The following is a 144179-nucleotide window of genomic DNA, read 5'->3' as shown; positions in this document are numbered from 1 at the left end:
AGAGGAGAGAAACTTTAAGCACTCCCAGTTCAGCTATCATCTGCTACCCACTTACATTGCCAGGACAAGCTGTAGATCAAAACCTGCTGAAGGGTTTCTGACAAACTGACAGGACTTTTCATAAAAGCTGTTGATTACCCTGAGAAGCAGAGGCACTGATCCACATCCTGCAGCTGGGGCTGGTTCTCCTCTGCTCCTCCTCCTCCTGACCCTACCCTCACTCCACCGAGCCGAGCCATGTCTCTGCTGCATCCCCTGTGAAGGTCACGCGTGTAACAGCAACTTGCCTGAGGACGAAACGCTGTACCAGGAAAGGGCAGACACCAGCAGACCAGAGCAACTCAGAAACGTCATCAAAGCTCGGTTCATCTGAAATGGTGGCTTCTCTGATGATAATTTGCTTCACTTCTCTTTACCCTGGCATGACACAAGAGTAATTTTAAGATAGATCACAGCAACAAGCAGTCTTTCTATAAAGAACAAGATATGTACCACTCTAAGGTAAAGATGCACTAGAGAGGACAGAGGCCTTGAGAGGGGTACACACTGGAGGGGCTGTAGAGGAGCGCTGGCATGGGGTGATGACACAAGGGACACAGACTGGGCCTGGAGATCCCACAGCTATAAAGAGCTCACCAACAGCCAGTTAAAGAAGTGAAGACCTGGGGCTGGAGAAAACTCATTCTAGGCGAACAAACTCATTCTAAGGAAGGGAACAAGACAAAGGCTCTAACACACATAAAAAGCAACATATATAGTAAGTTTTAGCATAACATGGAGCTGCAGACGAGAAACGAGTGAGGTCTAAAAGGGTGTTAGAGTCAAAATGGCAAATCAAACATGGCAGAGGGAGAAAAAGGAAAGGAAAAAGGAGTGAGGAAGAAACCATTGGCACCACTTTCCTCCCTGCAAAGGGCACTGGGCAGACAAAGGTTTTCTTTCTTTCATGATTTACAGCATCAAAGCTTGCTGTCCAAATATTATGTAAGCTAAAAACATTGACATTTTCCTAAAAAAAAACCCAAATACAAATGTCTTTAGACTCTTGAGCATTCTCAAATTTTGCCAAATTTGACCTGAAATCACAAAATAGCTTTGGCTGAACTGAGCAAAAAAGTTGAAAATAAATACTCAGTGAAAAAAATCCTTCAAATCTTATTTTATCCAGGGATTAGACAACAGGAGGGATACTAGGCAGGAGTTAAAATGTCTGCAGGACTTCGGGGGTTTGGGATTGGGAGGGGAGTTGATGAAGATTTTTTTTCTTTGTTTTGAGAAGGTAGAGCCGTTTTTACTAGCTGAGGAAGCTTACAGGTTTATCTAGACCATTTACTGTCCTACAGCCTTACACAGACTGCTCTGAGCACTGTCTACAGGATATTTTCAAGGGAAGAATGGGTGAAAAAAATCACTAATAAATTCACAGATTAATTACTTGGTCGAATGAATGCATTATTAAGCACATAGAAAACATATCTGGCTCTGCAGAAACAAATATTTGGAGAGTATTTGGGGGAAGTAACACACACAGACTTGCCCTTCGTCATTTCCTAGTCATCCCCCAGAGGCTGTTGCCAGAGGTCATCACAAGGCCCCCAAAGGGGCTCTGTGCACCTTTGGTCTGGCTGAGTACATCCACCCCTACATTGCATCTGACACTTTGGGCACACTGAAATGTTTTCCAACCTCACTGGGTTGGGGTGCAGGAAATAAAGCTACACAGCAGGTTTGTGGTAACATGGGATTACAAATGTCCTATCAAAAGTCCATCCATAGTCCTAGAATCTTACCTTTCCTCTCTCAATGGAGTACACAAAATGGATTTCAGGCAAGGAGAAACACACAGCCTTGGGAGGCACTGAAATCCTTAATGAGAGTGAGCCAAACATCACTCTTGGAGCAATCCCACTGCAGTTTGTTTACTCAGAGGTATTTACCGCCAGCCCCAGGTCTTTGCACACCAGTTGCTGCTGATCCTTCAAGCAGTTAGTCACTTGCCTGCTCTCCAAATACTATTTATTACCAACTTGTTCCCAAGGTGATTCAATTAAGAAGTCAGAGAAACAGCCATATTGCTCACAAAGCAGTAAAGAATTTCTTTTACGGTATAGTTTGTCATGTGTTCTTCTCTCCTGTATGTAAAGGGAATAATAGGATGCAGTAAACTGCACTAGGCAATAAACATCTGTTACAATTATTTAAATGCCTCATACTGGCTTCATTGTTTAATTGCCTGCAAAGAAAGCAATTTAATGCCCTTATATATTTTTTCCCCTGCCAGAAACACTGTCCTTTAAACATAAGATAAAACATTTTAAAATGCAAACATTTCTTACGATCTTGCATTTTAAGTGCCATGCTGTAAAACATATCCTGGCTTCAGGTTTCCTGCATTTAGCATCACTCCCCTCTGCAGGTGCACACAATTCCATGGCCTTGAAAAGTACAACAGTAGGGTGGTGGTGAGTGGCCAGCATTGTTTCCTCATGACCCCTTATTCCCTGCAAGGGAAATAAAGAGAAATCATGTATCATTGTAACAAACCACAGCTGGACAAAGGCAATGCATGCCAAGAAAACTACAGAAAATAAACACAAATTCCAATCAAATGGGATTAAAAGGGAGAATTGCTTGATGCAAAACAAAAATAAAAAAAAATCAATGCCAGTACTCAGTACTGACTTGATAGACGTCAAGTTCAGCAAAGACATGCCAGTGCAACCCTTGGATGCCGTGGAGGCTTCAAAAGCTGGGGAGAGAGCAAGGCTGGCAACTGAAGCATCAGCTCTGAAACTGTTAGCTGACATTTGTTGTGAGGGGCTGTGCAGGTCCTAAGGCAGTGAGGGGAGGCTCAAGTGCCAGTTGGTGTTGGATAAACCTGCAGGAAACCTATGACACTGGCCCACGTGTCCTGTCCCAGAGAGCACAGGGGTGACAAACAGAGAGATGGATGTAGGAAGGAGATGAGTGTCAATAAGAGAAGAGGATTATTTTGTTTACTGAGCTGCATAAAGTAAGACGTGTGCTTTTAATGCCATGTAAAGCTTATGTTATGGAAGTTATTACCATGCCATTACAAACACAACTGCATCTGAAAAGCTACCTATTAAAGCAGAAACTCAGTGACTAAGAAATGTAAGAGCTTAAACCACCCACGCAGCTTCCTTACTTCAGCTTTGAGTTAAAATACAGTCTTTAATTATGTGATTGTAGATGAGATTTTTCTACAAAGTCCCTATCTTCCTCAGTGAGCGGCTAAATATTTTTATTTATTTCTGCTCTGCTACTATAATACACATCCCTTATTCTTATTTACTTTGCATCATCTAAATCCTGCCTCAGAAAAAAATTTGTGCTTTCCTTTCAATTATTCCCACTGCAGTATCTTGTACTCCACAAATACTAAGCAATCCTTGTAGTTTGTTTAGGGTATCTAAGAATGATTTTCCTCAGTTTACCAACAGAGGACTAAGAGATGGGAAAATTTGAGTATAGGCCTAAAAATAACACCTGCAAATTTTGAATAATGAGACTGAGACCCCCATTTTCCAGAGTACTGAGCTTTCTTATAGCTCAGCAACCAGACAATGGTCCCACCAACTGCCTCCGCAGTTACCTCTTCTTTTAAAAAGCCCAAAACTGCTGTATGTCTTACCTTGGTGATAGAGAAAATGAGAATCGTGCACTTTGTGGTCAATTTTTCTGTTCATGGGAGAGAGACAAAGTTCATGGCTGAGCAAGCTGTAGAATCTAGTTCTCTACAAAGGCGTCAAGCATCCCCTCTGAGACCATTTTATGTCTTTCTGCAGCATCATACCTCATTCATTATGCATTTGCAGCCTTCTCCGGCAAGCAAAGCCAGAGTTCTCCAGACAGAAAGTGCTTTCACTACACAGTCCTGCTCCTTTTCATTAGTTTCTTCTGCACTTCTCTTGGGCACCTACACAGGCAACTGTCTGCAGAAAAATAACAGAACATGATATTTTAATTAAAGTCTAATTATTGTGCATACAAAGGGCCAAGTTCCAGTTATATTATATTTCTCTGACCTAACTCTCAGGAGCCCAAAACATTCTTCCCATCCTCATTTGTGCACAGGTAGGAGGAGATCCTTGGGTTTTTAAAAAGGGTCACCCAGAGTGTGGATATGCAGAAAAGAATTGGAACATGCCTAACCCCTCTGCCTGCACAAAGCTGCCATGAACAGAAAGCATTTTGTGCTGGAGCTAAGGGGGCACTTCCCACACTTGACAGTGAGTACTTGGTGTTCCTGGTACCAGCAAGATGTTGGCAGTGGATTTCAGATACTTCTTCCATCAAGCACATGAGTCCAGGCAATAAATGCCTCCATGTTCAGAAAACAAGGCATATGCTCGCATACATGTGCAAATATATGCAAATATATGCAATGATAGTTTTCAAGTGCATTAAAAAACTGCAGTGTAGGCAGTGTGGCTGTGTCTGAAGCTACCAAATGAGCAATACATGGTTGTGGTGCTGCTGTGACCTCCCCAGGTTCAGCACTGTTGTAGCTCTCACTGTTCACACACATGGCTCCAACTCCTGCAGAAAACCTGCTCTTCAGCCAGCAACATGTTGCCTTGGCTTCTATCTTGGGAACACTTCAGAGGAGAAAGGGGCTATCTAAAATATGCAGAGGGGAAAACTACTGGACAAAAATTTTGTTTTTGTTTGACTTTCCTAACAACTTTTAACCTTAAATATATTAACCAGAAAACTAAAAAAACAAACGAACATAACAATTCAGAATTTTCGTGAAAGAAAAAAGCAACCAAATACCTTAGCTCATCTGTGAACAGCAGACATCATCAAACTTTCTTTCCCGTGGATTTGTGACATATGCCATAAAGTATCTTCTCCTTCTAGGAGCAGTAACTGCTTCTACCTGCTCTCATTTGCCTTTGATAACACTAAGAAAAAGAAACATCTGTGGCAGCCGATGTGAAAGCACCTGTTGGCCAGCAATCACACAATGAGGCACTGCTAAAACCTTCTTGATTTTTTTTTTCTTTGGTTGGTCCCAGGCTGTCAACAGAGACTTTGCTATCTGGGGACTTTGATGTCCATTTTAAATGAGACTGAAACCAGTCAACAGAAAAGACAGACACTCAGGGTCGTGCGTCACACAAGGCTTAGGAGAACTGGCTGGTTCCCAAAACCATTCCTTTCGTTCAATGCTTCATGTGGATATCTAGTTCTCCTAGTTGGGGATATGCTGATATTGCAACTTAATATGGCATAATTAATCTAATATAAAATTAGTGAGCCCACGTTATTTCCCCTGTCTTCTCCCCCATAAGCTTAATTCAGAACAACATGCTCAAAAAAGAAGACCCATAATGCTGGATTTGTGCTGTAATTGGAACTCCTGTTTAAGACAACAGACCATTTTCAGTAAGGCTGTCCTCAAACATTTCAGACGGACTTGGCACGAGCCCTTTTATGGTGCCACACTTAAATATGCACAAAGGACACAGCATTGTTGCCTAGCCTGACTGCCTTTGCATCTCTCCTAGGCATCACAATCAGCTTCTCTGCTTAATGGACCCAGAGCTTTTTATTGCATCCTTAGGAAGTCTTGAGCTTTCAAGGGGAACTGACAAAATCAGCTCCCTGCTTGTTGCAGTGCAGGACCTTGGCAGCCATGCAAGAGCTGTAATCAGAGCTTGTCTGTTTGTGTAGTCAATACCCCAACAGAACACATTAAAGACAGATTCAAATCAGAGGGAAAATAATTTGTCAACCGAAGCAAACTCTGTGAAAGATACTGCTTCCAAAAACACAAAGGAATTACTGCTGTGCTCCCCATCTGGTAGAAACGATGAATCAGTAGATATTCATTTTTCCCGAAAAAAGGGAAGAGAGAGGTTTCCAGTATGGACATGTCTATTATTTCATCAGCTATTCTGTTTGCACATTTCAGACAGAAACTTGGCCAGAGAAGTCTGGGAGCTCTGGGTACTGTCAGTTTTGCAAAAGTGCATTTAGGCCAAAAATTAAAAAAATTAAAAAAAAAAAAAATCAAAGCAACAATAACAAAAAACCACTGACAAAGCAGGATCCTAGTCAGCTAATTAAATCAAGTTGCCATGTTCAGAATAGCTGCAGCCCCCAAAATGAGCAAAACCTCACTCAGACAGATAGAGGCTCTAGACCAAATGTTGTTTTTCTCTCTCCCATCTGTTAAAAATAAAACCTGCAGAATGGCACACCAGTTTGTCAAAGTCCATCCCACTGGAATATTAATCAGTGCATTGTATTTGATATTTATCTGCCTATAAACATCCCTTAATATTTTTCCTGCCTTTGTGCATTTTCTGCTCTTGAAAGTACTCTTATTCTGCAGTCTCACCACCTACTTGCTAAAATTATCTTTGCTATCCTAAGTAAACACATAACTTTATAGATTTAAGCAATATGGTCTCTGCTCCTAGATGGAATAGAGTTGAAGTTTCACTGATGTGGTTTAACTGACCATGAAGAGAGGGAAGGAAGGGTGAAAAAAAAAAAAAAAAAAAAAGAACAGACCACGTCATACTATGTAGACAGCAAAACAACTTTGTGTAGATATTCATTGAAAGAATAGGGGAACGAAAACAGAGCAGGGTGTAGCCTGCTGGAAGACAAATGAAATGGGAATGTGGAGAAGGAAAAAGAAAGATGAGGAGAAAATTTAGGGTCAGTGAAGTGGCAGCACCCAGAGGTGGAAGTGAGCTTGATTTTTTGGTAGCAGACAGGGCCTTTGAGGGTGCCAGAGGGGAACAAAGCACTCAGAAAAAAAAAAAAAAAAAAAAAAAAAAAAAAAAAAAAAAAAAAGAGGTTGGATCAATGGAACGAAGCTGGTCAATGGTTCCAAGCTGGAACCATTGGTTATATAAGCAGCAAGGGACAGAAAATGAGCAACGGACTGTAGAAACTCAGTAGGAAAAGCAAAACCTCTCAGTGCAGTTCAGCAATGGGTGCAAAATGAGGAACCATTTATTTTTGGCATGACAAAGTTCAACACCAAGGAGACCACCAGACGTATCAGTGGCCACAAGTGGGGGCATCAGAGAAATGTGGAGACACCAGGTCAGTCCATGTTCTGCCTGCTCCATGACGCCCAGATGAAGAAGAAAACAAACAATGGGAGAGAATAGAATAGAGAGGAATCCAGGCTGGAAGGATAACAGCACTTGGGCAGCACAGCCAAGATGGGATTTGTGATTCCCACCAGGATCCCCACCAGGTCAGCACTAACCCACATGGAGCTGCTTTGCTTCAAAACACAGCACCCTCCACCCGAGGACTCTGGCTTTATTGCCAGTTTCCCCATTACACGATCACCTCCTCTAATGTTCTTTTAATTAATGTGCTAACCATTGCATCAAGAACAAACCACAGTTACAGTAAGGAACTAACAGCACCCAAAATAACACACAGCTGCGACCATGCCAGCACCTTGCTGCCCTGGATGCTCACCTCCCTCCCGCATGGGGGTGCTACCAACAGAAAGCCCTGACACACTGACCTGAAGAAGGTAACCCATCTTTGGTCACCAGCTACTTCCAGAAAGAGTTCTGGGTTTTTTATTTACATAAGTCTCACAATGAATGTACAGAGACAGACAGACCAGCTTCCTCTGGGCCCAGCAACTCATTCAGCCCGGGGCTCTCCCACTGCCTGTAGTGATGCAGGAACATGGGATATGTGTCACCTCCCTCACCTGCTGGCCATGCCACTTTGGATGCAGCCCAGAGCATTTCTGGCTGGGCTGCATGGCTGGGTCATGTCCACCCTCTCATCCACCAGCACCCCCAAGTCCTTCTGGGCAGGGTTGCTCTCCATCTGTTCATCCCCCAGCATTTCACTGACCCAGCTACAGCACCTGGAACTTGGTCTTGTTAAACCTCCTGAGATTCCCATGGGCCCACTTCTTGTGCCTATCTAGGTCCCTCTGGATGCCATCCCATCCTTCAGGTGTGACAACTGCACCTCTCAGCTTAGTGTGACCTGCAAATTTTTTGAGGGTGCACTTGATTCCTCTATGTCATTAATGAAGATATTAATGGTGGTCACAGTACAGACCACTTGAATACACCACTCATTTTTCATGTAGCAGCCTTCCCATCCCCATCAATATCAACAAGAATGTACTTAAGAAACCTGCTTCAAACAAACATAAAGTGTTAAGATTCCCCTGACAAGAAAACAATCATGGAAGAAGTGTCTTGTACATGAAAGACACAAAAAACTTTTACAGAAGCAAAAGTCTGCAGGGATGTCCCTCCTTCCTGTACCTCCACTACACCAGGGAGGATCAAAGAGCTGTGGATTTTCACAGCCAGATGGAAAGAAATTTGGTTAACACCTAGGTTAGAAATAAGGTGACGTTTGATCAGCTCAGACTAGTCCCATGTCAGAAACACAGCACCAGCAGTTTTAATAAAAAGCACTAGATGGGAGTAAAACATCAAGCAAAGTCTGATTGAGGAGCAGCAGGAAGGTTTTTACAGACAGGGCGAGTAAGCAGGAGGTACTGCTGTTAAGAATGTGTCTTATTCTGACGCAGCGCCAGAGTGGTCGAAGTTAACTTAAAATAAATGTGTCTGGAAGTGCTGTAATAAAGTTTGGTGCACAGACAAATAAGCAGAATTTCCCTGACATGATGCAGAGACCTAGCCATCTGTCCAACATAGAGTTGCTGCAATTGGAGGGAAATAGAGGAGCTACCTCACAGACTAAACAATTTCCTTCCTTAGGTAAGTGTCTAGCTGGTGGTGGGTGGTGCATGTTCCCAAATTTAGGGGGTATCTCTCATTCAGCTGGCAGTGGAAATTGATGAGCGGAAGTCACACACCTTGGTCAGGAGGCTAGAAGCTCAATAATATGGGAATTTTGCAGGTTTTGCTTTAAAGAAAGACATATCATTTGCAAACCAGAGAGATGTTTACACACTTGCAACGCATTAGCAATGCACTTCCTCCTCCTCTAAGCCCATTACCAGAGGCAAGCAGTGCTTTCTTTACCTTTCAGAAAAGACTAATTGAATTTATTTTTTTCATGGATCCTCTTGATTCCCATTTGCACAAAAGAGGATGAGCTCATCTCCCAAATATGTAAATGGTGTTTGCAACTCTCCCCCTCTCTTTCCCCTTTCCTTCCTGGTGGCCTTCAGGAGGAAGCTGTGTTTCCCCAGAGCATGCAGCCAGTCTGAGGATAAGAGGGGTTGTCACATACCATAGCCATCAGTACATTCGAAATCATGCACCTAGGTTGACCACAGCAAGTGCTGGAAGGGAGACATTATTTCTGTTTTGATTTTTATTTTACCTCCAACTGGGAAAAAAACCCCAAATCCACAAATAAATTTAGGGCTGTTGGTGTGACTTTAGAGTTGATGAGAAATATCCAGGACACTTTTGACAAATAAATCTCTCATGTCACAGTAGTGTAACACTTCTCTGCATGCAGGTACTCTTGTCTGAGAATTGAAGTCAACCAGAAATGAAGCCCTCTGCTATCTGAGCCCTTGGGCAGTTCAGGAGGATACGGCAAGAGGTCCTGTTATTTCAACTTCCTCACCATTTTCCTCCCCAGTTCAGTGCAAAGTCTCTTCCCTGGGTTGCAGGGTTAAGCAGGACCTCCCATTAACTCTCCAGACAGACTCAACCTAATGAAAGTCTCCTAGGTCCCACCAGCACAATGTGCAGCACTGTTCCAGCACTTCAGAAACAGCCAGCCCTCATCATTTCCAGAGAGGAAACACAACTGCATTTCAGATCCATGTGGGGAAAAAAAGGGGAATGATGAGAAGAACCTGCAATCAGCAGACAGAATAGCAGGTTGGGGGACACTGTTATGACTCCACCATGCACTAACCCTCCTTTCCCCCTGACCCAGACTAGGACCCCTTGGGCTTTAGGAAAACCCCAGCATCAGGCAAGGTTAGGAACAGGGCCTATTCATGGCCTAGTCAGGAATAGACTTTTGCAGGAAAAAGCTGAGGCACAACATCAGCACCCTCATGGACAGCTTGTAGCTGTTCCGTGGTGCAGGCAGGGTGAAAGAGGGAAGCTCTCCAGCCACACCGCCATCCTCCCCACAGGGAAATGAATGACAGATCATCCTCCAAGGAAGGGCAGAGCACAATGCTGCCTCCACACCTTCATCTCCAGGTGCCTGGAGCCATGTGGGTGCCAAGGCTGGGGCCTGGGGTACTACATGTTCCTGGGAATATTGAGGTCATGGAAGGTTACTCCTACCCTACTTGCTGCCTTTGCTGCTGCACCTTCCTCTCTCTGTCTGCACGTTCCCATCACTTCATCTCCTTCTCTTTGCTCACATTTCTCTTTTCCTCTTGCAACTTGTCTCTTTCCCTGTAATTTATTCTCTGCAGTGACAGCCTTTGGCTGGCCTGTCAGTGCTGTGGTTCCTGGAGAGGGCATCATGCCACACTCCGGCACAGAAGCCCAGCAAGTTATTAGATCCACACACACCTACAGTTCTGCACCTGCAGCACTGACAGTGCTGTCTCCCTTTCCCACTGCTGAAATAAAAAGAGAACTTGCTTCATGTGAAAGCCAGCAGCTGCTCTACCAACAGTTCCTGTAGGATTGATAACAAAGTCCACCTCCAACACCCACTGAAGGACAGTTTTGTGCACAGGCTTTCCTACTCTCACAAGTAAGCAACAGGCATGTCAAGCAGAGAGCAACCTGTCATTGAGAGGCAACATTGGACTAAGGAGTTTGGGAACAGGAATACAGCAATAACTCACAGGAGACAGAATTAAACCAACTGTAATTAAATAAGTCTTCCACACCAAAATGACATAATCAAAATGACATACATCAAACAGGACCAATCTGTTTTTATTTAATTGGGACCAGCCTTTCCCAAAGACAAGGGCTGATAGGTAATTCTGTTTGTTTACTCAAAGTCCAGTTGTATTCCACTGGTATTAACTATTTAATTTCTCTGTGCATAAATGATGGGACATACTAGCACAGAACAGTGACACTAAAAGCTATATCCATTAAACAATGTTTTGCATGGAGAGGAAAAATGCTACCATGGATCTTGCATTATCATATAACTGAGGAAATAGAGAGGAAATGGCCTTTTCAATTCTCCAAAGCATGCAATTTGACAATTCTTAGCAGTCTTATCTTGTGCAGAGATTAGAACTAGGTAAATAAATTAAAGCAGTGTAATCAATGAATGCATTCCTTTTTCCTGTCTGTGAAGAGGGGAGGGAGGTTGGGGTAACATCAGGCAGTCAGGTTAATGAATGTGTTCAGAGGACAGAATTACTAAATGAGTATTTGTGCACACACACATACACTGAGCTATTGATTACTCATAACCCTATTTGCAAAGAAAACTCCTCTGAATAGTTTGCAGTTCTGATTAGACATTGGAACTGTGAGGTTGTCTGTAGGGAGTGCAATTAAAAATATCTGTACCAGCCTAACTTACCAAGTTTATTGATTTAACTGCGCCAGCATAAAAACCTCTCGGGTGCAGGATATTGCATTGCATTACAGGTTAGAGCTTGTATCATTACACCATGTTAGCTGAACACAAGCAACATTGTTCTACCTGTGATCGACCTGAATGACCCAGCTCCAAGGGCGACTTGAGAGCCTAGCAAAAAACACCGGAAGATTGGTCTCAGCTACAAGATCAAACATTGTAGTCACAAATAATTTTTAAATGTGCAAATATTATTCCAAATAGAAGGTGATAGGAAGCATTTCTAGATCAGAGACTCAGGGCTCAACGTTTTCTGCACTGCTCCAAATTCCCTCAGGGTCAGAGTCTTACCGTATTTTCTCATCAGGAAGCAGAGAGAAGCACACAGAGCTGCCCCACCTCCAAGCACTTTGTAAAGCAGGGGTGCAGGGGTGTTCGAGGGTCAGACTGTTCCAGAAGCAAGGGCAGTACCCATCCCAAAAATGCAGACAGTAATCCAGATAGACAGCAAACGGATTTATATTGTGATAGCTGAACCATCTGATCTGGCTAGCCTGTGTGCTATCCCTTGGGGAGTATAGATTATCTCCTCTCTAATCTCCTCTCCCCTTTCCCTAACCTGCAGACCTCTACCTGCAAACACACACTGTTTGGTCTAGCCTTAAACTGTTAGCTGTTCGCCTCTGGGCCCTACCTTCTATTTGCTCACAAAGCCCCTGGCACATTTTGTCATGGCATAAAGAAGAGGAGAGCCCATTTGCTTTGCTTCTCGGCAGCTGCAGCTTCCTCGGGTTACCTCTTTGTTTGGGAATAATAGCGTTTTTCATACCTTGGATAAATAGGGTCAATCCTCTTATAATATTACCCCCATGTCTGCACATTCACTTCACTGTTTGTCCTGGGATGCTTCCAGCTATTTTCAGTGTCTTTCTATGGGCATTCAAAGGCAGGTCTTTGTCTCCTACAGCAAGATGCCCGGTGTAATGCCAGCTGGTGACCAACTGCACTGCTCTGAGAAGTGGCAGCTTTTTGGATTGCCAGACAGAGCAGGGGGCAGGAGGAGTCACCATAAGATAACTGCAGGCCCATTTCTCTCCTTCTAAGTGCCCCACTGCAGAAGATAGGGAACAAGCTGCTAGAAGATACACTCTTTCACTCCCTATTTTTGGGTCTCCTTCTCCAAGGTACCAGCTGAGTGAAGCCACCCAGATGACAAAAGGCAGCCTGCTGCATTGACCATCAGTCCCTTGCTGCTCCCTACCACCCCCAGGGCCCAGATCACCTCCCCTGCTTTTCCCAAAAACTGGCTTCTTGCCTTCCTCTGCAGGTGAAATCTGCTGACCTGGGCTCCCCCACCGCCACATCAGGCTTTTCAACAAGAATATGAAGTAGCTGAATTTGCTACCAGGGCTGTGTGAAGCTTCAATTCACAAGTGCAAGTGCTGCCATTCAATTTGTAATAACGTCCAATGCATTACTAGAGGGAGCCATTAAGTAGCACTGAACACTGAACAGTTTCTGCCCCCAGCACAAGAACAAAACCATCAGGAACTGTTTGGGCATACTCCAATATTTCTTTTTCACTTTGCATTGCAGTTAAACATAGCTGAAAACCACTTTATCCTGATACAAGCTTTTCAGAACATTGTGGTAACATCAAGAGTTACTTGCTGGTATTTGCCAAGCCCTCAATTGCACTGCCATGCAACCAGCTAGAAAAAAGTCCCACAGAAGGGTAGTATTTGATGGTATAACTTTGTATAGCATAACAGAGGAAAAAAAACCACAGTGCTTTTCAAGTGAATTAATAGTGTTTTATAATGTTTTTTTAAATGGGAAAAAAAAAGCAGGAATAAAGTAAAAAAAGAAATCAAAAGCACATCACGGTGTGCAAAACTCCTCCATTCAGTCACAAAGCAGCAAGAACAGCTCATATTTGTATGAGTCGGAAAGTAAAGTCTGCCAAACCCTTTCCGAGGAAATTATTTCAGGGAACGCTACCGAATTCAGAATAGCAGCAACACTGTTATTTAACTTAAACATGGAGCTCATATTTTAGTTTGATTTTGCCCTTTGCATCTCATATCCACCAAAAAGCAGCCATCCCTGCAAGGGGAAGGGGAAGTGTTTGACAACACTCTAGAGAGCCCTGGGGGAACCTTTGGTTAACAATTCACAGGCAAAGCTCTGCCCTTGGAAGACGAGCTTTAAAATACCATTAGACCTTTTCTAGAGCAGACAGTCTGATTAATAAGGTCTCATCCAAAAGAATGTTAGCTATTAGACCAGTTAATAACAGAGATCAAAGATAAAAGCACAAGCACACCTGAGGTGTGCCTCTGTGAGATCCTTAAGTGAGGGGAGAAAAACAATTGAGAGCTGTACAGCTGAGGGAGATACAAGACCTGCTCCTGCTCAGACTTGAAAACAACACTTATTCTTTGTACCAGGAATAAGAATAGGCCACAAATCATTTTCATTGCTTCATGCATCCTTCTGGATGTGAAAGAAAGTAGGGAGAAACATGCAAATACCAAAGCCTTCTGCTGAGAGGTTGCACGAGGCTGGCTCTTAGTGCTGAGCTGCCCTATTGCTTTCTTTTTTCAGCAGCAGCTTCCCCAAATAAATTATGGCTCGAGGACTTTTAAACCTGAATTGGTTCTTCATTTGACTGGGCTTTTCTCGTTGGGAGTAAAATGCCCACAGTGATGATAGCCCAAATCACCTCCTGGGGCCTCTCCACCCTCCCTCTGTGCTTGAGGGGCACATGGTGGGGTGCAGGGACCCCTGCCCAGCCACCCTCTAGGATGGCAACTGGTAACTACTGCTTGGGCTCAACCAAGTGCTCTCTACCAGCCTTGCCTCAAGGCTATACAGGCACTCACTTGCCTGTGGACTTGTGCTTGCATGTCTATTTTATTCTAATAAAAATTCTACTCTTCCCTAACACAGTCTGATGGGGGGCAGGGGGTTTGCCTTTAGAGATGATGGTTCACTGACTAGAAACAGCACCAGACAAAAAAGCATCCAAAAAACCCAGCCAAACTTCAAAAAACTCAAATACACGTGCAAAGACAGAATAAGAAGATATTGACCAGAAATCAAAAATCTTACTATCAGACCTCGTTTTCTGATATTCAGAAAGCAAAAGAGTGAATTTACCTTTTTCCTCCTTTTGAAGCTGGCAAGTGTCTCCCAGCTCTGTAGTGAAGACATGAAGGTGAGGAAAAAATGCAACAGGGATTAAGGTTTTGTTGTTTTCCTGTGATGCTTTAAGGCAGGATTTTTCTTATGCTTTCTAATGCATGAAGCATTATTTAAAAAAAAAAAAAAAAGTCAGAAATTTCCATCAAAATCACCACAATTTAGAGATAGAAATCAGCATATCTGTTTCATCAGGCCCTTAAGAATATTTGCCTGAAGGGTTTCTTATCAAATTATGGCAGATGCATAACAACATTACTAAAAATGTAGTATCTATTACTAATGCATTTAATGTATATAATATTATGTGAATAATATTATACTGTATCTATTGTCGAACAGCTGTCTTACTGCAGTGTCTTGTATCACCCCTTTTTCTCCATATAGCCCCAGCAAGTAAAGCATGCAAAACCCATATACTCTTTAAAGCTCCTGGTTGCAGAAGATCTGAGATGAGAAGAAGCACCCTGAGGCCACTGAGAAATTCTGTCTAATCAAAATCAGAGTGCTCTTCTTGTCTTTTTAGATGGGTAACTTCTCCACAGTGCTGTCATCTTCTCCTTTCAGGAGAAAAGAGGATTTTTTCACTCGGGTAAACCTCAAAGCAAATCTTGTCTAGTCCTCCTCCCCTCTCTAGGCATGTAGTGGGCACAATGGCCCATGAGTCTTTATGTTTCTACAAGCAGCAGGTGGTTTTCTGGTGTTTCCAGACAAAAACTTACACTAAATTAAAGAGAGAGGAACTACAGGTCATCCAAAGGCCAGTTCTTCTGCAAGCGCTGAGGAGAACATCAAGGGGCCCAGAGAACCCAACCCAGTGGTGCTCTCTGTCTGTGATGGATAATGATGAGGAAGAAGAAAGGGACAAAGTGCTTTCAAGATGACTTATTCTTAGAGAAGAATGGCAGACAGGGAATTTAGAAGGAAAAAGTGAATATTAGTTAACAAGAGCAGAAATGGTGGTCAACAATCCTGATAATCTTACACACATTTCAAATTTTAGTTAAAAACCTCTAACATCAGAACTTCAAAATCATTATGGGCAGCTGGGAGAGATCAGAGATGTGGACAATATGGTCTGCAGGTCACCAGTGAACAGCAAGCAGAAGAAATTCAAACCTATTCTTCTGAACCCTGCCAGGATACAGAGCATGTTTCCCTGCACTGGCGTGGCTGCTATTTTCCAGGGACAGGATCTGAGCTGGTTGCTGCACTCATTTTCTCAGTAGTTATTTTCTTGGAACTCAGCAGAGTACTTCTTCCTTTCTTTCCCTCGCCAATACAAAAACATGTGATGTTATTTAACGTGACATGCCAGCTTTCCCATCATTTTAATTTCTTTCAAGGAGAAGCACCCCACACAGAAATACACAATGCTACACAATAGTGTGCCAAAAGGTCTGAGTGGAGAGCAGGGAACTCTTTCGGAGTGTGTCTAAAAAGGTGACATGTAATGCAGGGATTTTTCTTCATTTTCTTTTCTTTCCCCCTCTTTTCAGGGCTTCCAGTCAAGTGACATTTTGTTTGATATTCACATCATTTCCCAATTACAGGTCTTCTAAAATTCTTGTGAACAGCTGAATAACTCCTGGTGTGGCTTTGTTACAGCTCATTTCACTGCATTAGCTTCCACTACCTCTCCTCTTCAGAGGCTGAACCTGGAGATGCGGTTCAAATCTCCCCCTCGCATCACTCCTCCGCTTTCACTTTTACTGAAGCACGTCTCTCTTATCTCGACTTCCATTTCACAACATTTCTATTATGACCTGGTTTAGTGTAATTCTCCTAGTGTATGATAGCTAAAAGAAAGGTTAAAAGGTATCCCAGTGATATAATTGCCCCAGCAGCTCAGCACTACTTACCTGAGGCATTCCTGAGAAGGCAGGGAATTCGTGGATGAGAAGGATCAAGAGCTGTAACATGACTCTTATGTTCAAGACTCTCCAGCACACTTTCACAGTTGAAGGAGAGCAGTACATTCAGGGTAGGATATTCAGAAGCAATAAAATAAAGGAGCAATCCACTTTTTATGCCTTCGAAAAGATGGATGCTCGTTGAACCTCTCTCCTGCAAATATTTGTATTCACTGGCAAACTCACAGATTAACACAGCCCGTTGAACGCCACTGACAGGGCTCTCTCAGGTTAGACTGTTCACACAGGAAAGAATTTTTTCTCCAGGCACAGCAGTATAAAGTCTGGCCCAGAGGCCACTCTGAATGAATAGAGCAGTCCTGGCCCTGCAAGACCCAGTGCTTAGCAATCTGGTTTCTCTGATTTCCCTCTCCCCATATTAAAATAGCTGTGCAAAAGCAGAGTGGAAAATGACACGCTCAGGGAGAAGATCATGATCATCAGTGAGTTCACCTGCACTAATAATATGGATTCTGGTGGTAGTCAGCCGCAAGTCTGAAGGATTTTCTGCTGCACATATGTTACATGTTGATCACTCAAACCCAGGGCTAAACCAAGGTTCTTTTGCTCTGGGTAGATGAAAAGGAGAAAATTCCAACCAAATATTCTCAAGAGGTAAAAAAGATACAAAAAGGGTTTTTTAATGGCAAACTAAATGACAAACAACAGAAAATTAATGAACATTGGCAAAAGAGTAAATACAACATAACATCATTTATCGCAGCATAGACTTAGCCCTTTTGATGTTATGTTCCATGACAAGAGAGTTAAAAGAAGAAAGGGAGAGAAACAGAAAGACAGGAAAGATATAAAAAACCAGACACATAGCTACCAAGTCCTGGGTTGCAGCAATCTAAAACTCCAAGATGAAGTTAGGGTTAAAGGACAATGTGCTTGCCTCGTGGTCAGGCTTCTCAAAGCCTTGGCCCATCCTGGGCCTTCTTTCCAGGAGGGATTTCTCATCTCTCAGCCTCTTGGGGACTGGGGTAGGTGACACTGGGGCTGCCTCCAGTGTGCCATGATTGACAGACCCTGTGGGGCTGGCAGATCTGGGGCAGGGCACCTCCACACCAGAGCAAGGCCTGACTCACCTCCTGCCACTCATGCCAAGCCCCCAAGATGTCTCAAAAGAGATCACCGTTTCCAGTCTCTGACAACATGCAGATCACTTTTGCATGCTGTGACATAATGGACACTCCGTGGGGCTGCAGGGGAGCTTCGCAAAACAGATCAGTTTTATTTAAAATAGCTTAATGCCTAGAAAGAGACTAAAGAAATGTTTCAGTGCAGTCACCAATGTGTGCACTTTGGGGATTTTTTTTTTTCTTGAAGAGATTGCAGGTAGAGCCTAAGCTGCTGCCAGGGCTCAGTAGAAAAGGAACCAGGCTTGGGAATCAGGATCCTTCCACTGGTATCTCAGCTACGCTGTTGATGTTATGCAATGAAGAGTATTGCAATGACCCTGTACAATGAGAATCCTGCATCCACAGGCTGGTCTCACCACTGAAGTTAGCATAATTTTTTTTACCCTTCCCTTCTTCCCTCCTTATGCTCAAGGAACAAATTCCTCCTCCACCCAGAACCCATTCCCAGCTCACACTTGTGCTGAGAGGTTGAGATGTCCTTCCTTCCCCAGCCCAGAAGCCAAGCAAAGATTATCTTGAGGTCACCTTTTCAGCAAGAGGCATATTTCTGAGAACATTCCTGACCGCAAAGTACCCACCATGCTCCGCTTCTGCTGCACTGAGCCAAGAGTCTATAGATTTCCTGCTCTTAAAATACATTAATGTAATAAAAGTCAGAATTACACAGCCTGGTGTTTGTGATTTACAGTTCTGGGCCAAACACAACAAGTAAGAAATAAGAACATCCTGTGGCAACTCAAACAATCCAAGACTGTTACACAGGAAGGTGAACTTTTTACCTGCAATGAGCTATCGTGTCCATTACAGGCAAAACAAAAGTGACAGAGAAACATCTGCAATTCCTTTTCTCTAGTTTTCAAGTGAGTAGATCAACACTGCTAATGACTGGCCTTGGCAGCTGTCCTGTCTAATTACCAGCTGCGCTCTGACATTATCATCTAATATTAATACCACTGGAAACCCTTGTTATAATCAGTTTATCGTGATGTCATATCTGGCTTCTTGTCCGTCTTCTCCATGTCTGAATGGTTAACCTAGACCTATATCCCTCCCTGCTTCCATGCCAAGTGGGCATTCTCAGACCCTCTTTTTTGAAGATGGTTTTTAAGAAAAACATCACAGGACAGGGAAATCACTATATCAGACATTCAGTTTTTGCACTACAACCAGCTATAATCCGTCCAGAGGCTCTTTTTTTCCATATGCACGTAGGCAGTTAGTCTTTGTGCGTAAGCATAATCCCGGTGACCAACTAATGAGGCTGAATTTTGATTTTAAAATGTGTTCTGACCTGAGGAAAAGTGCTATTCCTGGCACTGACTGAAAAACTTCTCTGAAGGGCAGCACTTCAGCACTGTACCTGTAGCACCCAAGAGGAGTAACCCTGAGACAAGACTTTTGCCTTTCAAGCCTGGGTATCAATAGCAGTGACACACTTTTCTAATAGCTTCAATAAGCAAAAAGGGCGAATGGTCATTTAAAATGCTTTTAAATGGATTACCTTAATGACATTTCTGAAGGGAGACCAAAGACCTGTCCAATTCAGGATAAAACTCAGGCTGAGGATCTGTGTTTGAGGCTCTACAAGAACAACAGGGAAAGATGCATTGGAACTCTAACTCAGGGTCTGCAGGCTTTTCTGAGGGCAATGTCGGTTCTGAATGTCACGTTGAGAGCACAGAAAATCAAGGTATTGTATTGATCTCCCGGTTAAATTTGTGGCAAATAATAGGAGTTTGTTTTTTCTTGCTAGCACACTTCATCAGCCAGACACCCAGAGGAACACATCTGCAGGGATGGATGGGGGGAGCCAGATCTTGCCTTTGAAGCAGATATGTTTTGGCTTCCACTTGGTACCACCTTCTAGAAAATAGGCCCTGTTTCCCCAAAAATGGACATAAACTGGGCATTTTACCTAAGCTAGTCAGCTTGCTGTTGTTACCTATGAGCTGCCTTTTTTTCCCCCTCTCTTGCCAGACCCCCAGGGAGACGAGTCCCAATTCCTTCAGCCTTGCCACCTCAGCCCCCCCTTCATCCTGCTGGCAACAGCTGCTATGGCACTGCTTCAGAAACCAGGTGCTTCCAGGGGGTACAAACTGCATGACCTCACTCTGTATAAAAGGGTCACATTAGTCACGGAAAGTGCTTCCAGGAAGGCTAATGAAAGGAAATGGACCCAGGCACTGATGCTCTGCATACTAAGTATCTCTTACTGCAGGGATCTTCTCTGCTCTTCAATTAAATAATATTCAAAGGAAGTATTGGTCACAAACCTTTTCCACTATCATCTTTAATAGCTGGTAAAACAGTTACTTTGACCCATTAATGATGTTGCATGACCACAAAAGCAGTGGAAGAGGGAATGCTGTCATCAGGCTCAGCAAGTCAGAAAGGATTGTGCACACGAGGTGGAAGTTTTCTCACAGACGTCTGCTTTGAGGCTCTTTAGCTCCTATTCAGCCCCAGCTGCCCTCTGGTACCTCCATGATATTCACCTGCCAGAAAACCAGCAGTGGTCTTAGTAAAAAGATCCTAACTTGGCAGCTAAAATTATGATCATGCCACTAATGTATACAGGGTCGTCTTCACACGAGGGCAAACTCAAGTCCTGAGCTATCACACACAAATTTAGGCACAAGTCTAATATGAATGAAAAAAATTGCCCTTTTAGCATGTCATTAAACATAAGAACAAATCTGAATCTGAATATAATTACCCCAGTCTTAAAAGAGAATAAATGAACACTGAACAATTCTATACTGAGGGTCCTTCAAAAATCACAAATAGAATTACTGTATCTGAAATGTACACATGCATACATACAATGTCTAGCTTATCATCAACTGGAAGACCTTTTCCAACTCTTCTCCTTCTGCAAGTTTTCCTTTTTTTTACTAGCATTTTGTTTTCCCTTTTCTCTTCGGTGCAAATGGCAACAAAAAGGGTAATTACATTTTTGAGTATTTACACTATTTTGGAGCTTTTAAAGTGGATTAAGGAATTGCAGAATATACATGCCACAAGCAAGAAAAGGCTGAGCACTAAGGCTAAATATGTTCAAATGGCATACATGCATCTGGATGTTCTTTCTCTGTTTTTTGCTCACACAGTAAGTACCAGGATCTGTGTCCATAATATAAACAATATAGTGCACAGGAATGATGGAGAGCAAAGTGGGAAAGACAAACAGAAGTTTGATATAAAACCTTACATTTGAGCTTGTCTTAGAAAACATAATAATGCTTCAGAAAACAAAAGGTAGAGGATTTCCACAGCATCAAACACTACTTATGGAAGTGTGGTACTTATACATAAAAGTCTCTGCCTCCTAGCAAAAGAGAACAAAAATATGAAGCTGGTAGAATCTGGGAAATTCAAGCAGCCAAGTAAGGGTGTCAGTTGTGTAAAACTCAAATAGACTTAAATAAACAGAAGTCTGCTGGGTCTCCAGCCACTACACAACAGCAGCAGCTTGGAGGTCTAGCATTTCCCCAACTGGGTTATAGGCCGCTCCAGGCTCCTACCATCGTTCTCTCTCTTTCTCACGATGGCTGGTGATCTTCCATGCATCCATGAGAGGATATAAAAAAATTTTTAACCTTATCACCTGCTGAAGTAGCTTTAACCTTATCACTGCTGAGTTTAGAAAAAGAGATTATTTTTTTTTACTTCCAGTGAGGTATGATTTTCTTTAAGCTTCTGATTTCAGGGGAGCAGCCGTAGTGCAAGGTGAGGATGATTGATTATTTTCTTGCAGAGCAAGCAAGAGCCCTAAACCTCTCTGGAATTACTTTAGACCCCCATCACTGGTGTTTCCTGTTAATTTCATTCAAGCAGATTTTTTCAGGTGAATGGTCTTATTGCTTCTGGGTACATTTTCTCTGGACTGGCAAATCCAGACCTTTTTGAGAAAACTTGTGAAACCAAAGCACTCACTCCCAGCTGGTTGCTTGCTCCCTTGGGATGCACATACACGCCTCCTGTCAAGAAAGCCATTCTCAGTCCACCTGCGAAAAGGAATTGTTATTTTCTCATTTGAATGTTGAAGTGACACCAGGTGAGACAACAAACCGTGCCAGATGGAGAGGTCAAGACAGCCCGGTCCCATTTACAGGACTCCAAACACTGTCAGTTTTTTGTCTCTTTTAGTGTATGAGCCCCAGCTGTGGATCATTTGCTGCTGACAGAAGATACCACCAGTGAGAAGGGGGCAAGACACCAGGTGGGATCTGTCACTTCATCCCCTTCCCAAGCCCAGCTGACTCTGACCAAGACCAAGGTGGTCCCAGCTTGTCTGGAGAGGGAGAGTAGATTCCCCTCTGAAGTTTGGGGCTCTCACTGATCCCCATCCCCCAAACCAGCAGGGGGAAGGAAGCATCTCTCCCCCCACCCCAACACTGCAGGCATCTCTTCTGCTGCTGTGCAGACCACCAGTCCCTTATATTAGCCCAAGACATGAAACATCAATTGAGATCATAAAAAGCAGCGGTGTGTGTGGAGCACAGCTAAAGGTCACTGCTGCATGTGAATTCACTTTTAAAAATAATTAATTGAAAACAGCCTGACATTTACCCTGCAAAGGGATTTTTCAAAGTTTGCTTGCTGAACCCTGATGTTCGCAGGCTGCAATGTTTACTGTTGGGGGAGCAGAGGATCATTGTTATTCTACAGCAAATAAAAGAAAATGGATCAAATTCAACTCTGAATAAAAGAGGAAAAAAAAACCCTACAGGCAAAACTTGCATGGGATTCACTCAGCTTTGCTCTTTCTCCCTGCTTTGTTTCATGGGATCGGTGAATACCATTAAGGCTGAACAAACATTTCCAATGCAAAAAGTAATTTCCACTTGCACATAACATCTTTCCTCAGGGCTGAAGTTTCATACACACCTTTTCCTACCTCAGAAATATTTGTATCAATTGTATTTGGAGGAATGAGAGTCTGAAAATTGCCAGTAAGGGGCTTCTTTTAGGATATACTGGAAGGAGAAATAAAAGAAAGGAAATTGTGTTCTCCTTACATTTTTTTTAACTGAAAGCCCAGTTGCAGTGGCTCATCCCTATGTTTCACAGATGGGCTGGGTGGCATGATTATCATCAGCTGTGAGGGGGCCAACAGTCTAAACTCATTCATTTCATGTGCTTGGCTTCTGCATCTCCATGGGCCATCAATTTCCTTCTGAATACATATGCCCTTAAAATCCTGGAAGGAACAGGCCACGGACTCACCACTGATGACATTGCACACAGTGGTTGCTCACCCAAAAGCCTGTCCCACACAATATTCATTAAGCATTTTGTCTCACAAGGAAACTAAAATGTGAATTTTCATTGTGGCCTTGGACTAGACTCTGCTTCATTTTCAAAGCATCCGGAATTTGAATGAGAGCATCTCATCCTCTAAACAGCTTTCTGTCTATTAAAAAAAAAAAAAAGAGAGATTGCCAAGTCTTTGCTCCAGTCTCACAGCAACTTAGGTTTTTACTAATCTCTGGTGTGAACCCTTGCCTAGTGCTGTAGTGCTGTTTGAAAACCCATGTAGGACCCCCTCCTGAGCTCTAGTTATCGACAGGCTTAGTGACACAACCAGCAGGAGGTTGCAATAGGACCCAGGAGGCTGCACTGGTAGGGTTGCCCTTCGAATTAGCTGTGCTGCTTCCCACAGGCTGTGTTTATACCTACCTGTCCAGTGCTCGCATGCCTTACTATCAGCTCTATCATCTTGCTGCTGCTGGGAGTCAGACTCACTACCCTGTGGTTCCCAGGTTGCCCTTTAAAGCTTCATTTAGAAAGGGAGCTTGCAACTGCGGATTTCAACATGCCTTTAAAGAAATGAGCTCTTTATGTGCCGTGATATTGGTTTTAGGTTTTGGCAAAGTAAATCTGAGTCTGGTGTCTATATGTTCTACTCTCCACAGCCAAGCCTGTGATTCTCCGCCTTACAGTAACTGCAAACAAAAGCTTGATTCTTCTTTACATATCACCAGTCTTGCCTAATCACCTGCTATTTATTAAGACTATATATATAAAGTTATTATATATATATTAGCATATATATGCTATTGTATATTATATATATAATAGCACATATATATAATAGCATATATATATGCTATTATATATTATATATATAATAGCATATATATATGCTATTTATAATTTAAAGTAAATCTTATACACTAGTACATTGTAGCACCTGGCATTAGAATGCATAGCAATAGTGTACACTTCCAAAATCCCCCAATATTGGTCCACAATATCAACCAAACATTTTTCTTTAAACAGTAAATGTTTTCTGACGTATTTGCAATAGCTAGATTTTGTTTGATTTATCCCAATCACAACCAGCTTTCTGAGGACTCATTAATACACACAGCATCACACTGCAGACTGTGTGCAATGCAGAGATACCGAAGCCAGACTTTCAGCTCTGCTATTGTATAGACACTGGGGAAAATAAGAAAGCTAGCTGCTGTGTCAGGGTGGTCCCTGCAGTCACATGAGACCAGCTGGATAATTTACCTCATTAGTTTACTGCTAGGTCTGAAATTAATGGTGCAGCCATAACAGCCCAAGCTTAAGAAGCAGGTACATTTGCAGATTTACTGCAAGTGCATTTAGGTCAATTATTTTAAAAATCATTCTAATTTCCAGAAGGTACATTATGAAGCCAGTTAATCTTAGATCTGGCAGCTAGACGTGCCTAGGGACCTCTTGCACTTCTTGGCTCTGGATCCCAGCTCTCCCTATCTACTGGACAGGGTTATTTATGCTTGACCTCTGTGACAAACCCAGGTGTGGTACTCAACCATCTGTGTTTCCCAAGTACAGTTGATGCAAAGACTCAACTGGCACGTTTGTCAACACTCAGAACTAACATTTTGCAACTCCTTTATCTACACACTTCATCAGCAGTTTCTCCTGTTTACAGACTCTGATCCACATGCCATTCTGAACTTTATCAGCTCAGAAGAGCTGAGCAGGCAGAAAGATGGCAGGTCAGATTTGGTGTCAAGGAAAGCAAGGAAATACACCTAAAGAAAAATAGCTTACCTGTGCCTAGAGGCTGTGAAGTTTGGAACAGGCAGTTACAACTGAGGAAAGAGATCTTGGGGTGATCACTGGCAGCTCTCAGGTTCCAACTCAGCAACTTCTCATCAGAGGGAAGGAAAACAACATGTTTGGCTTCATCGGTCAGGGTAACAAGAACAAGACAGCATGGAACATTTTATCACCACATAAGGAGTTGTCAGCCTATATCCTGAAAACGGTATGTGGCTTGGGTCTCTGCATCTCAAGAAGGACATAGTGAAATTAAAGAAAGTACAAAGATGGGTAACGAACACGATTAAGGGGACAGTGCAATTGCCCCCCGAAAAAAGATTGTAAGAGACTCAGACTCTTCAACTTGCAAAGGGAAAAGCTGGGGGATATCATACAGTGCAATATCAATATCATGACATAATTTGACAGCTGGTTGCCATGCTGACTGCCTAGCTATTGTTCATCAAATACCATACTGCAGGAACTAGATGACACTCAAAGAAACTGTCTGGAAACTAACCTAAATAGTGTAAAGGTTATTCCTTACACAGAAGGTAGTGAGCTTCTGTGACTTGCTGCCACAGGAGATTGTGGAGATCAATAGTATCAGCCAGCTAAAAAAAGCAATTAAACACATTCACAGACAATATATAAACGATTTCTGAAAGGACTGGACAAAGCTGTGTTCTGCAAAATTTTTACAATGGAGATTTGGATAATGGAGAACTACAAAGAGCATGAACCAATACCAGAAGAACCGCTTACATAGTCTCCTTAAACAGCCCCTCCTGTTACTATTAAAATCTATGAGTTTTGCAATCATCTTCAAATGAGGCCACTATGCCACAGAACTAGCAAAAGCTCCCACTTATCATGAATGCAGCATGTTGGTAATGCAGTAGCTAAAGGCTGTGATGGATTAAAATCTGCTTGGTAAGGAGGTTCAGTCTCAGGCCTCAAAGACTTCAGACAACTTCTACAGCTTTGACTGGATAACCTGTTTCCATCATATATGGCACAGAGTGGAACTCATCTTGAGATCCTGAGAAAAATCTGAATGCAAACTTTACCATGTGCTGCTTGCCAAAATTCAAGGAATATGCTGTTAATACTCCACAGTGCATTTCATCCTAATGTGGAGTCACATTTGTTTCTGTCAACATCCTAAAAATACAGCATCTTGACCTTCTCATTTTAGGGCACAGACAAGGAAAACAAAACATCATTTGGGAAAGAGCCATCAACAAACTGGGATTCAATTCACTGGACCATACTAAGGTTTAACTGAGCTTTTTGTTTTCCTGATTTAGAGAACTGTTGGGGAGAACAGGATAGAGACACTCTCAAGAACAATGTTCCCTCTTATAAGTATCTGTAAAATATTTTCTAAGCTCCCTGCCTTTGTATCATGTATTTTTAAACACCAGGAAGTCCAGACTACAATAAAAACCTTTGCACATTCAACTCTTCCAGCAAAAAGCCAAAACCACATGATAACTAGCTCATCTGTTTTATATTGAGTTTGTAACAGAGAGTGAACAAAACTGAAGGGAAGAGAGCTGTTTGCAATGGTTTATTAAATCTCTCCTATGCCAGCTCTCAGTTGGAAGGGTAATTCTAGTCACAGTTAAGAACTTAAACCATGCCCTGTATGTCTGCTGATAACGTCAAAGATAATGATGAGGGAAACGATGGGTACATTCCAGTACTTGCAAGTTCTGGAAGGCAGAAGTCCCAGGTTTCTGATGGGAAAAGGGATGTCTGGCACTAAGAAAACACTAACATGGCTTGTAAAACCTTCAAAAATTTCTTCAACTCCATACCTAAGGATCACGCTACATTACAGTCTGCTCAATAAGGTATCTCATTCTCAGACTCCTGGTAGGCAGCTCAGTCTTCCATAATTCAGATAGGTGAACTGGAAACTGGTGGCTTTTGGTTTTCTGTCCCAGAGACTGTGAGGGTTGCAAAAATTTTCTAGGTGTAATTTTTGTAGGCCAACCTACAATTTGCTACCAACATATATCAGTAAGGAATTCTGAGGAGAGGCTGGCAAGAAAGCACACAAGCATTAAATCTCAAGAGTCAGAGCTAGAATTACACATATAATCCATTTACAAAGCCTGTTACTCATTGCAACACAAGTAATCACCCTGTGATTCTCTTAAATTGACTGGTGTGTCCGAGTTAATGTCTTGCACCTTCAGGTCTGTTTAGATTCCTATAGATTAACTTCAGTGGAGGGAGTCAGAGATAACAACAGTTACTCCCCAGCCATCTGAAAGAGTAATCACAGGTACTGCCTACACCTAAAATTGTATTGGTACTTTGTCCCAGAAGCACTAACCTTTCACCAAGACACAGACACCTTTTACTCCATATGAACTTGTGACTTTTGGGGGGTGGGGAGGGTGTAGGTGGGAGGAGGAGACACAAAACCAGCAAAAAACCCCCCCATCAAGTCTGTTTGTTTCATTCCAACAATAATCGTTTTTCATAAGCAATGATTACCTAAAACCCACTGCACCTCCTTACCACAATGGTGCATTTATGTGGGGGCAATATCATCATTCCCTTGTAAGGAATTATACAAACTCTCCTTTACTCAGCAGCCAGGATACTTTCTGAGGAATTTCTCAGAAGATGAATGAAGGAACAGGTCAAAACAGGCTGGTGCCCAGTGCCATCCTAGATAAACCCTGAAAAACACTTTCCTAGAAACCTAGATAGAAAGGCTCTATTAGTATCTTCACAGCTTTTTGATGTGGTTGTGCACTGCAACACCCTGACAGTTCACTCACTCTTTCAAAGCCTCAGCAACAGTGAGGCTGAGCCACAACTTTCTTCTCCTTTGATCCAGGGATTTCGTTGGGGGTGAGGGGTGGGGGTGAAAGAGTGTGAATTGCTAGATTAAAATAGAGAGTTACATCTGTGATAACAGACATTTTCCATCCACAAGCCAAGGATATTTTTTTTTATTTCCTTAAACAGATTAGCTCTGATTAACAACTACTTTTAGGAGCCTGTGTTGTAATACCAGCTCCTCACAGATTTTTTGGTTATTCCTCTGCACTTCATCTACAAAAATACATGTCATGTCTGGTGCTTGCTTCTAACCTTTGCTCCTTTCTTGATGAGAGAAGAAATCCTTTCATGCCCTTGGAGGTGCCCAGCTGAAACTCTGGAGCACATCTCCTTCTACCATGAAACTGAGAAAACTTCAAACTTTATGAAATTTTCTGTCTATCCATCACACCAAACCAGAGTAATCAGGTGTAAGACATTCTCTTAATGCAATTCTGTCCACCTGAGCTCAGGGTATTATCTCTTCCTGATAGCTGTGTTTCCACAGATGAGGCGTCCCCCATTTGACACCACTTACAAGACAGGGGCATAAACGGAGAAAGAGGGAGGCTGTTCCTCTTATCCACAAAAAGATGAAGGCAGGAAGCAAGGGGCATGCACACACACCAGTCAACACTGCTCCTGATCTCTGGAGCTTTTTTGTTTTGTTTTGTTTTTAGTTTGGTTTTTTTTTTAACAACAGCTACTCAGTAGAATACAGACAGGAAGGATGCACAGTGTGTCACTGCTTCTGTGATCTCCTGTGCTCTGCCACTACCCACAACTTCTGGAGAAATGGGATTGCTCCAAACTAAGTACTGGACTACTTCAACAAAAAAGGGAAAAAGAAAAGTCTCTATGGACTAATTCCACATATATATGACAACTGACAATTTTATCCATAAACACAAGTGCAATATTGCCTGCTGCAGAAATCTGTGTGATACATGGATATTATGTTACTTCCAGTGTGCAGTGTGCTGCACATTACTGGTTCAGAAGAAATGAACTTAAAATCTGTCTGGCTTAAACAAAACTGAACTAAAAGTATGGCACTATACCTGCTCCTGATATGTCTGCCTCTTTTTTCTATTCCTACAGGAACTTTTTCCCAGTGTGCTAAGCTTCCTTTCCCCTTTTATGCCTATTTCCCTCTGAAAGACTTGTGTTAATTGGCAGGTTATATAAACATGCACTTTCAGCCAAGTGAAGGAACACCCAGGCAGGGTGAAGAATTTGCAAACTGCAGATTAAGGCCTGAGAGAGCAGAACATCAAGTAAAATGGTCAAAGAAACCACTATTTTTGTTTTTCCACCTATAACTTATTGTTGCCAACATTCAAAGAACAAAAATCAGATTAGTGGAGGTTGTTTGGGGGAGAGGAAAGGAGAGAAAATGTGGTGGCTGCACAATAGCTAAACAGAAATGTGGACTGATGAGCACAGCTATCCATCCATCCATCCATCCATCCCTGCACAAAACAATGTGCATTTGAGACAACCACCTGCTTCACCTGCTGACAGGTTTTGACTTCTGCATCTGAACCTTGCATTGATAGAGGCAATAGAATCCAAACTATGCTTCCATAATACAACTGTGCTTCCAAAAAACGATGGCTATTTTTGAATGTTGTTGTCATTCAAACTCCATTCCATCTCTGGAGACTTTCATTCAATGTGAAACTAGAGCTGATTTTCAACTGAGTTCCTTCTCTTCATGTGAGGCCAATATGCCTTATCTAGTCAAAAGCAGCTCTACCTCCAGGATTAGACACCTGATTTCATTAAGACTTCTGAAAGCTTTTAATTAAGGATCTTTCCTCTTTACACATCCCTGCAATCACACAGAATTGAAGACACCAGATGATTTTCTTATTTTAATTTGGTCCCCAATGGGTTTCAGTGACTGCTTCTTCAGCTGGAATTCTCTCTGTTGAGCGCTGGCAACAACCCCTGAATCAGAGCAGTGTGGTGCACTCGCCTCTGGAATGTAACCAGAAGGAACTGCAGCTCCAGGGCTTCAGGGCATGGTAAGGAGGACGACACCATTCAGGCCCAGTGGCTACCTCCAGGAGACAGTGTGTCTTCTGAGATTGTGATGCTGATGTAATCAATCAAGAAGGGTAGCAAAGGGAAGGTGTGATTTCAGTTTGAACCAGTACACATCTGAATTTAAACACGTAGAAAAAGAAAATAAACACTGGGAAACTAATATCAAAATGAACCTGATTTATGCCAGGAATTTGCCTTTTTTTTCTTTTTTAAGTATCATTTAAAATCCAGAGAAAGTTATAACACCATTCCTGACACCCCACCTTTTCTACAGAAACAGAGAAAACAAAAAGTATTCTGAGGTCCAAGGCAAGCCAAGTGGCCTGTTGGCCACCCCTCTGCCTTCACTTCAGGATACTCCCACTTCCTGGCTCCTTATATTCCACCAACAAATGATAACGGCTGCAAATGCCAGAGTGTGGAGAAGCAGAGCGAGGCAGAAAGAAGGGTAATGGAGCATGGAGGTGCCTTGAAATCTTTACTGACAGGGACTACCTAGAGAGATTGCCAAGATGCCATATTTATCCCTTGGTAAGGCAATTTCTTTACTGCAAGTTGAACACAACCTGAAGTGATGCTCAGGGTACACAAACAGGGTTTCAATGCTGCAAATAAGTCTGTTCATCTAGAGAGTCTTTTGTTGTTGCTAGTCCCCAGAGAACCCAAGAAGTTCCTTCACCTTTTTTTCACCTCAGTGTCTATGCAAAATACAGGAGCGTTTTTTCCTCTCCAAAGAGTGATGATCTTTCACAGCTCCCCACTGATATCACACTGTCCTAACCCAAACTTGCAGAAATGAAGTTCCTGCCTTGTATTCCTCAGGTATGATAACCCAAGATTTATAAATCTTTTATTTCTTGAAAAAACATCAGATATAACTGGACAGACAAAAAACCCCTATCAAGTTTGGTCGATAAAGACATTCCTAGAGAAAAAAGGTCTGTGATGGGTGAGTTTCAGCAGCTGAAAGACAGAGGTCGACCGGTAAAAGATCCCAGCCCCCAAGCAGAGGCTGTTTTCTGCCTGTCCTGGCGGCTGCCTTGGTGCCCAGCTGGACCCTGCAGCACCCAGTGTGGGTCACAGCTGGGCCAGCAAGCCACAGAGGACAGCTGGCTCTTCAAAACAATGCACCTCGCTTTGCCAAACACATAAAATGTCACTGCTAAACTCCACAGATGAACCAAATACACACAGAGCGTTGATTAACAGCCAATTAGCAAAGTAAATGACAAAGAGATTATACTCAATCTGCTTCTTTGCCTGTGTGTGCAACAGCAATTGAACACAAGGGTGCCCATTTAATGACACTGACAGACACAAGTGGACTAACAAAGACTGCACCTAACCACATCCTTACACAGGAGTTTGCCTATTTGGATATACCTCATTTTACAGGTCATTTTTCAATACCCTAAAAATAACTTCACCTACCAGCATACAATTCTCATCAATAAGTATGGACAGTGACTTAGTTGTCTTTTCCTTCCTGTAAAACTTCATCCACAGACCATAACCCCTCTGTAAAATACCCCATCAAAAATACCAAGTAGACATATATTGATATACAGCTAACAACAGCTATTATTTTTACATGTATATAGGCATATTTAATAGGCATACAGAAGCTTATACTAAAAAGGGGTTCTACAGCTATTTTCTGCTGCAACTACTTGTTACACTTTATTGCATGCAAAAATGGTTTTGGTGCTGGCAAAATAAATACTGCTCCCACCATATTCCTCCCAAAGAGCAGCAGCTGAATCCATGCACATACAGTGGCCAGAAGGCAGGGGTGAGTCCACAAGCAGGTGGTTTGGCTGCTAGAGGCTTGATTTGAGCAAGGGGTCCATCAGGCAGAAATGCATTTTCAGCCAATTGTGTGCCCTGGGACCAGCTCGACAGGCACCAAAGCCGTGGGCCCAAGCACTTTCTGCTCTGTGCAGTTCTCAAACATCAGGCCCTAAGAAGAACTGATGGAAAAAATAGTTTGGGTTTACACACACCTGGAAGGCTGAAGGCGTTGAATATTATGGTATTGAGTACATGGAGAGCCAATGGAATGGAAATATTTAGGCAGCAAATGAGGTGAAAACTTGCTGGCAGCAATGAAGAGGAGCTCAGTCATTTGGCAAAGTGATGTATGTGGTACCCTCAGCAGCTGCCAGGCAGAGGAAGGTATTAAGGAGGGTCTGGGATGAAATGAGAAAACAATGCAGTTTCGAGTTTGTGGCAGATCCAAAGATGATCTTGACCAGCCTCTCTGACACTGTCAGTGCCTGCAAAGGAATCAGACTGCAGTGGAAGCCCAAAGCAGCAGCCCTAGGAGAGACCTTGTACTTACCCCTGGATAAACCAATTTAGTTTCTGAAGATTGCACACAACCTGGAGCACAGACTCTGATGCTGCAATCAGGACTGTCTGTCTCTAAAATCCTGCAGCAGGAAGCCATGCTGAGCTTAAAACCAGTCAAGCAAGCTGTGTTAATCTCCACAGGTCAAGACAATATTACTACATAGAGGGGAGGGGAAAAAAAAGACATACGATGGATTGCTTCATTTTTGACAAACACGCAGTGGACAGAAAAGATCACCTCAAGCACTGCTAGCTGAGAGGAACTGACGATCTGTCTATAGCCTGCTGCAAAGCACTCTGAAAAACAAATGATATTATTAACTTTCAACTGGACACCATTACACAATTACAAGTCAGCTGACAGAAACAACAGTTTTAAATGGAAAAAGAAGTTCCAATCTCTGAAAATTTGTCAGAGAGTCAGGGTTTATTGTGAAGGGTCTGTCCAGTAACAGAAGAAAGGAAACTTGATGCTGATGATTGAACCACCATCAATATTAATGAAGAAGAGAATATTTGTACAGTGCGCCGGAAAACAGTACCTTACATTTACTGGATAAGAGATGGAAATACCTTCTCATTGCTGCAGCAAGAAAAATTGCAACTGTTTAAATATATAAACTCTGAAGATCTGGTTATGACAATACAAAATTAAATCTTATAAAGCTTTACTCTCCAAATACTTTCCTTCTAGAATGAATGCTTCACTTGATTAAAATATAAGGAAGCACAAAGAACCAAAAAACAAACAAAAAACCCCAACCCAACAGAACAAACACAAACCAAGGCAAGTTTCATAACATGGGAGCTGTATTAAATAATGAAGCAGCAACTGATAACAGATGTTAGGCTAAAGTGTGTTTAGGACAGATCTAAATCTAGAGTGGATCTACAATATAACAGATTTCTGGTAAAAAAAAAAGGTGTTTAATGTCAATAAGAGGGTGGCTGTGATGCTGAAAACTGGTATCAGAGCAGTTGGCTTTTTATGGATATGTCAGAAACAGATAAATCTTCAAAGAAAGCTCTACCAAAATCTTTGGTTCTAGGTCCCACCTCCACTCTTTGCAACACAAACCTACATCCTCTGGGAACACCAGGGACTTCAGACAGCAGTCATGCCATCAGCTTGCCTGCCACTCAGAGAAGTGTGCATTGGGAGATAACAGCCACCTTCAGTCTCAGGGCAGGAGGATGCCAAGAGAGGATAAGGACAGAACTCCTGCTCCCCCAAAAGGCCTCTGGCAACAAGCAAAGCAGGTTTAAAAAGTGCCTTGAGAGTGCTACAATACACAGATAAGGCTGTTAAAGTTGCAAGCCCACACAGCCACCCGAAGCAACTTGCAAATTATGTGAACACCAACAGTAAAACAAGGTGTAATCTTGGGAGCTCAGGTTGTATTGCAGCAGCCTGCAAAGTTTGGTTTGGCTGGGAAAAGATGGATGTGTTGTGGGGATCACCTCTCTCAGGAGCCCAACTACCATCCATCAAAGCCCCAAGATAACAATTTTGGTTACACTTCTTCATATTGTGCAATGTTTTCTTCCTTGTAAGAAAAGACAGGAGATAGGGCAAGGAGGGAGAAAAGAGCTGGCTAAACATCCTGCCTACTCGGAGGCACCACTGACATACTCTCTTGCCAAACCCCTCATGCAAAACCATCTGCAGTGTGATGGAAATACTGCCTGACAGAGCTCGGGAGGCTCACAGGGAGCAAACTGCTGATATCAGCACAATGCAGATAAATGAAGGAAAAGTCCAATGGAAGTGCTGCTTAAACAGAGGAACAATAATGCAAGTTTCTTTGGTAGCTGGTGGTCAGGCTTTCACTGAAGTCAGATATGCTATGGGTGACTTCTGAGAATGAAATACCACAAATACTACTGTAATCTCTCCATTTTTCCTATTTTTGACAGAACTAGATGTATAAAAACATAACAGAAATACATCCAAATAAGAACGTAGCTATTGCGCTCTGGATTATTTCCATATGAAGCCTGAATTTCAAACAGATGATGACCACTGTGTGACATGAACAAGAGTAAAGACTACTGAGTAATGATCTCTGAAATGTAATTATTTTAAGCAACCTACTTAAACCATAGCCAACACATTAAATCCACATGTCCACAGTTAAGAAAGGGGATGCATGAAGAAGAGACACTTGTGCTACTTGCATGGCCCTGAATGCACTAGAGGCTGATGGCACTGCCACACGCTCAGCGCCCTCCCCCTCACTTTTCTGTTTTGAACTCTGCTGTGATCCAAACTCAGCTCAGGAACTTCCTGCAAATGCCTGATCTAAGTTAAAAAGAAGTCAAACTTGTCATCTGAAACAGTTTCTTCATCTTAAGCCTTCAGCACATGGCACAGTTGCAGAGGGTGGCATTTATAGCCCAGACAAGCTTTTCTGGTAGAGCTGTGCATCAGGAAACAAGTCCTGTTGTGTCATAGTAGAAAACCAAAGTCCTTTTCAGAGGTTTTTCTTTAACCTTCACTTACAGGTTCAGAGCAGCACTGCTATTCCTAAGTTAAAAGCAGGCTGTGACATTTTATTCAAATCCTCTTTCTTTTCAGCTTTCTCAGTTTATTGGAAATAATTGAAAACTTACTTCCCTACTTCAGCTGAGTGATATTAAAGTTCAAGTCAATTCACCACCATTATTTTCATCCTTAAAATCAGAGTGAAAATGACATAAGATTCGGCAAATTTCTTATTTGGTTTTAAAACAAACAAGACTGACAGTTAAAGCACAATACTTGTACTCATCCTGAGCTCCAGGACTGAAGTTCAGCCCTATGTAGCTAAGCTGAAAACCAAAGAAGCAGATTAGGGTTTTTTAAATCATGGGCAAATTCTTGCATTCCTAGCCCTCAGCTGAAAAGAAGGAAAAAAAAAAAAAAAAAAAAAAAAAGAGAGAGAGAAAAAATATCATAGATACTTTCAATTTACTTACCCAGTCAAGCACAGGAGAGATCATTTATCAGCAGTGCAAATTAAAAACTGAAGCCACCTCTGCTCTTTAAATTAGGGCACTTGCTGTCTGTCAAAGCAAAAACTACAAACCTAACAAAAATCATGCATAACTATAGGGAAAATGTAAACCACTGTGCACTGAATCAAAATGTGGTGCCAATGGCAGGTTGGGTTTACATGGGCGGCTGCAAATATTTCAGTGACAGCTAGAAAGTTCTTTGATAGAAGCATGCAAGATTTGCTTTCTCATTCTTTGTATTCCTCTTTTGGAAAGCTTTTGGAAAGGCCCCAAAGCAGACTGCTTTGGGCAGGTGTAATTCAATGTCTCCCCCTGCATTTTAGGCCAGCTATGACAAAGTTTGACAGGACTGCTGATTATTACTGCTAACCCTACAAGTCCCTAAAATTTCAGATCACAGAATTTACAGCAACTATTAGGCCCAGAAAAGAGGTTTTCATTTCTTTCCTATGATTTAGCAGCTGCCTGTGGCCTTGCACAGTTGTACTCATAGTAACAGAAGCTCCTGGCTTTAAGAAGAAATAAAGAGGGTGCCAAAAAGCGGTCCAATACAAACACTTCAAATCTCTTTAAAACAATTGTTTAATGGTTTTCTCTAAGACCTAATCTCTTGCTGCTACGCAAAAGATTTTGCTTGAAGTGCCCAGAAATTTTCTGAAAGATTTTCATTACACAGAGGAAAAAAAACAAACAAAAAAAACAAACAAAAAAACAAAACAACAGACTGAACATCTTGGGAGAAACTCAAAATTCAGCTCAAGAGTGAGGAGGTTGCCATAGAAAGAAATGTAGTTTTGGCTGGTCAGTGTTCCCTGATTTTAAGTCAGCTTTTCATAGGTACTTCTAGCTCAACAAAAGCCTTGCTGATGGTTGACAGCTTCTGTCCAGATCCCTGGTACCCTTCACAGCACAAAACCAAAGAAGCAGCTGTTGGTTTCTTGTTTTCACACCTTTAAAACATGGCCAAAAAATAATATGGAATTTATAGGGCATGTGGAACCAATCCTGGTACCAACCAGTTTTTCCTTTGCCATGACTTTAAGCTGCCACTTTGGAAAGGGCTGTGCTTTACAGGTAAGTGCAACAAAACATCCATTTGTGTCAAGAGCAGTCAGGCGATCCGAGGCGAAGTGTGTCACTTGAGGAAGGTGGCAAGGATAGCAGGAGCTGAGTGGCCAATGGCAGCCACAGCAGCCCACGCTTTAGCTGTGCCTGCCACAGTGATTCAGTCACCAAGGAAGTCAAATGAGGCCACGGACACCGATTGTCAGGGCTCAGACTCCAGACACAAAACACTTCTGCAACAGGAAGGGAAAGCAGAGAGGAAAAAAAGTCTGTGAGACACACACAGTGTAGGGAAGGTTCTGAAATTTGGGGCAGTCTTTTGTATCTGGTTTGAGTTCAGAAAGACAAAGGTGGGTAGTTGCTCTGATTTGGTGAGGGAAAAGGCACACAAAGTGACTGTAACAGTGGAAATGGCAGGAGGCACAATTGCAAGAATAATTACAACCCAGGAAAGCAGAGAACAACCTAAGAGCAGCAAGACACCACACCTGCCTGTCTCCTGCTCGGCTCCAGCATTACACCTCAGATGTAACCACAGAGTTACAATTTTGGCCTTCAGGAAAAGGGGGAAAGTGAAAAACAAAGTGAAAATACATGGTGCGGTGTCAACAAAAGGAGAATTGACCCCAAAAAAGGCAAAAGTGAGCAAATTTAGCTGTCATCATCAGAATATTTTGCCAATTATTTTGCAAAATTGTGTGTTATGTATTCTTCCTTAAGGGTGAAGATTTCAAAACCCTCAGCCATCTCAACACCAGAAGTGTTAGTTTGTTTGTTGAGTTTTTTTCTTTAAAAAGTTGCTTTATGTATTATTTCTTTTCCTGTGAACTAAATACTCATGCTGAGAGTTGCAGAATCCTGACTAGCAGGGCTTGCCACACAATTCACCAGAGACATTCAAGTCTAAACACATTATCTTAAGACTTTCTGCTTCCCCATACCTGCACCCTCCCTTTTCATGAAACGAGAATCTAACAACATCCTTTGAATGTTAAGCAAGGCTTCCTTTTCTTTAAAAATAACCCTATTCCACGTGTGCACAGGAAAAGGGACAGGAAGACGAGCACAATCTTTTCAATGAGATGAGAAGGATGGCATTTGTGGGCTATCCCTTTTGAGAATGAAAACTGAACAGGGCACGGAGCAACTGCACTGTTGTGCTTTACTGTTGTGCCCTTGTCACCAAAATTCCAGTCCTGGAGCTGGTGCTGCTTTGACCCATAGAAATACACTGCCCCAGCCTCAGCATGCCCACCTTTTTCAGGATATCCAGAAATCCCTCCTGCGAAGCAGACACAAGTGATGCCATGCGAGTGACAAGGAGTCATGATGAGAAAATCTTCAGAGGGAGCCTCTTCAGTTCACAATGTCTCATGTTCATTTCCAGTTGTCATCATATTTCAATAGACCTCTTACCTTGTCTCTTAATCTGTCTCAGTGGCTACTGCAAAACTGGGGAGCCCAGCTCTCTGGGCTGTGCTCTGCAGCCCAAAGCAGAAGTTCCCTGTGCATTTGCTATGGAACATGTCACTGAGCTGGTAGTTCCTCATAGAGGTGACAGGCATCAGAAACCTGTCTGTAAGAAGCACGTGAGCTTGAGCCCAGCCACTTGTTTCAGAGAAAGGATTGTAAAATAGTTTAAGTTTGGCTCAAACTTGTGAAGACATCTTTTTTTCCATTAGGTATCAGATACGCTTTTAGGCCCTTCTAACTTTAAGAAAAATAATTTATTTTTTCCTAGGACTCAGCTATATGGATCTATTGTAAGTTACTTAAATCAACAGAATGATTCCTGGGAAAGCACAGCTCACCCCTGTGCTGACCCAAAACATTTCTCATTTGCAGTGGATGCAGAGACAGCAAAAAGTGGTAAAGAAGATACAGCAACTTGGACTTTAAAAGAGAAAATTTCTGCTTTCACTAAGTAGGGAAGCATTAGACATTAATCTTCCAGGAAATCAGAGAAGCATTAAAGTTCATTGAGGGTTTTTTTTTTACTAGCCCCCTAACTGCCCAAACTTGAAACATAATACTGCAACTAGCAGGGCTACCTCTTTTTTGTGTTGTTTTTTTCTTCCATTTTTGTGTGCCAGTGAGCAACAAATCTGTTCCTGCCCCATTACCTTTTAATCTGAACACTATCAGGTAGAATATGAGCTTCTACTTACACACTCCTTGATTATATACAGCTGTATTAAATCTATTTTAGCTAGTTAACATTCCTAGTCCAGGCACGTCCTAAAAAAATTGAGCTGAACTTTACAGTCATCAAGCTACATCCACAGGATGCAGGAACAATCACTTCATTAGCCTTTTGCAACAGCTTAGCTTTCAATAAGCTTCATGCTCTGAATAATCAAGACAGTCAGAAGTCAAAGCTCACTTCATTGGTTAAAAGAAAAAAAATTGCAAAAGTTTGCATACAGTGAGATTACCGCTAACTGGGTTTCTTCAAGCTGTAGTTTGCATCTTGGTTGCACATATACCACAATTCTTTATTTCTAGTATCCATGATGGGAAAAATTACTCTTCCTCTCCTCATATTTGGGGTACAATTGTGCCTAGCTTCATCTAAGTTCCTTCTTTACCACAAATTGTAAGGATTCTCATGGAATGGGAAAGGAGAGAGGGAAATAAGCAAAGACATATAGATTAATTCCACTTGTGGGTTTTAAACCATTCTATTTTCAAAATAAATATGTATGGAACCACCTATGGTGCTAATGTGAAGTGGCCAACACATCAACAGCTGCTTGTCAGGGGTCACTTCTCACAAACACCTCACTGACACGTCAGCCCACGTCCTCACATCACCTGCTTGAGAAGGGGCAGGAAGAACACAGTAAAAACCCAGCAATGATATAACTGCAGTGAAGAACTCCACAAAAGTGGAGGACACTGAGATGGCTGGTCTCTAGCTTTGACAGCTAATTCTACAGACAACAATAGGTGGAATTATGAAACTAAAGAACTTCACACCATTAACTAAAGCAAAACTGTCTATGGCAATACTTTTAAGTACAACTTTGGTGGTGCAGGGTTTAATGAAAAAAACCAGGCACCTTTATGTAACAATTAGAATGGATGGACCTCAGATGACTACAGAAGAAATTACAATGAACTACTCCGCATCTCAAAAAAAGCTTGGATAAAGGTTGGTGCAGGGCAGGGGAGTTATCTCTAAGTGCTATTACTTTCTCCGTGTTTCTGGTAGAATTTGTGCTTCTGACATCTCCAGACAAGTTCCATCAGAGGATGCATAGGACTCATGTAATTTCCTTATGGAGATGTAATACCATAGAATGTTAACACAGCAAGGTGTGACAATATAAAGAAAACCCAAAATCCACAAAATGAAACCAAATCTCCTTACATTAATTATGTCTGCAAAACAGGACAAACCACAGCCTCCTCCAGTTCCTCCTGTTCTAACCAACAATATGAAGGACTGTTAGAGCAACCCACTAAAAATCAAAAATAGCCATAGGTGGTACAATTGTTTCTGCTGTTGAGAGAGTATTTTGCAGGGCAGAAGAGATGTTTGATCCCAAGAGTTGTCTCACATCCATACCTGGGATAAACACTGGAGAACGCTTTGGCACAGTGCTCCGCAGTTCTCCAAATAGAGGTCTGGGAAAGGGGACGACAGCACTGAACAGCTTTGGGAGAGTGATAAAGGCATTCCCACTAACACCAGACTCCCCACCAAACCACATTGCCATCATTACTATGGCTCTAGTTCTGTCATCTCTTTGAAAAATGAAGGAACCTTGTACATCAGCCTTTCCAGCCCTACAGCCAGAATCACATCTAATGGATGTCTTTTTAAATTTCCCATGCATCACTGACAGGATGAGAACAATTATGGTGTCTTGTTGATGTCCAAGTCAAACACACAATTAATGGGCAGACTCAAATAACCCCATGTCTGGAAGAAAGTCCATTACATATTCCTCTGATATTTCCCACACAAGATACAGTGACTTGAACCAGAATATTCAGAGTATGCAGTAAATGAGTCAGAAGCAAATCTGAGGCTCAGAGCACCAAGAGAGCAGTGGTCAACTGCTTCTACTCCAAAACACAAGGGCTTACTGCGTTGTGCATTACACCAGCTGGTTATGTTGTGTTGTCAGCTGCACCATGCCAAAGGCATTGTCTGCTTACTGTCCAGAATAATCTGACCTGTCCATGATGCCCACATTGCACAGTGGAAGCACCACGCTGGCAGAGGCAGAGAGGTGCTCGCAGGCAAGTGGCTTCCAAAACCAACCACAGAGCAGACCAGGTGTGCTGAACTGTAGTGACCCGGGAGCTCTAAAATGCCAACGCCTGGACATTATTGAAGAGTCATCTCCCGTGACTGGCCTGGCAAAGGCAAAAAACCTCTTCTATGCTGACCAGGTGCTGAGGGGGTGGGGGTGGGAATTTTGGGAACCTGAAGAAAACAATTTAACAATGTCAGTGATCATTTAAGATCACTCCAGATTTGTCATAAATTCGACCTTAGGAATCAAGAGTTAATGGATTATACTTAAATGGCTTCTGAAGCCTATATAAGGCTGGAAGACCATTGATCCAATTGGACCGAAATGTCCAGGAATAAAGCATATCTTAGGAAACTGATCTCTACCCATTCTAACCAGGAGACCCAGTCCTGGCAAGTCTATAGCCAGAAAAAACCCAGACCTTATGGATCTGGTTTCTAAAAAAGCCATGACTCAGAAGATACAATTTCTTCCAAGTTACATTCCAGCACTGTTGCCTAGCATTGAAATGCATTTCAAAAGTACAAGGTAGAGAAGTAGCAATGGCACATGATGCCTTGTGGCAGCCCAGAGCTGTGGAAAGGAATAAGAACAAAAGTGTTTCCTCACACCAGGGTCTTGACTGAGCAGGGTTGAGGTGGCACTGGCCAATTTCTGTATCAAACAAGACAGGCAGGGCTAAGCATGACTACAACATTTAACAAAGTTGTGCAACAGCCTCTTGAAGTAGATTGGGTGTACATGCTCCTGCTGCCGGGTTCAACTTCAGCTCTAATTAAAGTAGTTAAATGTGCTTTGTCTGAACCTACTTCACATAAATATGCACATATGCACAATCTGTAATTGAATAATTCTCTGTTTTCATTCAGTAATTCACATTCAAGATCACAAAAAACCCAGGCCAGATCAGAATAATGATAGGCTCTGACTACAAAGGGTAATTCTGAGAGGTACTACATTCAAGCATGCTCTAAGTATGGGTAATACAGTTGGTTCCTGTGGTTTTCAGCATCTGGGAATGTGAGAGAGGATTTTGGGGTTTGGGTTTGTTTCCAGTTCATTCTCCATGTAAGTACAGCCACATTTAAATGGAACTGTATGTGCAACTTGATCTCACTGCCTCAAGCATACATTTCTTTCATCGTTTCACAGAGGGAGAGGTTCTTTACTTTGGGTAATGGAAATGACACTTTCCACTGCCAGCACTTCCTTGACTCAAAAGAGTACAGGAGAAAGCACAAGCAAAGGATCATTACCATTCAACAAGCCATCACTTACTGTATTACAGTGATCATCTATAGTGACAGCTGTTATATCACAAGATCCTGGAATACTTACCACCAGAACTGGTAATTTGAGCCGTGTCTATCTAACTGGCCTAGATTGAAAACACTATTTTGCTAACCTGGTTAGCTACCTGAAAACATTTTCAGACCAAAAAGATCCACTAGAGACTCAGATACCTCGATTAATTAATTCGTGAACATCAAAACCAGGAGAGAAAACAGCAGCTAGAAAATTCTTTCTGTTTTCACTGAACATGAAACAAGGTTTTGCTCTGAAACAATCCAGATCTCCTCATCAGGCAGCCAAGGCAACTACAAAACTTACTATCAAGTTCTTTGGTCTAAATATTTCCAATGCTTAAGCCACCACTGGAATAAAGGCTGGGCTTCTTTCCCACTTCCTGTGGACTGGACAGGGACCCAAGAGTTTTTCTTGGACCACTTCACAGGATAGGTGCCTCTCTTTGCCAAAGTTAAGTTTGTAGGAAAGGCGTATTTCTAGAATTTAGAGGAAGTAGTGGTGAAATCTCTTGAAACACTGGTTTAACCTCTGTTCTTTTGCAGTTCACTTTCAGTATATGAACTATACACAGCCAACTAGTTGTAGTCCCAGAAGCCAGAAAATGCCAGAGCAGACAGTATCTGCAAAGTAAAGATTTATGATTAACTTTGAAATGCACAGTGAAAGGCACAAAAGAGTTGCAGGAAAGGAAGTTTTAACTATACTGGCAGGGAGGTGGGGGATTCTTCACCACAAGAGGTGTCAGACACAGACAGCTGGCCAGAAGGTTGTATCCTTCAAGACATGGAGGAGCTGACTGGGCAAGATCCTGAGCAATTTGATCTAACTTTGAAGTCAGCCCTGCTTTTGCAAAGGTTTAGACCATATCACCTGCCAAGGTCTGTTCCAACCTAAGAGAAAAGCAAAAGCAGGAACGTTCGAAATGTGTGACTGAATCAGTATCATTAAATACTGAGGAAGAAGCCCCAAGTTATTTAAGACAGCAAAATAACCAACCCTGCATGACTAAGCAGCACATATGGACAGAATGCAAAAATCTTTAAATTCGACGTAATGCAAAATGAAACAAAGAATTACTCCTACACTCCTGTACAATAAGATAAATATTTAGAAAATGCCACTGAGGATCACCTCCTCAAAACATTTACTTAATGCACCACTGGAATGCCTAACAAATAACACAGAAATAAAGCATATCACTAAGACAGTATATATGTTCTCATCACTATTCTAAAAAACACAGTCCAACCTTTGAGGGGGAAAAACACCAACAAACCAAAACCAACAACAACACTCCGAGAAAGGTGATGAAAATGAAGCAACACTTTACAAGAGGTGAGGCCAAAAGACTTTTCTGATGAATATAATGATTAAAATTCAGAGTTATATAAGAATATAACATGAAAAACATCAGAGTTATCAGAACTCCTAATGACATCCATCCACTGAAAGAAAGAAATAGGATGCATTTAAAACTGAAAGAAGTTCTACGTGTGTTACTATTTACTCCAGGGGTGAGGACACCAGTCATGATTGTTTCAAAGGTATGCTCCTGTCTATGCTCTGAACCAATGCTACAGCAATTACTTGGTTTGGTGCCAGAAGTAGCAGTTTGCTTTCATTTCAGAATTCAATTCTGATACGGAGCAGCATCAAGCATCACCAAGCTGAATGGCCTGGCACGGTAAGGATTAGCTGACATTGCATGAAATGCAAGCAAAATGCTAGAAAAACATCCTCTAAGATTCATGAAGAAAAGAAGTGAACAATGTAGTGAATTAGTTGTCATGTCAATTTCATAATTTCTAGTCTTTAGATAACTTATTAGTTATGTGCCAGTTTTGTTTTCTGCACTAGAAACTTACTACATATAAGTACTTTTTGTTGTTCAAAGTACTGAAAACCATGCTTACCACCTTCACATATCACAACTATGCTTAGCTGAACAATTCTCAATCACCAGTGGTTAGAGTAAGATGCAAACCTGAGAACTATTTACTTTAAAATGACTATAAGAAATGCTGTAAGAGAACGGAGAGTAAATAGCACTCTGACACTGTGCAAGTTTCTAAACCTTTTAAATTCCTCTCTTACCCTAAATCTCTACTGCTTACAATTTAGTTCAAATCAGATACAAGGCTGATAAAGCTACCAAAATTTATTCTGTAGCAACTGTTTTCCTACATTTCTTCATTTGAAAGCATGAAGGAACAGTTAACGTAGTGAAGGAAGGCTTTGAGTTACTATTTCTTAGTTAATCTTCTGAAGCACATTTGCATCTGCTTACTTACCTTGAAGGGGAAATACAGCAGAATAAATCTGCCAGTGTTTTGCTCATCTCTCTGAATGTGCTACATTACTTAAAAAAGATCATTTTTGTTTCTAACTTGTAACAGAGATTGTCTCTTTTGCTTACAGTACATATCTCAGATGAGAATCATTGCTGTGATAAAACGAAAAGCGACTGCCAAACCCCTTTGAATGGAACTACCATAAGAATAACGCTATTAAAATACAACTTAATACTGATAAAACAAACTGACAGTTTGAGACAACAGTCATAGTCATATGTACACACAGGTTAACTTTTGGGACTTTCAGTATCTGAAGAGACTCAGGATGACCTAATCAGACCTGGCACAGTGTAGTTATCTAAACTTTGTATCGTAATGTGTAATTTACTTCAACTCAGTTAAAAGGCACTGGTGTTTTTCAATAAATGTCTTCAGACAGGCAAATGAAAAGAGATGGAGAACAGAACACTGCCTTTAGAGCATGCATTGGAAATTTATGCTAAATACACTGAGCACAGGACAGACAAAGGACAACAAGAGAGCTTATCAATTCTCTTCAAAATACAGCTACTGATCTTATTTTCACTACTATGCAACTATCTGCTATCAAGGTCAAATAAGACAGCAGTGGTCTTTTCTTTCACCTCTTACATGTGATCTGAACAGCAATAAATGCTGAGGAACTAAAGTGGGATTTCTACTGGAAAATATTCATACAACTCATAACACAGGCGTGTTACACGGTAAGGAAAAGGCAATGCTTTGCTTTTTTTCAGAATGGGTTAAATAAAAACACATACAGAGGTTCTTAAAATAATACCTGAAAACTAAAGCACAAGAAAACAGACTAGATGGAAAGGAATTAAGTATGTCTGTAACTGATAGAGGTAACTAATATTCCTACTCAAAGCTGGTATATAGAAGCACTATGCCTGTAAGTGGAGGACCGCTGCTGGGTGACTACAGCTGAGCAGAGAACACTTTCAGCAGGGAGCTCTGGTGACATGAGCTTCCATGGCAAGAGAAGCTCTAAGACAACTCTGTGTGTGAAGCTTCTCTGTGGCCTTGTTTGAAAAGGGTTTAATATGACAGAATATTTGAAATGCACATAGGTGCAGGGATTTTTTCAGAAGACCTGTGTGCTCCATCAACACAGCACAGCTGCTGGGCATGTGCCATGGAGACATGGACATGCTAAACACAGCCCACTGCCCCTAACCAGCCATGGGACTAGCTGAGCTGAGGGGTTTGGAGCCAAACACCTCAGGACTGCAGCCACTCCTGGGTCTGCAGCTTCCCCTCCCCACACTCAGCAGGTAAGAACTGGCAATGTATAGGCTGGAAATCTGATTGCTTCTTCAGTTTGCTGGCAACTTGATACATGCATTTTAAGTTGTGCAATTACTTGTACTGCAGTTTTATGTGACCAACATGTAAAATGGTTTGTTGAACTAAGAAGGGTAGAATCACAGTAACACTGAGGCTTGCTTGTAAGTTTAGTTACCTCCCAAGCCACGGCACTTCAGTTTTGTTAATAGGATATCGCAGCAGGGATCATAAAAGTTGAAAATACAAAGTGAAAACGTGTTTTGTGTGTTCAGTGATGTGCTGTGTGCATATAAAATCTAAAACAAATCAGGAAATTTTTAAAACTTACAGGACTTTCGCACTGCGTTTCTGATGCTCCTGCTTCTCATTCCATGAAAGCTTACCCAACTCTGACTTAGAGCCTCTTTGCTGGAAATATTTTTAAAAGGATGATTTGTGTATGGGAAATTGTTTCTGAAGTAAAAGATACCACATTCTTAGGCACCACCACACACATGCCCTAAAACTTTCTAGTTTGCTAAGACTGGAAAAAAAAGATGACACTATCACCCACTTTGTCCTCTTCATGGACCATAAGAAAGGAATAAATTTTCTTACATTTCTCATATAACCATTAAGATGGACATTTTCCTTTTTTTTTTTTTTTTAAGTCATCTTGGCACACTTCAATATATTTCTTATAAATTACTTTCATAAATCCACTTCAATCTCATAAGATTTGCAGCGCTATCCAAACAAAGGTGTCAATAAAAGATAGTTAGATATTTGGATATTTTATCTAATATTAAACCCACATTTTCTCATCCTATGTATTTTTAAACTAGCAGTGCAATAGTGCAATTTGTTAACCTTTCTCCTGCTTTTTGTTTGAAAACTCTTGTGTAATGCTGCAGAAATAATGGAGATAACACTGACAACAGCAACTTGGGATAATAAATCTAAAATGGCCTTAACAGTCAAATATAATTTCACACAACTTTTGCATGAGTCTAGGTTTAATTTGCTTTACAGGACAGTTGGCCAAACAATGACATTTATCATAAAAATATCCTCTCCATTAAACAAATCTTATTTTTCTTTCCAGAAGAAAATTCAATGTATACTCTGAGCACTCAGTGGCTCATTTTCAAGATCAGCCCACACATATTTTTCTTAGCAAAACAAAGCAATTCAGTTAAAAAATGCAGACCAATGTAATGACATAGTCATATTGCTTTTGGCTATGTTAACTTTAAAAACCATGCCAATTTCACTATTTTTCTTTAGGTTTTATTAGAAAAAAGCAGCAGATCAACATTACAATTCAGAGTCTAATCTAAATATGCACTTGACAATGAAGCACATCTGACTATGAAGTGAAAAAGGATGCCAGAAAACCTTCAGTTTCGCCAATCTTCTTCTACCCAAATCATGTATCTTTTCTTCTGGCTTTCTGATGACTGAAATCAAACAAGGAACAAAAGATTTATTGCTATGAAAACAAAACTGTAGTACAGTAGTACAAGTCTTGGGCGCTAAAGCATACTGAAGTTAACTTAATTTCAAAGTGTACTTAAATCTTTTGTTTGGCCATGAAAGTCCATAAGCTGACCCAAGTATAAATTGAAATGGCAGGTCTGGAAAAAAAACAAGTTAGACAGCATGTTAACCTCCAGTTTTCAGACAGTAATAAAAAGATACAATTCCAACAGCCAAGAAATTAAAATTAAAAGAAAAGTGGATCTGACATTCAAGAGCTCAGTTTATTCTTATGCTCATTTTGTTTGCGCCCAAAATAATTTTCAACTCACCAGGAGAAAAAAAAGTATTTATGGACTATCACACAATTGAAAAAGAGAAACAATCGCCTTTTGACTTGGTTATTTTCCCCCACTGAGGTATAAAATCTACATATAAATTTGATACTTCACTATAACAAATTGTACTTTTCATAGTTCTGATTTAGTTTCATTAAACCCTGTTTACTTTTTGCTTTTAAACCACAGAATTCTTATGTCAGGATACTGAATCTGGTTTCCAGCTCTCTCTTTCATTTATTTGTGGACCTATATTTAGTAGTCTGGTTACCACTGCTAACCAGGAAGAAAAGAATTCTTGAAACTTTCTTCATTACAACAGCACTTTCAGCAGAGGTTACTGATGTGCAAGCAAACTAAAACGATATGTAGCTCTTCAGAGAGTATTTCATTGATTATGTTTCCACTGTCCAAAGGTTTTCTAAATTATTTGCTGGAAGAAACTCTTTCGATCTTGTAAACATCAGTGGGCACAGTTTCACTGCTACGTGTGGTAGTTTCACATCCTCATACAGGAAGGCTGGTTCACAGATACTGAGAAGCTGCAGGAGTTCTAACAGCTGAGGAACTGTGGACTCTGCCTAGCAGAAGTTTCTTCTGTTGCTACTTAACAGTGTAGCCAAAGTATCAGCCGAGGTAGCCCAGTCAATCTTTGCTTCTCTTCAGAACCTCTCAGAATATTTCTGGGAGGGTGACATTGCGGAGCAGCCACTGCTGGGAGCGGCTGCCGGTGCAGTCTCTGATGCTGGGGACCTGGCTGTCCTCTTCAGTGGCTTTGTCCAGGCACTGGTTACTGTTCACATGCAACAGGGTTAATTTCTTGAAGACAAAAATAAAAAGAAATTAGCTTTATAAAAATCACCAGGCATAAGGTAACCAAAACATTTCTAGTTGGCATCAAAACTTCTCCATAGGTAAGCAGGAACTAGACAGGACCCTGTGGTTACTGACTGGAGATCCCAATCCTAAAAAACACATATGCTATATGACATTGTGAACATTAAAATGAGCGCTTTATGAAAAACAAAACAGTCTTAACTTATAAATGATGTTCTTTGTCAAGCAACATCCACCATTCTTTAAATAGGGCTGTACAGCTAGGGATCTTGGAAGAGTTAGAAATTACAGGTTGGTAAGATATACAGCTTCAGTTATTAGTCATAATAGTAGCTTTTATCAGATCAGAATGAACACATTGAGGATGTTTTCAAAAGTACCTTTTTCTTCCTCAGCTGGGGACACAATACTGACCTTACACTATGTTCTTTCAGCACCTTTTGGGCTCTTTTTTAAAAGTATGTACTTTTATAAAAAGTATGTGCAACTTCACACAAGCGTATATCTTTTGCAATACCTGCTACACTCACTTATGTAATCTTTGGTAAACCACTCCACCTACACCTCAGCACTATCCTCACAGAGAAGAGATCATCAGAAGCTGCATTTCCTGCCACTGTACTACGGATACTCCTCAGTGCACCAGCTTGCCTAAGGTACCACAGGCATTATTACCTGTATTTCTTCTCTCATTCAGCAGCTTGGCCAGGACACTGGAGCGATTGAAAAGTCGTGTCCTTATGTGCACAAGCAGCAAAGGGTAATAAAAATAAAAAATCAAATTCAAAACCCTGAGCATGTCAATCTTCTGCACTCAGAGAGGTGCTGAAGAATGAAGGAGGGAGTTGAACAGAGGCAGAAAGAAAAAAAAAAAAACAAAACAGAAAAAAAATTTTAAAATCTAAGTGGGCAGGAGTTCTTTTTAAGTGCCCTATAACTTTTTCGTGTGTTTTATCAGCCAGCTTTCAGTTATGTTCTGAGGATTATGCCTAGATTTTCTACTGACAAAATAAAGAGAGAAAACACATATAACCGAATTTATGGCTGAGGATCAACATAGGGGAAGTCTGTGACAATCATTGCAAGACAGGTTATTGCAAGTAAGTATCTAAAGATGCATTTTTCTTATAACTACTAAGGTAGAAAGCTAATGAAAAGCATTTGCTCTTTGGTAAATCACTATAAGTAGTAATATTATTTATATTATTTGCTTAAGTCAGGTAAACTACATTAAAACCAAGAATGAATGGTTCCCAAGACTAATTTAATCCTGCAAGCTTTCAGCCTTTTTCAGTGTCCTATCAACAGTTGCCAGCGATGTGCAGAAATCGTAGAAGCGATCCATTGTCTTCCACATTAACTGCTACCCTAATCACAAAATCTTCATTCACACATATTTGCTCTTAGTCTAACAGGTTGCAGGCTTTGTTAACAGCTCTGCTACTGGAGTATATAGCAAGTGTATTTAGTCAGAAATAACCCCCACTTTGCTTTTTAATTAGTGAAATGATTTTTTAGTAGCTAAATATCTGAAAGTTCTTTTTAAAAATAGTCATTGCAAATACTGGCAAGATTCTTCATCCACAAATTGTCTCAAAACTGTCTTCAGTAATAACTGATTTTAAATTAACAAGCTTGAGGACTGCTTTTTTCCTAACTATCCATGAAGTCAGAGTTCTTGACTGCATTATTCAATCACAAAATCATTTCTAGGGACTGCAAATCAAATTAATGATGAATTGATCAATGGACAATGATTTCCAGATCTGGCAGTTCAACATATGGACTTCAAAGTAAATTTGAATATTATGTAGGAGAAAGAGCATGATTTAAATAAAAGTGTTTTAAGCATCTATACCTTAGACATAACATGATTAGAAGTGTAAAATCATCTTTACAAGTTTGTCATTCTCATTTTTTAATTAGACAAGTATTTCCTTTTAACTTTGTGCAAGACAAGACACCAAGTGGTAAATTTGTCACCACATCATTACTCCCAATAGATCTATTCATCCAATAGATACCTAGAATACTCCAGGTATCTCCATTTTTTACCTGATTCTAACACAATGCTACACTGTCAGACAATATTTCTCCAGAGGGTCCCAAAGCACATGCAAAACGTTCTTCGAAAAGCTCCCCCCAAACACACCAGGTAGTTAAATCAACACAGATGTTCCATGTGTGACTACATAGTAAATTAGTAACAGAGAGAACATAATCCTGACTTTGTTTCCTGTTTTGTCTGTCCAATAGTGGTCCCACACTGGAATATGTTGCTCTGTAGGCTATTGCAAAAGGCATAGCTGTCTCATTTTACAGTCCAAAGTCATTAGAAGACTTACCACTGGATCATATTCCCAAAGCTGATTTCCTTTTAGATGGTGGCACTTGAGCATCGTTACTGGGCCGTTAAGTTTGGATACATCTAAACACAAATCATCTGTTCGAATTTCTTTGTTGGCAGTATATGAGAAAACCTAGACAGAAAAAGAATGAGAGGAACTGAAAAAGAACTGCTTCAACCAAGAGATTCCCAGAGTGAGGGCAAAGGGAAACGTTTGTGCATTACTTCATTTATTCACACTACTTTCTTCTTTTGCTTTCTGTTCACTTCATAATAGTGAGGCATGGGAAGATTTTTTAAATTTGTTTTTTTGGGGAACAAGTATAAACACAATCACAAGCTGTTCAGTAAAAACAGACTTTTTTTGAACTGAAGATTGCTTGCTGTGAAGGAACAGGAGAATCTCCAAACACAGGTAATCTCTGTTTATGTGAAAACAATTAATCATTAAGGAAGTAGAACAAAAAAAACAGATGAAAACTAAATCCCACAACTGACACCCAGAAAAAGATATATTAAAAATATATTTCAGGCACAGGCACATTTGTTTTCATTTTTGGGGTTTTTTTAAGGTAACAATGCCAATCAGGACTTCTAACCAGAATGCATTTCCAAAGAACCTACAGGAGGTGAAGTCTTGCTCACAGCAATATTTTCCTCCCATGATTTTGTTTTTGACTTTGAAGTTGATCTAAAATGTACTGCAATCAGGCCTGAAAAACATACAAGCAGAAACCACCACCAAATCTTCTCATGTATTTCCTCTTACAGGCACTTTCTTTAATGAGGGTTTCCTAAGAATATTTTGAAGATAACCACTGAAAACATCCAAAAATTGTCCCAATGAGCAGTAGTGTCTCAAATAATTCAATACATTAAGAAAATTCCTTTTTAAAAATTGTCACCTGATTGCCACCCATTCCATGGCAGTTAAAGATTCCAACTTTCTCATTTTCTTTTCTTGCCATGTTATCCAGACATTGATTTGTCTCCACATTTCTTATCTAGGAGGGAAAAAGAGCACATCAGCAAAGGCTGATATTTGGACAAGAGAATTAGGTCCATATCAAATCACAGTGGAACCAGTTCTCTCCATACACCAGAAGTTATGTGAAATAAATTACTCATATTAGCAATGAAGCATCACCGTCCAGAACTCAAACTCTCAAGGAAATGTTCAAGCTACCAGGTTACAGAACCACGACTATTTTTGCTTTTGTTGGGGTATCCTTCCATCTTGGGGACACTTTTTGCTCAAAGACTCAGCTACAACAGAATGGACACAATTGAGTCTGCAGACCAAAACCTTCAAAAGTATGAATGCCTACATCACTATATAGTAAGCAGGCACGAATATCAAGTCTCTTGATAGTCATGAAGAAGCACATTCTGCTTCAAGTGCTTCTTTTAAAATTAACAGTATAAAATCACTCCACAAAAAATTTGATATTTAGTTCAACACGACTTGTAGAGGAGAGAGTGCCTACTAATTTAGGACAGCATCATCTGTACTATTTCTACAGTTAAAAAGCTAAAGAAAAAACAGAAATGCCCAGCAAGGTTTAAGGGTCACTAGAATTTGCTGGTCACTGGTGAGTGTTCTGGAGGTAAAGTTCAGAACAGCTTTTAGGCAAAGAGCTTGCCTGACCTAGTATAGCTTTCAAGCAAAACTTCACTCCTACTCTGTGTAGAGAATGCAATACAAAAAGTTATGCACAACTACATTTCTGAAGGAATATTTCTAAAGCCATTTATATGACATTTTGTAGTGTAGTAAAAAAAGGAAAACATTCAAATTACAGTACTGTATCCCAAAGTTCAGCTGCCTGCCCCACTGAGAAGTCAGGTCTGTCATTCTACATGTGACAGAAACACAGCTGCCAGATACTTGAACTTTGCTGGAGACAACTTGTTTGCACTACTCAGGTCAAAACACAACTTACTGCACAATGTACTTTACATAGGGAAGATGAACATGAAAGATAAAATCTTACCTCTCCCAGAGAAAAGTAATGGCGTGGAATTTGGGAATCAGGATAAACATTCTCCAGGTACCAGGAGAAAGGTTTGCACTGGAGCTTGCGCCTTAGCCCAAGTCGTGATGATATGTCCCCATAATCAACTTTAGTAACTCCTGAAAAAGAAAGGATGTTGTATTCAATTGCTGCAAATAAAATAAAAAAAATATTCCACTTCATAAGAAAGCCCATCAGTATAATTTACTACTTCCATGAAAGGCTTTCTCTTTAAAAAGTCACCTCTACACAAAGGGGTTTTTTGCTTAATATAGCATTATGTTGTTTATACTCAGAGAGAACAAGACCTGTCTGTCAAGACCTGTGACTTCTTCTTCCACAACAGATAGAATTGCTACATCTGGGCTGTGCATGACAATCTCTTACCTGTGGTTTGTGGAACAATTTGAATGTAGTTACTTAATAAGTTAATAGAGGTAAAAGGCTGAAACCTTTTTAGCCACTAATGCCATTCTATCCCCAGTGGTAACTGGAGTGTGTATCTATGCAGCATAACACAGCAGTCTCCTTCCGTGGAGCAAGCAGAATTCCAATTTAATTTATTTCTGTAAGCCAGGTACCACCTGCTAGACTCTTCATCATCTATCTAACTGCACAAAAAAGCAGGCAGAAAGCAGCCTTCATACAGAGCACTAAACCTTAAATAATTCAGCAATTTGTTCAATATAACCTCAGCGTTTGCAGGAAGCATGTTCACCATTATGACTGTTATCATTTTTTTGTGGTAGTTTGCTTGCCTTTTTATTCCTTTGCTCTTCATTTATCAAAGTGCTCCTTCTTCCTGTATCTTCCCACTCCTTTATGCTTGCTTTAATTCCTTCTAAAAATTATTTTGTGCAAGTCCCATCTACAGATGGGTTGAGGATGGTGTGCTTGAATAGCAGATATTTTTGCTTCACCCAAATTTAGCACTATTTTAATTATTATTCCATTGATAATAATAATTAATAATAGTAGGATAATTTCTACTTTTCAAGCATCATGTCTTTTTTCTATTTCCCACACCACACTCCATATCACACAGGTCAAATGCAGTACACTACCAAAAAACCCAAACCAAAGAAAAAGAACAAAAACTGGCCCCAGCAATTTAATTTCCCCAACAGACTACAAATATGGCTCAGCTGGCCACCACACTACTGATCTCCAGCTGCACACATTTTTCAGAAATCTCTCCACTTGGAGGACTGCAAGTTACCTTTAAAATTCTTGACCTTGGAAAGAGTTTGAGACACTTCTAAGCTGGCATACCGTGTATTAAATGGACTTGCCAGCAGATGGTGTCTTTCTACTCAATTGAGACAGATAATTGGATCAAACTTTAGCTGTCTGTACATGGCAATGAAAAACACCATTTCAATATTTCAGAAAGAAAATATTTTAGACAGGTTTCAAGGTGGTTTTTGGGGTTTTTTTTTCTTAATTAAGGACTTCATTTTAACAAATATATTGGAAAGCTATACTGGTAAAGGATTGAAAGCAAAAGAAATCTTGTTTGTATAGAATGCCAGAAAACTTCTGTCTGGGCTTTTAATTCACAAAAGAAATCCCAGAACCAAGAAATAAAAGACAAATTAAAAAAAAAAAAATTAAAAAACCCAACCCAGCCACAGAATGCTGTTCTATCTTCATGAAAGCAAATATTTGCACTACAAGAAATGTAAAACTCTCTCAAAAGCTAATTTAAGAACAGAAAGGTTAACGACCACATCTACATGCTGGATTGTTCATTTTTCGGAGATGAAAAAGCAGCGGATGGATGAAACAGTTATCATGTCCCTCTCACAATAACCTTGCAACATTCAAAACATACTCAGGTTGCTACACTGACTTCCCGAAAAAAAGCACTGTTAAAGCTTTGTCACATCACTGAATGGCAATAAGAATTAAAGTCACATCCATAAATAATTAAATGTAAAGTGAGACTTAATAGCACAAGTACGCTGTTTCTTAAAGTAGTTTTAAATGTCACCACACACACACACACACAAAAGTGGCAGCTGATTTTTTGCTGTTACACTGTATGCCATTAAACCACTTTTAATCAGAAGTTTTTTTAAAAATCCTCTCTGAAGTCAGGTCTGCACCAAACCATACACAAAGACTACAGCTAGCAGCAGGTTAGCAGATGGACTGAAGAGCAGAACAGGTTGAGTTGCTTTAGGGCTGTCCTCTAGTAAGGCTGAATTATTCTGTTTCCAAGATTTCTGGTACCTTATCGATATTACTCTAAAGCAGCTTGAGTATTTCTATCCAGTGCAGTGCCAGTTACTTAGGGGAATTTCTTTTGGGGGAAAAAAGGATGGAAGAAAACAAGGAAACCTGCAGCAAAGTATAAAGCATACCAAAAATTAGGTACAGGTTTAAACCACTGTTTCCTCTACAGATCACTAAAACTTATATGTAAACCTACAACCGTGTCATACATATAAGCTTCTAGGGGTTTTGGACATTTTTTCAAAGGCTCAGCTAAAAGACAAAACAAAAACCAAACTGCAGAACATAAATTAGATCAGATTTCCTCCGAGGAGACAATTAAGCCAGATTCCAAAGGTATGTGCATTGTGAGGATTGACAGTCATGTCCATGTGGTTTTTCAAACCTTTGGTCAATTAAAAAAAACCAAAACAAAACGAAGCAAAAAAACCCAGGAAAGAATCATATAACCACAGAATGGTTTGGGTTGTAAGGGACTTCAGGATCATCTCATTCCAACCCCTCTGCCATGGGTAGGGACGCTCCTCTGTACCAGGCTGCTCAAAGGTGCATCTAACCTGACCTTGAACATTTTTAGGGATGGGGCACCTGCATCACACTAACCAGAAATAGCATTTAATAAACCTTGCTACTGTTGCCTTTATTTGACCATAACTATATTTTTCTTCAACCTCCCTGCCCCCAACCTTACTTACATTTAAAACTTTGGGCCTCCCTGATGATTCTATTTGTCACACAGCTTGCTGTTAGCTGTGGGACAATCACACGCTTTTTTTTCCATACACACACTTAAAGACATAATGAAAATATAAATACTAGAAATACAAAAAACATCTACTTCAAATCATCCAGCCACACCAGCACCAGCCATGTTGCAAAAGTTGTGCCATGCTCAAAATTTTAGGAGCTGAAGATTTCCTTGCTCAAGTTTAATGTGTGCCAATATATTTATGCTAAACTCCTTTGAAAAAAAAATAGCACGTTATCATCATGATTATAAATTGCTCAGTCATTTTCAAAAGCAGGGTATGCAAACTATTTCATCTAAATCTAGTCTTCTGATAAAAATAAGATAACTTGTTTTTATTTAGTATTATGAAACTCTATAAGCAATAATAATTTAAAATCAATTTGAATAACTACATTCTTTGCAATCCCAATTAATGCTAATAGGGACTAGTAGCTGAACACAAAACCACGTGGAAACATTTAGTACGTACTTTGAACACAGGCTTAGCTATGCTGCAACATGTGGACTCAGTCCCTCCTCTGTCCTCCCTACCAACCACAAATAATGTTTTCCATTTCCAGGTTCTACACACTGAACCTTGACTTACTGTGCCTGGCTAAGACCAGGGCATGCAGTGATTAGGTACGAGGCCCATAGATCCAGTTTTCAGGATAACACACCCCTGTCTCTGTCTAGATGATTTCTGCTTAGGTAATTAATTCCACAGTGCTATCTTTTCAGGCTTTCTACCTGCCCACTTAGTCCCAGGGCAAAACACCTTTTGGGTATATCCCAAAATATATCTCAGAATGTACCCTTTGGGGCAAAGCTGACCAGCCTAATGCTTTGCAGCTGCTGCTGCCAAAGGGGCAGCTTTCCCTTGCCCACCTTCAGATTCCTGCTGTACCTCCAGTGCTGGTTTCTAACTTAACCTCGGGGAGCCAGCCCAAAGGAGAAATAACCCTGACAAATCCAGTGAGTCATGGAAGCACTTGATGTAGATGAAAAACCAGCAGGTGAGGGGAGGTGAAGCCCTATTACCTGCCATGAAGAGCAAGGCACTCCCCCCTCACAGCAAGCTGTGATGGTGAGACAGGCATCACCAGCTCGTGAGGCCTCCTCATCTTGGACAATGCAGTCCTAATCTTTTAGCCTGGATAAAGTGATGAATGACCAGCACTAGAAATAAAGAAGTGGCAGAATCCACAGAAAGAATGACTGGAGCCAGGAAACAGATTATTCACAAGCGAGATTTGTTTTCTGAAAGCCAAAGGGAAAGTAGTCTGGGAAACAGGGCCCTGGTGGAACACAGGACTGTGAGGAAAGCTAGCAGCTAATGAGAAAGGCCAGAAGCCAGTGCCTGTACTGCCGGGGAGGAGAGCTGCTGCCTGCAAAGAGACAGGCTTGATTCTGGCTGAGCAGCAGCTGCAACAAGTTCCTGCCCAACCTCCATCTGTACCTAACCACTCCTAAGCAGAGGGATGGCTTCTAAAATGCACACAAGCTTAAAACAGACAAGGAGCAGTTTCTACTGGGCTATACTTTAAAGAGAAACAAAGGATTACAGGCTTACTTTTCAAGAGGGCAGCTTTCCATTTAACTACATTACATCAATAGTAAAAATCTCTTGAGTTCCTATCATTCAAGCAGCAAGACTTTTTTTCCCAGACAACACAGATTACACGAAGTGGGAAAGCTACCTGAGAATCTTACATTGCTTTCCTGGATGAATCCCTCTGTGATTCACTATCTGAGGGGAACAGAAAGAAAATATAAAGGAGGAAACAAGTATCTTGTTAGCTAGGCTCAGTGATGCTTGTCAGTATATTATCTCCTTCAAAATCCATTTTTTTGCATCCATATCAACAACTGAGAAAAATCCTGGGTGCACAGAGGATTGCTTGTTTTCCTCATTCATCTGCACCCAAGGCTTGCAAACCAGCATGAGCCTAAGAATCCTCACCTCACTCCTTGCAAGGACTTGTGACACTGTCACAGTAATACTGAAAGTACACATTTGTATAGCAGTTTCACAGGCTGCACACTGTGTTCTGCCTGAGGATTACTACACCAGCATTCTGTAAGAACCATGCACTTAATTTTTTATTTTAGAAGGATATGTGGAAAAGCTAAGTGAGCCAAACTAGCAGTGATTCACTGAGTTCCTAAACAACAAATGCCCACAAAAGACTTACTGAAACCTGTACGGATGTTATCTGCTGTCAACGGGTAAAATCACAGTCTGCAACACTCAGCTAAGACTGGAGATACCAGAATTACAAGAATAAGGTGTTTGTGAACTTCTCAAAATAGTAGTCCTTGTTAGTTAATACCTACTGTCTCTCACAACTTAAGTGGATTTGGGGGGTGAGAGGCATGAGTGGCTCTGAGTACATCTGTGTGTTCATTCTCTGAACAACAGATTTTCATCAGAGCTAAAGTATGACCCACAGCACTGGGCATTCTCCTCGCAGCCCCAGGCAACAAATCAATTTCAGAATAACCCAACTTATTCAGATACAATATTATCCTGTTCTGGAGACACTTGAGAATGCTGGCATCAAACCTCAGTGCACAGTCAATATGGTCATGGGGACACAAACAAGAGCTTGTGACAGGCAGCAGGTGCAGATGCTCTAAGAGCAGTTTGGCTGAAGCACATCCCTATCCAACAATCACTCAGGCCATTAGCATACAAATTATGCAGACATGCATCTTTTGAAAGGAAAGAAAAATATTCAGTGCAGTTACAGATAATTGCTTAACTTACTTTCACCATTTCAGAAGTTTTACTGTCTTTGGAGAATGCATACATATTCTACAATACTGCAATGCTGTGAAAGTCTACCAAAAAAACCCCCAATCTTACAAAATTCACAGAGTGTAACTCCTTTTGCAGCTTATGTTTACTGCACAAAATGGAAGGAATATAGAGGTGATATATAAAGTACCAGAGCCTTATCATGGCTTACCAGTAATTTACATTTTTAAAAGAATTTGGTTATTTTTTATAATTATGTCTTCCTGCAACTTTGTACATTTTAAAATCTAGCTTGACATGGATGCATAACAGCAATCTTTACCAAAAAAAGGCTGCACCTATTTATATTTATACATGTTCATGTTTGAATTCATAATGCTGTATTAATTACACAACAGGGCAATAACAATAAGCTGTTACTTTCTGATTTCACCTAAAATAAGCTTTGAATAATAGCAAGACTTCTTTTTAATTAAAAGTCTTACACAGTCTCATTTGACTAAAGCATTCTTTTAAGACAAAACCACTATAAATCTGCACTGTCAGTTGCTCTCACAAGCATCTGTAAAACCCATAATCTAAAATTTGACACTGTTCAGACTCATATTACACTGCATTACAGCTTTTAAATGTCAATAGTAATGCAGGTTTAATAAGTAGGTCATAGGGAAATAATAGTTTTAAAGAAATTTCTCTGGAAAAGCAGATGTGCCACATAAAACTACCACTTAGTACATAAAGTCTAATGTTTTGAGTATTTAGAAAGGTTGGCTGTTGCTACCTGAAGTTTCTCTTTTTATATAACAATAAAAATAACCTGTAGTTGAAAGTAACAATTCAATATTTTCCATGCTTCCTTTCTTCTCCTGATTTTTTTGCAGAAAATCTGAGTTCATGGGAAATTTTCTCTCGTATTTTACATCCTCTTGTTTTGCTAACATCCACAAAAAGTCAATTATACTGGCAACTTGCCCCTATACTCCGGATAGTGAAGTACAAATTCTATCAAGACAGAAAATATTCACTTTTGCCACTCCTACTTCTGGGTTTCACTTAAATCACTTCTGATGTATTCAACGTGGAATGCCTATAACATGGAAGCCAGAGCCCAAAATTCAGCACGTTCCGATATGACTTCGGATGGTTAATTTTCAGCACTACAGCTGAGCTCTTTGATGTTCTACTGAGCTTCAATTCTATTGCACAGGAAGCTCATTCATAAATCATGTTCATGTTAAAAAGCAAACAAACAAACAAAAAAAACCTCTTCAGGGCATATCTCTGGCTAACAAAATTATTTTTCAATAAAGACCTTACTTTTTGTACACCTTACGTGAATTCTGTCTTAACAAACTTCAAAGTAATGACATACTTTTATAAATACATTATTTCCCAATAGTACCAACATTTTAATTCTTAATAAGTATTTCTCATAACCAAAGACCTGCTCACCTGGGGAAATAATGTAGAAAAAGTTTTTGAATTCATCCATCCAGACTTCTGCAAGCCGCCTGTTATTTTTGTTGATTATCTGCCCTGTACCTCCTGGGAAAGTGTACGGTGTTGCTTTTCTGAACACGTGCCCAACATGTGAACAAGTAACAATTTCCAAAGTGCCACCACACTGCCAGATCTGGAAGGGACAGGAACAATTATTGCATAGTTACAAGTTGTTAAAAAAAGTTCCAAAACATTAATCACTTGCTTCTGTTCAAGGTGGGGAAACAACACTAGCTGAGGTCTAGAAAAAATGCATACTGCATGGAAGAGAACGGCATGTTTTTTCCTGCTCAACAGCTAAAGATGCACACAAGCCCAAGCAAGGCGGCATATGAAAATACTTCAGCCCCCAGAGCAATACCTCATCAGCCAGAGATTACTTTAAAAAACCAGGCAAGCTGACCACAAAGGAAGGAAAAGGCTGTCATGAATCACAGGAACTAACAGGTGTCTAAAATAGTCCACTATAAAACAGAATCTCCACATAAAAAACCCCATACACTTCCCAAGTCTCTGAAAATACTTTCAGTTTTATCTTGGACCTTAAAAAATGACAGATTCAGAAAGCTGAAGTATTTCAGAAGAATCCCCACCTATGTACTTTTTGCTGACAAGTAAAATGAAAGGAAATGGTTCTATTTGGCAGGAATAAAAATGAGAATAACACATGTTAGGTCCACAACCAAATGAACACATGAAATCATGAAGTTAGTAAAGAGCAAGAAGAGAGGGCTTGTAACAGAAGTGCTCACATTTCACTGACACATTAAATGATGCACTGATGGCATCACCCTTAACTGATGCTCCCCCACCAGCTTTTCTAACTGAATTCCTTATAACGCACACTCATTCTTCAGAATAACCATCTTAATCTTTTAATCACAAAGCTCCACCAACAATTCACCATGCACTTTTATGCACTTGGCAGATACAGTCTTTGGGTATCTCTGCTGGAGGAACTTAACAGGGCAGGGAAGAGCCAGCTGCAACAGAAGAGGACACTGGTGCAGGTGGAAGATCTGTGTTTTACAGAAATCCAGATGCACTGTTCTGATTAATACATTAATGATTAATAAAGCACTGCAGAGTTTTACCTACCCTGAAGGAAATCTCTAAGTTTTCTCCACCCCAAATATCCATTCCAGCATCATATGTTCCAATTTCCTGAAAGTAATCTCTGTCTATTGAAAAAAGGCCTCCTGCCATTGTAGGTGTCCTGGGGGGTGAAAAAAAAAGAACAACCCACATCAGTCACTATAAAAACATTCTTAGATACAATTCACACTTACACTGACAAAATAGCTGTTTATTTCCCAAGTTCCTAATGTAATCCTTCTTAGTAAGCTTCCATTCAAACTCTGTTACCACTGATGTACTGGCTAGCTCAAATTTTTCCAGAGATGGAATTAGTAGTGGCAGTTCTCCTTATTTTCTCACTTCAAACTGGTGTCTGGATAGAGAAACAGTCCCTAGAAAGCTGCTGTCATTCCTGAGAAAGACTTCTGCCTCCAATGCTGGTAAACTCATAAAAAAGAAACCAGTTTCACACAGGAAAATTATACTTCAGGCTACTGTTCTTGAAACAGTTTTGGGAGGCCATTGAGCAGCCTGCTTGCTTTCACTTTTATTGCTTCACACAAGAAAACTGTATAGTCAGGGTTACATCCAGATTTTCCTTACAGATTCCTTATTGGTGAAAAAAAATAAAACTCTGCTAGTAGTTTTTCAGAGCTTTAGAAACACCCCCGAGACTTCAACTTTTTTAGATAACAAATAAGTAAATTACATGTTAAGCCAAGGACATAACTTTGTAGATCAATTATTTACTTTTATTATGTACTTCAATTAATTACTTTTAGCATAAATTATTTTATATCACTAGCTATTTTCCTGAAATGTTTAGGGCTTTTTCTGAAAGGTACATAAAATACAAGATAGGTCACAAGATAACTAAAAACTTATATGTCTTTTCCCCCATTAACAGGAAGTAGGGAGAAGAAAGAATTACAATTAACCATATCCTGAGGAGACCTCTTAATTTCTTAAACTAAAGACAAACAAAAACCAGCAAAGGCCAGACCCTGAGCTTTATTGTAAGTAAATAATTCCCAGTTTTCAGAAAAGTAAGGACAGAAAATGTACATTTGCAACTGTTAAAAGGTACTCATTACACACAAACTATCTTCTCATTACCTTTCTCATAAACCCACTACATGACATCCAAGCATAAATTCACCTCCCATCCCTCCTTTTAAGACTTAAAGTTTGCATATAAATGCACACACAAATACACATGCATACACCAAAAAATCAATGCACGTTTAGAAAATACAGTTTACTTTGTTGTAGTAAAAGATAAAAATAAGGTTCAATTAAAAAAGAAAAGTTTTGTTAAAAACTTGTGCATCATTGTAAGTGCTATCTGAAAACTAGTAATTTTGTAGTAATTAACATAGAAATGAAAAATATTTCCAAAGTGAAAAAGTGATTGATTCCTTTATTGCTACCAAAAGTTACCGACAACCAATCCATGCAAGAACTTCTATGCTGTTCCTTCAACCAGGCAAAAAAGATGCTACAATATTTGACTAAGTACTTAACAACCTTTAAGTACTTACTTTCAAGTTTATCATAAAAAGCAAATATCAGACAAAGATTTTAAACCAATTTAATAATTTCTCATTACCTAACAGGGAGGGTTCGGTCTCCTTTTCGCCGATCCATCTCTCTCTGAGGAACAGGGTACCAACGAAAATTCAACTTCCAGTTGAAGCCACCATAGGTCATATCAGAACCTGCCATATATTCGAAGGTGTCATCACTGATTACATCAATGATGGGACACACTACTGTCCTCCTAGGAAAAGAAAGGAAGGAAAATTATTAAATTTTAAATTAATAAAAATCTATTCATCTAAAGGGTAAAAAAGATGTTTGGGGTTTTTTTTTTAAATATTATTTCTAACAGATACAGTTGAAATTTTTATAATACCATTTCTTAACAACATTATTCAATAAATTATTAACAGGACACATACTAAAATTCTGTCTTGCTAATTGTAAATCTGCTACAATTTTGGCAATGCCAGATGTATTTTTAAATCCTATTTGCATTATTACCAGTAAGAAATATTCATCCCTCTGCAGACAGAAATAACGATCCCAACTTTCTCATTGCTACATAGTGATTAGATAGAATACAAGAGGTTTGTATCTAGTTGAGTGGTCGAAGTAACTTGCATGTCTTGAAATTAAAACTTGGATATTAACTCTGGGTATTTTTATACACCCTGAGGACAAAGAGATGATAGTAAATGTTAACAATGTACAACTACTGCATCACAGTTGACAGAAAGTGGCCTTGTTGTCCACTGTCCTGACATTATTAATATGTATACTCACAGAAACCAATTCTAATCATCTTAAAGACACTTAAGTAACCCTGCTCAAAGAAGGTTTCCTCTCATGGAAAGCTCTCCAAAAAGATTCAGAGATTGCTTGCAACTGAATTCAAAGGACTTAAGTCAAGATATTTGCACAAATTATAACAATATGTATTGTAGTCTCACAAAACCTGTTTAATGATAACAGTTTACTTTGTCTTTACACAGTGCTAAACAAAGATTCTTCATTATTTGTGGCTTATCATGTAACGCTATATTTTTTAACATCAAATTATGTGATTTTTATCTATAAAAATAAAAAATTAGAGATCTTTAGCACTGAATTTTATTCTATTTAATATGTTGTCTACTCACAGACTAGTGCACAACTACAGCTACTGTTCAGATGTATGAATATTTTATAAAGCAGAAAATTCTCTCACTTTTGTCCCCAATACAATTTCCATCGCGCATATAACTGTAGATCAGCATAATTCCAGTAATTATTCTGACTTTAGAAAATACATGCCAGAAGATCAAGACTCAGCCCAGATTTCCACAGATAAAACCATTATGTAATGAAGAAATCACAATGAGAGCCTGGAATCAGTTCTTGATCACAATGTTGGTGCTACATGAGATCGGGGTTTGGTTTCTTTTTCAAGAATATCTTCCCAAATTCATGAAGTGATAGGCCAACCTGCAGACTGAAAACTTCAATTTCCCCAAATTCCTCAATTTTATTTGTTGCTCCCACTATTTAACACATTATTCCATGCATCCCAATATAGACCTCACTTGAAACAGAGTTTTACTTTTTAAAGTTTAACTAAACTAGCCTTTTATCCTTACACCAATGAGAATTTATTCAGCTCTTCAGAAAGGAGATTATTTGCTAGCAGGCTATTTTGTAATACTTGGAAAATTTCTTAATAACTGAAAAAACCCAACATGGGTGAACAGATGGATAATTACCTGTCAGCTTTGATCCTTGCCAGCAGAGGTTCAAGCCAGCCTACCGTACATTCACAATGAGCATCTAAGAAGGTGATGACTTGGCCTTTAGAAGCAGCAGCCCCCTTTAATCTTGCTCTAATCAATCCAGAACGCTGTTCCATTCGAATCACATGAACAGGTACTTTTAATTTTTTCACATAACTCTCCAGTGGTCTTTTCAAGAAGTCTGTAAAGAATGATCAGAACAATCAAAACTGTCTGTTACATAGCTCAACTTCATTTTTTTTAATGAAGAGACTTGAATTAAGAAACATTTCCCCTGTTCTTGTCTATGCTTTTTCTACTCACTCAGCTAGTTTCCTCTACACTTCACAATACCCCTTTCCACATCTCCCAAGTGTTTCAGTCAATAGCACAGAAAGTTCTTCCTCTTCTTTATTTTTTCATTATGGAAAACACAAAAAGGAAAAGAGGATAGAACGCTTACTCAAAACCCAGATGGGATTTACAAGTTTTTACTGCAGAGAAGATGTGATATTTATTTTCAAAAACATGCACAAGTGCTCTTGGATATAACAGTTCTCTACCAAGGAAATACAGAAATGGTTTGGCTAGCTGAATATAACGAATTGCCTCCTACAGTAAAGCAATTTACAGATAATTTCTTTGTGAGAAGTATAAAACACAATCAAACTGATTTTTCAAGTGTGTTTCCTCTAGGGGTTTCTGGCTAATATTTTTTGTATTAGATTATCACTATAACACCTAAATTAAAAAAAATATAATAAGCCATATATAAATGAGAATCTGTAACACTAAAAAATTCCAACAGAGCATGAATTATGAAGAACAAGTTATTTAAAATACAACAGTCAATTACCATACACCCAGGGACTCAAAATTACTTGCACTCCAAAGAGCTATTGGGTTGTGATGATTGATGCCAAATGAAGAACAAAGAGGTGAGGGAGAATGCAATGGACAGTCATAGAAACAGACTTCTGCAATAACTCGTAGTTTCTAAATGTGTAAAAAAGGAAAAATAGTCGTATTGCACAGCTATGGAGTATTAGATTGCACACTCAAAGCACATGGCTGTTGAAAGTTGCACTACAACAGTGCATGGCCTGTAGTTTGATTTCACATGAGGTAGAAAGTACCTCATACAAAAATAAGTGTGACACTGGAGGGGCTGGGGGGAAAGCTTGGCATGAACTTTTAGCGACTCTTGTAAACCTCAAGAGGCAGGGCTGACTTGAAGGTGATTACCATTCCTTATCACATCTCCAGATGAATGAGTTCTAATTGCCTTCTTATTTTTTTCTGTGCATTGTTGGACTGCCACTAAAACCCATAGAAATAAGTTCTGACACGTCTTAAAAGCTAAACTGTGCTGTAAGTACGTAAGACTTCGATACATCTAAATATCTGTCTCCAGAGAAACTCAAAGCAAGTTAATTCTTATTTTGCATATGAACAGAGACTCAAATTAATAGATGTTTCTTAGTACAAACCAAGTGTACATGTCTGAACATTTTGCAAGGCTTTTGGGGTTGAGCACAGAGATCATGACTGAGTCTGCAGCAAACAGCCTCATCTCTTTACACTGTAGCTTTCCAAAGCCACTAATTTAAAAGAACCAGTATCATGGCAATGGTTATAGCTTTAATGTATACATGATATACACAGAGAGACCAGCAGCCTTTGTCTCTGTGCTCACCGTCTGATGAGCCAGTCACACAAATCAACATGTTTCTCTGCACATTTCAGGTGTAGTACCGATAAGCTTTTAAAGTTGTTTCATCTACTTCAAACTTAAATGAATGAATATGGGCTGTGACATTGGTTCTTGAATGTAGTTACATTAACAGAACAGTAAAATTCTGGCAGGGGGAAGAGAGAAAGACTGTGATAATACAACTGCAGCCAGTCAAGAACTTGCATAAAACACAACCTTACATTACAGAAAGTCATGCTCAATGTATTGCATGTGAAAATCTGAGTCCTACCTACATTTTCCTGGTAAAGTATTTAAAATTTCAATTTATCAAGTACTTTTAACTTTTTTTTTTTCTCTATTAAAGAATCAGAGATGTGCGCAGCGTTTTCACAAGCGGGAAAAAGGTTAAGAACAGTCCTTCTCCCATGTTTAACCATGTCCTTAAGAACATCCTTATGAACTATCACTTTGTTCAAAACTTCAGAAGGGATGATTCCCAGAAACAAAACATCGTGACAGACCTCCACTAACTGTGTCCTTAAAATACCACTAGAGCGTCAGCAAAATGTGCAGAAAAGATTAGGCTTGATACCTCATCCCCATAAAAGCGTAGTAAATAATTTGGGCATCAAATTATTTTCTGAAGTTCCTTTGCTACCAGCAGTTGGGATAAAATGCTCAAATCTCAAAGCAGCTATTTTTCCTCCAGAACACCCTCTCTAAGAGCAATCTTACACATCCCTTATAAATTGGTCCCTTTGTTCAAGTAGCAGGAATCTAGCTATTTTGATTAGTCATGCATCCAGAAACGAGTAGTAGTTTCTCATAAGGTAGGACTTGATTTTTTCCCTTAAAGGAAAAAACCGAACATTTAAATAACCTTTTAATGAATGTAATACATTTTGGCCTACAAGAAAGATCAGGATAAAGCCATGGAGATTATTTTTTATACAAACTTATTGGTCATACTGAACTCTGTACTGAACATTGAGATGTGAAGTTTTATGCATTACAGAGTCAGCTGCCTGTAAGTGACACAGAATTAGAGCTGACTAATTTTTCAGCATTGCTTCATACACTTCTAGCAGAGTGAGGTTTGATAATATTAAAAAAAAAAACCCCAAACATCTCCAAAATACTTCTGATTTGATAAGAATACATGTTGTTTCATATCCACTACAACTCTTTATGGTGGATATTCTTTTCAAGCCTCTTCTTTGTCAAAAGGGTGCAAAGTTTTACCTAGGACTGAGCATATTCTGTGGAAGTAGCAGAACTAAGGAAACCAAAAGAGCAAATATGTTCCATTCAAGTCAACTAAGTACATTAAGTTGAAAAGTACCTTGTCGATTCTACTACCAAGTCACACTGATATGGATATTAATGAAAAATTTGGTTTCAAACCTTTTTTTTTATCAAACTACAATAAAATACAGGCTCATCATTTTTATAAGCATGCAAACATTTTTTTTAAGAAGTATAAATATTTTTGCAAGTATTGTTGGCAGGATTTAGTTGCAATCACATTGCTTTGACCTGTATCTCTGTAGCTGTGGATGTGGTCTGTCCTGATGTAATCTGCCTACCACACTTGGGTGCTGACCTAGTTTGAGGTACCAGCTAATAGGGATTTCTCCTGTTAACTGTTTGGAACTAGTTACCGAAGATCAATTCTTAAAAACTAAAGTTGCAGTTCTGATCAGTAACTAGAGAACAATGTTACAGATATGTCTTGTTTCTTCAATGCTTTTCTTTTGGATGTAAATAAATGCATGCTATTATGCAAATTCATTCTTCTAAGAGCATGACACTAGCAGGTACAAAGTGTGCTTCAGGCAGACTGAATGCTTACTTTATTCCCATTAAAATGACTCTGATGTTAGAATTCAATATACAATAATACTCAGGCTGAACATTGTCTTTTCCTGGAAAAGTACGTTGTTTTAATTCAACACAAACAGAATACTTAAGCAGCAAACATAAACCCTTCACATCTTCAGGCATCGTACCCTCCTGTTTTGTTTAATGTAAAAGCATGCTTGATGGAACCATAACAAGTTCTTGGAAAACAGAACAAAAAAAACTTCCTCTAAGTAATTGTCGAAAATAACAACAAATAAAAGATGCCTAAGTGATCTGAAATGAAGATCACAGGCTTCAAAAAGAAACACTGGAACAGGTTGAGTAACACCAACAAAGAAAGTATGAAATGCTCTGTCTTTCAGCCTGGAATTAAGTTAATTTGTTTTTATTACCAAACCCAGAAACAGAAAATTTATCTAGAGAAAGCCACATGCTTTTCTAAGTGGACTATAATTCTATGATTCATAGTGAGAACACTTATTGCTATGTTGAAATTGATTTTTTTCTAAAACAGAAAACGAAGAGGCAAAACATAAGTAATATGATGTCTACATATTCTAATATTAGCTAGCTCTTTATTTCTAGGTCATACTGAAAGCTGACTCGTCTCAAATAATAATTAGCACTGATTTGAATTAGTGCCAAGAACTGTTTTGATAAATAAAATGCAGTTTTACATAAAGGTTAAAAAACTGCAATATATCAAGGAGTATAATTACAAATCACCCACAAGCGCAAAAAGCAAAAATTTGATGTCCCGCCTTTGTAAAAGCAGAAGTTGATCATGTCTCTCATTTAATCTGGAATACGTTTCTGTGGCACTTTGCATAGGCATTTCTCCCCTGCTGCCAGAATGTAATTGTGTTTAATGCTTCTACTCTTTCTTACAAATTGCTCTGGAATTAGTTGAAGCACTTAGAGTTGATGCCTTAAGTTTTAACTTCCATATTTTCCAGATTCTGTACTGCATTAGTATATAACTCTGAACTTCATATGAAGTGTTAGCAAGTCCTCTTCACAGTTTAGTTAGACAAAACAATCCTTTTCCAGCCAGAGGACCAAGGACACTATTGCAGCTTTAGGCTCAAGAAGTATAAACAACAGAGAACTGAGGAGAGCAAACTGGGAGGATGGGACTTCATAACCTGAAGCTGTAATTGGACAATGACCCCAGTATGTAAATGGACCAAAACTTATAAAAGTGTGAAAACTCATGATTCAGGGTCCATCTTGGGTGTAGCCATGGCCAGGCTCTTATACTGCCCAAAGTATATCCCTTGAAGGCCTTCTAATAAATACCTACTTTATTCCTTTAACACTGCCCAGCCTCTGTTCCAGAAAGCCTCTCTAGGCATCAGAGTTTGGTAAAAAAGGAAAAGCAAAAGCCAAGTGAGAGTGCCTAAGAGAGGAAAGCAGCAGAGACAAGTGCAAACACAACCCAAGTGCATGTGCTGTGCTTCCTCAGGAAAGCAGAGTGGTGAGAGCACAGTTGGCTGATGGGATCTGTCCTTGGCTACTCCACAGGCAGCCATGTTTTACACCTAGCCAGTGTGGGATGGGCCAGCTAGCACCCAGGCATCATGTACACACACATAACATGAAGGAGCCATTCAGCATATTTGCTACCACCTTAGTGCTGGAGCAAAAATCCACTTCTAATGGTCTTCAGCTTCAAAAGCTTCTGTTAACCATGATAGGTTCCTAACTACCCTAAAACCTCCCACCGGCCACTGTAACCCGTGTACCATAGGGCTCCTTGGGGCAAATACAGCACCTCTCTTCATACACACAAATCTTGTCATCTGGACGACAATCAGACATCTTACTCTGAAGATGGAATTACCATAAGCAGCAAAACATGAATTTTGCATCACTGGAATGAGAAGTGACAGGCAGAAATCTCTGTATGCTGTAAAACACTTTGATGTCTGACACATGGGAATTCCTTCTGATACAGGCAACAGTGTACAACTGGTGGCTGTCAAGACTTTTTCTCTAGTGGCCTACTAGCCACTGGTTCTAGTAGAAAACTTTCAAAATCAAAATAGAGGGGAAAAAAGGTGGATCAATATTAAAAATATGGATGTGTTTTATTTAGTAAACCTGTACTATTCTCTCATCTCCGTTTGCCAACAAAGGAAAAAAAGTACTTCATAGCCCACACCACCAAGAAATATTAAGCAAAGAATAAGCCAAATATCAACTATTAACCAAAATTAAATGTTAATTATTATACAGAATATTATTTTTATTTCTAATATGCTGCAATTTAAAAATACTATGAAGATTAAAATCTAAACAATATTTTACAAAAAAAAATCAGCTTCAAGTTTTGCTTATTATGCATGGCAAGTTTCATTCTGTAGCACGGACTTTTCATCTGGACCACTTTTTATTAAGAAATTTAACCTCTTGCAGCACAGAAACTGAATTTTAACTTCCCATGAACTGAATAATCAAAATTGATCCCTCTGAACACCAAGCCTAATGGATAGTAAATTTACATGTGTGCAAGAGAGTCCCCTTTGCTATTACTCACCATGTGATTCAAGCATTAAACGCCCTCAAGCTGTATGAATGTGCTAAAATTTCAAACGCAAAACACTAAAACTGTAACAGAATAAGCCCCCTAGCAAACACAAAGCCCATGCTGCTAGCAGAAGAGTAACCAGACAGATGAAGTTACACCAGCTTTCAGTGCAGAATGATCCATCTGTGTTCCAAAATGGGCACTGCTCCCTCTGCCTCCCCCTGCCCCGGGTGCTGTGTTGTGCTAAGGAGAGCTAAGCCCACATCAAATCAGCTTGAGTTTTCAAAATTGTCTTGGGTTATGTAACAAAAAAAAAAAAAGTTTATTCTATTCCATCTGTTGAAACCGGTTGGGGAGGTGTAACTCCAGGGGAAGTATCTCTTCTTGTCTCTTGTAACTGCAGGGGGAAGTGGGGCGGCTGCCTTCTCATAACGGGCCAGCTATTAAAACTGGGTAGGGCATTATTCCTTATCTCTTTCCACCCTCCGGGGGATATCTTTTGGTAATGGGCCATTAAGGCTCACCAATGACATGACACATTACATCATCCCATTGTGAGATGCTCCACCCAGCGGTGGGAGCCAAACTGTTCCTACCTAGCTAAAAACTGAGACATAGGGACACCAGATTCTGGTTTCCCACTGGATTTCTGAAGGAAAACTGGATCCATCTCGCCATTACTGGACCCTTTCTACAAGGACCACCTCTACACCAACAGAACTACATCTGCCACTTCAGGAGGGCTTACTTTGGGCTCCTTCCAACAACACTCTGACCAACAGGGCATCAGATTGTATTTCTGACTCTGTCAGAGTTTCTAGGATTTTCTGTTTGTTTTGTTTGCTTGTTTTTTGTACAAGTACCTTTGTATTCTTATTTTTTCTAGTAAAGAACTGCTATTCCTATTCCCAAATCTTTGCCTGAAAAGTCCTTAAGTGCAAAATTACAATAATTCAGAGGGGGGAAGGGGGTTACATTCTCCATTCCAAGGGAAACTCCAGCTTTCCCTGGCAGATACATTTCTTGCCAAACCAAGACAAATATCAAGAGCAGCAAGCTAAGCTTTGACGTTGTCCTTACCTCTCTCACTGGCATCATCAACGAGGACAATCTCCTCCAGCATGTGCCGCGGGGAGCGGTTGATGACACTGTGCACGGTCCGCAGCAGCGTGCTCCAGGCTTCGTTGTGAAACACAATGACAACGCTCGTTGTGGGAAGGTTGTCTGCATACACCTTCGTTTTACACCTACAAGCCAAATTAGAGCAGGTGTTTGTAAAAGTCAAGCCTTCAGTTAGAGCTGCAAGTCTGAGGTTTCTCTCTACTAACATCCCTGATATATCAGTTTTATGCAGAGTGTGACAAAGGAGCACACAGTGCACATTTTATACATGCTCAAAGTGCTGTAAAGTTTATCAATTTAAAAGAGAATTGTATTCACTTTCCAAAGTTAGCATAGAAAATCATGGGTTTAGCTCTCCTAACAGCATATATAGGGTTTTTATGTAAACTATGACATACACTTCGAGTAACCGCAAATTGCAGCCAAAATTTTTGCATTCTGCTACACTACTTTAAAACAAATCTTTTCATTATCTTCTAGAAAAATCAATACACTGTACACAAAGTACTGATCACCATTATGAAAAAATTCCAATTCTGCTCTAAAATATAACAACACAAATGTAAGTGTTCTCTGCACAGATCTGCTCCTCCTGCACATTTAAAAATGACACAGTTACTTATGTAAGATTTGATGTTATTAATCCTTTAAGAATCAAAATTAAAGAGATATACGCAGATCCAAACAAAAGGAAAACACCGAGGTGGAAAAAGAAATATATTCAATGGAGCTCCATTCCAACAAAAAAGCTTTTATTAGATCCCAAATTGTTGAGTCAGTTCACTGTAATGAAACCTGATCTAAACGCTACAAAAATACATTAACAAGTATTCATGACTATCATCCTAACAGCAGCACTGTCCAAGGGCTTGAGAAGCAGAGTGCATATCCTCTACCCTAAATAGACAAAAGCAATGCTTAAGGAACAGCCTGCCAATACAACAGGATCACGGTGTCAGCATCTAATTCCATGCCAAACAGCGACACCAGGAATGTCAGCCAGAACTCGGCTCCCAACATCAATATTTTATTTGCTGGATAACTCCTTTATCCAGAACCCTTCTCAGAGCAGCTCTTGCAGCAAACCAGCATTTCACCTCTGAGGTGGTGACAAAAGCCCACCGTGCACAGACATCTCAGAAAGGATCAGTAAGGCCAGGCGCAAATGAAGAAATACCTGGAAGAGCTTCTGTGAAATCATTTCTGAGAATTGAAGCAGTTGGATCAGGCACTATCTGCCTTCAATATTATACCTACTTATCATACAACCATGCCAAATTTAATTATTCATCGCACTGAACTGAACATTATAAAATCTTTATGGAAAGCTCCCAAATATCCTTATGTTATTGTGATTTATTTCACATGTAAAAAAAAAAAACAAACCCAAACTTGCAAAGCATGCCAGTTGAAAAAGCTACTTCTTTGTATCCCTTGAAAAATAAAATAGCTTTTCACAAAAACACTATGAATTTCAGATGAAAAATTCAATCATAAGCCAAATAATTTTATCCCCATGTTTGCCACTTGTTCAGTGTACTTTGCTACTTTAAAACCAAAATGTTTTATTCCTTCTGCTGCACTGCTCCCTAGACCAGAAAATAAGGCTCTGATTGTAGACCTTCACTACAATAGTAATACAAATCCACCAATTCCTCCTCTACTTTTTGGAAGAATATTTGTAAAAATTTGAGAGAAGCCTGTTAGCAATTCTCTATGAAAAGCAGTAACAATGTGTCATTCACCAGGAATATCATGCTGGTATAGCCACAGGATCTACTATTGTAGTATGAAATCTCTCATCTTCAGCCTTGCCTTTTATCATGGTTTTACAGAAAATTTTGTTTTACTGAGCTCAAATCAATTAACTGGTACAAACGTCAGCCAGGTGATCAGGGACTACAATGTTTATACAGCATTACACTGGCTGCAGTATAAATATATCAAAACATTTGAAATGTCGTTGAGGGGGAACTTTTTAGCACTAACAGGAAGGCTTACAGGAATTTTTTCAGGATCCTCCTCCTCACTGCAAGGCATTCCTCCTGCTCTGTCCTGCAGAAGGTGAATCTCCACTTTGCCATAATGAAACATATCTATTCTCACCCCCAGAGATCACCCCTTCCTGGGGTAACAGCTTAGGAGTGACCCTACACTGGCAATTGGTTGCTGGCTGGGTTTAACCCATGACACTTGCTTACCAACAAGTAAAAGGTTGGTAAAAAAACATTAAAAATATGTTGGTATAAAAACATTAAAAATACGTTACTGCCAGGTGTAACACAGGGGTGGTTTCATAAGAAAACTGGCTTGGCCTTTTTGAATGCTATTCTTAATAAAGTGTTTGGTCTGAAATTATTATGGAAAGATTCACTGATGCAGGCAAGACAAATGAAAGGGTTGAAAGTACGAGACCTGGTTTTTAATAAGTCTTTTACCTGCCCTTCTACACATACTTTTTAGCTCTATCTGTACAAATTGCTGTGAATACATACAAATAAAAACTCCTGCTTTTTATTCTGAAAACACTGGTAACTCCTTCCCCCCAGAAATACATTGCTGCAGAATATAAGACAAATAAAATAGAACACTTGATGTCTATGATTAGACATTAGCCTTCTAAGAAAAGCTCACGTTTTATTCTATTAACAAACATTTAAATTAAGATTTCCTTTTGTCTTTCATTTGAAAACAAATTACCCTAGAAAGGAGTACTATAGAATTTAAAATAAAGCATTAGCTTCAACCAAGTTATGCAACATTAGAAGCAGAATAAAACCATGAGGGGTATGACACACAGGCTATGAATTAAGAACAATTTGAATTTTAATAAGCTACTAATACATTATGTTCCTTTTGTTGGATCATGCCTCAAACAGTTTTAAAATTGAGTGCATAGCATTAGGAAGGCATACCATCTCCAGTAATTTAATGAAGACTCCACACAGAAGCTGAGTGTCTGCTCCTCATGGAATGCATCATCCATTCCTCAATCTACTGCATTCACTATGCAAATTCTCAGCTAATGTGACTCCATATATTATTTAGATTGTGGAAACTCCCCAAGAAGATCACATATTTTAAATAAAAACAGAGACTTCTGTCCTATTACCTGAAGACACAAAAAAAGAACAGGCCAGATTGTTAAATTACAGTCAGAGTGATGAAAAAAGGAGGGGAAGTTTGGAGTGACGGCTTTTGTCTTCCCAAGTCCCTGTGATGGGTGATGAAGCCCTGCTTTCCTGGAGATGGCTGAACACCTGCCTGCCCACGGGCAGTGGTGCATAGATCCCTTGTACGTGTGGCTTTTGCTTTCCTCATTAAGCTGAATATCTCAACTCCTAAGTCTTTTCACTTCTACCCTTCTGATTTTCTCCCCCAGCCCACTGTCGAGGCAGTGAGCAAATGGCTGCATAGCGCTTAGTTGCCAACTAGGGTCAAACCGCAACAGAAATAAAGTGGAAAATTACTTAGGAAATAGAATTGAAATTAGCAAATATTTTTAATGCCCCATTAAAATCAAATGTGAGAAAAAATAATCAAGTTTGGCACCTAGGCTTTTAAAATCTGTTTTACAAGCACACAACTATAAAGACATGACTCTGCTCTGACCTTTGTAATATGTTCACACTTGCTCTTCACAGAATTTCATCTTTTTGCAATCTTGCATCATATATTCGGAATATTGAGTACTGCATTCTGGTCTGGGGCCTTTAACATAAGAAGAGCATGCACTTGTTGGAGCAAGTCCAAAGGAAAGCCACAAAGATGATCCAAGGGCACCTCTCCTATGTAGGCAGGCTGAGAGAGCTGGGGTTGTTCAGCCTGGAGAAGAGAAAGCTCTGGAGAGACATTATAGCACCTTCAGGACCTAAAGGGGGTATAAGTGAACTGGAGAAGAGCTTTTTACAAGGGTCTGTGAATGACATGACAAGGGAGAATGTCTTTAAACTGAAATAGGGTCAGTTTAGATTAGATAATAGGAATAAATCCTTTACTGGACGGTGATGAGACACTGGAACAGGTTGCCCAGATTGTGGATGACCCTGCAAGTGTTCACAGCCAGACTGGATGGGACTTTTAGCAACCTGGCCTAGGAGAAAGTGTCCCTGCCCACAGGAGTGGGGTTGGAACTAGATGAGCTTTAAGGTTCTTTCCAACACAAATCATACCATTCCACAATTCTAGGATCCTGTGATTCTACAGGAATAGTTTGTAGTTCATTACAACTACATAGTTAGTCCACATCTCCCCAAGAACACCCCCCAAGGGCAGTGTAACAAGTCAGAATACTTTATAACTTGAAATCAAGTTTAAAGGACTAAAAGCAAAGAAAGGTGGACAGATCCTAGCATTTATCTATAACACTCCTAAAGAAGAACAATGACAGCAAAATAAATACATGTTGCTGTCCCTTACACCCTGTACCCAGAATTCAAAGTTTTAAATCCATTAGAAAAGCCTTTTAAATGAAAGTCTAAAAGCTACTGTGAGTTTTGTTTTGCTTGTCATTATTGTGATTCTTTGTAAAAGTGTAAGCTGAATCTCTCATAGAAGCTCTGCACGTTTTACATGGTGAGGTGTTCAGAAAAAAACCTGAGAGAATTTTATTCAAGGGATTAAGTATAACCACTTGGAAACTACCTGATGCTACTTCAAATGCATCTGAAGAGCCTCTGAATAAACTGCTTTCCTACATTCTCTTCCAGCCCAAAGTACAAATAGTCCACAGGAGACATTACAAAAATAACCAGAAGAGACAACAAGTAAGGCAATTTTGTTCAAATAAAATTAAGCCATTAAATCTCAGTTTAATTGTTGCTTCAGCACAAACTTTCAGGCAAAGAAGACAATGTTTCATTTTGTACTTTCTACAACATCACAACCATACACACTCAATCCTTCTCCACATCTGACAGAACTGGAAGCCTCTCTTCTCTCACACGAGTGACAGAATAAGGGAACAAATGTATTTGCCACTGACAGGGAAGAAGAAATCTACCATATGATCCTACAGGATGCTTCAATTGAATTTATCAGAAGGTGAAATCTATCTGATCTCTTCAGCGTCCAACTCAGAGATAAAAAAGCTACCCACTCTAGCCGCAGCCCGGCATGCAGAGACTCCAGAAACTTGGGACATGACCTGTGCTGTCCTCATGCTGCCTCTCTCAGTTTACTGTTGGGTCTTTGACAAACATTTCAAATATTACATTAGAAAAACCCTGAACCAGTGCAGCTATTTTATTACAGAATAGCACTTGGCATTTTATCAATATTATAAAATTGCATTCATGGATCAATTTACTTAGAAATTATTCCTGAAACCCAAGACTGAGTGCTACATGTGTAATGTTGGCAAATCTTGAAAGACATATATTTACAATGTTTGTAGTGATCCCTGCACACCCCTCAAAGGCACGCTAAATCATTTCTGAAAGTGAAAAACAAGGATTTACTATTTGGATAGCTCTTAAATACCTTTTCATAGGCCAAAAAGCCACACCCCAAACAAAGCTACACGCAAGGAAGAGGTCTTGTAGGAAATCAGTTATACACTACCTTAATACTTATGCAGTGAGACACAATGAAGAAAACCTCTTTCACTGAGGCAAAACATGAAATAAATTCCAGGTAATTTTCTAGAAAGATGAGGCCATAATTACAGTCTGCATTACAAATAAATGTTAAATTTCTGAAATACTAAAGGGCAGATATCTACCCCTTCTGATGCTGCCAACATGTTATTCTCCACAGAGGAAAAAAGAGAGAACAAGTTACACATTGGAACTTTTTTTTTTAATATGGATTGTTCCAAACAAGGCCACTGATACTTACCTAGTCATGAAAATTAACAGAGTCAGACACTACCTGAGCCATGATTTGCTCTACTTGTTTCCTGTTTTATTCCCATATTCCACCAGCCTTTCAGAGGAACAAGTCATGAACAATAATTTACAACGGCTCAAGAACATTAACAGCAGTAAAACATGTATGCAATCCTTGTTTTCTAGCCCAATGCACACAGCCCAGAGCACTCTGATAAAGGACAGAGATGGAACACAAGTGAAAGTATCTCCGGTGCACTGAGCAGCTCAGTTGGGAAATCCCAGTGGAGCTCAGATTGGTGCTCGTACGTGCAGTACGATAACACAGTGCCAATGCATTTTTGGAAGCTGAACTAGCAACAGATTGGGGCAGGAAGGGAAGCATGTTTAGTCATCTTACAAATTTAGTACAATCTTTTATCTTGCATACTACAAACAACAGTTATAAATAAAAACTGCAGTTATAAATAAACTGCATCTCAGGAATTAAATTTGACAATGACACGTAGGAATAATCCAAGTCTTGCTGAAAATCAGGTTAGAGTTGAAGTATTGAGGAAATACTACACAGCACAGCCTCCATAATAAATTTATTTAATATTACTGATGCAGTACAAACAACGCACATTTCAGTATTAAAATATATTGAGAGTCTCTGGAAAGTAAGCATCAGTATCCTTTGACTTGAAAACACACATTTATTTTCCTCTGAGGTTACAAAAGTTAATTCCAGATCAATAGAAAACAAAATCAGAAAATCTGAACTCCCCTCATGAAACCTCAGGTTTAATTACTGATATCTGATGAATATCACTGCAGTGCTATAAAATGTCAGTATACCATTGCTTACCTGTTCATTTGCCTTAAGTTATAGCCTGCAATAAAGTTAATGTAACAGAGCTGAGGCACAGCTATGCCCAGCAAAAAAAACACCTCTCTACTTAAATCACAGGTCAAAACAAGTTTTGAAATAAGACTCTGAGAGTCACCCCAAAGTTGCTGAGACTGACCTACATTTCCATCAAGGAAGAATGCTCTGTAGCAGGGTGTCAGAGAAAATGTCAAAACACTGCACCAAGAACCACCAGGACTCAAGTAACATGGTGTTTTTCTGGTAAACACTGACTTAGTCTTTCCTGGATCACAGAATACGCTGAGTTGGAAGGGATGCAAAAAGATCATCGAGTATAAGCAGCAGTCTCATAATATCATTTAAGAGGGGGTGCTAAAGAATCTGATTTTTACATAAACTTTAAGAACACTCCAAGCTCCTAAATTGAAGACAATCAAGCTGGATAAAGATCCGATTTTCATATAGAACCAAGTCTTCTGAGAGATATGGGATCACTAGCTGTTGTAACATGTCAAACCACATTTCACTACTCAGACTTTGCACACAACCACAGCTTTAACTTGCAACAGAACAAAGAGAATGCACTGCAGATAAGGTTGCAACAAAACTTCACGCTACCCTGAACCTGCTTTTCCCAATCAAATCATAACAATTCATTTTAGAGAGAAGTCTTCTTTTCTATAATTCATATCACAACTTCAATTAATCTTTCTGAACAGGAGCCCTGAATGCAGGCAAATCCCTTATCCTCATTTAAGCATTTCAACGCAGCCTGCTTAATATCTGCCTTCAATAGTATTACATAATTTACCTGACATCAAGAGTATGAAATTTTCCTTTCTTCTGATCTCAAAGATTTGGATATAAGAAAGGTCGCATTATCTCATGAGTCAAGTAGAAATCTTCTTAAACCCTGAAAACAAAATCCAAAATGGTTCTTAAAACCATTGTGGTTACAGAATTCAAGCAGAACTTCACAAAAATAATAGTAGCTGCAATTGACTATTTTCCTTATCCTGAAAGTGATCACAGAAAAGCACCTCTTGACAGACGCAAAACCAATTCTGTCCTCAGAGACTGAAATTGAACCTTAAAATCTCTAGACCAATTATTTTCCATACCTGACCTAACAATTTGAATAAATTTCAGGATATGGCAGCTCATCCAAAATGGATGAGCATGAATAAGAAGACTGCAACTAAGAATGAGACTGCCAAGTTTTTGTGTACATATACATCTGGATATATACATATATATATATATTTCTGTGTGTGTATAGTGTAACCTCCCCCCACCACGCCTCCAGAAAACCAGTTTACAGGAAGTAAGCTGATTTTTAAAGTTATTCTTTCCCCTCTAAGCTTCCTCTAGGGAAAAGGTTTACAGGGAATTTCTTTCAGCTAACTCACTAAATCAATGTGAACAAGAACAATTCCAAACATTGATTCTACAAGGGGCCAGTAACAAGCTATAGGCACCACAAAAGCCAGATGAAAAAATACGCCTGCCTGAAAGAACAGTAAAGTCTTTAATACCTCACATGCTTTCAGACTTCCATGACATTGCTGGAAGTTACATTGCTGGTGATGAGATCAGCGCATTTTCTTTACAGATGCCAGGTTAATTAACAGCCTGGATTTCTAGCTTGAGTCAAAATCTCATGAGTCTTCCACCACTTATGTTGACAACTTTGCTTTTTCTTTATTGTCTTTACATTACTACGACCTGAGCTAAATGAATACCCAAAATTCACAAAGTATATCATAATTTATGGAACTATTTAAATCCCTATGGCCTTACAGGGATTTTAATACTCAGGTTCTGTAAGAAAGCTTTTCTCCTCTCATATTCCACATAATCCAGTGTGACTGTGGGCTGCTGCCAAAAGCAATAAACCCACCTTTCACCATTACAGTTTTGTCCCATCTCCTTCTTTCCACCAGATCTGGCAGGCATATGGCTGCTGTGCATGTTGTTTCAGTTTGCTGAATCAACAAACTATAATTGTTTCCACTTTTTGGTGTCCATCCAGTCAGTGAACATCCAGGCCACACAATCATCAGATTAGTATCAACAGAAGTGATGAGGAAACTTCTTTCATCTGCAGTCCACATTTCTACCAAATTATACAAAGTATAAAACTACCCCTTAGCTATTCTCATGCATTAACTAAGTAGAGAGCAGACTTTCACAAGCCTCATACAGAAGCAAATACCTTGAGTGCCTTCTTTTCAAAAACCCAAGAAATATCACAGAGTTCCAAGTGCAAACTCTTGCATGTGTGCCTTCATTTGTTTTATTACAAATAGTTCTACTCAAGCTATTTTCCTGACATTGAGATTGTGTTAATTTTATGGATGTGTTATATTTTGATTCACCTACAGTGTCTTAAAGTATAGAGCAAATAAAATTTGCTTTGAGAAGTTAAAAATCCAAATTCCAGTGTATTCTCACATGTATATGTCATACTTAAAAATAACATTACGTTTTTAAAGCGCAGATATGAAAACCAGATTGTGGTAACTGAAAACATTTTATTGTATCATCTAATTAATGGTGCCTAAATCTAAATTCTGCTTTTTCTAACCAAAGATATGACAGAATCGGTCAGAACTACTATTTTACTAGATTTACTCAGAAAGAAGACCAGCATAATTGCCATAAACTTTGCCAAAACATACATGTAACTTAGAAGAATGGCTTTTAACCTAGAAAATTGTTTATTTTCTCCCAATTGTGGAAGTAAGTTTGACAGCAGGGTAGTTTGATCCAGAAAAAAAAAAAAAAACTTCCAATAATAACAATCTGACAACATTAATGTACCAGTTAAACATGAAGATCTGAGAGATATGCACCTTTCTTTTTTCCATGAAGCGGATGAAGTTGCAATTTGCATTGATTTAAACACAGTTGACTCAAAATAGGTAGGGTCAGCTGGCTAAAAGCAGATTACACCTTAACATGACTTATAGCAGTCAAAATGCCATCACACCTACCTTTCTGAGTACAGACAGTTTGAGAAAATGAGAGTTAAAAGATCCCAGACTCTATGCAGAACTAACTGAGATATAATAAGATGTCTGATACCCTTAACTCTGGCAAAATTATAGCAACTGAAAAAAAGGAAAAGGAAGATCTTTTATGCCAAATTGTATAGAACCTGGAGCCTTGGAGAAAGGGTTGCTGAGGGATCAGCAAGGAGCGTGGATACTCCTGCTTGCTGCAGGTCTACTCGGGGAAGCCCCTCACTTTTCCAAGAAATATCAACCTGCAAAATATGATATCCTGCTAGCACTGCATCACAAGCTCCAGTGGGGACCAGAGTCTACGTGAACACAAAATCACTCTGTTGCAGCTATGCCTTCATTGTTTGAAGACTTGATTGCTTGTGCCTGAAAAAAGAAGTGTTTTAAGCAGCTCTTTTCAAGTGAAAAAAACTCAGAATTTGGTTTAAACTCTCGCAACAGGGAACAAATGTCTACTTAAAAGTTTTACATATTCCACAAATTGTTGACTAATGAGTTCAGGCTGGGAAGCTAAGCCTTAGAACACAATACTCATTCTTCATTTTACAAAGCAGTTTCTGAAGTAACATCCAACGGCACAGAGAGATAAACCAAGTCATTCAACATGTGCAAATTTCATGCTTTTAACCCCCCCTGCTTTCCAGCCTGAACACCAACCTAAAGCACAGAGGGACAGCCAAACACATATTTTACTCACTGCACCTATTTTATTCATTGCCTCCCTCATCTTCAGCAAAATCAAGGCAAGACTCCAGTGTTCCTGATCATCCATCTTTTACTCTTTGCTGTCATGTCAAGCCCACAGCTGCATATTTTCCTGGCAACTGTGAATCAACTCCCACTCTGATGATTGATTCACAGGCTAGAATAAGACATGCTTGCAAGAATAATTCTATTAACAACTTAAAACCACTCTGGTATGCACAGCTGCTTCTTCCCCTGCAACAGCTTTCCTCCAGAGGTTGTAGCCTTGTCCATTATATTAGTTTGTTACACTAACATGTCCCAGTTCAGATTCAAGGAAGTATCCAGGATAAAAAAAATTCTTCTGGTTTAGCTTTTTCTGTTGACCAAATCACACTCGGGGTAAAGAGAAGTAGAGCAAAGTTCCCAGTTACAGACACAAAGTGACCAGCAATTCAGGGGCACATCAATGATTTTATAGGTGTCGGTGTGCATCTCTAATTTTGTGCCAAATAATAACAATAGTTGTAAACCTGTAAATACAACTGGGGCACACTCAGCAGAAGAGAGATTCCAGCTTCTGTAGATGTCTTGTACTCAGGAGTTCCCTCAGCTGGAGAAGTGCCTAGAAGTTATTAAAGAAGCTCACATTTTCGTTCTTCTAGTAAGGGAACAAAATTTCTTGGCAGGAACAGGATGCCCAGAGTGGATCATCTGCAGAGAATAACCTATTAGCACTCCAGGACCAACACACTTGTCTTTGCATAGGTGATAGGGGTTTGGCAGAACTAGAAATCAATTGAAGGATAAAGCAGTCTACTTCAAAAACTGCTCTCCAGCTGACATGTCATGCCATTCCCATTAAATACATGTGGCAAATTGGTCCTGGCACTCTTAATTCCACCAGCTTTCCGATGATTAACCACTAGGCAAAACCTCTGCAGGCTTCTGTACTTCAGAAAAATTGACATGCTGGAGAATTAGAGGAGTTGAAATAATCACTTCTTCCGGCCACACCACATTAAAGAAAGCAACCCACAAAACTTGTGAAGAAAATAATTACATGGTTGAACAGCTAAGCGTGCCTTTGAACATATCCTGCTTTTTTAAAACCTTGACTGAAAGTGCTACTGGCAGCTGTGCTGTAGGCACATAAATGCGGTAAGGAATGATTAAAAATTACCCATTCTCCTTCTCCACAAACTATTTCCATGTTACCAGGGACATAGATAGAACAAGTTACAACAGAAGTAATTCCACTAACGCAGCATAGAGTATTTCTGACTTTGGAGTATTTTGACTAATCAGATAAATAGCTGCATCAGACATGCACACAACACCAGAGTATATTTATAGTGTTCACAATTCTAAGAATGGTTACAGTGTTCTGGAAAAGTAATACTGACCTGCACATACAGACTAAGATACCCTTGCATTGTAAACAGAGTACTGTTCTCAAATTTGCCAGAGAAATGTTAACATTCTCCATGACTTCTTAATTAGCATGACCTTATAAAGTACACAGTGAAAAAAGATGACAAATGGAAGGGATTTTTGGGAAGTGCTTTTCTCTCAAAAACTACTAAAAATGCATACACACATAAATGTTAAAATTTTGGCAGGAATTTACAAGAACAGAAAAATCCAACTCTGTCCTGAGAATATATACCTAAAATTTTATACCAGGATTCCACTTTCACGTACAGAGTATAGTGAGGGCATTGTATCCAGAAAAAAATGGAAAAGAGAAGCAAATACAACATTACAAAACTTATAGCACATGTCTCACTGTGAAACACAATAACTGCAGAGCAAAGTCAAATGTGGGAGATAAAAATTTCTACTTCGCTAAACTGGATTTTGAAATTGCAATTTCAATTGCCTGCAGACTTGAGTGATGCCTAGGTAATAATTTTTTAATAGTTTATAATAATTCCTTTTTCCTTTTTTGTCTAATTCAAAGTCTAGACCTCACAATGGTTACGATCAAGTCAACATTTTAGATCCTCAAATGTATGTTCTTATATTTGAAAATCGATTAAAAACCTACATTATTTCAATCTTGTGAAATCATATTTTGAAAAAGATGCCTCCATTATTAAGAACACCAGCAATGCATCGAGAACACCAGCACTACCAGGAACTCGCAGAACCACTTTCATCACAACAGATGAAGGCACTTACAAACCAGTTCTTTATCACTCATTAAAAATGAAAAGCACCAAAGAGCTTCATCTCACTCTGCTAATATTATCTTCTGAGGTAGGAGATGAAAACAAATTCATCCAGTAGCATCCTTATGTGTACAGCAGCAAAGCAGAGCTTCTAAAGAAATGGGATTTCTACAGCATATAATTCTTGCAAGACAATGTAGATAATTAGGAAAAATTTGTTTCATAAGTTTTATTCAATCTGAATGTCCCTTTCATAAAGAAGAGGGGTTGAGGTGGGGGGGGAACCATCAGCTAACCTGTCAGAGTAGTCCCAGAAGAGTAAAGCAATCTTATTTTTTTTGTTACAACAAGATTACAATTTTCTTTTTAATTACTTATGACTCAAATAGCTCTGAAAAGATCAATATTCTAGAGGCCAGATCAAAACCAAAACAGATGGATATTAGAAAATATTATAGTGCAATCCAAATGAGGCTTTGCACATTTCATTAGGTAAGAAAATTTTTGAAGTATTTCTCTCATCACCCAATCTTTTTTATTTTATATAATGCAGAATTTTAGTCTGCCTCATTACAAGCAGTGCATGAATTTTTCAAACAAGTGATTTTTGCCTGAAATGCCAATGCTTAAGTTAATTTTCCTTCAACCAAATTAATTTCTACTCCCTGAACAGACTTCATATTTGTAACCAGATTCAAAGTTAAATAACACTGAAGAAAACTGGTTTCTGCTGGTCCATTTTATTTTACAAATAATTATCTTATACACAGGAAATTCTCCAACTGTTTGCTTGAAGAGTAATATCTTAGAGACCTGCATTGTTGTTTTGGATTAGTCTTTGCACATTCTTCATTTAAAGAGAGTACAGTTTTAATATAACATAAAGTACTTACCCTTCTAACCTGACATCAGGTAAAGATCTGTTGAGTGCAATCATTTCACTTGCCATTAAATTAAATTGATTTATTTTAAACATTTCTTTCATTTTCTCTTGCTCTTCTTTTGGAATGACCACAGGCTTTCCCATCTCTCCTGGTCCTTCATGTGGTTTTTGTATGGGTTCTGGAACTTAGAAAAAATAAAATGTTACTAACTCCTTTTAAGCTTGTTTTTGTTTGTTTATACATTAACTTGCAGTGTAGGAGTGCTCACATACACAACAGTCCTAAACCCACTAGGTTTTGAAAGTGAAAACCAATCTTCACTTTTGGGAGTTTAACAGAAATAGTTAAGTGCTTTTCTTACACACCACAATTCATGTAAATAACCAATCAGGACTTATTTCTATTCACCATTACATCATAATTGACTTTATATAAAGTTCCTGTAAAGGAAAATTCAACTTTTCCAAGAAAGCCTGCATGTGCAAGAAAAATTTGGGATATAAATGAGGGGAGACCTCATCACAGTTACAGCTTCCTCATGATGGGAAGAGAAGGGGCAGGCACTGATCTCTTCTCTGTGGTGACCAGTGACAGGACCTGAGGGAGTGGCCTGAAGCTGAGTCTGAGGAGGTTTATATTGGATAGTAGAAAAAGGTTCTTCACCCAGAGGGTGGTTGGGCACTGGAACAGGCTCCCCAGCAAAGTGGTCATAGCACCAGCCTGACAGAGTTCAAGAAGTTTTTGGACAATACTTTCAAGCACATGGTGTGACTCTTGAAGTGTCCTATGCAGGGCCAGGAGGTGGACCCAATTATTCTGGTGAGGCTCTTCCAACTCAGCTTATTCTGTGATTCTCCAGAACAGTAAAGGTCTCTTTAAAGTAAAAGTGTAGTTTTACATTTATTTCCACATTTTTATTTTGACAGAATGACATTGGCAGCAATGTATTTCAGAAACAATTTCTCTTGTTTGTACTAATTTTATTTTTATGCAACAAAATTAGATTTTTGAAGTTTAACATTAGTACTCAAAGCAGTAACGCTACACATCTTAAACCAAATGAAATCTTAAATATCAAATATCTGATCAAACTGAAGAGGAAGAATGGGAGAAAAGGAATTCAGACTCTTGAATTATTTAAGGGTTTAAACCAAAAACGTAAAAAAATCAGAACAGTTTTTAAAAAGTTACACTTCTCTTTACAAGTACCATTCACTTTTCTCCCAAACAGAAATGCTCAAATGCTGAATTTGAAGTATATTACTGCTTTACAAATTCAGCAAAAGTTTTAATTTTAAAAAATAGCAATTAAAGATCTAAACAGAGGACCAGAATGTATTTTAAAATAAAGACACCAAATTCCCAAGAATCAAGCCTAGCTTCAAATTATCTTTAATTTGCATCTAGGATAGCACAGTGTAATTAAACCTTAGGCAGAGAGTAAACAGCCACGTAAAGAATAAAAAGAAAATGTAAAAGAAAAGGCCTGAGCCTTCCATCCTTACTGAAACACTACTATTTAATAAACAATAATAAATGAGTCTTTTTGCTGCTCTGCATTTAGTGTTAATTGGTAACAAGCACAACGTGCTCCTAGAGAAGCTTTCATTTTCAAGTCACCTGAAGCCATTGCACTAGCTGCATTCACACAGGAGCATTTAGCAGAGAAAATCCTCCCATCACAAGGGTGCTTCCTTTTTACCAGACTCTCTTTGATGGCCAGTTGAGCTATAAAACCCTAGGAGCTGCCAGCCAGCCACCCATCCACTGAAAATAGATGGAGTGAGTGTGTTTGAGCAAGCCCTGAACAGATGGGCCAAGGTGCTTGTTTCAGCCATGGGTGAAGCTGAGCAAGCAGTTTGCTTTGCATCTTTGCCTCTTCAGAAGTTATGGTTGGAACCTGCAGCAAAACTTGCTGACTTGCAATTGCATAACCTTTTAAACTAGAATTTGTGCCTTCTGGGGGTAATTAATTTAAAGTTATTGTATACAATAAAGTAGTTATTCGGGCTTAATTTTATCCATTCAGCTTGGTATTATTATGTGTGCTATCACAACAATTTGTCTTAAGTGTATAGCAATGAGTACATAGGTTTACTTTGACAGAAAATTATTAAACAATGGGTGTTCCACATACCCAAAATAATTTAAAAAACCCAATCAGAATATAGTTCTATGCAGCATGTTTTTCAAAATTTTGAAGAGTGAATGTCTTATCCTACCAATTTATCTATCTGAAATAAAAAAAAACCCCTGTTTCATTTACACTTCCAGTTTTTTCTTAACTTTCACTAAACCAGTTGAACTGAATAGCTAAATCAGCCAAAAGCTCATCTCTCACATTTGTAGATCTTCCTGTTGAGGGTTTAACACATCAGTGATTTGGATACTGGTATACAAATTCATCAGTTGAATTTTTAAATTTCATTAATAACTACATACTTCTTGATTACACATTTTGCCACAGTATCCCATTCTCCTTGCAGAAAAATCCAGCAGCAACTAACTAGATCCAGATAATATGTGCAACTCACTAAATGCAGACAGTCAAGATGAGGTGCAGGCAGGGCAATGACTTTCCAAGAAATGTTAACCATCTTCTCAAGTTCTGAGAACCATCTTCTCTTGGGTTTTTTTAATGGTTATCTGTTTTCCCACAAAAGCACATAGTTTTCACATAAACACAAACCAACGACGTTCTCCCAAAATGACTAATAAATGCACTGTTAAGAATTCAAACCACAGTGTTCTTCTGTCAGTTAAATACAAAAAAAAAATCCTTTCAAGGACTATATGTACTGATGGCAGTCTTCTCACAAACAGCAATTTAATTTCTAGCTACAGGTTTCAGAACTGAATGAATGAATGAATGAATGAATCAGTCACCTGATTAAATAAGAAACCTAGTAATATATTTCCAGATATTTCTTATTTGTATCGGTAAACCATTAGTTACAAAGAGGGTTTGATCTCTTCCAGCTCTTCATTAAAAAATCAAGAACTCTTTATGTCTGTGGACTACGAATTTGTTTTTACCAGGCAATAAGCCTGATGAAAACCAGATACTTCAATATCTAAGACCATCTAAAGCCAGGAAAAAGGGGTGGATTCTTCTGGTGAAATGTCTTTAGAGCCCACATAAATTGACCAATGCAAATCCAGTCACCTTTGGAGGCATCACCATAATTATAAGAATGCTGTTTGGACAAGAAAAAGCTCAGAGCAGTTCTGCCTCTTACATACACCTCAACCTTAATAGAACAAGACTAATTTATGATAAATGATTCACATTTTCAATAATTAAATCTTGAAATTGCTCACTCCTCTTCTAAGGACTTTTACATGCTGATGAGATTATTCAGAACCAAGACACAATTTAGAGGTTCCATCTTTACCAGAGCTCAAAATTCAAGGTCTTGATTGGCAATTGACAAAAATGGCTGGTCCTAGTTTACCTTTGTCATTGCTCCAGGAAAAGCGTGTAAATCACAAGGAGCTGAGATTACATGATCCTTGCAATTCACCAGTCCTAATTCTGAAAGATTCCCCAGTACCCAGGGCTTCTAATCATTACACAAAGGAATGATAAGAAGGTATCTCGAGATAGGAAAAAAAAAAAAGGGAAAGAGGATGAATCTGAAAGTTTATTTAGAAACAAGTGCCAAAGCTGGAAGTTTTTTGCAATCAGACCTTTAAGAAGCCTATAACTTGGGGTACAGAATGACTCATTTATTCTACATCTAAGTCAAGACCTCAGAGATGACATACAAGGTTCTTACAGAAATAAGACAGAGTGACACAAAAAAAAAATCTTTATTACTTTATTAGGAAAACCATGGAACTACCTACGCATATTTTGTTTACGAGAATGGTCCCAAATTGTACTGTTAGGGAACAGCTTGAACCCCCTCTTTAAGTCTGGAACTTGTTTACATTTATTAAGTAAGCTCTATTCCAGGCTGTGAAATCTAAATTGTAATGCCAATCCCCATATGAAAACAATAATGCTCAAATAACTATCCTATAAATTTTAGATTTGCAAAAAAACACTATATAACATGGATGATGCTTATTAAGGCTGAGTGATTTTCTTTCCCATTCACAACAACATTTAAACTTACAGCAACAGCCTTCCATTGACAACGATTAATTACTCCTTGTGATTTTTACTGAGTAATCGTTGGGAATGACAATAAGAGAACCACCACCCAGAAGATGTGGCAATAGGAAGAATACGTGCCACTTTGGATAAGGGCTGTGAACCATCCACGTCAGAGTGTGTGAGGCAACCTCAGAGCTGAGCACTGGGAAAGACCTTCCCCTGGTTTTCTCCCAACCCCTCTGGGGTGGTCATGGCAGGGAGAAGAATGAGCAGCAGTATCAGTCAGCACAAGCACAGGCTCCCTGCAGCTCATGGATTGCTGGAAATAACACTTGGGTGTTCTGACCCCAGCTCCCCAGGTTACCTCACGTAGCTACTGCAGATGTCCTCTGCCATGGTGGAGGGTGCGGGCAAAAACTTAAGTGCACAGCCAAATCATCCCACACAACTACAGTCACTAGATTCCAACTACCCCTCCCTCTGGTATAATCTTAGTTCTTCAGTCTTGTACTCACCAGACCCCACGCCAGGCCCCCTTTTCCCAAGGCATCTCCACCTCAGCTGTCTTCCCACCTGGCCAGTGGCCTGTCCCTTTTCTACCTCACCTTTTGCCCCCTCAACTCCACACTTGTGTCCTTTCAACTCCCAGCCCTCAATCTCTGTCACAGCAGTTACCAAGGCTTTTATCTTGCTCATCTTACAGTTCCTTATAACCACGTACACTGAGTTTTCCACAGTTGCACATTCCTTTACTATTCCTTATTTTGAACAATTTTAAAAATATTACAGCAGTATAACTAAAATCCAGTATTAGACACATAACCTGAAGTTCCTGATTTAAGATGGTGGTATCTTATGCCATCAATACCAAGGAGAAAGGTTTTTCCCAAAGGCAATTTTGGCTATGGCTCTTGTCTGATTCCATAAAAAGAAAATCTTTCCATTTTCTGTATTAAAGACCTATGGGAAACATCTCTCTAACTTCATGAAAGCCCAAACTGTCCAAAGTTGTCCTCAAAATCCTTTCCTCCTGCTGAAATAGTTAAAAATTTATTTTTCCAACTAGACAAGCGCAACCTAAAATAAACATAAACTCTTCAGAAAAAACTTACTCCTATGTTGAGTAAGTTCATTAAATGCCATGGAATTCTTCCATGAATTGCAAAGAGAAGCTATGCACCAGAATGACATGGACAAGAGGCTATTAAATTCAGAAGACCAGCATAATTTATGCTGAATCAAGAAAACTAATTCAATTATGGAAATTAAAAGCAGAGGAAAAAGTGAAGTGAAAAATCAGATTTTGATAAAAGCTTCACAGACAAAATAGCCTCAATGTTATCTGAGAAGACTCCAGGCACTCTGAGCAGGAGTAAATTCACTACAGCTTCCAAGTCAGTAAACTACTGGAACAAGTAAAAATATCCATGATCAAACATGCAGCTTGGTTAAAAGGAAATGTCACAGGGTCAGCCAAGGTTTCTAGCAGACCTATTCCTGTGTGCCCCTTACTACAAATCAGCTGTTTAAAAAGAAACACCAAGGAAATGTACAAAAACTATACACAAGGCTTTGTTTGGGTGGTTTTTCATTTGTTTGTTTACCAACCAACTATAACATATTAAAAACATATCAAGAATTTTAATACACACAGATTTGGGTAAAGCTCAGAATTAACACTGTACTCAACTAAGTAAAATTAGTGTTGCACAGGGAAAGTCATAATACTAATCTGTCAAAACTAAAGACTTTCCCTTACCTGAAGGTTCCCCCAATGACTTCATGTGTAAAGTCATCTGAAATTTCAACATTTTCAATACATCACACTAAGTTGATAGATATTGACTTCACTTGCTGTTTTTTGCTGGCATAAGTTATGTGCTTTATGGGAAGCCAAAAACAGGATCTATTCCTACATAACAACACATCAGTCATTGTCTTATCATATAAGAATTTCCAAACTGCTGGGAAGAAAAAAAATAAAAAAGACAATAAAAGACTGAGTTCCTGTAGCAGACATGCTTTCTTCATGAGTCTTATTATTTTCTTGCCACTTTCCTCTAACTGAAAAAGAAACTTTAAATATGCAATGCAAGCAATAGAAAATATAAGTTAGTTCTGCAAAATTCAGGTGAATTAGAAGCCCTTTAAAAAGTTCACATACAGTCGTGAAAACAGCAGTGCAGAAGTGCCAGACTTAAAAATTCTACATTCTATACAATGCTATCTGTGGGGATTTATTGGCATGCTTTCATCACAGGGAAAGAAAATAAGTAAACCAAATATGACATTTCCTAAATATCTCCCCAGTGTCATTCTGTAACAGAGCAACATTATTCTTAAAATACTTCTGAAAATTTCCCAGGAAAGTCAAGGTTCATACCAGATTCAACAGCTGAAAAAGTTCTTTTGTGATGGAAAGCTATAAACTGGTGTGCAATTAACTGATTGGCTTAACAATTAGCATCACTGAATAGGTTTCCAATATCAGCAGTGAAACACAGACACAGCCTTTTCAGTGGGAGAGACACCAAACTACAAAATTAGATGTTTCACAAACAAACTGGAGGCGGCAGCTGCCTGCAGTTCTAAATGCATGTGCTGAGACATTGCAGGGATGAGAAATCTGCCTGCACCAATCCTTTCTCCCATGTGATCAACTATGTTGACTTCCTAAAAATAAAATTGGCAACATCAACAGTAGTGCTGTCAAAAAAAACCAAAACAAAACAACCCCACACTCAGCTCGTCTAATTGGTACTCAGAAAACTAAGATGGTAATAACAAAAGCTTATCTGAAAACCTTTAGTATTGAATAATACAGCTCTCACTTAAAAGTTATGTACATAAGCATGTGCTCATATTTGTCACTTTTACATCCAAATTCATTCTATTATCATAAATAATAGATACATTACAATATTTACTGTGCCTTATTGCTATAGTCTGTGTCCAAATTTTGGGTTAGGTGGGTGGTGGGGCAGGGGTATTTTTCAGTTCGGTTGGTTGAAGTCTTTCTTTGCAGAGGCAGGCAGACAAGTGAGCTTGGCTGTTGGTTTGGTTTGTTTTACTAGCAGGTCTAACGAAGTTAATAGTGCCTTTGTTTCCTCACTCATGGAAGATTAAAATATGCTTTAGGCTGCATTAACATGGCTTACATTTCTGCACTTCTTGCTGCATGTTTTTTTAGCATTATTTCATATACAATAGTGCTTAAAATTCTATATCTTAAGTGTTTTAAATCTGCAACATACATCTCAGGCAACACGGTTACTCAAAGAAACATGGAACATTCTGTGACACCTAAATGCTGACACAATGCTACACTGTTGAGGAAAAAAACCTCCCAAATCCTTAAAAAGGGTGCAATTTTAAAGGAGCATAATTTAAAGAATATTCAGGCAGAAAACTTACCATCTCCAGCTGGAAGGCCCCGTTCCTTTTTCTCATCACATTTATTGCATTCACTGAAGTACAGCAATAGAAACATATCCAGAAGGACCCAAACCAAAGAGGTGGCAAGGACCACCTTGCAATATGCAAATTTTTTCATGGCACTTTAAGTCAAATACAAAAATAAAAAAGTATAAATAAAAATATCAACAGGCTTTTCTTTAATCCAGTTTGAGAGACCACGTTCTATATCTGAAAAAAAAAAAAAAGAAAAAAGTCACAAAATCTACCTGAGGACAGATGCTGAAAACAGAAATTTTAACTCCATTTTAAAGGTACCAATTTAGTTACCTTATGATGTGTGCAACATGAATGCCCTATGTATTTCAGTGAGATAAGGGAATGGAGTCAATTATAGCAATTATAGCAGCATTATTCCAGTCCTTTATTATGTTAATGTTCATCACCTGAAATGTTAAAATGAGTGATCAAATGTTAAATGAGTGACCAAAACAGAGTCTTCTGCTGAACCACTGGAAAAGAAGATAGGCACATCTAATGACATTAGAAGAAACTGTCTGGATCCTCTGGAAACCAGGACAATTTAAATGAATGAAAACCAGGAACATCTCAGGAAGTAGGGTATCAATCTCTACTGTGTGAATCCCATGGCTAATATTTCTCATGCTTCTCCCATGTAGCACATGCTGACATTCTGAGTCCATCACTAGGAATGCTGGCCTACAAATGCTTTACTTTCAAAAAACCAAAAATAAACATCCCTTTTGGTAAAATTAAACAGTAGGCAAGGTTAACAAAGTACCCATAAGTCACCATGATCGTTTACTAGGTATTCAAAGCCCAAGTTAGTAATTCTGACACTTGAACTGCCTTTATTAGCTTAATGTTTGATTATAGAGCAAACCCTTATACATTTTTTAAATGTGTATACATTACAATTTCAGAATGCCAGCCTTTGAAATTCTCTTTTGTCCTACTCAAATTACAGATTTTGTTACAACAACTGTATATTTCCACGACTGGTAGGGCAGAATCAAGAACAGCTTTGAGCTTCCTCACACTAAAATATGGAGGGGTTTAATTTTTAGGTTTTTTTTTTTAAACCACTACTGACATATTTCAACTCAAAGTACTCCTGAAATGTTTGCCAGTGGGAACAGCATACCAGTTAAAACCAGAATTGTAGACACTCTTCATATAGAAAATGAAGGGAATAAAATAAGGAGACTTCAAAGACACACTACGATTTTACAAATAGCATACAGTACGTTTTTCTTACATGCTTTCAGCGAAAACTGAAAAATCTATTGAAAGGGGAACTTTAATCAATCTTTTATGCTGGTTTGGGCTGGGGTAGAGTTAATTTCCTTCACTGCAACCAGAAGAGGCCATGTTTTGGATTTGTGCTGGAAACAGCATTGATAATTTGGGGATGTTTTTGTCGATGCTGATCAGTGCTTACACAGAGCTGAGGCCTTTTCTGCTCTCCACCCCTCCCCACCCCACCAGGGAGGAGGTTGGGGGTGCACAAGGGGCTGGGAGAGGACACAGCAGGGACAGCTGACCTCAACTGACTCAAATATATTCCATACCATATGGAATTACATAAAGCTCAGCATATAAAGCTGGGGCAAGAAAAAAGGAGGAGGGGATGTCTGGAGTGACAGTTTTGTCTTCCTCAACCATCACTGCATGTGATGGAGCCCTGCTTTCCTGGGGCTGGCTGAACATCTGCTTGTCCATGGGAAATGGTGAATGAACTTCTTGTTTTCTTTTACTTGTTTGTGCAGCTTTTGCTTCAACTCAACTCATTTTTATTCCTCCCATTCTCTCCTCCATCCCATCAGGGAGGTGGGAATCAGTGAGTGGCTATTGCATGTGGCTTGGATGCCAGCTGAGGTTAAAGTACATCAGCTGTGACTATGCAAAAACCTCATTAAAAGCCTGCATTTTTAAGACTACATTTCCTTTAGTATTTCATTGCTATAATTTGACCCCTGATTCTTCCCCCTCTTCTTAAGGGAAAATACCATGATATCCCTTTTCTAAATACAGCTTATTCTTATTGGCAGCAGACATTCCTATCTCCCTGCACTCCTTTACACTGAAGTCGCACAGGTTTGCATGGCACAGCAACATAGGAGCCTTTGGCCTTCCCCTTGTACAAGGCTAGAAGGGTGTACACAACCCTTTGCTTCCTGCATAAGTGCACATCAAATGCCAAGAAGGAATTTTGTTTGGGATCTCAGCTTGCATCTATAGAGTCTACAGGGATAATTGTAAGAAATTAGGAAGTGTAAAAGCATCTGTAACTAACAACTTGATGATAAAGTAGCAGATGAAATTAGCACAATGAAACATTAAGTGACATATGTTATGAAAAAAATCCCAGGGGTTGTTAGTTTTGGGGTTTTTGGTTGGGTTTTTTTTTGTCTCTTTTTTTTTAAATAGACAAGAGGACGGACCAGAACCCTGGATCTTGGGAGTTGTATTATGTACTACTGTGAAACCATCAGGAGCAGTAAAAGAAAAATAAATTTGTTACAGCCTACTATGTAAAAAACAGAAGCCAAACCATCTCTATTCCAATACACAGTATCTGCTTTCTCATCTTGAGTGCTGTGTGAAAACCCAGTCTTGTCATTTCAAAAAGGATATAGAAGGATTAGAAGGAACAAGTGAGAAGTGCAAAAGGATGAACACAACAAAGAACAGCTTCATTAAAAGATGAAAGTAGCATTTTTCTTGGCTGGAAAAGATGTAACCTAAATCAAGTGGCAGGTCTATAAAATGAAAAGCTGTATTTAGATGGTAAATAGAGCTCGACTGTTGCCTTTTACTACTTCTTCTTGTATTGGCAGAAATCAAGTGAATTTAGCAGCAAAATGTTAAAACCTAAAATAGGAATGTGTTCCCTCCAGTAGTCATCCAGGGGAAATGCCTGCCACCATGCCCTGCCAGTGCTGCAAGTTCATCAGCTTGCAGCTGCTATTAAATTCCAAGTCCTCATCCCTACTTCAGGCAGCCCCTGACTGAACTTCAAGTCACTGCATTCCAGGAGAGCATACCAAGGAAGTATACCAAGTTTCCCCTATTCTCTGCCCTAGATACGCATATCAACCACTGGTAGAAACAAATACTGTATACAGTTGAAATTTGTCTGACATAGTGCGTGACTGCCCTTAAACTCTTCATACAATAGGTTTCTTTTGGTCCAAACTGGGACACCACAGATATGATCTGGCAAAGAATCAAGTTACACCACCACCCTGCTTGTACTTAAAGAACACAAATGCTAATAAAATACATGTTTTGAAAGAAAACTCTACCAATTCTTTTAATTTCACACTTCTTGAAGTTCAAACTTGTGAGACATTAGATTGTAAAACAGTGTAGAACAGACAGGAACACAGTGATTTGGGGTCCTCAAATTAGCAAGACACCAGGAGAACCACAATCTAGACTTGCCACCCATAAAAATACCAACGATATCAAGTGCTTTAGAATGCACAGCCTGGTGCTATATCTGCCTCTAACACAAGAAAATTCCTCTGTCAGTTCAGTGAAATGTCAAAAAGACACTTGGCGAACCCTTTGAATCCTTTGAGGGTTCAGGGAAGTGATGAAAAGACAGTGGTGCAAAAGTTCAACACACAGTTTTCCATCGATAAGGCCCTTCCCTGTACCTTTAGATGAAGGCTCTCATTCCCTTGGGCACTCTACCATCTCATGAATTACACTGCATTTTTACCGCTGCTTTTCTGACAGCACTCTCCCTGTCTACTTCCCCAGCACAACAGTGAAGCAGAGCAGCCCATAAACTCTGATGAAGCAACTCCTCTTAGCATAGCAGAGCCTTGACCCTGAGCTCTGGGAAGAGGGCTCTGCCATCCAAGGCTTGGGTTGTGGTCTTGGTTCCTCTCTCTGCTGCTGGAGGGGTGGTGGTGGCCTCAGCCATGGGAGGAATGCTCTACCTGAGTGCTGCTTCTTCAGTGGAAGATGCTTTGGAGCAAAGTAAGCAAGGACAAACAGCAGGTGGATGCATCTCCACAGAGACCTTGAAGTGCCACCAGTCTGAGCCCCATGATGCAAAAATAGAAGAGACAGCTAAGCATTGAACTCAAAGGACAAATGGATGGAGACTCCGAAGAAGGGGGCTAAGAAAGACAAATCCAGCGAATTAGCAACTCGTGGCAACAGAAGGAAAGCTGGTAGATGTGCCCTTCCAGAACATTTATACTGCCTGTGATGCTGCTGACAGACTGATGGATACACCTGAGTTACATTTCCCAAGCACGTTAGGAGGTTCTCAGATAATCCAGGAGTACAAGTTGGAACAAAGCAAAAACAGCAACAAGAATGGCACCTTAAAGGACAGTAAAAGAAAAAAAAACATGCTGAGAACAATGCAGATCCAGTGCTTGGCACAGCAAAGGCTAAGAAACTCAGTGCCTTCCTCACCTCTTTTGTTCCTGGAGCAGAGCATACAGACTGAGTCAGGGATCCCTTAAACCACTTGGACATGTACAACTCCATGGCACCACAAAGGCAGCATCTGAGGGTGCTGAAGGAGCAGGCTGATCTTACTGCAGGGCCATTCTCTATCATCTGTGAAAGGCCTGAAATGGTGATCCAGAGTTTCGCAATCCTCAAGATTAGGAAAAAAGTTATCACCAAGTAGGAAAGGAGAATCTGGAGAACTATCTGTTAAGCCAGTCTCATTTCAGTCCTTGCAAAGATTATGTAAGAAATCTTACATACCAACACACAAAACCAAAATCAAACCAATAAACAACCAACAATATAAAGGCAGACTCATCAGATCACCAGAACACAAAAACCAAAAGGGGAACAGGCAGTACAGATACACCAAAGCCATAGCATACTTGAACAATTTGGCAACTTACTTCAAGGAGAGCATTGGTTTGGTGAACAAAGGAAGAGAAGGAATGGTGTTTGTGTCAACTTCAACAGGGACTATGACAGTCTTCCAGAGTACTTTTTCAGAACTTAATGAGATTTAATCTAAAAAAACGGGCTATCAGGGGGGTGCACTGCTAGCTGGACCACTAGGCTTTATGGGTTCTGATCAGCCATAAAAATTCCAGCTGGCAGACAGCCACCTGTGGCAGCTGTCTGAGGCCAAAACTGGAGCTGATACTTGTCAGTGTCTTTACTGAGAAGCTGAGGGATAGGACTGAAAGAATGCCCAGAAAGGTTGCTGGTGACACCCAGCTGGGCCAGAGCATGCAGACAATACTCTGAAACAACATGCAGGAATGGATCTGGGTGGCCAATTCAAGGGACATCCAAAGGCTAGAAAAAACAAGAAAGTTAAAACCTCAAAAATTCAGTAACTAAAAAGTGCAAATTCCTATTCCTAAAGGCCACGTTGGATGAGGCCCTGAGCAACTAGATCTACCTGGTAGCATCTCTGCCTATGGCAGGGGCTTGGAACTAGAATATGACCTTTGGAGTTCCTTCCAACCCAAACCATTTTAGGATTCTACAATTATTATCCATATAGGCTGGGTACTACCATGATAGGAAGCTGCTGTGCAGGAAAAAAACTTTGGACCCCGAGAGCTAAAAAACTCAAAATGAATCAGTAGTATGTTCTTATGGCAAAGAAAGTCAACCGCATCTATAAACCAGCCTAGCAACCACAGAAATAATCCCCAAACGTATAGGCTTAATAATTGCATTTGCCTACAGAGTAATGTAATAGAATAGAATTTTTTTGCAAAACCAAGTATTTTTCATCTCTTCAAAATACTGGATTATAGATTACAAAACCCTTATACTATGAAAGAAAAAGGAGTGTTAAAAACACCTTGGAAATGGTAAGAACAAAGGCTGCACTTTATCAAGAATAAAGTGAAAAGAGGAAAAATGGGTACATTCAAGTCTTGTTACTTCTGAAGGTCAAGTGAATTTTTCTTCCCCGTGACAAAATCCATAATACATTTGACACTACAGGAAAAGGTCATCTTTAAAATTACTGCTCATATAAAGAGCATTGTTTCGCTTAACAACCTTCTTTTACAAACACAGTTGGCATGGGAAAGAAAACTTTCTCTTTTCCACTATAGCCTACCAATAATCAGTCGTTTTTATTTTTGGATCAACTTTATCTCTGTTTATACTAGTGATCTGTCTTCAATACAACTTTGTAGCAGACTTGACAAAGGAGTTCATTGCCATCACTCAGCTAAATCAGGATTCCACACTAGATGTAGCACGTAACCAGACAAAGCTGATATAAAGTTTGTTTTCCAGAATTTTAGATATGAATAAACAGAAGCTGGCACAAAATAAGGGCTCATCAAAATCCTGACACAACATTTGCTATGGTTAAGCTATTAATATCAGTTTAAACCAAACAGAAAATTATTAACTGAACAGCATCTAAGGAGAGATTGATGGCCTACACAAAACTGAATTTTCAGCTTCTCAGTCTACTCAGTAATGAGGGAGAAAAACTGGCATACTGTAAGGTAAAATATTACGCAGGTGTATGGATTTTTTAGCAAACTTCTAGAAAATGGAGCCAACTCAAACTGTTGTGAGCATTGTCTACAACTCTGGATCTCTGAACTATTGATGAGGCCAATCCCATTGGTTACTTCCACATTTGAAAACAGAAGTGTTGCCAACACTACAAACAGGTCCAGAACTACTTTTGCTACTGTGTTGATGTGACTATTTGTAGTGTTTTGTTATTTTTTTTTTCTTTTTTACTGGCCCATGCTCAAAATTTGTTCTAGTGCTTGTTTGCAGAGATCTCATTACCATCAGAACATCAGTAAACAGGTCAGCTTGAGGATAAACAAAGCACTACTTTTCAATGCTATGAAAGCAAGTGATAAAAACCCATTTAAATTAGGTCAGCACATCACCTGTGGAAAACAGATTATTCCTCATATTTTTTCACTGTAATACAAAAGCATCCAGTAAATTTCAACAGGCAAAGTAATACTGAAGAGTTTGAGGATGCCAGTACTCTTCTTCTCAGAAGTTAATATAAGAGAAGAATATTTCATGGGGCCATGCTCATTTGATGGATTTTTAAAGGTTTTAGTATTCATCTGTTCAGTACAACTCAGCAAGTAAGTTCTGAGGAGGTGATGAAAGCAGATCATACTAATCTGAACAGTATGAAAACAATTCATTAAAAGCAAATCTGCACTTCAAAAAAATCTGAGAAATGTAGATCAGTAAAATAAATTTCTATTCTTCTTGCTCTGTGTAGGAAGACTACACTTTTAATTCATCAGAAGTGATTTTTTTATTCAAAAGTCAATTTTTAATTGACCATTTGAAAAAATATCAATTATGTTTCTAAAAATGGTGGGCCTTGGAATAAAGGCAGAATAACAAACATAGAAGTAGTTGACTACAGTTGGAAAACAAGGATGAACCTCATACACAAAGGCAGAAGCTATTGGTTCATACTTCCTTTCCTACAAATTAATTTAATGCATCATTATACTTAAAAAGTAGAAGCTCTTGTGAGGTTAAAATCTCCCATCACATAGAAAAGCAATGCCAAAAATGGAACAACAGTACTGCACTCCATCTACAATTTTTTCAAACTGTTTACAGCTATATGGAACTATGTGACTGTGTACTTGACCTTATGATTCTCCCTATTTAGAATCACAGAATCATAGAATGCTTCAGGTTGGAAGGGAACTTCTTACCCAAGTAGTCTTTACTTCTAAACTTCTATAATTAGTTCTAAATACTTCTACACAGCAAGGAAATAACATTTCTGAATTGAAAAACTGGCTTTTAAAAAGTTTGGCTTTTAAAACAAGTTCTTTCGGTTAATGCAACGAAGTTAATTGAAAACACAATGCTATTTTGGTACCTGTAGTTTTCAGAAACAACTACAGTCACTGAACTTCTGAAAACAGTTTATAATTTCGCAAATCAGTGCTTAATAGTTTCTCAAATGAGTTTGTAAACTTGCAAAATTCCCTCACTACAGCATTTTTGAGAATGAAACAAAAGATCATTTACACAAGTGCTCAAATGAAAACCTTTGAAATCACTTGAATTACACTTTCTCCCAGTCATAGTCAGACCTCTTTATATTGCCTTTAAGAAAGCCCTGTCTTGCTTGCAGGAAGAGACTGAAGTGGGCAAGGTTTCAAAGGACCAGATGAACAATATCCTAATCTAATAATAAAAATTCAAACCAATTCAATGCACAGATTTTGGATTTACATTCTTTTTTCACAGCGATTTTTACTATGCAAGAAAAGGAATAAATTGATCCAGGAGGGAGATGAAATATTCCCTATCAGAATATCACTGCAAATATTGCAAGAGCTCAAGAGGATAGCTAAAATTTGGAAATTAAGAACACAATAAAAGTACAAAGACTACTGCTGTCATATAACCAGCTGAGATTCACTAGATGTCTATTCCATGACTTTGAAGTAGATTTCAAATGTCTGAGGCAGCAACTTCATTTCTCTCTTGTTCTACAGGTTGCATAAAAATTATCTAAAACCAGACATCTCCTTGAGGGATTCTTCATACGTTCCCATTCTCTCAACTGCTCTAAAATTTAAAATATATTTCTATTATGTCCAGTGAGAAATCAGAATACAGGACTTACTATTGCCAATACAATAACAAAACAAAGATAAAAAACAAAACAACAACAACAAAAAAACTATACATCTTTTTACAGAACTGCTTCAAATATCTGGAGTACATCATTATCCCAGGTTAACTGCAACACATAAGGAAATGAATACACAGATATATAACACCCTGAAGCAAAGAGATGCAGGTGTTTGCATGGGTATTAAGTTATGGGCTGCTACAGTCCTGGCAGGTAAGTTCAAAACACTGCTATTCAAATCTTTTCCCTCTTAGACTGAACAGCAGAATTGCCTCTCACGACAGGTGCAGAATAGGTAATCCTTTTTGGAAAGCAGATTTATAAGCTGAAAAACAGTTCTTTCTTCTCCTAAAAGAACTGCAGTCTTAAATGGGGTTACTGACACCTCAGATGTTGACAGAGAGCAAACATTCTTCTTCCAAGCCATAGCTACTACATATGCACACTCTGGGAGGGCTACTAAGGGTGCTTGACCAAGAGAAACAGTCAGCTTGAGAATAAAGGCAGTATTTTCATCACTGAGTATCAGAGGCAGCATGAAGACAATGAGCAATTCATGAGTGAAAAGCCTTTGTTGTTAACAGCAGCAAGAGATGACTTAAACACTAAGCTCATAAACCCTTGACATGCAATAAATAAGGGCCGAAGACGCATCAGTAAGACCTACTTGAGCCTTCTGCTACCCTTCACAGCAGCCTAGAAGGGTGAAGTGGACTAGAACCACTGGAATAGTTCTTCTTTTTGGAAGATTCACAGACGGTGACCCAGCACCTGGCTTTTTCAGCACAGCAACCAACACTCCTGCCGATCAGCATCCCAGAGCCATAAACTGAGTCCAGTCTTTAATAACTCCCTGAAGAGCTGTGTTAGCTGGTCTTTCAATCCCAACACTACAGGACTCCTAGAGGAAAAATTGGGGCCATGTCAGCACAGGTGAGGACCTCCATTTCCTCAAGAAAAACAATTTGTCATGTGAGGTACAGCTTACCATTACTCAGAAGAAACAGCTTTGAACTAAGTAATTTTAGGTTCCCCAGTAGATCTAAATGGTCTTTTAAGAAATTAAAAGCTGAACTACCCAAAATTTATACTGCAGTGGAGTAGTGTGTCACAGTAGCAGAGATTAGGCTGTTGGTACACTATTAGCTGTCTGCAAGGAAAAGCTGTAAACACCTCCACATTTTAGGTATTCAGTCTTGTGACAGGATGTAACATAGCATGAAGACTTCTAGCCAAAAGCAGCATCACATGGCCTTACAAGGCATAGGTTGCCTAAGAAACAAAGCATGCAAGCAGTCAAGAATTTCGAATAATCAAGAATTCATACATATCCAAAAGTTATTTTAAATAACTTGGCAGGTGCAAGATGAGCTGTAAGTAGAATAGGCTCCCTGATAGGACTTTTTAAAAAAAAAATTAAAATCCTTTCTGAAAAAAAATTAAATTTAATATTGTAAGCAAGCTCCTTTAAGAAATCATACGCACTAGATTAGATGATGTGGAAGTAAAACCACAGTGAGCTGTTTCATATTCTCAATGCTCATATTTTCCATCTTCCTTTACAATATTTCTGCATGGTTCAGAAAATCAAATTGACTTCCAAAATGTTTGAAAAGTTCTACATTACAATGTCCAACAGCAAACTCGGAATTTACCATCTGAGACAGAACTAAAATGGATATTATCCTTATCAATAGGTTGCTCTTCAAACAAATGTGTCAAATAATAGAATTTTCTGCAGATTATACTCTCTTCCGTCTGCACATGTCAACACTAGAAAGTCAGGTAGTATTTGCTTTTGCAGTATTTTGAGGAAATAAGCAAATTCTTCTTGCAAACAGTGATGAACACAGACAAAAGGGTTTCAGATCAACTCCCTATTCTGCTATTAAGTTAGAAGAGAAGAAAACCAGAAATTCACGTTGAGTATGAAAGAATTACAGACTTCAAGGAGAAATCTTTCACTACCTGACGGTCAGGTGAATTGACCATCACAAAACTAGCTACATATCTTTCATAGACAAAAGCCGATGCAGGCTCTGAACAATCAAGTGAATAAATCTTATACAAGACATCCTTGACACCTTCCTTGTATGTTGTAAGAAATTATTAAGTCTTTCAAGCTAGGTCTCAAACGTTCAAAAATATCAAGTCTCCATAAAGCTTCTGGTTATTTTTTAGGTATGTATCAAAGCCTCAAGCTAGAGTGGAATAAAATTTTTCATTAATTCTTCAAACACTTTTAAAGATGGCAGAAAATTACACAGGCAAATGGCCATCATTAAGAATGAATCACTATTGGGCAAGAATTTGATTTAAAGAAAAGCAGAGTCAGCTAATTAGAGAAAAATATTATAGAGGAGACTTTTGGAAACATTGGGTAAATTGCAGTCAATAGACTCAATCATCCTTATGTGAGTAAGTGCAGAAACCTCTAATCCTGAAAACTTCCTACTGTATATTAAAAATTCAGCAGGGAAAATTGAAGAAATACCAAATAACTTTGAAGAACACTTTTTCTCTTCAGTATATGTGGAAAATATTCAAAATAGTGTTTTAAAAGAAATGCTTTGAAAAAAGCACAGGTAAATAAAAATTCTTCATACATGCTGGGGCCATAGGGTGTTTATCATAGAGAAGCTGGCTGAATTCTGCCTAGAGTAACAGCAGAACTTGCTGAAAAATCAAATACAGGCAGATATAAAAACCTGCTGAAAGGATAACACATGTGACTCATCATAAAGACTTTGAAGAATTAGGATATATAATTTGAAAACATACAGGTGACAATCACTTAACACACAGTGGGTTCTACTACTGCAAGTAAAATGAAGAATGATATTGCAAGTGGAATGAAGAATGGCAAAGAATTCAAACAAGCTAACAAGTTTTACTTCCCATTCCTTTAAAAGCAGCACTGCAGATAGTTTTAAAATAAAAATTGAAAACCACCACACCTCACCATGTCTAGGGAAACACCCAAATTCTAACCAAAATAAGTCAGCAGTTTTGCAGGGCTAAACACTTTTTGAAATATAGAGAAAACATCAGATCTCCACCCACAGAAGTCTAGCAAAAAAAAAAAAAAAAAAAAGAGTAAACAAACCGAAACCCCAAACAAACAAAAAACAGAAAAACCAACCAAACAAAAAAATATATGAGTGTTTCTCTTTGCCTAGGAAAAAAAGACTGATTGGATATGGAGAAAAAAAAGAAAAGCTAGCATTGTCAAATTTTGGAATACATGGAATTATTACAATGTTTCTCCCAAAAAACTTGTGCTCCTTTGCTTTACATCCATAGGCAAATAAAAAGTCTACCTAGAGAGCAAAAAGGCTGTATTTATAGAGAAAGGCCATATAGCTGTTAAGCACGCATTCCTGGATCAGCCTGTTCTCACATAACAAAGCTGTGTGCTCAGCAGGTAACTTCTGCTGCTAACAACTGTTTTGTGCTTAATTAACGAACACAGTACTGCACTAAAAAGAAGGTTCTTCACATCCATCCTTCCCTTTCCCCCTTAGACTCACTTGCTTTAGATGCAGCTTTTCTTAATTCTGCCTTTCCAGAGATCACTGATGACACAAATTTGAGAAATTCCACACTTTTAAGTACTTTATTTCGATTGTTAATCCATGCAAATGTACACATGGTATAAAAAGAACAACCATAAGATTTTCTTCAATCATTAGACTCATAAATTTTTCCATGTAAATTTTGTTTCTAACGTCGGCCATATAGATATTTTGGGTTCTACACAGAAGAGGTGAACAAGAAGAAAAGAACTCCCAGATAAAAAGCAAAAGGCAGAATAATTAATGCAGAGCTCTGGAAATCCTTTAGAACTTGAGAACATTTTCAAGATTGGACAAGGCAAGAAGAAACCGACAGGGAGAAGTTGCCAGAATAGTTTGCAAGCAGACTGATACAGCAATGGCTCTTCTTCAGGACTAGAGCCTGGGATCTTTGTCCATGTGGCATCGTGGTCTTCAGCACTGGTACTGATCTCACAGGAACTGAGCTTAAACTCTAGAATTCAGACTTCAGGTGAGCTACAGAGGTTTATACGCTGACCTGTGATACCTGACATCGCAAGAGAATTCACAGAGGTATCAGTACTGCCCATTTTGAACAAAGGCTTGCAAAGGCTGCTTTCACACTAAGACATTCTCATCACAGAGTTCTACTCTCCCTTTCCTTTTCAGTGCCCTTTTCCCTTTGCTATTCAAGCAAGCTATCCTTGACAGGGAGCAGCTATGACCAATTCAGGTCTCTGCAAGCAGATGTCTCCTCCTACTCCATTGCTCTTACATCTGCACCTCCTAGTTCGCTACCATACCAACAAAAATTAAGGTAACAGGTAATGTAGAGACAGGATGGAAAATGCTCTGCTACTGCTGAGCTCAAGACTGTAGAAGAAGAGGAGGAGAAAGTGGCAGAAGAACCCACCCAACCAGGAAATATAAAGCATATATGATTCAAAAAGCCTGGGGCACACAGTATCCACCCATCCATTAAATATGTTTCTGTAACTGTAAAAGTAGACAAATATGGGCCAATTCACAGAGATCTTAATTGATCACGCCCATACTTCTTCCCAACTTTCAACTTCATCATAAAATATAAAAATTTACATTCAAGCTCCCATCTGGTCAAAAGCAGCACCATGGAAAAGATAAATTGAGTTCTACAGTGTAGTGGTTTCATGTTCGCCTACGTGACTTCTTCAAAACAGAAGTCCTGTTTTGTTAACAGCTTCAAAAATCTGCAGTTTATGAAAAAAACCACAAACCAATCGTACTTTGAGTTCAGTTGTGAGAGAAAATGTTAGAAAAACAAAAAATCAATAAAACTTAAAACAAATAGTTTTCACTTAGGCCATGGAAATTATTTAAACAAGGTCATTTTCAAAAGAAAAACCAATATTTTCATTACTCTGTAATAAAAACTTTTCAAATGTTGCTGGATTTTATTTATTAAATATTTTTTCTTGTTTATTAAATATTTCTTAGAAAGAAAAATAGCAGATTTGCTCAAACATTAAATTTCAAGGCTATACTCGTAAAGCTAGTGATTCCAAAACATGTTTTTCATCTGGCCTAACTTGTAAATTTTCATCCTAGTTTGACAAATTTAAATTAAACAGCCACATCGAGATATAGAAAATGCATAAGGTAAAAAAAAAAAAAAAAATTTAGAACCTTTTTATTTGTTGTGCTGTACAGCAGTCCAGAGAAATCTGAAGAGTGTGATATGCAATTTGAGACAGAAAGATTATTTTGTGGAAGAGTTCACTTGTTTCCTCAGTTACCTGTAAGTGTGATGATAACAATTTTCTGCATAGTTGCATAGGGAAAACAGTCAGCAGAACATTCAATATGGCAGGTATGCATCACACTTCAGGGAATTACTTAAATTTCCTCAAATTCTTTGGTGGTTACTACTTTGCCATTTTTTTTTCCCAGAAACTGTTAGGCACTTCATGAAAAAACAGCCAGTGTATTTAATTTGACATCAAATGATTTTTGAAGGCGTAAAGCTTGTAGCAACTTGAGCTTTTTTACAATTCAAAATTAATTCCTGACTAGAAGCCGAGAGACAAACAGGTCACCATAAAAAAGGTCAGTCTGTCAGAAAATATTAAAGAAAGGAATGAGATGGAACTGTTTTGGAAATTAAACTATATATTAATTGAAAATTGTATAATTTGAGAAATAAAATCACTGTTAAAATTTAAATTAAATCAGAGATCAGATATTTTGAAAACATCTTCTAAAATTCTGTGTTCCGAGACATTTAGAATTACTCTTCAATACCTTTTCTGAAAAATTTTCATCTTCTCTGAAAGCTCTAGAATCTTTACAAGAGAGAGTAGACATTCTTTAGAAGCCAGCCCATGGTTAAAGATTTAACAGCACACTATTACTGTGTAAGTAGCTGCTACTCCAACATGCCAGCCTTCTGCTCTGCCAGCAAAAATCTACACAGTAATGAAGAAATTTAATCAGAGAACTGACACACTGAAAAATAACCAAGAACAATTGTGTTTATTCAGCCACATCAGACACTCAGTGCAGACTCAGACCAATCAGGTATTCTCCCCAAAAGAAGTTATTTCTACTCAAATCTGTGATCTCATTAAACTCAACATTAGTCAGCAACCACAAAAGAGGTGATTGGGGAACCATGAAAAAAAAAATCAGTGAAGTGGCCAAAAGAAATAAACCCAGAAGTAAAAAAATTGCCCTACTCGTTTTTATCCTAGGTTTTTTTTTTTTTTAGCAGCTCCTACTACTGAAGAGAATTAGGTAGTAATTTTGGATATACTTTTTCCTCTCCTCTAAACTGATACTTGTTCCAATTACACCTTTGAAGGACTGAATTTAAGACTTCATGTTAGATCTTTTGAAGTTGACAGGAAAAGGACCCACTCAAATATGAAACACACTTTTCCCGTTTTAGTATGCTGAACCTGAATTTCAGAATTGGACCCAAAAAGTCCTTCAGAACTCAGTCTGTAAAAACTAATCTATGAAAACTGCTAATAGGTTTCAGGAAAGAAAAAAAAAATCAGGATGAAAAATTAGCACAAAACGTCAATACCAATTATTCCAAGTGCAGGACACCATTTAACACATTAAGTACAACTGCAGTGGTTAACCTTTTCTACCAAAGGAAATGGACCTGTCATATCACATCTTTGCCTGTCCATCCCATTAGTCTTTGGTTCTCCATCTTGCTCCAATCAAGCTTAAAAAAAGCATGGGAGAGGCACACACAGAGGACGCTTCATGAGTACTCAGCTGTTAAACACCTCACTGCACAGGCAATGACTACACGGTGGTAGTTTAATAAATCATCTTCTGTCTGACAAGGATGCTTTAAGGGTACTGTGTTTGTTGTAGAAACACAGAAAATAATACTCAGGCTTTCTTAGGTCATCTGGATGGAAAGCCGATCTGAATTCCAGTTCACTGGACTAAATAACTCTTTTTCAAGATACACTGAGAGGATAAAGGTGAATTTAGGAAAAGTAATAATGAGGTCCTTTATCCACTTGGATACTATGCTTCCCAATACTCAAAGAGAACCACAGTAACAGTTTAATTAGGTCTGCAGTAATATCTAAAGGGATTCTTATGGAAACTTGTTTAATAGCTGCAGAAAACTGAACTGGCCCAACAGAATGTTGAAGGAACAGTAAAATATGGAATATGCATGTGGAGTATTGACCCTGGCTGCATTCCAGGTGCCCACCAAAGTCACTGCCCCATCCCTCCTGAGCTGGACAAGGGAAAGAAAATGTAACAAAGGGTTTGTGGGTCAAGATAAAGAAGGGAGAAATCTCTCACCATCACAGGCAAAACCAACTCAAGATGGGGAAACCAGTTCAGTTAATAACCAATCAAATCAGAGTAGGATGAAAAATAAAATCAAATCTTTAAAAAACTTTCCTCCCACCCCTCCCATCTTCCCAGGTTCAACTTTACCTCCAGTTTTCTCAACCTTCTCGTCCCCCTAGCAGCACAGGGGAACAGGGAATGAGGGTTACAGTCAGTTCATCACATCCTGCCTCTGCCTCTCCTTCCTCCACAGAGGGAGGATTACTCACACTTCTCCCCTGCTCCCACAGGAAGCAGCACTTGACAAACTTCTCCAACCTGAGTCCTTCACATGAGCTGCAGTTCTTCATGAACTGCTCCAGCATGGGTCCCTTCCATAGGGTGCAGTCACTAGCAAAACCTTGCCACACAAACCCAGTCAACCCAGTGACAAAGCACATATGCAGTCACTAGGTGCTCCCTTTGCTCTGAAACACACCCAAAGAAGACAGACCTGACCAAAGCATCAACAACTCCTGAAACACATTTTGTACTCACCTCCTCTGCAGGTTTACAGCCATCTGGATGGTCCACTAGCACTGGTGGAGAAATCCCAACACATTGCTGTAGAGCACCTGTGGCAGGAACCATAGAGCAACAGACTGGCCTAGGCCATTCCGACATGAACGGAGAAGGACAAGAGGTATTCCAACAGCAAGGTCTTCAGGCCGTCCTAGAGAAAAAAACAGAAATTCAGATAAGTTCCTAGCTCAGTTCTGGCAGAGCTTGAGGTGGAAGGGGAGGAAAGTTTCCCATTTGAGATTTCAAAATCTAAAATCCCATGCAAGGGAGAAGGAGTCAAAGACTGTTTCTAAAAAGAGGCAGTGAACTGTGCTTGTGAGGAAAACAACATATGCAGGGAAGAGTGGAGAGGTGGAACAAGTCATCAACATTTTTTAGCCTTCCAGATGATATGATTTAAGTGGGAGGACTGCCTGTCCTCCCAAATAAGCTGTTATCTATTTTTGAGTTCTATATATGTCGTCCTCTATCCAATCATGAATACTTAGCACAACAAACTATGAATTGTTCTCAACAAGGCAAGAAAACAGCCTCCTCAAAAAACAGCATTCACATGAGCAGCTCCCCAGATGATCACTCTTTTGGACTAAATCTTCCTATACATATTCTAGTTTATAAATGTAGGGGTTTTTACATTCTTTCATCTCTCGCCCACAAGTTAAACATTAGCATTTATAATGACAGCTTTTGTAAAAAAAAGGTGTTATTACAGTAACACAGACTTAACACTTAAGAAGCAACGTTTTTTCACTTACAGAAAAAAAGTGACACCTGAAAAATGATGCCTGAGCCTTTCCAAGTCTAATCCGTTGAAACTTCAGCAATTCTGAATGAATTCCTTGAAATCTCTGCCTTTGCCCAATTAATACAGCAATGTCTGAAAGAAATTCTAAGCAGCTGAAAGGAAAGAATGTGTCCTAACATTCAAGAGAGATTTGTTCAAATTTCAATGCAATTGAAATTTGTCTACACTTGGGTAATATTTGCCATATATTATTCAAGCTTGTGTCTTGTGCTTGCCATATAATATCTGAACCTACTAAGTTACTCAGGTTTCTTGCTCTGCCTGTTTAAACTGTTGCCTCTAGGTATCTGTCCAGATAAAAACTTTGTACAAGGGATTAAAAAAAAAAAAAAAAAAAAAAAAGATGCTGATACTATGGAAACATGACAGTATGGAGGAAGTATATGGTAAGGAAGGTTAAGATTGGTAGCGATGGAAAAGGTGTTTGTCAACTACCTAATTATTAATTATCACCCCAATACTGATGCAGGTAAAGTAAGTATAATACTTGGCAGTTTCCCCTTCTTTGCATATCAAAGTAGAAGGGGAAAATGTCTTGGCTTAAAGTCTGATTATTAATAATACTGGCTAAGATTTCCTCAAAATTATACCAATTTTTACCAAATCTGAAAAAAATAGGGAAGTTTCAAAGGGCCAGAAAAATACAATCCAAGACATATCCAGCAGGAAACCTAACATAAATCATACTTGTTTCTTTTCTGAACATGTTAATGTAAGAGATCATGACATAATTCTGAAGAGACCCAACCTCCTTTATCAAAGCAAATTAGCTGTTGCCTTCAAGAGGCTAAACAGATTTCCATGATATATCTGGCTAGGCTCTACACACTGCACTGTAACATGCAATACACACACACACACACACAAAAGAGAGTTGCTTATGTTAAATTAGCCTTTTGTGTAGCACTTTTCTTCACTAAAACTCAGCTGCCTCACAGAGGTGGGAGCAGAACATCATCTATTTTTACCGATAGGGAAACAGGTGTGTTACTGGCCAAGTGGCTGGCAAGTCTGGGAGCAAATTTTCTTCCATCTGCTCTAAAGTTTAAACTGAAGTTTAAAGATCTCTCCCTACATCTGTCTGGTTAGATGAAGATCCTTACTGTAGTGATTTTGCTAATTTATATATTTTTTCAAAGGATCCTAAGATTCGGGCTCTTTTTGTTCAGTGCTGTCCATACACTGACTAGAAAGAGTCCTTATAAAACACAAAACCAAAAGCCAAACAGTGAGAGGAGGACACACAGGGAATGGCCCATGTTGCCATTAGTAAGCAAGGCACAGCTACCAAGGGCAGATGTTCACTTTTTGTAGAGAGCTTCCACACACTTAAAAGCTTATGATTTCCCTTGATCTTTTCTTTGAGTTACAAAAATGCCAATTCAATCATTCCTTCTGCACATAGCACCTTTTCTAAATCATCAGTCATTACACTCCTGAGGCAAATTAAGTCTGCCTACATCTTTCTTGAAGTACAATGGCCAAAACAGATACAGTACTTGAATTTCACAATACAGAACAAAGCAAAAGGTTCAACTCCACATCCTCCAGATTATACCACCAATTAGTCATGCCAATACATACACACACCTCTTCTTTGTCAACCATACTGCAATGTCGGGTCTCATTTTATAATCCATGGTGAGGAATGGAATGGCAGGAGGACCTTAACAGATGTTCTCCATATTTTATTTTGACCTAAATATAAAGCATTCCACTTATTCTTCTAAATCAAGTCCTATTCTCCCAGGCCACCTTTCCAACATTTAAGATTTTTGTGAATTGCCATCCCACCTTTGTGTAACTGCATTTATTCCCAAACACATCTCGTCCTTAGATTTCATAACCATATGCTAATTAGCCAGTATGAACAAGAACAGCTAGCTGAAACAATTATACAAAATCCCATACAATGTGCTTTCCTTGCTGAAAGAGAACTACTGAGAAAACCTCTGGCTACTGTTAACCTAATGAGTTTACACACATCCTAAAATAGCTTTTTTTATCTAGGCTATATTTCCTTAGTTTGGTCTGTAACAGCATCAAATATGGCTTTCTCCAGTTCACGAGTTTCCTGTTATAGAGAATATTACATTGCCTTGATTATGCATTTCTGATCTTCACAGAATCATAGAATGGTTTGGACTGGAAGGAACCTTAAAGACCATCCAATTCCAACCCCCACCACAGGCAGAGACACCTTCCACCAGAACAAGCTGCTGAAAGCCCCATCCAATCTGGCCTTGAATACTGCCAGGGACTGGGCACCCATAGCAGCTCTGGACAACCTGTTCTCGTGCCTCACCACCCTCAAAATAAAGTTCTTTTTATATCTAATCTGTATCTCCCTTGTTTTAGTTTAAAGCCATTACCCATTGTCCTATAATTATCTCTCCTTGTAAAAAGTCCCTCCCCAGATCTCTTTTAGCTTCCTTTAGGTACTGGAAGTTCTAAGGCCTCCCTGAAGCCCACTCTTCTCCAGGTAGAACAGCCCCAGCTCTCTCAGCCTGTCTGCACAGGAGATGTGCTCCAGCCCTGTGATCATTGCAGTGTCCCTGCTCCGGACTCACTCCAGCAGGCACACATGCATCCTCTGTTGGAGGCCCAGAGCTAGACTCCACACTGCAGTGGGCTCTCACCAGAGCAGAGCAGAGGGGCAGAATCCCTCACCCCCTTGCCCTGCTGCCCACACTGCTTTGAATGCAGACCAGGGCATGGCCATCCTTCTGGGCTGTGAGTGCTCATTGCTGGGTCATGTTGAGCTTCTCATCCACCAACAAAGCCACTCCCCCCACATCCAGTATTTGTATCCCAGGCCAATTCCCCACCCCCCACCTCCTGCTTATATGCTGGGCATGATGTTCCGTGGAATGGAATATCCCTTTGGTCAGCTGAACTGGCCATGCTCACTCCCAGCTTTTTGCACACCCCCTCACCGTCAAGAATGTGAGGCACTAAAAATTCCTTGCCTTGGACTAAGTCCTACTTAGCAACAACAAAAACATCAGTGTGTTATCAACATAATTCTCATACTGAATCAAAAACACAACTCTGTACCAGCTGCTAAGAAGAAAATTAATTCTATCACAGCCAAAAACAGGACATCACTCAAAAAAGAAGAAAGGCTTATTTGAAACTTATTTAAACCTAAACAAATTTTAGCCAGTCAATCTAATATGCTGACCAGATTCACAGCCACAATGTTTGTAGAGTGCAAAATATAACTGTCTCATATTCAAGCAAGTGGCTATACTGAATAGTCTTAATATTTGCATTTCTATTATGCAGAGAACTTCTGATACATTTAATGTTAAAAACAGCAACAATCATGCAGAGCTACCTATGCCCAATGTAATAGCTATCCCTACTTGTAACACCCCACTTACCACTTTCACCTTAAATATAATACAGATTGACTGTATGATTTTTAGCCATGCATTACCTTTCTAGTCTGTGCACTCAATTTCTTTTGGATTCAAGTGAAACACCTCCACACACACACAAAATCATGTACATGCCATAAAATATGGAGCCAACTCCATTGCATCAACCTTTTCTTCTACCAGCTCAATAGAGTGGTACGACCTCGCACAAGGTCAGAAAAATCAGTGCAAGAGACTGAACAGAAAAGCATCAAATTATTAGGGTGCCATTAAACTCTGGAGAAAACAGATTAGTAACACTGAGAAAACCACATCATCTTCCTGTTATTCCTGAAGTGTCTAAAAATACATAAAAAACCCAGAGTGCACAACAAAACAACCACAGTTTTGTTCCATAAGTCTCCATGGCTTTATTTTATACAGAAAGACAGAAAGGGCGGAAAAAAATCATTTGAGTAAATCTTTCTTAATGGAGACAATCCAAAGAAGTCTGTTTTTTGGGTTATTTTTCCCTGCATGTAATTTGTCTGGAAAAAAAAAAAGATTCACAGGTATCATTTATAACAGAATCAGAAAAACCATAAAGACAGGTATTATGTTTAACAGCAGTTAAGTACACACTGCTATCATATTATCTCCCTAAAACTTTGGAAAAAACTGTCAAGGTAACAGTTGCTTTGATCAGACTGACATCTAAAGTGTATGTCATTACTTTTTTTGGCCCTCACTAACAGGTTGTTCAGCAACCAAGCAATGATTCTGGCACACACAGCCATGCAAACAAGGCAGCAGCATCTTCCTGTCACAGGCCTCCTGCTGCCCATGGGCACAGGGACTCAAAGCAACACCAGCCAACACAACCAGTGCATGAAAGGGACCAAGAGTGATTGAACCCACAGAGGTGTTTTGAAGTAAATATGATTTTTAGAAGTCAACAGTAAAATGCACCCCAACCTGTACCCCCAAATCAAGACCACTGAAAAGCTTATTTTCACGTTGCTTGAGGGTACCACACTGCTGGAAAGCACCAGAAAAAAAAACAAAACAAAAAACCACAAGACAGTCTACTGCTCTCACCAGTGAAGTGTACACTGCCATATTCAGCATCATTAATAAATCTCTTTGGACTGTAAGAAATAGCTTTTTCATAATTCAAACTACCTACACAGAATTGTTCAACTCACCAAAAAATAAATAATAAGAATATAAAGCTATTTTTCATCACCTCACAAGTGCTCTCCAGAAAGACAAAAACCCAAATTATTCACAAAACAGGAGAAGCATTGCAGGTTTGTAAAGATGATAGAAATCTTTCTTAACTATCATGATTCAAAAACATTAATAAGGCAATCAGCAAAACCAGTTTATTTTGATAGCATTAACTTACATCAGCTTTAAGTAGGAGCACAGAGCATCAATCCAGGCATGCTTGCCTCCAGTGGGACTATCAACAAAGAGCTGTGTGTTGACTGCTGCGAGCTGGCAGACACCCTCTGCACCTTCTCTTCAGCCACCAGGAAACACTACCCTCATTGTTTCACAAGTATGCAAAGCAACCAGCACTGGTGCGTATGGAGGATGTGAGCCACAGTGAAAAATGCATTAGACACCTCTCAGCTCCTTCAACTGACAAAACATTCACTATGAAGGAATCGAGGAGTCAAAAATTAATGTTTGTGTCAACTAAAGTTTTTGTTTGTGTTGTTTGTTTATAAAGAGTGGGTAGTGCAGTTTTCCAGTAATGTTTCCATTGTAATAGGCTATGAAAACAAACACTGAGCTGTACTTTGCTCTAAAAACTCCACCTGCCTGTCCAATTTCAACTCCAGTCTTGTCCTCTCACCCCTTGCTGGGAAGAGCTCAGGTGGGACCAGCAGCAGATGCACATCCCCGACACTACAGACAACACATTTCCTGTGTAAAGAGCACTGACTTTGGACCTCAACAGCAGCTTTTCACCACAAGTCACATGAAGCTCAGAAGACATCTGATGCTTATCACTTACTCTAACAGACCAAGTCATCTTCCCCAAAAAACCATGAGTATGGCAACAGCCTTAGACCAAGCAGCAGCAAACAGGCAGAATCATCAGCCCCTCCAAGGTACAAACCAGTAGGAACCCCAGCTACCCATATGTGTGTGCATGTGCACAGCCACGTACATAACGTGAACTTCTTCACTTGGTTTTTATAAATGTGGCTCAGTTTCCATTTTCAGAGTATTGCTCTTTGCTAGGAAAAGCGTTCATAATATTAACACCGGCTAACGTATTAACGAGGGTCCCTTTGGTTGAGAAAGATGGGGCTTTAACATTTTCTAGTCTTTCCTAACCGAGGAGAAAACTAAATGCTTCCAGACCTACTGAGTAAAAACATCCTATTTAATAATGAATGCAAAATAGCTAAATACATAACTATATCAAAATCACTGACAGCTGCCCTCATAAATTTTACATTCTGTAAAATCGCATGCCCTATGATCAATGATTTTTTCAACAGCACATAGAGGGCTTCAGGAGAGCTGCCTGCTTTATTCTAGGTTTAATATTCAAATGAATGATCAGTAACCTCCCTTTCTTTGATCTGATGCAGAACATCCAGATAGTAGTGAAGCTCACAGATGTAGAGGGCATGGAAGAACAGAGTTTAGGGAAAAAAATGTATATGAGTTATTCCCATACCCATCTTATTCATTTCCACTGATAATTACAAATGGAACTACAGAGTGAAATAACTACAAATATTTCCCATTACCTCAGAGACAATCAGAAGGATGCAAAGTTACAGACATTCAAATATACAGTTTTAATGGTGTTTAAAAGACCACAACCTCTGCCTTCCATGGGCAATCAGTTTGCAAGTGTTAACAACTGCAAGATAATAAAGTTACAGCAACTCTACCCTATATGCAGAGAAAGAGAACTACAGAATTGTTCTACATCTAATCAAAGGCTTGGATTTTTTTGAGTTCACACAGAGAGAGTATTATAGCAGGAATGATAGCACATTACTTAGAGTGAGAAAAGTGGGAGGGGGAGGTAACTAAGCAAGATCCTAAGAACTGCCATTCACAAGAGGCAGTACTTGAAATAAATCAACCAGTAAATTTGCAAAAGCAAATGTCACATTTACACAATGCTTCTCGACATTTACAAGGGGTGTCAATGATATTAATATTTTCTCACAAAGATAATAAACAAAGTGCTAAGTGGTAGAAAATTCCCAAAGTAAAACCACTACTCCACACATATAATTATATCTCTTTGGACACTGAGAAATCATTTCTTGCAGCACTCTGGCATGAGACAGACCACTATCTATTCAGCTCAACCAACAGCTTCATTGCAAAAGAAATATAAACATTAGAGTTCTAAATTGAATCATTTGTGGCTGTATACAGAGCTAAAAAAGGCTGTTTATATATTTTCCAACTTAGGAACCAAATGAAACTATAAAAAACCCCTCACAAATCCAACAGGAAGTAGTTTCTTGCACCATGTAATTAGCACTTGTTCATCAAAGAGGAAAATGAGAAAATTGTATTCTTGTGCACAAGCTTTTACTAAGTCTTATATTATCACACAGTACAATATTAGCCCCCAGTAAGTAATGGAAATCTTAGAAACAGCTGTTTAAGAGGTGAGCAAGCATATCATAACTCCAAAGTCCAAAATAACACATTGCTAATTAGGAGGACTTTAACTCTGGGAACAGTTAAGTTTACAGTACACAAAAGTAAACCTCTAGAAAAAAGTTACCCTAGGGCACAGAAGAAATACAGACAACCCCCCCTAGGAAAACAAAAAGTCTGGCCTAGGGACTCAGTCCTTTGAAAATATTAATGTTCTATTTAAAAACAAAATTTTGTGGTGAGGCAAATAAATAGAGAAGAGGGAATGGTCTTCTGCCTCTTGCCAGATTTAAAGCTTTTCAGTAAGACTGTCTGTCAGTGTCAACAGGAGAAAACATACCCAAACCAACAAACTGCTTGGCTGAGCATATGTCTTCATGCACAAATACTAACCCTCCCACAGAAATTCTAGTTTCGGATTTATGCATCTGCCTCCAGGCAAAGCTCTGCTGCTTGCAACAGTATCTGAAATTTGGCTGAGCTGACAAATGACTATCATTTCTCACTTGCAAGAGTAGCAAGATCACTTTAAACAACAGCAACAAAATATTCCACTCTTCTAAGTAAAATAAAGCAGGCAAACTTTTTCTGGCTTCAGGTGAGATAATGGTCCGTAATTCTGGAAGTTTGGTTTATCACGGAGGAACACAGGAAACATTACGTTATCAAGTTTCCAAAACAATGGATTCAGTTAGTAATACAGGTCCCAATTTTTCTCTTGTCTCTTTTTTGTAAAATCAGTAAACTACTTTCAGGTAGTCGAAACAGAATCCTGAGAGCCATTAACACTGTCAAAACAAGGATGAGGAAACTGCGACAATAACCCAAGGAATTAGCTTTTCTAAAAAAAGCACTGCTGTTTTAATGCAGCCTTTGGCAATGCAGCAATTCAGCCCACACTTTTCCAAATCATGCTGCAAACCTTCAGGTTTCTTCCTAGAAATATCCCATTTCATTTGATTTACTAATTGCTGAGTCAGTCAGCTGTTTGCAGCATCTTTCTTTTTACAAGCACAAACCCAAAAGATACTTCAGTATGCAGAAAACAAGGTATGCAGTCTACATATACATCACGCTTAAAATAAGTGAAAAAAAAATTAAAAAAAAAAAAAAAGGAAAAACGTCAAGAATGCTGAAAATCAGCACTGCAGCTCAAGGACTGCATAATAACATCCCTAGTCCCTGAACATTTGCTCTATCCCCACACTCCTTTCTGACAACATCACAGCTGAGTTCAGATTAGAGCTAATTCAGACAGAAATACACTGCAATCGAGAAATTTTTGCAATCTATTTCATAATACTTGCCTAAGGAAGGGAAAGAATGCCCAGGAAAAGACTTTACTTCAGCATCAGGGGCAGACAAATGAAGCTAGTAACCTAATTCTTAAATTTTGAGAGTTGCCACTGTTCTCGCAGTAAATCTCAACAAGCCCATTATGTGGTCATTATATCCTCTATTTTCTCCAATTCTGTAGTGTTTTTCAGTTATTCTATATCGGTTTTCCAGCTCAATTTTACCAGCTCTTTAGCAGCTGGGCCACAAACATTGTTAATTACATCATAACATCATGAGGAAAGGATTATTAATCTGATATTTGGCAGAATGCTTCAGGGTATGAGAAACTTTCATTACTGGAAATCTCCATCAGCTATTCAGATATGAATTTGACCCTGAATGAAGTGAAAATTTAGCATTTTCAATAACTGGAAGGACATGAGTTGCTTCCCTAAACACCTGACTGATTCAGGGTTGAGGAATAATTCTTGCTGGAATATTCCAGAAAGAGATGAAATAGGAATCTTCTATATAGAGGCTCATCCTAGTGTACATGAAAAGCTAGGTACTAATACAAAAACACACAGAATATTTGATTCTAATCAGCCCTTAAAAATAAAATTACTTAAGATAAAATAGTGCAACAAGTAGGCTAGGCACCTGCTATGCTGAAGGAAAAATCAGGATGTTGAGAAGTACGACTTACAGAAGAATAAAATCGGAAATTTTTATTTTATAATTGGGTCTGCTATGCCATAGAACATTTCAGCAAGCATCAAAATGAAAGAAAGCACCTTTTAAAAATACAATCAAATGAAAGGCAATTTAAAAAATACCATTTTGTTCAATCAATACCAAATTATTTTTATTCCTTTAGACACATGGGAAAAATGTTGAAAGCACTATACTGTCTTAAACCACTTATCCCAAAATGTTTAACTTGTCATATAGCAAAGCAAGCAGGGAGATCTCAACACTTCTGCCAACCTCATGACAGACCAAAACAAAGCCTCTCAACTCATTCAGCTCTCACCTCAACTGTTTGACAAAGTTATATGACTTGCAAATGACTCCTCAACACTGGCTCAGGTGGAAAGTATCAACTAACTTTTTTGTATAGCTTAGGAAATGTACTATGTTATTTAAAAAACCCAATTCAGCTCATCACTAGTAACTAAACTAGAGGAAGCGGTGCCAGCTCAAACAGCATTTCCAAAACCTTCCTCTGCAACTGAAAACCTCAGCCTCGCAAATTCCTCCCTGTGAGGCTCCCACCAAAACAGAAGACCATCTATTTGTCAAAATACTTGAGCTGGGTTTCCATGATGATAGAAGAACATTTAGCTTCAAAATACCTGCATATAAAATTAAGAAGAATCAACTTGTAAGTAGTAGTTTAAGTGCTTCATCAGCTTCAAAAGAATAGCAAGTGCTGAGAATGGGTATTTGCTTTGCAAGCTGAAGCATTCTACAGACCAAGAATGCTCAAACCAGTGATTTGTCAGCACTGCTCTTAGATTTGTAGTAGCAAAAAACGATGCACACTTCCAGAAAGCAAGTTCTAAATAAACTCTAAATAAAAATATGATGACTTAAATACAATCCTTTCGGCAAAAGCCTTATCAACCTTCCACATTAATGGGAAAATTACATACAGAATGGAAAATTAAATTTGATTTTTCAAACCATAATGACATTCTGCTTATTCATCAAGAATGAATATGGCAAAAATATTTGTAAAAGGTTTATAGTTCAGTGTTATCTTCAGCAAATAAATCGAAAAGAAAATTACAAGTATTTAAAGAACATGTACATCTAACTTCTTATTTATGGTCTATAGTTTGGAATACCATGTAATTTTTTGCTCAAGAAACATCATGTCTTATCCAGATACATACACTGTCTTTCCCACCTCCCCAACAATTATTCCAACACACTCAGGACTATACTGGTGTACCCTATGCTTTAAATGAAAACAGAAAATGTGCCTATTCTATACTTTACTGGAGCATATAAACACATCCCAGATCTTGCAAAGATCCCACTGGTATTTCCTGGGAACTAAATCCTATGTCAAGAGTAAATTCTGCCCTTGTTAGAGTCAAGAGGGGCAGGAAGGAAGAAGGTCAAACTGATTTTTTTCCTATGTGAAACTGGCTAGACAGGCAAAGTCAATGCTAGTCAAAACTTTTTCCTGACAATAGGTAAATTGTCCCCAGTCAACATTTCCACATTCCCTACTCAGCTCTGGATTTGCCATCTCTTTGACTAATTACCTTGCTATACCTCTGTAACACCATTATTTCACAAAAGAAAAAGTGAAATATCATTTAGCCACTGAAATATTTTGTTTTCTTCTAGAGCAACACATTTTATTCTCTCTTGCCAACTTTTCTGTTCCCTTTTTCTACAGGTTTTACATTGTCCAGTACCTGTCTACCTTTATTTTGAGCCCATGATGAACACCTGTCAAGGCCTCTAATTCTGACACAACAGAAACTACTTTTATCTACTAAAAGATGCTTGGTCGCACCACTCATGCCATCCAATCCCAATTCTCCTCCATTTCAGATATTTGCTCTTTGAAGCAATCTACTTCTGCAATAGTTTTCCACAAAGCAGTGTCTCATTATCAGATTTTAGGTTATTTTTTTAAAGCAGAGGCCTAGCCTTTAACAGTTTACAAGTTACATACTTACTGAACTAATTCCAAGCTGAGGAGCCAACAGTACAGTTTTTCAATATCATGACCCAGTGATTTACTTACAATGCTTTGAAAAGTATCTCAGTGGCTCATGAACACCACAAAATGACAGGAAATTTAGGTGTAGCAGGATGTTTTATATTGCATGCAATTTGGATTTTTTTTTTAATATGCAGTGTAATCCCTGTTAGAAAGACCAAGATAAACATATAATTCAGATACCATTACCAAGTGATTAAAAAATAGTTACAATGCACCTTAAGACAACTTACATGTTTTCTTAGGATTTAGTAATTTCAAGGCTTGAAGTAACCAACTCCTGTCATGATTACACTGGTTTGTGCCAAGAAAGTTGTCATTATATATTACATGTACAAAAAGCAGATAATTCAGGTAAAAACTGGAATGAAAGTATAGGCAACAGCAATATTAAAAATACGTCCATTCTTACACTAAAATTTCACTTTAATAACAGTCAAGTCTTTAAAATCATATCAGCTACTAGCATTCATTCAGAAAAGTCAAGAATATTGTTTATATAATTATTTGCAATATAAGAAGTCTTTCTTTATAAATAGCTGCTATGACACTACAGTGTAGAAAACACGTCCACCAAAGAAACAAGGTCTTAACTAAATATCCAACAACTGAATTTGAAAGTTCCTTTATTAAATTTTTGAACCTCAGAAAGTTGTTTTATTGATGTTCTCATACCACTCCTCTGAGCAAGTAGCTGTCACAGTTAAGAAAGAAACCTCAGTTTTCCCAATAAGAGTAAGGTACCCAGTGTAATTTTAGTGCAGGACATATTAGCACAAAGACAGTAAATTAAGATTCTTTTCCTCATGCCATTCAGAAAGCAAACAGCCTGGGTTATCACTCTCCTTAATTACATCAGCTTACATACTTTACATGTATGAACTATACATTAATCTTCTCATCTAGTCTGTAGTCTGCTCTCCCATGCTCCTCTTTGGTTTTCCAACAGAGGAAAAGGAGATGTCATACTTACAAAGCAGTCACTTTATCAGCTAATTGTCTCTTCTACAAGCAGCTTTCAACTATTCAATTATGAATAAAAGATACGAAAATAACTCCTTCCATAAATTCAGAGGAAACAGTTTCTCAGCAAACTGTGGAAACCTTGTTTCAGGGAAAAGAAACATGATCAACCATTCCTTAATGTAAGCAGAACGGTCTGACTTCTACCATTATGCCCTTCTAGTAAACTACCCTGTAGCAGCAACTGGATACTTTTTTTTTTTTTTTATAATTTAAAAGGAGCAGCTGCAGTACCAGCCACAGCACACTGGAAGGAAAAAAGAAAAAAAAAAAAAAGAAGAAAAAAAAAAAAAAAAGAAAAAAAAAAAACACCCAAAACTGACAGAATGTTGATGCTTGGAAATAAATTATGGTCTATTTGCAAACAGGCCTTATTAAAGCAATTTATCCTGCCTTGTGGAAAGCAGAAATTTTGGGTTTATCTCCCACAAATAACAATAACCTCAGCGCCATGCTTGCCCATTACAAGCTGTGCTTTATTCTTCCACCTCCAAAATGTCCATTCCCTTCACAATACTATGACATCTTCCCTACGTCTCTTAATTACCAAATCACCAAGGGGTATCAGATGCTAGGGTTTGTTCCAAAATTCAGATATTCCATCTGGCCAGTCAAAAGCAAGGGTCACTGCTGAATCGGCAGGCTGGAAAAAAACAGGTAACTGTTGAGTTGCCTTTCTTCAATTTTCTCCAAAATTGTATCAATTTAATATTTTGGGGATTTCTGCCCATCAAGAATTGCTAAAAGCCATCTACAAATTAGAGCAGGTGGGTGGCAGGGGCACAGGATAAGAATGAGGGAGGGCTGAGGGTGAACACAGCAGGAGATCAAACTGTCTCGAAAAGGCAACTCTTCCTCTCCAGCCAAAATGATTTTTGTTACCTGACTGGGGCAATCTTCAAGTAAAACCACTATTAGCTTTTACAAAAAGGACTACCACATGTTAATGTCACCACATTTGACATACAATCAGAAACCAGACAGACAAACTGTGGGCAGGTAACAGAATCCCAGCCAGTGGTGATACACCCAGGGAAATGCCCCTCCCATCACTTAAAGTCTGGACATTTGATCCATACATAGGTAGGCAAAGCCAAAAGTTTTCAAGTTTTGTATAATGACTTTTTGTATATTAAAGTTTCATCCTTAACTTTCCTCTCTCTCTTGAAAGAGCAATGTAAAAAAAAAATAAATTTATACATCTTAAACTTTCATTTTGAAGTTGAACAGAAAACAGTATTTCCTCCATAAAACTTCATTTACAGTGGATACAAAGTTTTTCAGACATATACAGTTTTAACACAGAAATGTTTTAAAATTTCCCTAGTCTACACATAGTTGACTTCACAAGCTTGGAGGCTTTTCATTTATGTTCCTCCATAAACATTCAAGTTTTTATAAATATTTTTGGCTTTTTACTCCTCCATCTGAAACAAATCCCTTCTGGAAAAGGAAGATAATGCTTTAACAAGTATGCATAAGACTCGCTTAATCCCAGTTCCAGCCACCACCAAAAAAAAGCTAAACTCCTTTCCTCAAAACCTAAGGTTTGGATATGGAAATTTTAAACACAACGTTTTCCATTTGGGCCATTGTGATGATTTCCTTTTCAATAAGCCGGACCATAACTAGACTTCAATCAACTTCAAATACACCAGTCTTCACTTTGTTTTTAAAGCCTTGTCTCTGTTCCCTGACATACCCTAGTTTACCTTTAATGTAACAGTTTAATAAATTGTTAAAACATAAAGGAACTCATTAAGTTATTCAAACTACATTGAAGCATCTTCAGTAAATTAAATTATGCCAATAACTCACATGAAAAGGAAAATACAAGACCTTACATCTTTTCTGGATACTCTCCAAGCACCAATACAGTAAAATGAACATTCACAGTTAGCTGACTTTGAGGTAATTTCCTTTTTTTTTTTTTTTTTTTTTTTTTTAAGTTTAAATACTTGAGTTACACTAAAAGTGATGATTTTCTGGAAAACACACAGCTTCACTTTCAGACAGCCAGATCTCTAAGACATGTAAAACCATGTATCAATACCTCCAAATTACTAGCAATTTTTATTATTTTGACTTCCTTTGGATACATTTCTCCACTCTCATTCTTGAATCATTACCACATTCTTCTGAATAAAATTATTCACATACCCAGACAAATGGAAAAAATGGAGAAATCACAAATCATGGAAACTTAAGGTGGTGTGCTACAACGATAATTGATATAAGCTGTTTTAAACTAACAATTAGCCAGCATTTTACAAGTGACAGATAAAGAAGCAAAGAGTCTCTTAGAATAATGAGAAATTCCATAGCAATACACCACACAGCTCATCCCCACCAACGGAAGCGGCAGTGAATCATAATCTCATTTGCCTATGCAGAAAAAGATGGTTTGCTTGTTAAGAAAGTTGGTCTCAAATATTTTTACAGCTGCAGTGTTCAAAATTTAGCTGTGAAGATTACAAGGTCAAACATTTGATTTGGAAATAACTGCATGGTGTTCAACTCTTCTGTACAGAAGTGGTCATAAAGGAAGTCTGTTCACTTTGAAAATCACTCCATCGTGGATTCCATGATGAAAAATGCTGTTGATCCAAACTAGCAGACTAGTGCAAACTAGTGATCACAACTCACTGCTATTCAACTCTACTGCAAATAACATGAGGTATGCTATAGAAAACAAATAGAAGGCATTGTTTTCCTGGCAGAAGGCAAGATGTTTTATGAAGTTTTCTATACAGAGGAAAATGTGGTCAAAAAAGGAGTCCTTAGATGCCTCTCAAGTATACATAACACTCGTAAAATACAGAGAAACCATTGTTTCAAGCTCTTAGAAGCTCCTACTGTGTTTGGGAAAGCACAATTTGGGGGAAAGAATGAATAGTCATAATAGTCCAAAACTGCATAAGAAAGCTTTGATATGATCCAAAGCAAGAAAATTACATATTGTTGTACTTTCATGAATCAGATCCCAGCTGAGATTGGGTCAATTGGTTTCTTGCACACAGCAGATTTCAAGCATTAGCTGCTTGTAGAAGAGTGATTAGTTTTCCTGGACATGGAAAGACAGAATAAAAGATGTGATGTGACAGCTCGGCAAGATCCAAAAGCAACTAAAAGAAAGAAACATGAGGAAGAGAGGAAAGAAAATAAATAATGTCTAGTAACAAGAGGGTTGGTTTAATGGTTTTTATAGGGTTGGGCTTTTTTTTAAGACTTGACAAATTCAATACACAAGATTACTTTGTTTCCTGTGGGCATTGGTTACCGTAATTTTTTTTTTAAATTTACGACTGCAGGTATAAAGATTTTATGATTTAGACATGCAGCACAAAATTAGATACAGAATCCAGCAAGTATATTTTGCTAGAGAAAAAAACAGTGTTGTGCTGAGTCTGCATACATAATGTATTAATTGCTTTAAAATGTTTTAACCAGCTCTGGTTGCTCACTACACTCCTAGAATTCTTCATGGTTTTTAAACACTCTTTTTCATTTGATAACATGACACCATAACAGAATAATGTGAATAATATTATGAAATAGCATTTGAATTTGTGATAGCAAATATCAAAGTTATCCAAGTTAACATTTTCTTCAGATGCTCTGATGTGCCACATTTAAGTATCTTCCAGCTGCACTTTTACAAGAGTTGATGGATTGCTTAATATTTCTGCAGGAGTCTGTTAGTGTTACTGGACAGTCAAGGTACCAATGCTTTTCTTTAACATTTCATACAACCAAGTAGTATTTTAACTACCAACACACAACTTTAGACTTGACAAAATATTGATGCAGCTCCCAGCAATTCAATGAATCTATTCACAGCCAAACATCAAATACAAATTTTAGAGCACAGAAAACCTATAATGAACACTATTTTTTTCTAAAGCTATGGTAAGAATAATTTTAAGCTCTCATCACATCAGTTGTTTTGAAGGCTAGATTATTAGTCATTTACTTCTAGAATTCTGTGTAGCCTAAGCTGTCCTTAAGGATGATGTTGATCTAAACAATTTTAAATAATTTTATTCCAATGTTCATAAAACCTGTGATGCCATACATAAAACCAATTTGATGCTGAAAAAAAACACAAACCACCAACTAAAACATTTTTGATGAGTATGCCATCTAACATAACAGCCCCTGCCCCACTCTGTTGTTTTAGCAGGGAACTTGACAAAGAAGGAAGAATTCCTGAGCATCCTTCATGTCACATTGAAGTCCATTTCAGTGCCAAAACAGTAGAAGTTGAAGGAAAGGGACCACTGAACAGCTTGAAGTTGTATTCTCACAGACCACATTTCCAAAAGGTTACCAGGCTGTTCTTCTAAGAGGACAGATAATTAGATTAAAGCTAAGTCTGAAGCAAATGTATGTTTAACTTACTGGACTTTCCTATCTTATCTGTAATCCCGCTTATACACACACAGCACTAGAGCAAGGAACAAATCCCAATAAGAATCTAAAGGCCTTTCAAAGACTCTAAGAAGGTACAAAGACTGTATTTTTGATCTGCATTAAGGCTCATGGAGGTTGTATTGTGCTTTCCTACTCCCTAAAATTATTGAACAACTTTCTATTTTTCATGCCATTTCTGAGACTTTCAGTTCACAAAAAAACGCTCAAAATCAAATATTTAGAAACATCAGCCTGAAAAAGTTCTTCAGCTTTATGACCATTCTTTACAGACAGAGGGCCTTAAGGGATGAGTTTCTTTTTTCTTGAAATACGTATTTCAAATAAATGTATTTAAATCATAGCAGCTCTGCTGCACGTTAGGAAGCTTAATATTTGTTGCATGATGTGTACACATCCACACTATCTTCAGAATTAGAAAACAAAAGAAGTTTACCAAACTATTAGTAATTTAAGTACGTAGCTTTCTGAAACTTCTGATCAGCAAGTCCTGAAGAAAAAAATTGCAAGAGTTTATTGGAAAAGGGGTGAACAAAGTTACATACTGCTAGCAGGGGTGGGGCTTTTCTTGGCTATTCCAAGTAGGGCTGTTATTCACATATCTCTTTGGGACAGGGCTGTTCTGGTGTGCCATCTTCAACCATTTTTCAAAGATAAAGACAGCAGATATTTGATTCATTCACATGACACTACAGACAGTAGCCTTTAAAACCACAAAGTCATCTAAAAAAAAAAAAAGCCAAAACAAGTTATGAGAAAATGCATACTTAGTTTCTTTATGGCAAATTCACAAACTGGACATGCAAATTCATATTCCAATTTGGAGAAACAGATATAATTCTTAACAATAGTTAAAGCTGGGGTTTGCACCTAAAATTAGGTTTCAGCTTCTGTGTTTGAAAAGTGTATCAATCCCAATTACCCTGAGTACATAACAAACTGAAAATTAAATAAATCCATTAGTTTAATTTTAACCTAAATGAGTCCTTAAAGATACTTTAAAAGTACTCCATCAGTGAATGTTCTCAATTGAATGTATTTAATGCAGAAACATAATGAACAGGATATGCACATAAGAGCCTGGGCTGTTCTTAATGCTAAATTATTCATAGTGGTAATCAAAGTGATGAATGTCACAGAGTGAAAAGACAATTGGACCAATCTTATTTTTTTGCCCACAACTACTATGCATTTGGGCCATCGGAAGATTTGTAAGCTTATTGTACATGTGGTTTGTTTTCTGTTTTTTAAAAAAGTAACACCTAGCAAAGTTAAGAATTGACCTCATGAAATTACATCTACTTGGGTTGGGGTGACAGGCAGCTTTATGCTTGATCTTAGTCCTTGCTCACCCTGGCCATGGTAGTTAAGCTCATTTTTGAACACTGTTGTGGAGAGGGGACTCTCCTGCTCTTGGGCAGCTTCACCTAGAACATTGTGTGCAGTTTTGGGCACCACAATCTGAGAGACATTAAACTCTTAGAGGATGTCCAAAGGAGGACAACAAAATTGGTGAAGGGCCTTGAGGGGAAGGTGAATGAGGAGCAGCTGAGGTCACTTGGTCTGTTCAGCCTGGAGGAGACTGAGGGGCAGACCTCATCACAGTTACAAATTCCTCCTGAGGAGAACAGGAGGGGCAGACACTGATCTGATCTCTGTGGTGACCAGTGACAGGACCTGAGGGAGTGGCCTGAAGTTGTGTCAGGGGAGGTCTGGGTCGGACATGAGGAAAAGGTTCACAGAGAGAGTGGTCAGGCACTGGAAGTGGCTGGGCTCCCCAGGGGAGTGGTCAACCAGCCTGGCAAGGTTCTAGACGTGTTTGGACAATGCTTTCGAACAGATGGTGTGACTCCTGGGGATGGTCCTGCGCAGGGGCAGAAGTTGGACTCAAATATCATCGTGGGTCCTTCCCAACTCAGCATATTCTGAAATTCAGACCAATACTATATACCTCTTTGTCTTTATAGACATCCCTGGTAATTTAATCAATTTTTCATTCTGTTTCTCAGCCAGCTTCACCATTCAGGTATGTGATAAGAACTTTCAAATACATAGATATACTCTATATATACTGACAATTTATTCCAACCCGTTACCAGTATTCCCATCCCCTGGTTTGTTCCTCACAGACACCTGTAAAAGAAATAAAAAGTCCCAAAACAAACCAAACAAACAAACCCTTAAAAAAACCAAAAACCCAACCCCAAAATTTGTTTCCTTTTCCCTGGAAGAATCCTGGCATTATCACCTTCCCTCTAATTGTCAACATAATTCTCATTATCATTCAAAATTTGCACTAAAGTACTGCTAGCATACAGAGTGCAGGTTTCAAAGGCATGACAAAGAGTAAGATAACAATGACCTGCAGCTATGGAAAAGTAAACAGATTGGGATTCAAGTTCTTCAGGTTCTGTTGGCCTTTGTCATATGGTGCCTGTAAAATCAGACCAGTATTCCTACCTCCTGTCAAACTACTTATTGAGAGAGATGTATGCACTCTGTCATTTTCATCATTCCTGTGGATGACAGGAAGCACCAGCTCAAACTCTGGAGTCTATTCTTATACATTGTAAAAATAAAAAGTCAAAGAACACGACATACCCTCTTCCTTGCCTGTAACAAGTTTTCACAAGCAACTTAGATGCTGAATATCATTCTGACTCAATTGTTCCACATAACCAGGATGATAAATTTTGTTATATGACTTCATTTACACATCAGGAACTCTGTTACAGGAAGATATACTGGAACTCAACATGAAAATAGTACTGCATCCCATTACAAAGAAATAGCTGTACAAAAGACACTAGGAGTTCATCTACAGTAAGAAATCCCATAAAATACATATATAATTCCTAGAGATTCTACCACTTGCACAGTTTAACCAATATTTCTACTAGTGAAAACAAAGTAAAATTTTCCAAAAAATTTACAATATTACCCTGGCTTGCAATTTACAAGACAAAATATTAGAAAGGAAGATGAGAATTAAGGAACGAAAGAGCAGCTCACACATTCTGCCTCCAAAGGATGCTAATGTTCTTTCAGCAAGACAGGCTGAACTGGCTTATCTTTTGGATAAGTTTTCTAAAAGAGTAACGTTTCTGAAAGTTGATAACAGCATGGCACAAGAAAAAAAAAAGTGCAAAAACACTTCCCTCCTTAACTAAGAATGAATTTCACAGCAGCTTTACATGAGCCAGTCCCAGAGTCTGTATGTCCACAGCAGCAAACTGCTGCTGCTTAATACTGTTCTCTAGCAGCACTTTCTCACAGGAGAACAAACACAGAAGTCTCGAGGACCATCAGATTACACAGAAAAGCAACACAACACAACACAGTGCTCAAATTCCTACCTGTATATTTCTCTTAAATGGTAGTCTGACAGTAGAGGAGAAATTCATGAGCTGAAACTATCAATGAGAGTTGCCGTGATCATCAAACACTGGTTCCAACGAAAAGGCACCATTACAAAGCTCTAGCTCTTCAGAATAACTTTTTAACTCCAAATGAAGCTGGCCACTCCAACACCAAAATGAAATACTTCGACAAAAAGAAAAAAAAAATGTTCAAAGTCAATTCATAATCAAGTTCCATATCACAGTTACCCACCACTTAAAGAGAGGAGAAAGGAAAAAAGAAAAAAAGAAAAAAAAAAAAAATGTTGCGGCAGGGTTTTTTAATAATTGAAAACAAAGCTATAGATCACAAAAACAAGGTCGGTAAATGGTATCAAAAGACAATTTAGGCTTGCCAAGGGTACCTTTTCTTAACTAACCAAGTCTCCAAGCACATTTACTTTCTGTGACAACTGAAGTTATGAGCTAAAAACACCTCTTCCATGCTGACTGTTCAGTTCCATTGGTCAAAGACAGGAAGAATCAAAATCACTTTTCCTGCAAGGAACTACAAACCATCACTCAATAGCACGCATAGTGCAGGGCTTCAGAAATTAAGCTAGTTCTCTTTTGTGGGTTATAAAAAGACCTTTATGTGAACCCAAAGGTAAAAATGCCTCCATGAGTTGGGAGTTACTACAACAGCATGTGCATGAGGCAATTTATGCAGTGCTCAAAGTCACAGGCTTCCAATATAGCCAAAAGTAAATGCCCCTAAAGAACCTTCATATTTCATACTGCAAAACCATATTTAAGTAATCAAAAAGTGAATAATAGAGCAGTTAGGCAGCTCTTTAATACATTAGCTAAAAGTATATCAATTCCATTGATTTTTACGATGGGCTGATTTCACATAATGGATTAAGCTCTCTAGAAAGACTGTAAAGGGGAAAAATGCTTTGCCAGAATTAGTGTAAGATGGTGTCAAAGTGCTTTTATGACAAGCATGCAGTTAAAACATTTTATTTGGGGATGCTAAATTTAGAGTACTTCCGTCAGGAATAGACCTGGTGCTAAAAGTTGAGTAAAAGCCGTGATTTCAACACTGCAGATATATTTTCAAGATTTCAGTTATATTTTCCCTTAAGTATTTTATTCCTAGCTAAGAAACAGGAAGTTTGAACAAGGAATATGTAATCATATTTCAACATGGCAAAAGTTTAACAGCAGGATGCTTCAAGGATCCATAAAGCTAGAAGCATTTAAAGGCACTAATTAATGAACTGAAAAAGAAAGTAGAAAAGTTAATAGTTATATAGGTTAGTCAAGTACATAAGTCCAAAAATGTAACCAACTGGAAGCTAATCAACCATGATGTACAGGTAATACACTGGCAGATAAAAGTCAATGTTAATAAATGTAGAAGTGTCACTGAAAGTTAAATAATTACTAGTATGGTCAGCAACCTTCTAAATTAAGTAGGCCTAGTACAAACAAGAGGATTACAAGCATCCCTGTGGAACTCAGGGAAGATCTCTGCTCAATTTGAGAACATTGCTGCTGATAATTAAAAGTATCAAGATTCAAAAGCAAGCACTAGCAAAACTGACTTCATATAAAACCAGTGCTTCATTCTTAATGATGACCTGAAAAAGGCTGCTGCAGCTTTAAATTAGGTAAGGAATTAGAAATCCAACCGAAAGGTTCAGAAGACAAAGCATGAAAAACACAGTTATAAGAAGACTAAATGTAAACAGAAAGGAAATAATTTACACCTCAAAAACGAAGATGCTGCTCAGTGAAAGCAGGAAGTATACAGCTCAGAGCTACTCTTTTTTGATACAATGCATAACTGAATATTCACTTACATCTAGTGCATCTTTATAATAAAGAATCTGTCAATATTCAAAGGAGCACAGAAAAAATCGACTGGGATGAAGAACATTCCCATGTAATTATCCAAGCCTATTTCTATTAAGTACCACAACAGAAGTATCCAACATTTGCCTTCTTTAACACTTCTTGTATCTGTCATGAGTTATTCATCCAGATGAACTCCAGATAAACTGCACTGTCACAATTTCAATACTAAAAAATCAACATGTTGACCCTTCAAAGGAGGAGGGGGGCACCAAAATCACCTCCTTCTGAACAAACTTTAAAAAGCAAAGCGCAACACTGGAATGCAAATGATGCACTATAACTCGGCCTGAAGGACAGCACCACATACTTCCAGATTTTGGTTATAATTTAAGACAGATAAAAGAACTCCAAAATCCTTAATAAAGAGATTGGTTAAGTACAAAACAGCATCATTTTAAACAGTACCACTACTACTATTAAAAGCCATTTTAATGCATTTTAGACGCAAAAAGAATTTTATTTGAATTTGTAGGCTCTTTTTTTTCTTTATAAGCAGGAACAACTCCTGATCCAGCTCAGCTTGGATCCAGAGATAGTCCCTGCACTTTATGAGAAGACATCTAAAGACCAGGCTGGGGAAGACTGCAAAGCCAAAGACCATTTTGGTCCTGTGAATCAAACTTTTGCGCTATGTGGACAGTCTGACACCATCTGCCCTAAAATGAGGGAGAGAAAAAAAAAAAAAAACCACCACCACTAGAAATATAAAATGTAAAATCTGTCAAGAATCTCTTGTCTCTTGAACAAAACATGACGCAAATTGCATTCAAAGGATTTAAATATTTGGAAGTACTTTATTTTTTGATGAGTGTCCCTGCAGCTACTTTTTGGCTAGAGACAAAGATTACACTCCTTCTGTGATAAAGAAAAAAAAACTAACAAGTTTACAGCTAACCTAAAAGTTATTGACACATATGCAACAATGAAAGGACAGCAGGATACTATTCCATTAAAGCTGCAATTTGGCATTGAAATTTGTTCTAAATTACCTCCATTCTTTTTCTGTATAGCTTATTCCTGAACTCATTTGAACAAATTCACTTTGAGATGACGAGGGGGGAGGAATAAATCTTTGTATAAAAGTGAAACAGTACCACCTCACCACTAGGCTAAGAAATGACAGTCACATGGTATTTGCAAAGCATTTTCACGACTTTCATTAGTGTCTTTGAACTGCCCTATTCCTATAAGAACAAGGTGCATGAGGAAGAAGGTATATTTATTCATGCAACTTACAATTCTGAACAGACAGACAGCATCCAGTAATAGTCCATGTCCTGTCCTTATCACCTTGATCTCAAGGGTGACTTGTGTGTGGTGTCCTTGCTAGGTAACATTTGTATCATTTTTCTGAGGATAACCATGCTGCCACAATTTCCCTACCGACAATAACTGCCTCGGGTTTACACTCCTGTTACACAGGTAAGCCTGAGAAAATGCGGCAAACAAATTTAAAGTGCCAGCAATATCACTTATAACAAGGCCAGCATCACAGTAGGACACAGACACACAATTCCAAGTCACAGAAAATGATGAAGCTGGCACTAGAAAGTGAGGTGCTTTCTTCAAGACAAGTAATTCTTTGTATTTACAAGAAAAACGAGTTCTGTGATGTTCCAAGTGTTCAGGGTAGTATGATCTTCAATGTCTTTGCAATGGAATGAAGCTGAGAGCAGTAATGTATAATAATACATGGTCAGTTACATAGTTTTGGTTTGCACAGCTGTTGGCTATGTTCGTTTACAGTTCATGTAGTGCCAACATCATTTATATAAACCAAAGAGACTGTTTCACTCCTGTTCATCGCCATAGAAGTTATTTCTCTCAGCAGCTGCTGCACAAAATTCAGTTTCTATTTCAGTATCTCAAGCTGTAAGTTCACGAAGCGGCAGGTTCCAGAATCCACTAAAAGAAAGTGGGACCTAAAGAAACTTGCCCATGCTTGATAATAATAAAAGGGAGGGCAGAGGTAGAGGGGGCAGAAGACACGCACTTCTGCTTTCCTAGAGTGGAAGGAGGTAGTGACCCTCTGTTAGTTAACACGGCCAAAGTCACATGAAAATTAACTTCCATTAGGCAACCAACTAGAATGAGAGCTTCCCTGACTCCCTTCAGCTTTATAAATTAAAATGCAATAAAATAAGGCTGATCCGGAGCCCATCAGATAAGATAAACTCTAAAATATTAGTCACATGTTACGTAATAAACATCAACTGAACGAACTTGACGTGACAGCGGTGAAGAGGTAGAGCCGACGATGCTGCCCTGGTACTCCCCCCTGCACACACACACGCACACACAGCCACGCTGCCGGAGGCTGCTGACACGCAGCAGCTCCCGACCCCTGGAAGCAGCAACAGGACGCTCCCAGCCCCACGACCCTCTCTCTCCCCGGCAAGAGCACCTCAGGCAGCCGCCGGAAGGCAGCCGCAGGCTGTGTGCGCCCGTCCCCGGCGCCGGCTGCCCCCGAGCGGGCACCGCGGCGGGGTCACCCCGCTCGGAGGAAGCGGCGGCCGGCGAGGCGGCGGCTCTCCCGCAGACGGCCGGAGAGGGAAGAAGCCCGGCGTTGCCTGAACTCGGCGCTTCCCTTCCCCCGAGCCCCAGCGCGGCCGGGAGCGGGGCGGGGGAAAGCGGAACCCGAGGCGCCAGGAGCCCACACTCACCTCGGCCCTCCTCTCCGTCGCTGCCGGGCGGACGTCGGGGCGAGGCGAGGGGCGCCGCCAGCCCCGCCGCTGCCGCGCCTGTCACCGGGCGCCCGAGCAGAAGAGTCCCGCAGGATAAATCCTCCGGGCGGCGGCGGGGACGGGGACGAGCCGCGCTCCGCCCGCTCGTCTCGGCGGCCGCTGCCTCGCACCAAGTTGAGGCGCGGCCGCCGCTGCCGCGGCGCTGCCGGGCTGCCGCTACGGCCACGGGGAGCCGGCGCCTCCGCTCGCCGCCTCGCTCCGCGGCCGGGGAAGCAGCGCCGCACCGCCGCCGCCTCGGCCCCCCTCTTCCTGCGGCTGCCGGGAGCCGCGCTCCGGGCGCAGCGGCGCGGTCACACGGAGCCCCGCGGTGGAGCCGCCGCCGCCGCCTCCCTCGGCGCCTCGGAGCCCGCAGCTGCAGCCCCCCGGCGGCGACCGCCCCGCATGCCCCGCGCTCCGCCGCTCCCGCTGCTGCCGCCGGCGGCGGCGCCCCCGCCCGCTCTCCCGCGCACCACCGCTGCCGCCCAAGCCCCGCTCAGCGCCGCGTCTCCATCGCCGGCGGCAGCGGCGGCGGCGCGGAGAGGCGGGATCAGTAAAAGGGGCGGCGACCGCCCCGCGCGGCCCCGCTCCGCCCCGCCGCTGCCCCGGATGTGCGGGGGTCGCCGTGGCGGGGATGTCGGTACCCGGGGCGGGGGTCGCTGTCGCCGGCGTGCGGGTGCCCGGCGCGGGCGGGAACCGCCGCCCACCGCGGTGCAGCACAGCCGGCGGGGGCCGGTGCCCTCGGTGCCCGCCTGCCCCGGGCGAGGGCGGCTGCCGGCTTTGGCGGATTCTAGTGCAACCCGTATCGGCCCGGGGGTCCCCGGCTGAGGGGGCCGTGCGGCGCTTCGAGCGCGGCCCTGCGGGTGCGCGGCTGCCGGCCGGGGGGCGGCTCTCCGCGGCGTGCAGGCTTTGTAGCCGGTGAGCAGGTGGGGTGTTTTCCTGTGTCATCCTTGCTGCGCTGGCACCTGCTGCACCCGGGCGAAACGTGGGCTTTAAAAGTAGATCTGGTCGGTGAGGACGAGAGGGAGCCGCGTGGCACCGGCTTGTCCTTCCTATGCCTTGTGATGGGGGTCAGCAGCAGCTCCCAGCTCCTTGCTGGGCCACGGGTGGCTTTGGCTTAGCTTGTGTGCCGTCAACGTGGTGCCCCAGCAGCGATTTTGGGACGCATAGCTGAAATAAATGTTGCGTTGGATCATTAGGCTGCAACAAGCCTCTTCTTAGCAGTGGCCCCTGGGCAAGGAAGCATGAAAATGTTACATACGTGCCCTAGGACCATGTTTGTGATCTAGGATTATTCAATACAACTAGAAAATTACTTCACACACACACGCTCCAAGATATATTCTGACACTTGAATTCTGTGAAGTGTTTTATCTTCCTTCTAATCTTAAATTCACCTTTCTAAAGTTTATAGATCAAAGTTTGTATGTCCCCATTAGAAAGTCTAACTTGCAAAGTTTCAGTGAAGAAAATGTTGGCTTTCCTTGACAAGTGAACCTTAAGTCTCTGAAATTATGTATAACTTTAAAGAGGTATTTGTTTACAGAATCCAAAAACCATGCTGTGCTCATTATAAACATTTTTAACAAGTTCCTTGGCAGAAACTTTCTGCCAAGTTTCTTGGCAGAAACCTGCACTAGGGTGACTTTATGGTGCATCTATCCCCAGTTGTCTGTTTGTTTATGCTGGATATTAAGCATCTTTGCTTCTGAGAGCGAAGGGAGTTCTATTCAAAATGGAACTTAGACAGAGAAAGGGAAAAAAAAGTGCAGACAAAGTTAGGTGAATGCTGAACACATGTCATACTGATGCCTCATAATTTTGGGAGGAATTTTGCTGGTGGCTCCATTTATTTCTCTCTTTAAAGACCTTTCAGTTCAGTCACTGACTGGTTCTAGCCCTTTATCCTCAACACACTTGAAGTTGCCCTATAGTTTTTTCATTTTATTTAATCCTAAAAGTTTTTTTATTATTATTTTCTTTGCAATATCTGCAGGTGCTACTTGCTCTTGCTGCCCTCCAAAGTAACTTAGACCTTTTTAAAGTCACTTAGGTTTTCCATCCATTCATTTGCAATGCTTTTTCTTCAGACAAAACCAGTGCGTTCAGAATCCTCGTGTGCCCACACAGATCTGTTGAGGATGAGTACTTAGTTCGCGAGGTAGCATACAGGACTCTGTTTCTCCATACATTTTGATGTATATTTTGAAGCTATTTCTGGCCCAGCCTCTTTAAGCAGTAGAGTGCAGGCAGCAGCACGGTGGTTTCACATGAAGTCCATCTGCCTTTTCTCCCCTCACTAGGGAAGAGTCAAAAGTGCAGGACGGATTCCTGAGAAGACCACGGTGCACTGAGGATTAGACTAAAAGGGGTTTGACTAATATTGACTGAAATAGTTTGAATAATAATCATAAAAAAAAATTTGGAAAATGCCTAAAGGTGTAGTCAGGTGACAGAGCAAACATTCCTGTGAAAATACCAAGGTAGCCAATGCATAAACAGTAGGACAAGGAAGCATTCTTTGCGCAGTGGAGGGGTCCCACATATGTTCACCTTCCGTGAGCTGAATGGGATTCCTTGTGTGCTTAAACAACTTGAATGTTTGAGCTTTGCTGTATTGCTCAGCTGATACATCCACCAGGGAGTCTGTACTCTGTGACAGGTAGCTTCCTTGTGAAAGGCAATGTACACAGGAGCTGTCAAGGTGCCTTCATTTAGCATTTATAGGCTGGACACTAAATATGTGTGTGCTTATACACAGACAGATAATACAAGAAGTATCAGACTTTCCCATGGGGAAAAAAAAAAGTGTGTTTTAAATTAACACTATTTTTTTTTATGATCCATTGTATGCAAGCAGATTAACACTTGTTCTGTTATGATTGATGATGACATAGGATGTATCCCAAGTTCCTCTGGTGGAATGTCTTTATGACACCTCAATTATCTATTCTGTTGCATTGCAGCCAAGTCCACGAAACTCTCTCAGCAAAAATGCTATTAATTTCATGAAAAGAAAAAGTCAATGTGAGATGTCTAGATACAGCCAGAGACACTTAAAAAAGTGACATGAATTCACTAAACTCTGTAAATAAAAAGATGTAATTTTGAAGTAAGTGAACATTCAAAAATGTAGTCTATTATTTAAGGGCTAAGTTTATGGCATTTGTATTTAGAGAATTATACTGAGACTCAGGTTTGTGGATTGTGGAGCACTACTAAGTCAAATTTGTAAATTTAACTTGTAATTTAATTTGTAAAATTACTATTGGAGAGATCTTTTACAACATGTACATCTTTAAGTCATGAGAACGAATAAATACTTTTTAGAAACCTTTGTGATGGTTTGAAATTATAGTTGATGCTAGCCTTTTGATTTCATGAGACCCTCAAATTCCTCTAACATACATACTGCAGAATTGCCCGGAAGGAAGCAAGAAAAAACTTGGAGTATTGTTTTTCCTTTGGTTACGTGTTTGGCCCAAGCTGTGCCACTCCTCTGATGTTCCCAGTACCCTACAAAATACCAGGTCTAAGGAAAACAGTAGAGGAGCACCCCTCTGTGTAATTTGTACTACACCAGGCTCTAATGGGCACAGTTCCCTGCACAGGTCTCCATCTTATACCTGCAGCCCACCTACAGCTGCAGGGGGGTGAACTGACCATGACAAATGCCAAAGCTGCCAGATGAGGAAATGAAGTTCAGTTCTACATACAAGGTAAATGGAAGCACCAGTGACTAGACCCCACAGGCAAGGCACATGTAACTATAATTCACATCAGCAGCATGACTTAGTGTCCTGAGGACAACAGCCAGGAGTAGTCTTGGCAAAGAATCCTCACAGAACCGGGATTAAAATACTCCCCAGCTGAAGGAGATTACAATGCCAGGATCTGGCAGTTTGCTGCATCTGAGGCAGCATCCCATTTGAACTGAATGCAAACAGGTAGTACCTTAGTGGAGGTCATTTTGCATTCATTCAGTATTTAGATGGTACTTAGAAATCTTAAAAATAAAAAGTATACTTATGTGCCAGATACAGTCTGCTTTGTCAAAAGGAAGAAATATGTAAATACTGTCTTCACATCAAATTTGGGGAAGTATTTGTCTCACCCAAGCTAATTACCAATGAGGAAATTGGCATTTATTGTTGACATTGTTACAAAGGGTGTCATAAACTAACTTTATTACAGCAAAAGTTGAACTGTATTTGCATTATTTCCATCGCATCGTCTTTGCTTTACAAGCTGTCTGAAATAGCCGTTCTTGGAAGGTCTCCAACAAAGCATTCTCTTTGGGGCTACTAACTGCAAATAAGATTAAAGTTTAATATGTCTGGTAATCAGTTTTCTTTTAAAGAGTGCAATCTGATTTCTTATGGTCATCTGGGATCCCACATATCCTCATCTCCTCTATTTTTTAACTTGGTGCTTTCAATAACCCAAAAAAGGCAATTTGCCAACAGATGTCCTTTCACCACTTTTCCTGAAATGGAGCACCACCTGAGAGGCTTCTACTCCAGAATCTCAGGCTTCTGTCTTTTAAATGTAACCTCTTCTTTTTTTTTTTTTTTTTTCTTTTTTTTTTTTTTCCCCCTTGAGCCTGAGCAAGAACAAAGTGCTTTATGCTCTCCATTTGTTCCCATTTTGTTCCCATGACATGCAGTGAATAAAGGTGGGTAAATCTCCTTTGCTCAGAACCAAACAACAGGAGGAGGTAATCTCTGTACTCCTCACTCAGATCGTTGATTTGCTCCAAAAGAACTGTGGCTGTACTGAGTGGATTTTTCTTGATATCAATTAAAACATCTTTTGGGGCAAATAGTAAAAAGAGAGAGAGCACCACAAGAACTTGCCTTTCGTGAACTCAGTCCTACCTACCAGCTGGATCTGACCTCACCCGACTTTTAAGTATGGAAGGAGGGAGCAGTTGGGATCTGTGCTGACACCCAGAGGGAGGGTAGGAACACTGTCTCACCTCTCACCCTGAGGAGTACAAAGGTCCCAGCATTCCTACTTCCCATGAATGCTCCCTGAGCCCATGAATCCACAGCCCTTGTCTGCTTTGCTCCTTTGCTGGGAAGGACTAGAGAGAGAACAGGTCTCCTTCACAGAATTCCTTCCCCTGTATTGGACTGGAACTAGGATACTGTCCTGTACTAAGGACAGAAAAACAGTGAGACTGGACCTGCAAAACCGGACTGAGTAAGCCTAGCCCTAAAGATATCATGTGGATTTGACAGCCTAATAATTATTAAATCATTTCGCATCATGTGCAAGTTGCACAGCAGCCACAAGGCGCTCCTGACATCTATGCGGTAATACTGTACCACAGAAGGGTCAGGAGTTGCAGCAGACCGTGGATCATCAAGGAAAGCTTTTGATAAAAGAGCATGCTGGTGGTGATTTTTGCAATTTTTTTTTTCTGTGTTCCTAAAACTCATCTTGACTGATATTATGCCTATCCTATTGGACCTGCTGGAGGAAACCACAAGAGGACAACATCTTCAGATTATTCGTTCCTCATTGGGTGATAGTTTCTTACATCCCAGTCCTTAATTTTTTTTTCTTTTAACTCTCCTATTGAACAAGTTGCCCATAGAGGTTGTGGAGTATTCCTTACTGGAGATATTCAAGAACTATCTGGACACAATCCCATGCTGTGTGCTCTAGAATGACCCTGCCTGAGCAGGGAGATTGAACCAGACAACTCACTGTGATCCCTTCCAAGCAAACCCATTCCGTGGTGAAAACAAGCCTTCAGATAACATCAGAGCACATCAGTATATTCCTCAGTTTGGTTGTCAGAGGTCCAAGAGGATTAAAACCAAGTTTGCCAAAGTAGGAGGTTGTTTCTAGATATAAACACTTCAAAGAATGTAAATACCAGTTTTCAAAACATTGTTAAAAGGTCTTGGAAGGTATGGAAGTGATTTCATCTACATTAAACCTGGAAAATATTCATCACTCTTACACAGCCTGTTGTTATTCCATATGTGATAATTTGTTTTGATACTTATTTTTAAGTTCTGTAACAAGAAAAAAAGGTGAGTCCTGTTTTTCTAGGACATTTCTGTCACAGCAATGTTTCAATATATTACAAAACACTTAATGCACAGCTACAAAATGTGGATGTTCAAAAGACAAAAAAAACCCCAAAAAAACCCCAAACTATTAGATTTCATTCAAATACGCATGCAACCAAAAGGACTGAAGATTTATCACAAACAGCTCCAGCTTTTACAAAGTGGTCCCGTTCTGGAAGAAATATGAATGTGCTTTCTTCCCAAGAAAAATAGAGGCAGCCTGAGGGCAACATAAAGGTATAGCAAACTTCTAAAAGATAAAGTTTTTATTTTATTTTTACCACAATAACTTTATGTTATGGATAAACAAAGACAAGATATAATTTTATGCAGCTATTTGAAAATTCATATGCCTAGCTAAAGAAACTTTTCAGGAGCAGCCTTAAAAAACAACAGTAAAACTAGCAACTAATACATTTGCCTGATACATTGTCTCATCTAGAGGATAGTAAGGTCTGTCTAACACCACCAGTTCTCCCTGCAGATGGGATCCCAGTGTTCCTATTTCAGCAGGATGTTTTTGTCACTGACTTAAAAATAATAAGTGATTAAAGTGGGAGCAGATACTAAATGTTTCCACATAAAAGCCTGTCACAGATTTCTCACCCAAATGCTTCCATCTATCCTTCACTATTTATCATCACTGTTCGCACAGTGGGTCAGCAGTATAATTTTTTTGCCAAAAGTGAAACAAGGCAATTTTGTAGGGAATGCTGGAGGCCACTTGGAAACCAATTGCTTGAAGGAGGAGATACCTTCTGAAAAGGGACTGTAAAAGTGGCACCCGAGGCTTCAGCTTTGTACCTCGATGTCTCCTTTAATAAATAGGCTCTGTTTATCACATACAGAAGAGCAAAGGAGAGGAAATGGGCTTCTCACAGACAGGTCTGCAAGGCGACGTTACCGTCTGCTTCACACATCATAGATTAGTCAGAATAAAAAGGCTGAATTCATCAGTGTAGAGATACACTGCATCATTAAATTATGCCTTCAGTGACAACTGAATAGTCCATTTGCCTTCAGCAGCTTTCTAGTGAAGGCAATGATTGGAACTTAATAAACAGTTGTGTTAGGAAAACACTATTTGTTATATATATGGCTTGTTAAGCACAAGCAGCAGAAGAAAGCCGGAACATTTCTTTTTTTTTGTTACAAGCATCAAAAGAAATTACTGGCAGATAAAGGAACTGGACTGATGTAATAAAAATACACTACTTACCACTAATTTTCAGGTAGAATAAGCCCTCAAGATGTATTTGGTAAGTTTTCCATTAGTCTGGTAGTCCTGAAGTGTGCGTTGAGTAGCATTCTAACATGTTATTTTCAGTAAAGTACTCCACCCCTAATTTAGATTCCAGTTTGATTTCCCAACTGGGTTTTTAAAATGATTAATACCCACAGCAATTCAATTCTTTCATTACATTTACCATTTACCTAAATGGCATTGCAAGTGAGCTACACCTTCACCAAGGGATGGTTTGGGACAGATCAAAGGTGTGTCTATCTTCATATCCTCTCTCTGACATTGCTCAAAATTAGTACCCTGGAAAAGATTAAACGGGCCACTACAAATACGTGGTGACACTTCTCTAGCTTCCAGTTGAACTGGGGTTTCTTTTCTCTTTTCAATACAAAGGTGATTTGCAGTTCACTCATTTTGTACAACTTGTAGGAGTCTGCAGAGGCAATAACCCTGAAGATGATCGTTAGCTAGGTGTGTCCTGAAGTACATGCCTATTGAAATGTACTGACAATATGCAATTGCTGCAGGTGAGCTTCGTAGACAAGCAAGCTGTTGGCAAAAGCAAAAGGCAAATATCACCTCTGTATCTTAATGCAGCTTCTCCATTATGATCATTCCTAGACCATGGAAATTCATGATCTAGGAATTCAATTCAAACCCCCTTCACTAGGGGTTTGATTTCTGGAAACAGGGGATGATATCTATGTGGGTCAAATAATTTATCCAAAGTATAAAAATGTTTCTCTTTATAACCAAGAAATAACCTATTGTTCAGATTTCTTTGTTAACAATTTTCAGGAATTAGGAAGATGTCTAAATTTTTACCAGTCTGTTCTTCTTATTAAATCCTTCTACCCCACAATATCAAAGTGTATACAAGTATAAAATATTTGGCTCAGGATATGTTTAAGTGATAAGGGCATTCTAACATGTTTCCTTCTGTCTTGCTGTGTAGCAATGATCTTTGATCTTGGTACATTCACTGCCTCCCTTCCAGGCTTGCACTGATTTTAGACAAGATGGATGAAAATCCCTCCACCTGGAGCTATTTTAATGCTTACTGCCCAATTCTTAAATCCTGTACAGGAACAGAGTGCACTGTGGCTGAGCACAAGCCCAGGATGGAGGGATTAGAGAAAAAAAAAAAAATCCAGCACCTCAAGGCAATACTTGGCAGCTGCTGTTTCAGCCCTAGAGCTACAGCAGCTGCCACAGCCAAAGCAGCAATGCTTGGCACAGACAAAATAAGGAAGCTTTGCCTGATGTGCTTCTTCTCACCTTGTGCCTTGCCTTCATTTTTTAACTCATCTTTTACATGATGCAAATAGTTCTACCTGGGGAGTAAACTTGTGGATCCAAAAGAAAGGCTATGTTTTCTTCCCTGTTACACAATACAGCCACAGAAACCTCCCCTATATTCCCCCCAGATAAATATTATGCTAAATTAAAAATAAACCACATTATTTTCATAAATTATATATTAAATAATTACATATCTTATACATTAACATTATGTATCAGAAATCCTAGAAGTGGACAGTAAGAAAGAGCCTTTCCTCAATGTAAGAAACATGGAGACTGTGCAAGCAATGAGCTATACTTTTAGAAAATGATGAGAAAAAGATTGAGCGTATAGTCTAGAACCAACAGAGCAACATTAATGTATTTAATTCTATGTGAATCTATTTTCATACCTTTCTTTTCCTCCAGTCGTTTCCAGAAAAAGGTTTTACTCTCCAGAGTGCCATTTCTGAAACAGCTTCCCATAATGCAAGAGGGAAAAGTCTATGAGCTTTCCAGTATAATAAGCGAGTAGCAGATGTGTGTGAGTACAGCTCAGTAAGTAGGTATTTCCAGAGAGCTTAGATAAAGTGCTTAATATGATGCCCAAATTCCACAAGTCCCAGTGGGATAGTGGAGCTTGCTATGGAAAAGAGACAATGGAACAAAGTCAAAGACAGTGCAGGAATATGATCGTTCCTTTTTGAACCATTTCAAAATCCAGCAACCTTTGCGTGAACTCGTCAGTCTGATGCAGTCATACAGCATGGGTTGTGGCCATGGAAAGTAAAACAGTACCTGCTCAGGGTTATTAACTGCATTCCAGTGGTCCTGTACTAATTCTGGGGCTAATATCAGAGCCAGGAGTAAGCACACCATTGTAATTTCTAAAGTACGGTTTTAAAGTTGCACCTAAACAAAGTCTGGCTTTTGAACTCATCTGAACGTACACAAGATCAGAGTTTTATTAAATATTGGGAGCATTGACGCTAGCTAGTGCAGGCACTAGGTGAGTAAATATGCCCATCCCCCATGCTTTTAACCTGAGGTTCTCGAAGCTTTTGCAGATGCAACTGCCTCAGTCCCCTTCCTTTTAGACAGACAGCTACACTTGCACCAAGGCCAGGAGACACACACTGAATCCTAACTACACTGTACGTGACCCTGTAATGCAGGATGCAACCCTGTGACCTCCCTCCCTGCTTCTCAGGAGGCAAACTGGGGTCTTGCCTCAGGCTGCAAAGCAAGTCAATGACATAGTGTCAAAAGGATTCAAGGTCTCACCCTGCCTCCCCTTCCTGGCCTACATTATTAAGTCATGCTTCTGTTTTGTTACATGCATCACACTTTTCATTAAAATGTATCACTGTGTAGCAGAGTTTTAACAGTAAAACTTACTTTATGATTTTAAGTATCCTTCTTTGGATAGAGAGAAAAACATTTTCTTCTAAAATACACTCCCATCTTGCAATATAAGTGTTAAATCTCTAGCTGAAAGACTATTTATGGTCTGCATAGTTATTCTTTCAGGGTATGACATCATCCTAGCACATGCATAGCCCAGAACACATAAATTATTCTTCCTGAAAATTCCTTTCATTACTCTCAGATTGTTAAACATCACCCAGTGGCAAATTTGTAACTGATATCTCTTGTCTGAAATTGATTTGCATGCTCATTTCTTTGGTTAACTCAC

At 39.4% G+C, this 144179-nt stretch overlaps 1 protein-coding gene across 5 annotated transcripts; it reads right to left on the bottom strand.

The window, feature by feature from the left end:
* Window positions 1-46270: 46270 nt before the first annotated feature.
* On the bottom strand, window positions 46271-133977 carry GALNT1 (polypeptide N-acetylgalactosaminyltransferase 1). 5 transcript variants are annotated; one of them, XM_066185392.1, is made up of 16 exons: window positions 133817-133977; window positions 129249-129435; window positions 128494-128618; window positions 126438-126615; window positions 108576-108750; window positions 92058-92288; window positions 84551-84719; window positions 71051-71217; window positions 63876-64083; window positions 62204-62374; window positions 60616-60733; window positions 59470-59650; window positions 52268-52407; window positions 51179-51277; window positions 50272-50406; window positions 46271-47908 (listed from the first exon to the last, which is right to left on the bottom strand). In XM_066185392.1, the coding sequence occupies exons 6-16, from the start codon at window positions 92194-92196 to the stop codon at window positions 47762-47764; spliced, it is 1674 nt and encodes a 557-aa protein (XP_066041489.1). In that variant the 5' UTR covers window positions 92197-92288; window positions 108576-108750; window positions 126438-126615; window positions 128494-128618; window positions 129249-129435; window positions 133817-133977; the 3' UTR covers window positions 46271-47761. The 5 variants fall into 5 exon arrangements, with proteins under 5 accessions (XP_066041489.1, XP_066041473.1, XP_066041465.1 ...); XM_066185376.1 differs by lacking the exons at window positions 126438-126615; window positions 128494-128618 and having other exon boundaries at window positions 84551-84725; window positions 133817-133971; XM_066185368.1 differs by lacking the exons at window positions 126438-126615; window positions 128494-128618; window positions 129249-129435 and having other exon boundaries at window positions 84551-84725; window positions 133817-133971.
* Between the last annotated feature and the right edge of the window lie 10202 nt (window positions 133978-144179).

This window comes from Chamaea fasciata, unplaced genomic scaffold (genome assembly GCF_029207755.1).
Source record: "Chamaea fasciata isolate MVZ Bird 193981 ecotype frontalis unplaced genomic scaffold, bChaFas1.0.hap1 SCAF_1, whole genome shotgun sequence".
Lineage (NCBI taxonomy): Eukaryota > Metazoa > Chordata > Aves > Passeriformes > Sylviidae > Chamaea > Chamaea fasciata.
Note: the sequence above shows the minus strand (reverse complement) of the source record. Positions and strands in the feature narration are given on the sequence as shown.

Excerpts from the sequence above, each read along its gene's own strand:
- GALNT1 (XM_066185376.1), bottom strand. The coding sequence starts at position 92,196 with ATGAAAAAATTTGCATATTGCAAGGTGGTCCTTGCCACCTCTTTGGTT. Across the intron at positions 71,218-84,550 it reads CCTGATGTCAGGTTAGAAGG|GTGTAAAACGAAGGTGTATG; the intron begins GTAAGTACTTTA and ends TTTGGCTTGTAG. Across the intron at positions 64,084-71,050 it reads TGATGATGCCAGTGAGAGAG|ACTTCTTGAAAAGACCACTG; the intron begins GTAAGGACAACG and ends CATTCTTTACAG.